Genomic DNA, 144,179 nt, shown 5'->3' on the forward strand with positions numbered 1-144,179 from the left:
TCCTATCTTTAAAATGAGAATGATAATAATATTACATAACTTATATGGTTGTTGTGAAGTTCAAATGAGATACTCTTTTAAAAATATTAACAAAATGCCTGACACACAGCATTAAGTATTATTAACATTATTACACTCTTCATTTATAATTTCACGTGTACGAAGGACTCAGGACCATGGTTTCTTGTTCTTTGGTAAAAAGAATATATATGTTCTGTATGCAAGGCTAAAATATGAGCATAGGGTGGGATAAAATGTCCAAAGTTTTTGGACAGGTCCACTGTTCAGCCCTCACTCATTTTTGCCCAAGGGAAGCAATCAGGAGACAAGCGCATGTCCTTTTCCAGACTCAGTTCTCCATAGGCATTCTCTGGCACCTCAGATAACGGATTTTGTCACCCAAACCAATGGTCCTTTTGAACCATAATTATTCAAATATATAGATTGCTGAACAAATCTGCCAAGACTCCTAATTTCTGTCTCACAGAGTTTGAACGCTACGAGGGACCACATTACTGCTATTGAGTATGAAGAAATTGATGCACAGAGAATAATCTTTTGAAAATGGAGATTTAATTATATGATTTTTCTGAATAAAATCCCTCGGTACTCTTACTTAGCATAAAACACTCTTTAGCATGATTTACATGACTCAAAGCGGTTTGGTCTTGGTTCATTCTTACAGATTCATGTTTCCATATATCCTGCCTTTTAGTTTATTCAACTCATCTTGCCTCTGATCCTACTAAAATATTTTTGCCGTTACCTAGAATTTATTACCTTCTTCTCTCAACTGCTTCCCCCATCCCTTCACCTGACTAAATTCTTCTCATTCTTAATATCTCAGTTTAAACATCACATCACCAGAGAAACCTTCCTTGATCTCCTAGGCTAGATTGAGTCCGTGCTGATACGTGCTCCATTAGCTATCAGAAAACTAATACTTTCTTTTCAGCAGTATTGTCTTTTGACTACATATCCTGTGTAAGACCAGAAACTATGAGAAATCTGAAATTATGTCTTATCTAATGAACATTCTATTTCCATTGCTTAGCACAGTGCCTAGCATATGATAGGCATTTAATAAAGAATAGCTGAACGAAGACATAAATAACACCACAATTATGATTTTGCTAATGGCTCAAGTCACATTACTGATATCAGTGAGGTGATAGTAATATTAGAGCTAGTTTCTAAACAGCGATCACCAAAGAAATAGCCTATAGGAGCAAAGCATATATCATAAATGAAATATCTCTGAGAAAATATATTTCAGGAAGATCCTTGAAGATAAAATCATAACTTATTATTTTGATTCCACTGGTCCAGGAATTTATAGGGATTTTAATTTCGGTTTGGTCCACACTGACAGCAACAAAAATAAGGGTACACGGAAGTCTTGACAAAGATGTGTGCAGATGCTGCCTGCATGTGGGGAAACCACCAGCCATGAAATTTCACAGCAGTGTTTCCGTACATTTTTAAGCATACACATTTTCCTAATGCTTTATATCAGGCATTAGAAAGCAATTTATTAATCAGCCTTCTTTATAATGTTGTGCTACTAATGTGTGGGTTATTGTGCTGTAGAATTAGGTACAGGGATGAATTAATGCACAGGACTCTGCAGTTGATCAGCCAAAGAACAGTGGCGTATAACAACGTCTACGTGCTGGCCCGGCCCCGTGGCTTAGCGGGTAAGTGCGTGCGCTCCGCTGCTGGCGGCCTGGGTTCGGATCCCGGGTGCGCACCAACGCACTGCTTCTCCGGCCATGCTGAGGCTGCGTCCCACATACAGCAACTAGAAGGATTTGCAACTATGACATACGACTATCTACTGGGGCTTTGGAGGAAAAAAAAAAAAAAAGGGAGGAGGATTGGCAATAGATGTTAGCTCAGAGCCGGTCTTCCTCAGCAAAAAGAGGAGGATTAGCATGGATGTTAGCTCAGGGCTGATCTTCCTCACAAAAAAAAAAAAAAAAACTGTTAAAACAATGTCTACATGCCTTTAATCTACTTTTCTTAGCAGTTTACTAGTTTTTATTCTCAAACAAATCTATCTAAAATTTTGGTCTGGCTGTATATACCTGTTTTAGCAACCCAAGTAGTATAGTCAATCATTCAATATCAACATTATGATTCTATTTTTTGTTAAGATATTATGTGTCTAAAAAACTCCAAAGTAGTAACGACAATAAAAAGGAATGACAAAGAGAGTAGCTAGAGAATTGATAATTGCCATAACTATAGAACATGATTTTTCTCAGTTTTGACACATTTTATCTCTATATCTTTCACATATCTCATTAGAATTGTCTTGGAATATAAAGAAAAAAAGAAAACAAATTTGGGAAGTTGATTTTATTATCATTAAGCTGTCAAACATCATAAGATTTATAGCAGGATGAGGCATTTATATATAAAAAGCCAGTGTGCATTCTGAAAGTTTTAATTGCTTTATTTTTTCTTTTAAAGTTAAGTTTTACCAAGGTCTGTTTCATGTTAGTAATTTAGAAACTTGTGGTCTTAAAGTACCTACAATTAGAGAAAAATATCTGAAGCTGATAAATGCTTAACCTATAAACATAATGTAAAAAAACAGGTTTTTTTCTCTGAGAAAAAAGGTGGGCTTTTTTTTTCCCCTTCTTTATTCTTTCCTGTAAATATGTATTTTCATTTCATCACTTCACAGTCAAGGTGGAGACAGGCATGTCTGTAGGTTTGTCTATTTCTATGGTGTGTCTTTCATAAATCGGTATTTATTTCTTCCACTGTCTGCATTCAACAGCCAAATGTAAAAATTCAGTGTTCCTTTTTTTGGTTTGTGCTACCGTTTCTCTCAAGGGTCAGATAATAAAATATATCAACCTGGCCCTAAAACCATCTCTGTTCTCTGTCCCTGTTTTCCAGCAATTTTTCCATCTATCATAGCTATGATGCTTGAGATTCCGGAACTGATACTTGTCATGTGCCTGCATTGGATGGGGTAGATTTGACTCCTCCCACCAAAAAAAATATAAGAATTTAACCATCAATCAAGTTCCCTGGCTATAAGTATAGGCCTTGTTCACAGCTTGCTTGCTCGGTTACAACCGTGTTATCTTCTTTGTGGCCTGAGTTGCCATTTTGAATGGAGATGCAAGGAGCAAATCACAGAATTTTAGATTTAAAAGAGCTTGTGCAGCTCGTCCAGTCTAACCACCTTTCCAATTAAAATGCAAGAAGCCTAGAACATTCCTTGACATCCTGTCCTGTTTTGTTGTATTGATTTCTGACAAGACTTCGAAATGAAACAAAGACGACTGATAACATTAACAAAAAGTTATCTTCTTTGTTGATAAGCAAGATATAGCGCATGTCAGAAATATGGTAAGTTGAGCTTGCGTTTAGGGTTGAAATAAATAGTCCAGTGACAGAAGAAACTGCATTATGACAGCATCTGTACTTGTGGTTAGAGTTCAGCACCAGGCACAGTAAAGAACTAGGACAGCAGAGAAAGTTAAGAAAAACCCACCATCTATCCCCCAGGCTTTCATCTATAAATAATACTTGGTTTAACACATGGCGTGTGCCGATAACTTTGGCAGATTTAAGATTTAGAAACCAAAGCAAGACTTCTAATATCAAGAAAATTACAATTTTCGTGAAAAGACAATCCCCCTGAGATAATAACTGACTAAGTGCTTAATTATGGGCGATAGGCATGTTAATTGCAAGCGTTTACATGAGTTAGAGATAGTTAAGAGGTTTATACAAATATACTATACCTAAAGGCAGTAAATATCTGATAGAAAAATTAGGCATTCAGTGATCAATTTATCCCCAATATTTAGATAGTGTATTATTGTAGCAAAATCAAAGAATATAAAAAGGACACTGGATTGTTTTAAGTCTTTTAGTGGTTGCCTTAGAATTTACAATGCACATCTCTTACTAATCAGAGTTGATCTTCAAATAATATTATACTCTTTGCAGGTAGTATTAACCACCAGAACAGTATATTCCAAATTCTTCCCTCTCCTCCTTTGTGTTATTGTTGTATGTTCTACATTTATGTATGTCATAAATACACAACACATTGCTATCATCTTTGCTTTAAATGGTCAGTTATCTTTTAATACAATACAAATAAATAAAAAAATTCGTCTGTTCCATTTCTTGTGGTCTTCATTTGTTTGTTTAGATCCAGATTTCTGTCTGCTGGCATATTTCTTCTTCCTAGAGAACTTCCTTTAACAGTTTTTGTAACGCAGATGTCTACTGGCAATTAATTTTCTCCATTTTTTTAATATGAGGAAGTTTTGATTTCTCTTTCATTTTTAAAAGATATTTTCACTAAGTTTAGAATTATGTCTTACAAGTTTATTTCTTTTAACGCTTTCAAGATGTCCTTTCGTTGTTTTCTGTCGTATAGTTTTGATAAGATGTCTTTTCTATTTCTCATCTTTATTCTTCTGTGTATATATAACTTGTCTTTTTTCTATGGCTGTCTTTAAGATTCCCTTCATCTTTGGTTTCTAGCCATGTGAATGATATATCCACATGAGGTTTTTTGTTTGTTTTTTTAATTTCTTTTCCTCCTTTAGTATTTATCGTGCTTAGTGTTCTCTGAGATTTTTAGATCTAGGGTTCAGTGTTTGTCATTAATTTTGCAAAACTTGTGGTTGTTTCTTCAAATATTTCTTCTGCCCTGTTCCCTTTCTCTTCTCTTTCAAGGATTCCATTTAAATCTGTTAGGCTGCTGGGTATTTTCCCCCATCTCTTGAATGCTCTGATTTTTTTTTCTTTTTTCCTTTTTTCAACTTTTTTGTCTCTTTGTGTTTTAGTTTGGGTCATTTATATTGACCTATCTTCAGATTCACTGATTCTCTCCTCAGCTGTATTAAGACTACTGATACAATCAGCAAGGGTGTTATTTAATCTCTGTTACTGTATTTTTCATTTCTTACATTTTCATTTGATTCTTTCTTATAGCTTTCATCTCTCTGACAAATTTCCTGTCTGATCTTGCATGTTGCCCACCTTTTCCCTTACAGCTTTTGCCATAATAATTAGTAATTTTAAAGATTTTATTTATTCATTTTTTTCCCCCCAAAGCCCCAGTAGACAGTTGTATGTCATAGGTTCACATCCTTCTAGTCGCTCTACGTGGGACTCGGCCTCGCGTTGGACGGAGAAGTGGTGCCTTGGGGCGTGCCTGGGATCCGAACCCGGGCCGCCAGCATCAGAGCGCGCGCACTTAACCGCTAAGCCATGGAGCCGGCCCATAATTAGTAATTTTAAATACCCTGTCTGATAATCCAACATCTGTATCATATTTGATACAGTTCTTTTGATTACTTTGTCTCTTGACAGTTTGGTGGTTTTTTTCCTCTTTTTCAATTGCCTCATACATTTTTGTTGAAGACCAGTGTGATGGTTCATTTTGTGTATCTACTTGACTGGGCCATGGAACGCCCAGATATTTATATATATTCTTTATATACAGACATATATAATATAATATATGAATATTATGCAGCCATGAAAAGAAGGAAATCCTGCCATTTGCAGTGATATGGATGAAACTTGAGGTCGTTATGCTAAGTGAATAAGTCAAACAGAGCGAGACAATGCTATATGTTCTCACTTATAGGTGGAATCTAAAAAAAAAGTCAGACGCATAGAAACAGAGTAGAATTTGGTTCTACCCAACTAGGGGTTGGGGTTTGGGCTATATGAGGAGATGCTGATAAAAGGGTATAGGCCTTCAGTTATGAGGTGAATAAGTTCTGGGGATCTAATGTGCAGCATACAGACTATAGATAACAATACTGTATTGTATGCTTGAAATTTGCTAAGAGAATAGTTTTTTTTTTAATTTTTGTTTATTGCAGTAACATTGGTTTACAACATTGTGTAAATTTCAGGTGTACATCGTTATACTTCTATTTCTGCATAGATTACATCATGTTCACCACTCAAATACCAATTATAACCCATCACCACACACATGAGCCAAATTATCCCTTTCGCCCTCCTCTCTCCCCCCGTCCCCTCTGGTAACCACCAATCCAATCTCTGTCTCTATGTTTGTTTATTGATCTTAAGCATTCTCACCACACACACACAAAAAAGGTAACTATGTGAGGTGATAGTCATTTCAGAAAGTATACGTATATCAAATCATCACATTGTATACTTTAAGTATGTATAATTTGTCAATTATATCTCGATAAAGCTGGGGAAAAAAAAGCTGACCCTTCCACAAGTAAGAGAGAATTCTTTGCACCTAACTTCCTTCAAACTGGGACATTAGCTTTTTCCTGCCTTCGAACTAGAACTGAAACAACAGCTCTTCCTGAGTCTTGAGCCTGCTGGCCTTTGGCCTAGAACTATACCATCGGCTCTCTTGGTTCTCAGGCCTTTGGATTCAAATTGGAAATAAACCATCATCTCTCCTGGGTATCCAGCTGTATATATATCCTATTTGTTATGTTTTTCTGGTGAATCCTGGCTAACACAGATTTTGGTACTGAGAGTGGTTCTAGAGGAACAGAATTTTCAGGATGAGTTTGCTGAATTGGATCTTGGGTTTCTGGAATTGGCTTTCTAAAGTGATTAGATCTAAAGATGCTAATGACTCTATTTCCAGTGATAAACAGAGCACTGATTACCCATGGTGTGATCTGGTGGTAGAGATACGCAAAATATCAACATTGGTTGCTCTTAATCAACCACTTTTAAGAAAGGACTGAGTGTGTATATGATACTTTTGAACATGTTTGTCAAATTAATAAATATAATGAGATTGGATGGTTGTTCCTAATGTCATTGGACAAAATAAGGAATGAAAAGGATAAATGAAAAGGGATTTGCCTTTCCCTTCCACAAGACACCACACTGATAAATGACATTATGCTGATTGGACCTAATGAGCAAGAAGTAGAAACTCTAGATTTATTGGTAAGATATTTGCATGTCAGAGGGGGAGAAATAAATACCACAAAAGTTCAGAGGCCTTCTAATTTAGTGAAATTTCTAAGGGGGCATGCAGGGATAGCCCTGCAGCCCCTTTCTGGGACATCCCTGAAGTACAATTGTGAAGGGAAATCTTCCCAGTGAGCAGAACTCCAATCAGTGCATCTGGTTGTTCATTTGGCTTGGAAGGAAAAAAGGTCAGATACATGATTATATACCAGTTCAGGGGCTGTGGCTAATTGTTTGGCTGGATGGTCAGGGATTTACAAGGAACATGATTGGAAAATTGGTTCCAAGGAATTTTGGGGGAAGAGCTATGTGAATAGACCTCTATGAATGGAAAAAAAATATGAATATATTTTTGTCTCAGGTGAATGCTTACCACAGGGTGATCTCAACAGAAGAGGATTTTAATAATCAAGTGGATAGGATGACCTGTCCTGTGGATACCAATCAGCATCTTTCCCCAGCCACCCCTATCATCACCCAACAGGCTAGGAACAAAGTAGCCATGGTTGCAGGAATGGAGTTTATGTACGGGCTCAACAACATGGACTTCCAATCACTAAGGCCTATATGGCTACTGACACTGTTGCATGCCCAATCTGCCAGCACCAGAGACCAACACTGAGTCCCTGATATGGGACCATTCTCCAGGGTGATCAGCCAGCTATCTGGTGGCAAGTTGATTACACGGGACTGCTTCTATTGTGGAAGGAGCAGCATTTCATTCTTACTGGAATAAACACTTATTCTGGATACAGATTTGCCACCTTTGCATGCAACGCTTTTGCCAAAACTACCATCCATGGACTTACAGAATGCCTTATCCAACATCACGGCATTCCACATAGCATTGCTTTTGATCAAGGAATTTACTTCACAGCAAAGGAAGTGCAGCAATGGGCCCATGCTCAAGAAATTCACTAGTCTTACCAAGTTCTCCATTATCCTGAAGGATCTGGCTTAATATAATGGTAGAATGACCTTTTGAAGTCTCAGTTACAGTTCCAACTAGGTGGTATTATCTACCGGGGCTGGGGCCAGATTCTCAAGAAGGCTGTATATGCTCTGAGTCAGTGCCCCATATACGGTGCTGTTTCTCCCATGGGTATTCATGCATCCAGGAATCAAGTAGTAGAAATGGGAGTGGCACCATTCACTATTATCTCTAGTGACCTACTAGTAAAATTTTTGCTTTTCATTCCTGTGAACTTAAGCTCTGCTGGCCTACAGGTCTTAGTTCCAAAGGAAGGAATGCTTTCACCAGGAGACACAAGAATGATTTCATTGAACTAGAATATAAGACTGTTACCCAACCACTTTAGAATTCACATACCTCTGAATCAAAATTCAAAGAAGGAAGTTACATTACTGGCTGGCGTGAATGATCTTGACTACCAAGGAGAAATTGAACTATTACTCTACGATGAAAGTAAGGAAGAGTATGTCTGGAATACAGGAGATCCCTTTTTAGGGTGTCTCTTAGTATTACCATGCCCTGTGATTAAAGTCAATGGAAAACTACAACAACCCAATCCAGACAGGACTATTAATGGCCCAGACCCTCCAGAAATAAATGTTTGGGTCACCCAGCCAGGTCAAGAACCATGACAAGCTGAATTGCTTGTTGAAGGCAAAGGGAATACAGAATGGGTAGTGGAAGAAGGTAATTATGAATACCAGCTACGACCATGTGACCAGTTACAAACCAAGTACCGAAATTGTCATGAGTATTTTCTCCTTAACTTGTAATGAATATGTTCGTGTGTGTGTATGTATATTTATATATACACATATTAAGCAAATATCTTTCTTTTCTTCCCTCTCTTATTCCCTTATCATGTAAAATAAGACGTACTAACTTTACATCATAGTATTTAAGTTACAAGATATCAAAAATAAAACTAAATGTCACTCAAGGACTTTACTTCTTCTTCTGGGGAAGGGGTTAGTGCCTTTTCGGTTATATGCAGGATAGTTGTACCATGTTAGATGGAATTATGACCTTGTTATTGTCTTTATTTGGCAGTTAGGTATGGTTTAAGGAGATGCCTATGGGAGCCAAGTTGACAAGGGGTGGACTTCTGATGGCTAATTTTATGTGTCAACTTGACTGGTCCACAGGGTGCCCAGGTATTTGGTCAAATATTCTTCTGAGTGTTTCTGTGAGGTTTTTCGGGTGAGATTAACATTTAAACCAGTTAACTGAGTAAAGCAGATTCCCCTTCCTAAAGCAAAAAGGGTGGGCCTCATTCAATCGGTCAAAATCCTGGTTAGAACTAAAAGCTGACCCTCCCATGAGTAAGACGGAATTCCTCCTGCCTGACTGCCTTTGAACTGGGACTTTGGATTTTTCCTGCTTTTGAACTTGAAGTGAAACATCAACTCTTCCTGACATGAGGCTGTCAGTCTTTGGACCAGAACTACACCATTAGTTCTCCTGGGCCTCAGTTTGCTGACTCACACTGCAGATATTGGGACTTGTCAGCTTCCATAACTGCATGAGCTAATTCCTTATAATAAACCTCTTTCTATCTCTCTCTCTTCCTATATATATACATCCTATTGGTTCTGTTTCTCTGGAGAACCCTGACTAACACAGCCAGGCATCTTTTGCAGGATAATAGACACTGAGGTAAATAGATTTTATGCCTGGAAATGAGCATGCCTTCCCTTCTTCTAGGCTTTTAGTTGTGAGAGTGTGAGCCAACCTAGTCAGGAGTTAATCAGCATTTGGGATTTTCATTGTTATGGTTACCCTCAATGCATTCCAGTCATCCGATTTCTTAGTGCTCCCTTGTTTTCTGAGTGGTGGTGGGCTTTCAGGAGTGTTTTCCTCAATGTCAGCTCTTCCTTCAGCCGTAAGTCTCCCCTTTCTGCGTCACATTTCTCCTGCTTTTGTAACTCTCCCAACGGTGTTCCTCTGCTCTTTGTTACTCGATGCTGATTAGCCTCATGTTAAGGCTGGTGGGGGCTTTCTTGGGTGCTCTGATGAAGCCTCGGTCTCGGGTGGGCACTGTGTCCCAGGCTCTTGGGGATGTGATCAGATAGTGCTTCTACTCCTTACCCAGCTATAGTTCTGGACCATTTATCCCTCTCCCAGGCATGGAGGTTTTTTCTGTTTCTTTCCCTATTGTAGTGGGTTCTCACAAGTGTCCTCAAGAGACAGTAACTTTTGCCTTTCTCCCAGCAGTTTAAGGCCCTTATTCCATGGGGCAGTAGAGCAGAAGAAACCGGGTGGGGCTTTTCTCCTTTCCAATCGCAGCTGTTGTTCCCTTACATCTGGCCTGTACCATGGGGGACACTTTCTCAAGTTTCTTATTTAATCTATTTGTGAAAACCTATTGAAGTCCATGGGGAAGCATCTGCAAGTAGCTGGGAATTCCATTTATATCCACACCCCCAGCGTTCTATAGTCTCTCATCAGCCAATATTTTGTCCATATCAATTTATTGACAATTATAGCTGAATTCTTTTTATTGGTGGCTCAGGTAAGCAGGTGTCTTGTCTCTCCCTGCCAGCATCTGTCTATCCTGAGATTTCCGGCTAGCTGGTTGCCCTGTGAACTCAGCTCTCAAGGGGGTTCAAGAAAAGTTATGAATTCGGATATCCAGCCTCCTTTTCTTTGCAAGAATGTGAGAGATGTGCTTTCCAGCTTTTTAGATCTCAAGTGGAAATTGAAACACTTTGCAGCATTCTTTTAGCCTTGCAACCACTTCTGACAGCCATGTGAGGGTTGCCGTTGGAGTTTAGCGCAGTGAAACAGGATAGTACAGTGCACAGGGCCCTGAGCTGGCACTCATGTCTCAGTCCCAAGACTGAGAATAATTTCCAATGTGTCCTCGAGCAAATCATGTATTATCTTTGGGTATCAGCTTACCTGATTTAGACTACATATCTCTAAAGGCCTTTCTTGACTGACAAAAGTAATGAATTACTTTTTGACCAGGACATAAATCAGTTCAGAAATAATATTAGCAGACTGGCTAGTGAGTATCTAGTTCCTAAGTTAGGATTTTTCCGAAAAATCCCCTTTTTTCAAAAGTTCTCCCCTAATCTATCATAAAATTTGAAATTTCTAGATTTAAATTTTAATTTACTTGCATTACTAGTTAAGAATGGTTTTGATTATGTGTGTAGTAAAATACAAAATAACAGTAGGACGAAGTTAGCGTAATGATAATAATGATTAGAAAACAATATTCAACATACTTTATGCGTTTGCTATGTACTAGTTAACTTTTAAGCATGCTCTACATATTAGCTCTTTTAATTCTCAAAATACAATTTTTTGTAATAGGCACTTCCACTGTTAGTCCCATTGTACAGGAGAAAAAACTGAGGTTTTTCAAAGTGAAGTGACTAGAGTTATGTATTCTCTGACATCAGGATATTATTAACTGTAGCTTTTAAAACCACATAAGTACATGCAAATTTACAAACAAAGCATAGAAAAGGGGAAGTGAAAAAGTAGATTTAAAATAAAACTCTGTCAAGACACTAGTCTGATCAGATAAGAAAGACTTTGTATCAGTTATATATTGATGTGCAAGAAATCATCCCGAAACATAGTGGTTTAAAACAGCAATTTTAATTTGCTTACAGTTCTGGAGCTGCACTATGAGCTGGGCTCAGGTGGGATGGCTCCTCTTTGCTTCATGTGGTGCTGGCTGGGCTCGTTCACATGTCTGGGGCATCAACTAGGATGTCTGAGATATTTTGGGCAGTTGGACCTCTCTTCACACAAAATCTCTCATTCTCAAGAAGAGTCAAGCTTGTTCACAAGATGGCATCATTGCAAGAGGAACATGTTCTATGTAGTGCCTCTGGAGGTCTATGCTCAAAACTATGTTCGATTTCATTTCTGCCATATTCTAGTAGTTAAAGCAAGACAGAAGGTCAACCAGTATTCAAGGGGCGGGGGGGGCAAACTTCTGTTTTGATGGGAGGAGGGCAGAGTCACACTGCAAAGGGGCATGAGTGCAGAAACTCATGGCAATTTATGGTTTATTAGTCTACCACCATGTGTCCCATGTCCACGAATTACATATATTCTTCTCATGCCCATCTCAGACCCAAAAATTCTCACCTAATTTTGTCACCAAGTGCAAAGTTCGAAGTTCATGATCACATGATCTGTATCAGGTCTGGATGAAAATGAGACTCTTTGGGTGTGTCTCTTTGTGTGTATACTTGTGAACAAAAATGAAGTTATGTGCTCCACAGACATTCAGCATACAATACAGATGCAATGATTGCAGTAATCACTCCCATGTATAAAAGGAAGAATGGGAAGGAGATACCGGTCACTAGATCATAGTAATTCTGAAACCTGGCAGGGCACAAGTTACCAGGTTCTGCAAGCCTGAAGACAGTAGGTATTTCTTGATTAAGGCCTATTCTGTTCCCTTGGAGTGGTCCCGTAGTCTAATATTGTCTGAGGCTCTTAGCTCTGCCCTTTTGGTTCTTGGATCTGCCCTCTGAGATGCTTTTCCTTTTATGTAAGAAACAGCTTGTGTTTACAGTTGAGTAGCTTTTTAAGACTGCTTTTTAGCCATAGAAAGTTGGAGATCCACAGGTCCCTTTTCATTTTTAACTGTCTCAGTCTCTTTTAGCTCATATTGTTATAGCTCCTTTAAATACTTTGTGGGTTTCCTGTGCATCATATTATAATCAACTTCGTTAGACAAAAGTCACACAATTTTTTTTGATTCAGTTCTCTCGGTACTTTGACATTCTGAGGATCCTTAAGAAGCACTTGTGTCTAGATGAGAAGATCTACTATGAACCACCTTAAATCTCTCTGAAGTATTAGCAAAGGGTCTTACAGCTACATCCTCAATTTGATCTTTAGCCTGAGGTTCTATCTTACTTTAGAACCTTTTGCTGGTTTGAGACTAGAATTAAGAAGCCTTAATTTTCCAACCCAGAATATCCTGAGCCCTCTATATTTTCCCAAAATTCAGCTTGTGAATTGGAACAGTTCCTTCTTTTTTCATTCCTCTCTTCTTGTTACATGTAGCTAAAAGTGGCCAATTGATACTTTTAACATTCTGCTTGTTAATATCCTTAGCTAAACCCACAACTTCATTAGGTACCTATTTTTTTCTTCCAAGTTACTGCAAGTGACATTTTGACAATTGTTTGTCTACCCCATAAGATAGGTCACCATTTTTCTAATCTGTTATAGAATTCTTCTCACCATTTCTTATCTTTTGATTAACTTTGTTAATAGTTTCCTTGCTGTTCTTCCAGCCTTCACCTGCCAACTGGTTCTGAAGCCAATGCCACCTGTATGTTTGTTACAGCAGCATCCCACTTCTAGGTATGAATTGCTACATCAATTAACTTTTGCTGGATTACAAACCTCCACAAAACTTGGTGGTTTGAAACAACAATCTTTTATTTGCTCACAATTCTGTGGGTCAGCAACTTGGTCTGGGCTCAGTTGGGATAGCTCATCTCTGCTCCACATGGTGCACCTGGGCCCACTTTTATGCCTGGGGTCTTAGCTGGCACGCCTGTGATGTCTGTAACGTCAAGAATAACTGGGCCTCCTTAACTGGAGTTTGGCTTGGGCTTTTTCTCAGGTTGGCAGCATTCTATTAGTCAAAGCACTTTGCACGGACATTAAGACTCAAGGGGTGGAGGGATAGATCCCATCTGTTGGTGGGAGGAAGGTCAAAATCTCATGGCAATGTGATTTTGGAAGGGGAAAATTTTGTAGCCAAGTTCTACAATTTACTAGAGATTGATATCTGGAAAGGAGAGAAATTTTAAAGGAGAGTTTTTGTGTTTTTTTAATTTTCAAGGAGGATTTTTTTAATAAATGGGAGAAATGTGAGTATTCATAAAGATTCAGCCAGAGGGCTAAGCATTAAGGAGAGTTAGAAGGTTTAGGCAATAGAGTAGATAACTGTCGGAGCAAGTTTCTAGAGGTAGTGGTGGAAAATGGGATCAAAGCCGTAGGACTGATTATCCTGCATTTGGCAGAGGAGAGAGACCACTTATGTGAGTCAGAAAGGAAGGAACAAAGATATGCAACTAAATTTGGATGGGGATTGATAGTTGAAGTAATTCTTCCCCGAGTGTCATTAGCTTTCTTGATGAGGTAAATGGCAATATAATTCGCTGACAGTTATGGAAATTGTAACTTGAAGATGATAAATATTTAAAAATAAATCCTGGGGGCAGTGAGAGAGTTCATTGACCAGGGAAGAATTAAAGGGTTGCTGATCTGTGTTGAGGGCTCAGGTGAGGGTGACGACAAAGAATTTTAACGGCAAGCAATGAGGAGCTGTTAACGGAGAGTCACACAGGGAACAGCATGGTTTAACTTTCATTTTTGAAGGATGACACCGGCAACATTGTGGGAAATAAGCCACAGGGAGACCAGGTCAGAAGTAGGACCTCCTGTATCTTAATTTCGATGGCTATAACAAATTACCACAGACTACTTGGCTTATAAACAGCAGGAATTTATTTCTCACAGTTCTAGAGGCTGAAAGTCTGAGATCAGAATGGCAGCATGGCCAGATTCTGGTGAGAACCTTCTTCTAGGTTGCAGACAGCCAACTTCTCCTTGTATCTTCACAAGGTGGAAAGAGGGTGAGGGAGCTCACTGGGACCCCTTTTATAAGGGCACTAATCCTATTCATGAGGGCTCCATCCTCATGACATAATCACCTCCTGAAGGCCCCACCTCCTAACACCATCACATTGGGGGTTAGGACTTCAACATGAATTTTGAGGGGACACGAACGTTCAGTCTGTTGCACCCTGTCACGAGGCTCTTCCAGTTACTATTGCTGCATAACAAATTTCCCTCGCACACAGCAGCTTAATTTACTATGGTGAGATAGTCACGGATTATGTGGGTCAGGAATACAGAAAGGAGACCACAGGGACAGCTTATTTATGTTCCATGACGCTGGGGGCTGCATGGGGTTCCATGAAAGCTGCAGGGGGCTGAGATCACGTGAAAGCTTGTTCACTCATAAGGCTGGTCCCTGGGCTGGGAGAAATAGACTGCTGACTAGACCACCTATTTGTGACTGCTCCGTATGGCTCCACATCCTTGCAGCACAGCTGAGGGTTAGTTTGATTCTAATGTGCTGGCTCAGGGCTCCAAGTACGACATGCGGGTTTTAGCAAACGGGTAGAAGGCGAATCACACTTTATGACCCAGCTTTAGAAGTTGCATGTAGTTACTTCCACAGCATTCTGTTGCTTATAAGCAAGTCATAAAACCACACAGATTCCAGTGAAGGAGAAATAGTTTGCCCCTCTTGATGAATAAGCAGCAAGTTTCTAGAAGACCATGTGGGATGGGAGATCTTCTTGAAGCCATCTTTAGAAAATACAGTCTGTCACAGAGGCTTTGCAGTCCTCTGAGTGAAAAGCGTTGAAGCTTGGAAGTAAGGTAACAGTAGCAGAGGTAGAGAGACAGGCTTGGGTCTGTAAAATACGCCATCTATATAATCGACATAACTGATTACATCTAAATTTTCTTCTTTACGGAGAATGTCCAGGCATATGGTCAAAAATGCCTACTCAGGGGCTGGCCCGGTGGCGCAGTGGTTAAGTGCACGGGCTCCGCTTCGACGGCCCAGGGTTTGCAGGTTTGGATCCTGGGCGTGCACCGATGCACCACTTGTCAAGCCGTGCTGTGGCGGCGTCCCATATAAAGTGGAGGAAGATGGGCACGGATGTTAGCCCACGGCCAATCTTCCTCAGCAAAAAGAGGAGGATTGGCAACAGATGTTAGCTCAGGGCTAATCTTCCTCACACACACAAAAAAATGCCTACTCACTAAAACTATGTCTTATATTTTCACTTCTCTATCTAACCAAGTCTTAGAGCATTTTTTTCACTCACTGTATATAGCATTGTAGAGGCTTATAAAGAAAGAGAAGTTATGGTCCCTTTACTGGGATACACAGAGGCTATTAAGAGATACAAGGCTCAAGTACCCAGGAGAGAAAATGTCACATACAAACTCCTTTTAAAAATGGAATGTAACTACAACTTTTCAAAATGACATACATAAGTCAATGCCATGGGAAAAGAAAATTTGAATATTTGAAGAGATAACTGACATATTGTGTTGGGGAAATGCAAAATATTTGGGTGAAATGTACAACTACTTGGTGGAAAGCAAAACTCAGGCTTTTCCTCAGGCTTTTATCTTCTTTCTTTTTGAGGTTGTAAATAGACATCTTTTTATATTTTTCACACATTCAGATGAACTGGCATGCTTTTTTTTTCTAAACTGATTAAATACATTTATTTAAAAATCTACTTTCTGTTTCCATGGATCTCCTTGGTGAAAGGTACCATGTGGAGTGAGCCTCACCTCTGGAGGACAGGAATCTTTAACTTCCTTTGGATGTTTTTACCGCTTGGGTGTTTTGTTCATTTTGTGCCTTAGTTTTGTCATCTGAAAGAAAAGAATGAACCAAAGGCCGTCATAACTTGAAAGACCTTCATAAAGACAACTGGGTACAATAATGCAAAATGTTCATACACTCCTTCAAAAGACTTGCTAACTCAGGTGGAGCCAAAGGATTTGTCCTCAAGACGGGAATTCAGAACCAGAGCTGAGATTTGGCAAATAAAAGTGCGTGTCATAAAAGCCAGGAGGGAGCCTTTTCTCAGAAATATTTACACAGAGTTCTCAAGTGGCTGAAAATTTCTAAATGTCAAATACTAACGGCTGTTTTGGCTTTCATTTCTTATACTCAAAGTAATCAACTCTCCACACTAATATTTTCAAAGAGAATTCTGAAAATGAAATGACTAGAGTTACAACTTCAAAATTAAGAACTGGAGTGGCTGTTTAGCATTCTGATATTTATAAAAAGAATTGCTCTGTTTGCTTAGCTTGTACAGCTTATGTTTCCAGGAGTTTTCAATTTTGGTCTTGTTTTGTTTACTGAAAAGATTTTCTTTTCAAAGTAAGAACATTTTAATAAAGATTGTTTTGTGCCTTAAAAATATGCTGATGAAAGTTGGCTGCCAACTATTCGAGCCTAAAAACTACCTTTCAGGTTAAAATTCTCCACAGGATTTTTTTCCTCATTCATCTTGAGACCTAGTGTCCCAATTTTAACACTAAAAAAGTTATTTTGCTGCTTTTAATGATAAAAAATTTTAAATATTGATATTTTATGAATAGCTGAAGGGCCAGTTGATACTAAAGTGTAAAAATATTGGAAAGATATTTACTTACTAGCTGTGTGACCTTGGGAAGTTTACTTAATTTTCAGTTTCCTTGTGGAAAATGGGGTTAAAAATATTTCTTTGTAAGTTTCTTGTCAGTTTTAATTGGTATATTTTTATTCAACTGTCATTTATCGAACACTTTACACTCTGGGGATGGGCAGATGGACAGAATATAGCCCCCATGTTCCAGGAGCACTCTGTTTTGGGGCAAAATGGTTGATTTTTTTCCCCACATTGAACAACTAATAGTTGTAACATCATACACACAGAATCTTTATTTATTCTTTTAACATAAACAAACACATTAAATTATTCAATGGTTCATCACCAGAGGTTTCCCTCACTGCCTTCAAAGAAATAGAAAACGCTATCCTTTCTTCAACAGATTTTTAACTGCAAGATCAGCTTGATATCACTTGATAGTTGATTACATATATATATATAAAGTTATTTATATAAGAAGTTTATATATATGAAGTTTCTAGAGTAAATACTTAGCATTTGTTGTTATTTATGTTAACATGTTAATATACTCAGTTTTCCAAAAAGCACACCTTATTTGTGATCCCTCCTCCTTATCTTCTCTGGAATTTTTCACTTCCTTATTCCCGCAAATCTGAAATATGGCACTTCTTGTATAGTATTTTATTTATTTGTCCCTCTGTCTGACTTCTCAGATAGTTTGTTTGGTATCCCGGGATCCACGAGTAGGAAGAGTTTCAAAAAGAAGGTAGTGAATAAAAGAGTCAAATACTGCTGAGAGACACAGTACAGTAAGGAAGGAGAATGCACCCTTGTGATGGCGAAATTGGGGCATCTGGTGATGTTGGTAAGAGAAGTTGTGAGTGAGAGTTCGGTGAAGTGTGAGAAACAAAAACCTGAATGAAGTGGGTTAAAGAGAGAATTGGAGGTGAGGAATCAGGAAAGAAGTACAGACAAGTATTCCTGGAGTTTTTTTTAATTAAAGTGTTAAGGATAATTCCAAAGGAGCTACAAAGAGTCTGGAGCCTGAGGATTTGTGGTGGTTGCTAAGATGGGAGATAGTCACAGTGCTGTGTTGGTCAGAGAGATTCAGTAGAGAAGAAAGCATGGAGCTTGGCCGTGGCGAGAAGCCAGGGGGTTCCACTCATTGACAAAGGAGGATGAGCAGAGAATATAAATACAGATACAGACGGTAGGTAGGTCTAGTGAAAGGACGATTAAGTAGTCACCTCTGGTGCTTCTATTTTCTTAGAAAAATAAGGTGTATGATCAGTATCTGCGATGGTTAACTGTGTGCCAACTTGACTGGCCACAGGGTGTCCAGATGAAACATTATTTCTGGGTGTGTCTGTGAGGGTGTTTCTGGATGAGATTAGCGTTTGAATCAGTGGACTCAGTAGACTGCCCTCCCCATGTGGGTGGGCATCATCCAATCCATTGAGGGCAGAGGATAAAAGGCAGAGCAAGGAGGAATTTGCCCTTTTTTGCTCCCTGCCTGCTTGAGTTAGGATGCCTTATCTCATCGTCCCTGGCCCTCTGACTGGGATTTAAATCATAGGTTCTACTGGTTCTCAGACCTTCTGACTTGGATTGAGTTACACCACCAGTTTTCCTAGGTCTCCAGCTTGCAGACAGTAGATTATGGGACTTAGCCTCTGTAATTGTGTGAGACAATTTGTCATAATAAATAAACATATTTATATTTACTTATAAATCTATCTATCTATATGTATATATCCTACTGGTTCTGTTTCTGTGGAAAACCTTGACTAATGTAATACCTGAGAGTCAGTAAGGGGAAGGCATATGGAGACAAGAGGAGAGAGTATAAGAACTACAACTGTCTTTTTGGGAGGGGCACAGGGAATAGAGTATGGGATGTATTAGAGCTTCCAGGCAAGGCTGAAACCTTTCTTATTGCTTAAAAATTGTGTGCTTTTTCTTCCATCACCCTCAGCCGTGCAGATGTAGGCTCGTAGCAGGATGGTGGAGTTTAACCAGGGACTAGGATTTCCTTTTACGTAAGTGGAGGAAGAGAAGGACAGGAATTGAAAGTATGTACATGAAAGGAAACAGAGTACTCTTTCCTCTACCCTTCGTGATCTTATCCAGTTTCAAGGCCTGAAACGCCATTCATACCCTAATATCTTCCAAATACTATCATCATCTCAACTTTGTCCCAAAATTCCATATGCACCTTCCCAACTTTGCACTTGGACGTCTAATATGTATCTTGAACTTACAAAGTCCTAAATCAAAGTTTATATCTTCCCTTCAAAACTTTCTTCTTCTCATATTGTTCCTCATCTGAGTAAATGACAGCTGCATTCTTCTTACACAATATAAAATCTCAGAGTCATGATTCACTGTTATCTTGCTCTCACACCTCACATCCTCTCCACTTGCAGATAATGTTACCTCTCCCCTCAAAATATTTCAGAACCTGGCCATATCTCATTTTGTCTTCACTGCTACCACCTGGCCCAAGCCACCATCATGCCTTGTCTGTAATTGTTCCCTCTGCTTCTAATCCTACACCCTACACGCCAATACCAAATTGATAGAAAGAGTGGTCCTTAAACAACACAAGTCAGTTCATATCGTTACTCAGCTCGAAGCATGCCAATGGTTTCTCATCTCACTTAGGAAAATAGCTAAATCTTTAAAATAGACCAATGGGCCTTATATTTCTGGCCCTTTTCTCTCTGACTTCATCTTTTACCACTCTCCCCTTGTCACTCCGCTCCAGTCACACTGGTCTGGTTGCTGGCCCTAGAATATATTAGTTATTTTCCTTCCTAGTTGGCATTCTTCCATGGAATTCTCTTGTCTTAGATATCCGCATGGCTGGATCCCTGGTGAGGCCTACCCTGACCACTCTACTTCATGCAACAGCCTCTCCTCCCTACCTCTGTCATTTCCTAGCCTTTTCCTCTGACTTATTTTACAGTTAACTTGTGTGTGATGCACTGAACTCACATTGTGGCTAAATGGTCTTGTGTTTAAGGTGATAACTGACTAAAGTATAGCATCACTATTATAGAATAATAAATCTGAATTATATCCAAATATTATATATTTTTACATTTTTTCAATTTTATTAATAAAAATATAGTCATCACTTTTACAAATCTTGTCTTACAGAACTGAAATAATACCTTCTCAGCACTGTCAGGTGCTAGATTGTTCAGGCGACACTATATTACCTCTTTGTGATACTGATCAGGTGCTCATTTTCAAAGACTAGGATTCTTTTTTTCTAACTCTGCTCACATAAGGTACTTGTGATGGGGATATTCCTGATAGATTTCTAAGTTTTCACTTTTCTCCATGAGTAAATAACTAGGCAATGGCATCTCAACATCTCATTTTCACCTTCTAGACCTGAAGATTTTGTCAACGGTGTTGATGTAGTTTCATTGAAATAATCCCATAAATCATACCTTTTATACAGCTAGATAAAAGATGCTTACTGAATATTTTCAGAAGCAAATTTGAGATTTTTGCTTCACTTATTGTTTGTTATTTCTGATATTTTTGCTCTACATAATACCTTTAGAAAAATGTGATTTTGTTTACATAATCACAAGAAAACATAGATTTGGTAACATGGAAATGGTGCAAAAAAATGGCTTAAAGATAACTAAATTCTCTCTTAGCTTCTATTGGTGTCTCAGCTTTCATTGCATTGATACTGATTTTAGCACCTGCTCTGGTGTAGAATGCTGTAGAAATTATCAGGTGAGAAATACATACACTGTCAAGGTTTATCAAGTTTACTTGTAGTTTCCAGAAAATAAATTTTTTTCTCTGCAAACAAAAGTCCATTCACTTCAGTGTTATTATATGCTAAGTACAGCAGAAGATACTCTTTTGCTCCAGAATCTGTTTTTAAGCTTGTAATCGCTGCTGCTCCATCCTGTTAGAACATTATATAAGAGCAGAACAACACAATAACAAAATCTGTGAGGACTGTGTGTATTAGGAATTTGTCTTTGGCTAAAAAAGAACGTGGTCAACTGTCTTTCTGACAATGGTCAGGAGTTCATTTATATCACACAGGGCTATAATCACTTCATGAACACTCAACTGAAGGGTGTTATTTTCTCTTCTGTAAATATTTCTTCTGTCAGAATTGTCATGTTGTTATCTGCATGATACCCAGAAATCTCTCGGCCGGCTGGTAGAAAAGAAGCATTGTTGAATTCCTCATAAATCCATATGCTGTCAAACATATTAAATAAAAGCATCTGTTGTTTCTGTATATCCAAATAACTAATTGACTAGACTGAAAGGAATACATTTAATATTATCATGGACTTTTGTGTATATAGAAAAGTATGGTGAATGAAGAAAGAAAAATGATTTTGCTAACATTTTTTCCAAAAGGAATTGTGAAACTAGAATTGATAAATTTTATAAATCTCCAAAATTATTTCTTTTTCAGGTATAAGATATAATAGATAATATGTAAAGATATATCTTTGTATATTATAAAGATATAATAATTTTTACTGTTTACTTCCATATTTATGCCCACTGAAAGTAAGCAAGCTCCATAGGAGAGGGTATTTTTTCTCTTTTGTTCGATTCTCCATCCCTAATGCCCAGAGCAATACCTGACATATTGATCGTGCTCAATAAATATTTGATAAACAAAGGAATGGTTTATAATAATCAGTCACCATTAGGCCTAAGGAGAAATGTGCAGACATGAGAAGGCTAAAGAGAAGAGCATGAAAAAATGGTGGAATCAAAATACTAGAAGTCTCTATGAAGTTCTAATATTTTTGGAGATTGGTTAATAGAGGTAGAAAGCTGGAAAGACAGGAGGTGAGGTTTTGAAAGTAGAGCAGTTAGTGGTAATGACAAAGTCTGGGGTACAAGACGAGAGTGGATGTTTGAGAGAGATTAAGGGGCAAAGATAATTCAAAGTGAAGAGGTTCAAAATCAGAGAAGCCAGGGTCCTGGGTAGATGCAATGCACTCTGGGGATGTACTAGGCTCTCAATTTCGTCACAATAACTTTTTTAGATTTACTGGGGAAGCACATATATCTGATGTTACTCACTGTGTGATGCTTCAACTCCAGACTATTCTAGATTTCTGCTTCCTCTGCAGCTATAATTACCTTCCTCACATTCTGAGTCTAGTTAAAAATAAATTTATGATAAAGGGACAGAAATGAGTCTTAGAATACAGATTTATCTGCTCTAAAATATACTCAGATAAAGTGTTTAAACAAGATAGAACTTTCTTTCTTTCTCATGGGACAATTCAGAGAGAGATAATCCAGATAGAACACCTCTATTTCTTGAGGTTTTCTAGGACCCCAAAGTATCTCAGTCTCATTGTTCCAGCAACACCTCGTTCAAAATGGTACGCTATTATATTTGATAGGTCCACCTGATATCTAGAAGAGGAAAGGGGGAAAGCAAGTACATGATTGTACACTTTCTATTGCCACCTAGAAGTATAATACAGTACTTTTGTTCATGTCTCATTGGCCACAAATGCCATATAAATACCTGTAAGGGAGACTAGGCATGTGGTCTACAGCTTGATAGCTAAGTTCCCAGCTAAAATCAGGAGATTCTATTTCTAAAATAAGGAGAGAATGTATCTTAGGCAGTCTAGGTCTTAAGTTTGTTAATGGCCAGGGTGATGACGAAGCCCCAAAAGTAATAGAAGCCAGGTGGTTGTGTTTAACTGTCAGGGAGCCAGAGAGCCACAATTACTGTAACAAAAAGTAAGGTTAAGGGGCAGCTAAGTGGGCTTGATATTTAGAGATGGTTAATAGACCCTGGTCTTCCTAGGGGAAAAATAGATGGACAGCCAAGGAGAGTGCTGCCTATTATCTATAATCAGAAAAGGCAAGAATGGAGGATTGCGGGGCTAAGGGCAGTCACTCCAATAAAACGTCATGACACCTTGTTCAGTTCCTGGACCTGAGCCAATTTTCAGATTTGTACTCAATGAGTCAAGAGAGAGACCCTGCAACATAACAGCAAGTATATACCCTAATGATTCCCCCAAAGACCCCTCTTCTTCTGACACAATATCTTCTCCAAATACACCTCTGGTTAGTTACTCAGGTGACTGTATACTGGCAAAAAAAGACCATCCAGATATATTGAAGACTGTTAGACACAGAGTTTGAGTTGACCTTGAAATCTGGACAACCAAACCTCTTAATGAGACCTCTATTAGGGTGGGGACTTACAGGGGCTAGGTAATAAATGGAATCCTGACTAACGTCCATCTTACTGTGATTCTGCTGTGTTCCTAGACCCACTTGGTTGGTACTTTTCTCTTCCCTAAGAGTATAATCAGGGTAGACACTTTTGAAAATTAGAATGAAGCCCACATTAGGTCCTTGGCCTGTGTGGCAAGAGCTATCAAATTGGGGAAGGTCAAGTAAAAGTTTCTACAAATGGACCTTGACCTCAGCCACGTTAGCCAACAACCAAAAACAAAACAAAATGAAACAACAAAACAAAAGAAAATGAACCCAACCCCCCAAACAAAACAAACAAACAAAAAGCTCAATATAGCATCCTAGGAGGAAGAACAGATATCAGTGCCACCTTTTCTTGAAGGATTTCTCCACTTAACTGACCATTCTGGCCCCTGCAGAAATCAGATGGACCTTTGAGGATGACTATAAACTACAGCAAGTTTAACCAAGTAGTGGCCCCAACTGCCGCTGTCTTGAAGGACATAGTATTGGTATTAGAGAAGATCATTAAGGCTTCAGGTACTTGGTATGCAGCCCCAGTCAGTACCATTTTCCAGAGGCCTATGATTTCTTATGGCAATTAAAAAATGCCTGATCCATAGTCATGGTTTTGCACACAACATAGCACCTGACCAGGGAACTCACCAGTAGGTGCAGGAATGGACTATGGAAAGAACACCAATAATTATCTGCAGTTTTACCCCAGGGTTATGTTAACTATCCCATACTCTGTCATAATATAGTCCAAAGAGACTGTGGCCATCTGAATATCCTGCGGCCTTCTGAATATCCTGTGGAATATCACATTGATGCATTACATGGGTGACATCATGTTGATAGGACAGGCCAAGCAAGAAGTGGCTAATATCATGATGGCCTTGATAAGATCCATGCTGTCCATGAGCCAGGAGATAAAATTACAAAGATGCAGGGAGCCTAGGAATCAGGGACATTTTAGGATACCCCTTCAGAGGTAAAAGAAAAATTGTGGCATCTTGCATTCCCCACCACTAAAAAGAAGCATGGTGGCTAGTAGTCCTTTTTGGGACTGAAGGCACTCATTCCTTACCTAGGAATGCCCCTCCAGCTCACATACTGAGGAGTATAGAGGGCTGTAAAATTCAAATATGGCTTGAAGCAGGAAAGGGCTCTGCAGCTGATCCAGGCCGTGGTAGAAGCTGTTTTCCTTCTTGAGCCATATAATCCAGCAGATCCCATGCTGTTGGAGGCATCAGTGGTATGGAGTTTATGACAAGTCTAAGTAGGGTTCTGAAGAAAGGTCAGACCATCTAGAGCAAAGAACTATACATCTTTCAAGAAAGAGCCCCTGACATGGTACTGACAATAGGGCACCGAACGATAATGCATCTGAAAATTCCTATTGTAAGCTGGCTGCTTTTGAACTTGCCAAATCATAAAGTTAAACATACTCAGCAGCAGTTCAGTACAATATGGAAATGGTATATTTTGGATCAAGCCTGTGTCGTAGAGCCAGTAGCCCAAGACTTCCCATGTCACTCATCACTGTTTCAACAGTGCTTCTCTGCCAGCACACACCTATAACCATATGGAAGGTCCTGTAAGACCAGCTGAAAGAGGAGGAAAAAGCTCAAACTTTGTTTAAGGATGGGTAAATTGATGTCAACCAAAAATGGATAGTGGTTGTATTACAGGCACATTTGCAAATGGCCTTGAAAGACAGCGGAGGGAGAAAAACCTTTCCAATAGGCAAAGCTATAATCGATGCAGCTGGTCACCTACTTTTCTGAAAGGAAAGGTGGGCTGAGATGAGAATACATGCAATTTTCTGGGAAGTGGCCACTAATCTAGCCAACTTCCTGGGAGCCTGGAAAGAGAAGGACTGGAAGTTCAGAGACAGGGAGGTCTAGGGCAGAGTCATGCGAATGAACATATGGTAGTGTGCCCAAAGTATGACAATTTTGCATCACACATAAGTACCCTCCAGTAAGTATCCATTAGAGAAAAAACACTGAACCAATAAGTTTTGATCCTGCCTCAACAACCACCCCAGAAGCAGCATGATGGTCGAAAGAACGGAATAGCGAGTTGCAGAGATGGTGGCATGGTTTCTCACTTACTAAGGCTGACCTCAATAATGTCACCTTTGAATGTCCAATCTACCAGCCACAGAGGCCAATGCTGATAAGGCACTATTCCTTGAGAAGACCAACAGACTTCTTGGTGGCAAGTAGACTGCATTGGGCCTCTTCTGTCCTGGAAGGGCCAGTGGCCAAGGATAGACATCTATTCTGAATTTGGTTTTCCCTTTCCTGCCTGCTGAGTCCTGGTCAGTATCACTTTCCAGAGGCTTATGGTTCCTTATAGCAATTAAAGAATGCCTGATCCATAGGCATAGATTCTCAGACAACATAGCATCTGACCAGGGAACTCACCAGTAGGGGCAGGAATGGATCCGTGACTTGGGATACACTGGTTGTGTTGTATACTAAAACAGCCAGAAGCTACTATCTCTACAGAGTATTTGAATGGTCTATTGAAGACACAGCTGAAGTGTGAGCTCAGAGGCAGTACTCTTCAAGAAGGATGTCCCATTCTTCAGGACACAATAACTGAATCAGCTCCTTCCATATGATACTGATTCCACAATAGGAAGAATTAATGAGCTAGAAACTAAGAGGTAGAAACATGAGGGCCCCACTTACCATTCTCCCCAAGAATCCTCTGTAGGACTTTGTATTTGTGTCCCTACAATGCTGGAACCTGTAGGGTTAAATATCCTGGTCCCTAAAAGGAGAGATTTGTTGCCAGTAACACAGCAATCGTTCCATTGAACTATAAACTTCAGCTGCCACCTGGGAACATTGGACTCAATATCCAGTTATCAGCATGCAAAAAGATAAATCACCATCTTATCAGAGGTAATTGATGCTGATCACTAGAGTGAGAAAGGGCTACTTCTACACAGTGGGAAGAGGGAAGTGTACTGTGGAATACAGCGGATTTACTTGGGTATTGCTTGATACTCCCTTGCCCAATTATAACTGAGAATGGTCATGCATAGCGACATTGGCTTGAGAAGGTTAGGATTAACAAGGGCTCAAACCATTCAGGAATGAAGGCTTGGGTCACACCAGCATGTAAGCCGCTAAAACCTGTAGAGATAATAGCCGAGGTTGAGAAGAATTTAGAAGATAGTGGAGGAGGGAGACAGTGAATACCAATCAAAGCCCTGAGACCAACTGAAACTCACTAATATGTCCACTACTTAGGTTAAGAAATAGACTATTACCAGCACCCAAAAGCCTCTGTCATGGTCCCTCCCAATCATTTCCCCTCCCTACCCCTTCCTTCTGAAAGTTGAACTTCTATCCTGAGTTCTAACAACATAGAGCAGCTTTTCCTCATTTCTAGAACTTTCTGCAAGTGGAATCACACAGTGTGTGCTCTTTTGTGTCTGGCTTCTTTTAGTCAATATTTTGTTTGGGTGTTTTATGTATATGGTAAAGTTTGGCATTAGATTGTCTGTTTATTTACCTTATACTATTCCATTTTATATCCTAACAAAATGTATTTATTCTTGTTACAGTTGATGGACATTTAGATTTTTCCAGTTTGAGGCTGTTACACATATTGTTGTCAAGAATGTTCTAGTACATGATTTTTGGTTGAAATGTGAACATAGTGCACCCATTTCTATTGAGTCTTTACCTGGAAGTGAAATTGCTAGGTCATTGAATATGCGTATGGTCAACTCCAGTAGATAATGACAAAGAGTTTTTCAAAGCAATTTTACCAATTGATACCTCACCAGTGATGAATCAAAGCTACAGTTGATCTGCTTTATTGTCAATACTTATTTGAATACTAATAGTAGAAAAATTAATGAGAATTGTATAATTACAATAATAATGCAACTAATGACAACAAGTTTTACAAAGAAATCAAACAGACATAGGAAATCTTTGAATGATTTTATCCAGAGATTTATATTGGCTCTGCCAAAGTATCCATATTTTTAACATTACCAATGAAATCTTTGGGCGAGGGATTTTTAAATAAATCTGTATCTATCTCGAAGGAACAGAATTTTTTAACACTCATTTCGAAGTAAATTTATAAAATGCACATCTGTGAAAAAGTAACTTCATAAAGGAATCTTTTTACACAACAATAAATTTTTATAAATATATTGATTAATCTGACAATTGCAGCTAAATCTTAAATATAGCACCTCCCGACAATTTCTGAAGTTAGTTCCTCCTCATTTTGTCAACCAAGCTTAGGTAAAATGTTTTGCAAGTACGTTTTCATCTTAGTGTGGAAATTGTATCGAAGTACTAAAAGGTTATAAGGTGGTTGCTCATCCTTTCCAATAACATGCTTATATATAACAATTTTAAAAAATAAATTTCCTCTTTCAAATTGACACTATTATATAGTTGGTAGAAATCGGAGATTGCTGTTTGTTATTGGCTGATGTGGAAATACCATCTGGCAGAGAAAATATGGAGCAAGTAAGACAGAAGTTACATTAAGATTCTTGAGGTTGGGGGGGGCGGAGTCAAGATGGCGGCATAGGCAGACTCTGAACTCACCTCCTCCCGTGGACACAGCCAATTTACAACTACTCGTGGAAAAATTACCCCTGAGACAGAACTGAAAACTGGATAAGAGGAACTCCTGCAACAACGGACAATCCTAACTGGGGTAGAAGAGGCAGGGAGCTCCCTTCTGGAGAGGACTTGCCGCCTTCACAAGCCGCCAGCTTCAGGGCCGCCGGGAGCAGCTCACAGTGCGCAGCCTCCCTGGAGGCCGGGGCCCTGAGCCGAGGCGCCCCGCTGGGCATTTTGTGGACCCAGCATAATTGAGACCAGCAGCATAATATCTGACTTTGCCTGCTACTAAAGCCTTGGGTAGCACCCCCAGAAAACCCGGTTCACAAAGAAACTAAAACTGGCTCTTAAAGGGCCCGGCACAAACTCACCCTTTCCAGAAAGCATCCTAAAATCACCAGAAAGAAAGGTGCACAGTGCTTCGGTGACAAGAGACTCACCTAATAGGCCCTGAGTGCATCTCGGTGAGGGGTGAGACCTCTCAGGGACTGGGACATTGGCGGCGGCCATTGTTGTGGCCTGGTGTGGCGTGCTGACACAGGCGCCATTGGAGTTCTCCCTGAGACCTGCTAGCCCAGGGTCTGCTCCACCCGCTAGAGCACCGATTTAATCCAGCTCAGCCAGGGCAGGCAGCCCACCCTAGAACTAGCCCCACCCAACAACAAGCCCTCAGGCAGCGTGTGGGCCTGCATGGGTGGTGACTGGATTCTCTGCAGCCTGGCAACTGAGCTGACTTGAGCGGGGCAGGGTGTGCACAAGGAGCGGGTGGAGAGTGTGGGGCGGTGGCAGAGTGTGTGGGGCTCCCGCCGTGGAGAGACTGGGTCCACTTGCAGGGGAGGTCGGCGCTCACACGGGGCAGGACTGTGTTGACTGTGTGTGTGGACCTGTGGGCGGCAGGGCTTCTCAGCCACAGAAGACTTGTACTTCTCAAAGACCCACATAGGAGGTTTGCCCCACCTTCAAAGCCTGAAACAATTGGGTGCTCCTGTGCCTGAGGCCAGCCCCACCCAGCTGCAATCCTCAGAGAGCTGACAAGAGACCTAATAGGCTAGAGGCTTACAGCAATTGTAAGGCCTGAGCCTAACAACCTGCCATGGTGAGGGGCCTACTCACTTAAAGAAATACTGCAACACAAATGTGGTATTAGAACTTGCAGCCAACTGTGCTGGGGCTCCCCACAGCTGATAAAGAGACTGAAGGGCCCACAACAACTACAAGCAGCTGAGCATTACAACAGCTGGCCAGGAGCATAACTCAGCCTCCTGGGCGCCTACAGGGAGAGCAAACAGGCCACAGCAGAAGGATACACGTAGCCCACATAGGGGTCACCCCTGGAACATTAAGAACTGAGAGGAAGCACACTGGAAGCCTCCTAAGCCATCACTTACATAAGGTCACCTATCCAAGAGCAGGAGACGTAGCTGACCTACCTAATCGTAGACACAAGCACAGGGAAAGAGGCAAAATGAAGAGGCAAAGAATACATTCAAGTAAGGGAACAGGACAAAACCCCAGAAAAGGAACTTAGTGAAACAGAAATGAGCAACCTACCCGACAGAGAGTTCAAACTAAGAGTGTTAAGGATGCTCACTGATCTGGGAGAAGAATAGATGGACTCAGTGAGAATGTCAACAAAGAAATGGAAGATATAAAAAGAACCAATCAGAAATGAAGAATACAATACTGGAAATGAAAAACTCATTAGAGGACTCAAAAGCAGAGTAGAGGATACAGAAGAACGGATCAGTGAGCTGGAAGAAAGACTAGAAGAAATTACCCAAGGTGAACAGGTAAAGAGAAAAGAATTAAAAGAGTGAGGACAGTCTAAGGGACTTCTGGGACAACATCAAGCGCACTAACATCCGTGTTATAGGTGTCCCGGAAGGAGAAGAAGCGAGACAAAGGGCAGAGAATCTATTTCAAGAAATAATAGATGAAAACTTCCCTAACCTAAGGAAGGAAACAGACATCCAGGTACAGGAGGCACAGAGAGCCCCAAACAAGATAAACCCAAAGAGGCCCACACCAAGACACATCATAATCAGAATGTCCAGAATTAAAGATAAAGAGAGAATCCTAAAAACTTGCAAGAGAATGTCAAGTTACATACAAAGGAAACCCCATAAGGCTATCAGCTGACTTCTCAGCAGAAACCTTACAGGCTAGAAGAGAATGGCATGATATATTTAAAGTGCTAAAGGAAAAAACTTACAGCCAAGAATACTCTACCCAGCAAGGTTATCATTCAAAATGGAAGGAGAGATCAAAATTTTCCCAGATAAGCAAAAATTAAAGGAGTTTGTCACCAAGAAACCAGTGTTACAAGAAATGTTAAAGGGACTGATTTGGGGAAAAGAAGACCACAAATAGGAAAAATTATCTATTTCCACGATTAGAAGCGTAATGGATACAAATGCACAAAAAAGAGGTTGGATATGATATCAAAAAGCATAAAAGGAGGGAGGAGGGAGTTAAAGAGTACAGCTTTCAGACAGAGGTCAAACTAAAGTGACCATCAAATCTGTATAGAAGAAGAAAGGAACAGAGAAGGACTACTTAAACACTGAGGAAAAAAAAAAAAAAAAAAGTTAAAAAATGGCAATAAGTATGTACTTATCAATAGCTACTTTAAAAGTCAATGGACTAAATGCTCCAATTAAAAGGCATAGGGTGGCTGACTGGATAAAAAAAACAAGACCCATATATATGCTGCATACAAGAGACACACTTCAGACCTAAAGACACTCACAAACTGAAAGCGAAGGGATGGAAAAAGATACTCACGCAAATGGCAATGAAAAGAAAGCTGGGGTAGCAGTACTCATATCAGACAAAATAGACTTTAAAACAAAAACTGTAAAAGCAGAGACAAAGAAGGGCATTACATAATGATCAAAGGAACAATCCAACAAGAGGATATAACACTTGTAAATATCTCGCACCCAATGTAGGTGCACCTAAATATATAAAGCAATTATTAACAGACATAAAAACAGAAATAGACAGTAACACAATAATAGTAGGGGACTTTAACACTCACTTACACCAACGGATAGATCATCCAAACAGAAGATCAATAAAAACATTGGCCTTAAGCGACACACTAGAACAGATGGACCTAGTAGATATATAGAGCATTCCATCCAAAAACCGAAGAATACCGTTCTTTTCAAATGCACATGGAGCGTTCTCCAGGATTGATCACATATTAGGCCACAAAACAAGTCTCCATAAATTTAAGAAGATTGAAATAAAACCAAGCATCTTTTCTGTCCACAAAGGGATGAAACTTGAAATCAACTATAGGAAGAAAAATCAGAAAAGCCACAAATACATGGAGATTAAACAAAATGCTACTGAACAACGACTGGGTTAACGAAGAAATCAAGAAGAAATCAAAAATACCTGAGACAAATGAAAATGAAAATCGACATGCCAGAATTTATGGGATACAGCAAAAGCGGTTCTAAGAGGAAGTTTATAGCAATACAGGCCTATCTCAACAAACAAGAAAAATCTCAAATAAACAATCTAACAAGGCACCTAAAGGAACTGGAAAAAGAAGAACAAACAAAGCCCAAAATCAGTAGAAGAAGGGAAAGAATAAAAATCAGAACAAAAATAAATGAAAAAGAAGCCAAAAAACAATAGAAAAAATAAAAAAAACCAAGAGCTGGTTCTTTGAAAAGATCAACAAAATAGACAAACCTTTAGCTAGACTCACCAAGAAAAAAAGAGAAGGCACAAATAAGTAAAATCAGAAATGAAAAGGAGTGGTTACAACAGACACCTCAGAAATACAAAAGATTATAAGAAGAATACTATGAAAACTATATGCCAACCAATTCGACAATCTGGAAGAAATGGATAAATTCTTAGAATCATACAACCTTCCAAAACTGGATCAAGAAAGAAGTAGAGAATTTGAATAGACCAATCACCAGTAAGGAGATCGAAACAGTAATCAAAAACCTCCCCAAAAATATAAAGTCCAGGACAGACGGCTTCCTGGTGAATTCTACCAAACATTCAAAGAAGACTTAATACCTATTCTTCTCAAACTCTTCCAAAAAAATTGAGGAGGAGGAAGCTCCGTAACTCATTCTCTGAAGCTGACATTACCCTGATACCAAAACCAGACAAGGACAACACAAAAAGAAAATTACAGGCCAATATCACTGATGAACATCGATCACGAAAATCCTCAACAAAATACTAGCAAATCGCATACAACAATACGTTAAAAGATTATACACCATGATCAAGTGGGATTTATTCCAGGTATGCAGGGATGGTTTAACATTACTTAAATCAATCAAGCGTAATACACCACATTAATAAAATGAAGAACAAAAATCACATGATCATCTCAATAGATGCAGAGAAAGCATTTGACAAGATCAGCATCCATTTATGATAAAAACTCTGAATAAAATGGGGTATAGAAGGAAAGTACCTCAACATAATAAAGACCATATGTATGAAAACCCAGCTAATATCATCCTCAATGGTGAAAAACTGAAAGCTATCCCTCTAAGAACAGGAACCAGACAAGGATGCCCACTGTCACCACTCCTATTTAACATAGTATTGGAAGTCCTAGCCAGAGGTCTCAGGCAAGAAGAAAGAAATAAAAGGGATCAAATTGGAAAGGAAAAGTGAAACTGTCACTATTTGCAGATGACATGATTTTATATATAGAAAACCCTAAAGAATCCACCAGAAAACTTTTAGAAGTAATAAACTAATATGGGAAAGTTTGCAGGATACAAAATCAACATACAAAAATCAGTTTGCATTTCTGTACACTAACAACGAAGTAGCAGAAAAGAAAATTAAGAATACCATCCCATTTACAATAGCAACAAAAAGAATAAAATACCTAGGAATAAACTTAACCAAAGAGGTGAAAGATCTGTACACGAAAACTATAAAACATTTCTGAAAAGAAATTGAAGAAGACACAAAGAAATGGAAGAATATTCCGTGCTCTTGGATTGGAAGAATTAACATAGTTAAGATGTCCATACTTCCTAAAGCCATCTATAGATTCAATACAATCTATCAAAGTTCCAACAACATTTTTCAGAAATAGAACAAAGAATCCTAAAATTTATATGGAACAACAAAAGACCCCGAATAGCTAAAGGAATCACAGAAAAGAACAAAGCTGGAGGTATCACACTCCCTGATTTCAAAATATACTACAAAGCTATAGTAACAAAACAGCATGGTACTGGCACAAAAACAGACACACAGATCAATGGAATAGAATCGAAAGCCCAGAAATAAACCCACACATCTATGGACAGCTAATCTTTGACAAAGGAGCCAAGAACATACAATGGGGGAAAAGAAAGTCTCGTCAACAAATGGTGGTGGAGAAAACTGGATAGCCACATGCAAAAAATGAAAGTAGACCCTTACCTTACACCATGCACAAAAATTAACTCCAAATGGAATAAAGACTTGAATGTAAGACCTGAAACTATGAAACTTCTAGAAGAAAACATAGGCAATCACGCTCTTCGACATCGGTCTTAGCAACATATTTTTCAAGCACCATGTCTGACCGGGCAAGAGAAACAATAGAAAAAATAAACAAATGGGACTACATCAAACTAAAAAGCTTCCGCACAGCAGCAAGGAAACCATCAACAAAACGAAAAAAGACAACCTAACAATTGGGAGAAGATATTTGCAAACCATACATCTGATAGGCTTAATCTCCAAAATATATAAAGAACTCATGCATCTCAACAACAAAAAACTACCAACCCAATTAAAAATGGGCAAAGACCTGAACAGACATTTCTCCAAAGAAGATATACAGATGGCCAACAGACACATGAAAAGATGTTCAAAATCACTAACTATCAGGAAATGCAAATCAAAACTACAATGAGATATCACCTCACGCCCGTCAGAATGGCTATAATTAACAAGACAGGAAACAACATGTGTTGGAGAGGTTGTGGAGAGAAGGGAACTCTCATACACTGCTGGTGGGAGTGCAAACTGGTGCAGCCACTATGGAAAACAGTATGGAGATTCCTCAAAAAATCAACGATAGAACTACCATATGATCCAGTTATTCCACTGTTGGGTATTTATCCAAAGAACTTGAAAACACCAATTTGCAAAGGTACATGCACCCCTGTGTTCATTGCAGCCTTATTCACAATAGCCAAGACTTGGAAGCAACCTAAGTGCCCATCAAGGGACGATTGGATAAAAAGCTGTGGTATATATACACAATGGAATACTACTCAGCCATAAGAAACGATGAAATCCAGCCATTTGTGACAACATGGATGGACATTGAGGGCATGATGCAAAGTGAAATAAGTCAGAGGAGAAGGTCAAATACCGTATGATTTCCTTCATTAAGTAGTAGATAATAACAATAATAAACAAACACATAGGGACAGAGATTGGATTGGTGGTTACCAGAGGGGAAGGGGAGGAGGAGGGTGAAAGGGATAATTGGGTACATGTGTGTGGTGATGGGTTGTAATTAGTATTTTGGTGGTGAACATGATGTAATCTATGCAGAAATAGAAGTACAATGATGTACACCTGAAATTTTTACAATGTTATAAACCAATGTTACTGCAATAAACAAAAAATTAAAAAAAAAAAAAAAAAAAAAAAGATTCTTGAGGTTGGGAATGATCCCAGAAATAAGCAAGAATCCCTGGCCACATCTTTGACTCTAAGCTTGATGGGAGCTTTATGAGTTGATAAACCCTGGGTGGTAGCCAATGGGAGATTATGCTAGGGAAAGCAGTTGTCAGAGGACCCAAAACTAGTGCTGAATTAATAAAAATAGAGTATGCTGGTACTTTGTGAAAACTGAAGAGCTTTTAAAATAAGCTTCCATTTAATAGAATATTATGCAGTAAAAAAATACATTCAAAGCACTTATCGGAAATCAGGTCTTTTGTAGAAATCCAGAAGTTCTTCAAAAGTTATCTTTTATGTCTAAAACCACTTTGTATGGAAATTATATTAGCAGAAAGATCCTAAAACTGAGCTGTGCAAAGGGGAAGTTGGAGGTGGCAACAATTGGATAGAAAATGACAATTAGCTTTGTCTAGGATACCTATGAAATGACCACAGGTGGCATTGTTGACTTAGAAAAAGAGTTGTCGACAGTGATAATTCTCAGGTTTAATAAGAGAACAAAAGTTCAAGTTTGTTATCAGAATACTAAGATAGAATATGCTTACAAGGTGTTGATATGACCCTTAACATATTAATAGTCATATTATTGATTAATGAAACAGAGGGCTTTAGACTACTCCTGTAATCAAATGTTAATATTAATTATAAAAACGTTATTTCTGATGTAAAAAATAATTGGCATAGTGGATTAATAGAGAGTATGCACTGACACATAATTTATACATTCAAATATAAGTAGAGATTATCTCAATCTAGACACTGCTGATTTTCTGTGCATTGCATTGTTAACATCATGACTTTAGATTTTCCTTCATTCTGCCATGATTATAGCAGGGTACCATTTTAATCTTTCGCAAAATATTAAAAGATTCCATGATAGCTTTCAAAAAAATGGGCAAAAAGTTAAAATGAAGATGAAAATAGCTTCTAGACCATTTAGATAAGGCAGATGTCACTATAATTGAAGTCAGGGATGAAATATATACCTTACTTGATTAAATTTAGCTCTGAACTTAGACATAAAGACAGAAATGGAAAGAACCTTACATAGTTCTCATGGAAAATATACAAAGTTTCAATAGATTTTTCTCCCTCTCTCACATTCCTTCTTTAAGTTATTCCATAAACTATAAAGAATAGCCCATTCTTGACATGTTTTGTTTCTCCTTAAAAATTTGTATCAAAATCTATTTTTTTCTGACAGTCCACCCTGCATTGTAAAATAATATCACAGACTGAGTCTACGTGGGAGGATAGAAGAGTCCTACTGAAGGTAATATTCCAAATAGGCCACATCCATATGCCTCAGAGATTCTTTATGTTTATGCCATTTAAAAAGACAAGACTAGATATCCTGAATTTGAATACTGGTGCTGATGGTTTTATCTTTATGAATTTTGGTAAATTATTTGACTTCTTTGAGGCTCACTTTCCACATTTGAAGATGATGCCAACAGTACGTACCTTGAGGGTTTGTTGTAGGGATTATAACACAGTAAGCTACTTAAAAAAATCCTTGATGAGGGGCTGCCCCATGGCCTAGAGGTTAAGTTCGGCACGCTCCACTTCGGTGGCCTGGATGTGGTTTCCAGGTGCAGACCTACACCATTTGTCGGCAGCCATGCTGTGGCAGCAACCCACATACAAAATAGAGGCAGATTGGCGCAGATATTAGCTCAGGGTGAATCTTCTTCAGCAAAAACAAAACAGAACAAAACAAAACTTGATGAATCAATGAATCCTTGAATAATGTATGTAAAATCTTTGGCACCAGACTTTGGAAAAAGGCTATTTTCAACAACAATTCTTTCCTGCTAAGACAAATTTGTAAATGTTTAGAAAAAGATATTGACCTGTTGCATGAATATAAATTGTATTTTGTGGAAGAACAAGCCTTAGATTAATTTCTTTTGATTTTCTCTGCTTAAAGATATCTTCTGTGTACTTACAAAGAGGCAAGTCTATGATACTGAGCCACAAACACTGCAACTCTGAGGAGTCAAACAGCTTCTGTAGCTTGTTTTGCTATTTTCTCTGACTGCTTAAGTGATATTGAAAGATCTTTCTCCGGCAGCCTATTTTGTGACAAGAACATGGAATATCAGAGAAACCCTGTGTAAGAACATACATAAGCTACACATAAATGCAGTCCTCCAATGAGTCTGGGGATCAAACTTTGTTTTCTATACTGTTTTATATGCTCCAAATACTGTAGTGTCTTTTTCAACTTCATTTTTTTTTCTTAGAGGCTAAGTGCTCTGCTGTTCAAGGATTGACATTCTGGGTCTAGTGTCACACAGCTCTGTGTATAATTCTCACTTTAATCTCTTGTCCTACATTATCCTTATGTTTGCGGGTAGCTGTGCTTTCAAGACTCCATTCAGGTTGTTCAACAGAAAGACTCCTTGAGGAATCAAATATTTCTTGCCAATTTGTACTGAAGCTGCAGTTTAAACGAAATACCAAAACATAAGCTATAGCTTCATTCAGGGAGTCACTTGTTCCCAGAGTCTTTAAATTGGCCATTATCAAGGTCACTACGGCTGGATGAACTTTATCTTGCAGCCTCTGAGCCTCCCAAGCCTCACAGTAACCTTGAAGTATTGCCAAGGAAAATTTGAGTGTCTCTAAACCTAGCATCTGATCAGATTTATTCTTAAACGCAAGGATACAATTATTTTACTTCTACTTAAATCTAAAATCCTTTTTGAAAAAATTGAAAAAAAACCTGTAAATCTTCATTTGTTGTCATGCTATCTCTTAAATTGCTAACACTGTTCTCTGAGTCGTTTCATTAATTGCTTTAAAACTCAAATTCAGAGGAGTGTAATTCTGTGTATAGCTTTATTAATCCTAGTTTTGTTTTTGTCTTGTTTCCTCCCACAGGATAACCTCAAACCTTGATTAGTTATTTAAAAATCAATATCTTATAAAGGGAAAATTGCTTTTATATCTTACTTTACAGGGTTTCGCCACACAGCATTATTGGTTTAAATAAAGAAATGTTAACTATTTGAATCAAAAGTAAACCTTATACATGGCTGATATGCAGCAGACTCAGTAGGCGTGTGCTACTGCGTGGCAAAGGAAAACACATTTAAAGTAGTTTATCATCTACTTATTCTCCAAAATTCATTTAAAATTAGGCTCAGTTCTGCTAATTGGCAGCTTATTGTAGTATCCATTTGTTTTGTGATTTTTGTTTGCTTCTTTTTAAACGACACATGGTTTTAAGAGGTTGGTGTTCAGAAATTTTTAAATTTCCAATTAGAGGTAACTTATTCCATCATTAAAACAGTGGCCAGTCATCCATTTATGCTGATTATGTGTATTTACTTTATTTACATTTTCAGTCTTCTAGTAGGAGCTGAAGTCAGAGACTGAAAATCCTCCTTTGCCTTCCTAGTACTTATTACACGAGCAATGTGGACTTTCTTGTTTTCTTGTTGTTCTCCGTTCAAACTGTCTCTAGGCCTAGCCTTCGAGTGAAGTGTAGCTGTCATGTTTAGAATCACTGTGTGGGAGTTTGTCAGAGGTGAAAATGCCCTTCTAGTGTTACAGGTTTCCCCCGTTATTCGAAAGTAGAGCATTCCTATGAAACCTTTCGTAAGCCAAAATGGCCTAGAGCGAAGAAGTAATTACCATTAATTTACATGGGAAAACTCTTTGAGCATTTCCAGACTGAAAAAATAACCTACCAAATCATACCAAATGACAAAACCCAAAAGAACACTAGCATATAGTAAAAGCTGGAATGACATGATAAATACACAGCCTGTATAAAGTAGAAATAATGTATGTACAGTGTAGTTTCATTTACCAGAGTCAGGAAGACAGCGGGTACACTAGAAGGCTGAGGGGTGGTGGTGGTGATGATGGTGTGTTAGGCTGACTCATCGGAGGTTGGGGTGCTGGGAGGTACAGGAGAATGGGGTGCAGAGGAGACTGGAAGAGGAACATCTATTACCATCTCATCATCCTCTGAATCCATCAGGGCAGGCAGGTAACTCTGCACCTTCTTCTGTGTCTGCCTGCCTAGATGTTGAAGGTTCGTGTCTGCTGTGGCTGATGTGGAAGGCTTAAAATAGGACAATATGCTTGACTGCTTAGCCTCTATAACAGCTCACTGCAGAACAAATGCTGAAGGCTATTTTCACTTTTTGCCTTTTATTGTAAAAGCAAAAAACCTCTTTGGGTTTCTTTTGGTTAGCAAAAACAGGTCCTCACGTAGATCTTTCCTAAAAGTGAAGTGGCATAAAGCGAACTTTTGGATAGCAGGGGAATCCTACATACTCTTTTGGAACAAAGTGGAGCCATCTTACAGTCAGGGTCCCTTCGTATATAATACGTTCGCTGATTAACAAGATGCTGGACCTGGGGAGGGCCCGTTCATTCTTAAGAGCACCAACAATTTGGGCGCTGGGATGGTGTCGAAACGTAATTCCAAAACCTTTGGAAAAGTAGGCAGACTATAACACAACGCGGTTAATCAACGAAAGCAACATTGAGAATGTAAAAATAAGCCAAGCAAAGAAAGTAACTTTTGTAAAGGAAAAAGCAATCAAGAAAATATCCTGTTTTCCACAAACTGAACATACTTTAAAGCTTTAAGTTACATGTAATCCTTCCAGAATGAAGGTGTGAAGGAATTGCTTTGTTCTTTCTGTGAAGCAATTCATAATTATTCTGCTATATGGTGTAATTACACAGTTACATGTAAGCAGCATTAGTTTTTTTTTTTACTTAATGTAGAGTGTGGTTCCAAGCACTATTGAGAAGAGCTTAGTGTTTAGAGTCAGACATAGGTTTGAAACTCGGCTTTGACACTTACCGGCTGTATGAATTTGGGCCTCATAGGAATGAACTTTCTTTACTATGTTATTGAGGAGACTTACAGGAGACAAATTCATGTTAGGAATCTGGCACAGAGCAGGAATTTGATGGATATTAATTGTCCCTTTTATCCCTCCTCTTCTCTATCAGAAAAAAATGCATTTGATGTACTCAGTCAGGGCGGAAGCTAATGAAGAACAGCTGAGGTATAATTGGAGCAAACTAGAGGGCTGATGCTTGTGCTGCTCCGGGCAGATGGTGATCCACTGAAAGGGGCTTCAACTAAATAGAAACTGGCTGCGCTGAAAAACCAAAAAATTATGGTCTTCAAGACATAGTAATGTTTAGAAACTTAATTATTTGCAAAATAATATCAATATGGGATTTAAGTATACTAAAATTGATAACTTAGCTGAAGAAGAGGGAACAAAACAGGTGTTAGCAGTCAAGATATAAAGACAGACCCATGTGATTTTTAATAATTAAACGATTTTTTCCTCTCTCTATTTTCTACCTAATAGGGTGTAATGTATTTATGTCTGAAAAAGTGAATGTGTTTTAATGCTTTGGGAGTCTAGTATTTGGTTGTTTGTTTTAAAATAAGCTGTATGTGATGGTTATCCTGGGTTTCTGGAAATTTTATGAGTTTTCTAGGCTCTTGTAATAAGAAGCACTGCATGGGTTAAAGATTAGGGCATGGTACAAAACGAGAATTTAAAAAATAAGATTAAAAAGTAATTTCCGGGGGCTGGCCCGGTGGCGTAGTGGTTAAGTGCGCTTGCTCCGATTCGGTGGCCCGGGGTTCACAGGTTCTGATCCCAGGCGCGCACCGACATACCACTTGTCATGCTGTGGCGGCGTCCCATTAAAGTAGATGAAGATGGGCATGGATGTTAGCCCAGGGCCAATCTTCCTTAGCAAAAAAAGGAGAATTGGCATCAGATGTTATCTCAGGGCTAATCTTCCTCACACACACACACAAAAAGTAATTTCCTTACAGTAATGATGATAATGTTATACTTTTTAATAATAATAGTTCTACTATCGAGTATTGTGACTACCACACGTCATAAGAAAAATGGGATTAGAGATATTAAAAAATGAGTAAATATCTATATGTGAAATGTATGAGAGGTAGGCTCAGAGGATGTGGCAGAAATAGGAAGAACTATGAGAGACATTTGTAATATAACGGAGAGGAGAATGAATATGGAATCCCTAGATATTGTTCAAATCCTAACTTTACTACTTACTCATGTGACCTCTCAGAGACCTTCCAACTATAAAAAGTATAAAAATGCATGCCTCTTCTTATGGCTTCCAACCGTGACAGAATAACTGGTATTAGACTTGCATTCCTGTTGTAAACAACTATAAAACTGAACAAAATATATATGTTTGCATGTATTGAACAACAGGGGCACAGTATTGTGATTCCTAAGAGAAGAAAAACACAAATTCTACCCCTTGTTCTTTCTGGGTGTACTTTCTGGATGTCAGCACAGGGACGTGAAGCTCAAGCAAAAGACAACAGTCTCGTTGAGTCGAGAAGTCAGAGTTCTGAGTTTGGGGCTGCTTCAGTAGCGGGAATTTTCAGGGCATGGTCCTAGAGAGGAGGGGGCAGCAAAGATGAAGACCTGAGAGGTCTGAGTGGGGATTCCTCACATGACCCTTGGCTGATAGTTGGACTGTATGTGCATAGGGCAAGACTTTACTAGGGCCAGGGGAGAGATGCTGCTGTAGGACTGAGAGCTGAATGGAAATGTCAGAGGTTATGGAGTGCGAGGGGATGATGGAGTTCTGGCTCAGCAAAAGTGTAAGAATCACTGAAGCCTTCAAGCATTTCTTGAGATCCCAAATGCCCATACTTTAGAAATAAGGTTGACGTTCTAGAGTAAAGTCCCCAGATGGACTAAGGACAAAATCTGTACAAAAATATTTATACGGGGGCTGGCCCGGTGGCGCAAGCTGTTAAGTGCGGGTGCTCTGCTGCGGTGGCCGGGGTTCTCCAGTTCGGATCCCGGGCAAGCACCAATACACTGCTTGAAGAGCCATGCTGTGGTGGCGTCCCATATAAAGTAGAGGAAGATGGGCGCGTATGTTAGCTTAGGGCCAATCTTCCTTAGCAAAAAGAGGAGGATTGGCATCAGATGTTAGCTCAGTGCTGATCTTCCTCACATATACACAAAAATATTTATAGCAGTTGTGTTCATAATTGTCCACAAATGGATAAACTGTGATATATCCGTACAGCGAAATACTACTCAGCAGTAAAAATGAACCCACTTACAATTATCCAGTTGATGAAAATGGGAGCAATATTGAAAAAATATGCTGGGCCTCAGTGTTCTGTAGAGTGATATCGTACACACACACATACACACACACACACTTTAGATAGAGGCCCAGAAGGAGAGAGAGAGAGCATGATAAAATATACCCAAAGAAATAATGGTCAAAAATTTCCTAAATTTGGTGAAAACTATCAAATTATATTTTCAAGAAGATCAGGGATGCCTACGTGGGATGGATACAAGGAAAGCCAAATTATTGCAAAACTGCTGAAAACCAGTGATAAAGAGACTGTCTTGAAGATAGCCTTAGCAAAAGGAAGAATGAAAGAATTGCAAACTGTGTCTCATCAGAAGCAGTGGAGGTCAGAAGTCGATAGAATTACATATTTAAAGTGCTGAGAGAAAAAAATGTTTCAAATTGAAAGTTAAATAAATTCATTTTCACATAAACAAAAGCTGAGAAAGTTTTTCACATGAAAGAAAAATGATACCAGAGGGAAACTTGATTTAATAGGAAGAAAGAAATAAAAGTAGAAATAGTAAATATGTGTGTAAGTAAAAACACAATTATTTTCCTCTTAATTTCTCTAAAAGACAAATAATTATTTAATCGAAAGATAATAAACTGTGGTGAGGGCTTTATAACATGAAGAGAAGTAAAATATAGTAAATAATAGCAAAAAAGCTAGGGGGAAGAAGTTAAAAAATTAAACTATTACAGGATTAGTACCTTTTTAGTGAAATAGTACAACACCAATTCTAAGTAGACTGTCATAGTTAAGGATGTATCATACAATAGCAAAGGCAACCATTATAATTTTAAAAAGAGTAATAGCTAAACAATAATAGATGAAATAAAAAAGAATACCAAATTAAGGAAAGGAAAAACCGGAGCAACTTTGGACTTTAGTGGAGGAAGTAAAACTGTCTCTATTTGCAGATGAATGATTGCTCGTGTAGAAAATCTCAAGAATATACCAGAAGAGATACTAAAAGAACTACTAAGCAAATTTATCAAGGGAAAAGTAGAAGGTCAATATACAAAAATAAATGTGTTTCTAGCAGCAAAATTTGAAAAATGAAATTAAAAATACAATTTATAATATCATGAAAACATACGGTACTTCAGAATAAAGTTAACACAAGATATGCATGACCTTACATCGAAAAGTACAAAATATTGCTGAAAGAATTTAAAGAATATCTAAATAAATGGAGAGATACACCATATTTATGGATTGAAAAGTTCAATACTGTTAAGATGTAAACTTTTCCCCCAATTTGAGCAAATAGATCCAATGCCATTCCAAACAAAATGCTGACAGGCTATACTGTAGAAATTGATGTGTTGATTCTAAAATTTATGTGGAAATGCAAAAGATAATATTTCTAAAACAAATGTTGAAAAGAAAAACCAAAACTAAGGGAGAGCAAAAAATATAGGACTCATATTACTTGATTTCAATACTAACTCTACAGATATAATAATCAAGACAATATAACATTGGCAAACAAAGCTAGACAAAGAGATCAATTGAAGAGAATAAAGAATCAGAAGTGTAACTACACATATATCACCAGTTGACTTTTGACCACAGTGCTAAATTGAGCCAAGAGGATACTGAAAAAATTTTTTTCCCAACAAATATTCCTGATCAATTGTATATACATATACATATACATATCTTCTGAGAAAAATGAACCTATAGTCCTGTGGTGGTTAAATTCATGTATCAACTTGTAGGATATCTTTGGATGAGATTAACATTTAAATTGTCTGGAAACAACCCAAGTGTCTATTGACAGATGAACAGATTAAAAAAATATGGTATATATACAATGGAATATTATTTAGCCATGAAAAAGAAAGAATTTCTGCCATTTGCAACAACACAGATGAACCTAGAGGACCTTATGCTAAGTGAAATAAGCCTGACAGAGAAAGACAAATACTGTATGAACTCACTTACATGTGGAATCTAAAAAAAGTCAAACGTATAGAATCAGAGAATAGAATGGTGGTTGCCAGGGACTGGAAGATGGCGGAAATGAGGAGATAGTGGTCAAAAGGTCAAATTTTCAGTTATAAAATGAATAAGTTCTGGGGATCTCATGTACAGCATGGTGATTATAGTTAATATTACAATATTGTATACTTGAAATTTGCTAGGAGGGTAGATCTTAAGTGTTCTCATCACACACACACAAAAGGTAACTATGTGAGGCAATGGATATGTTAATTAGCTTGACTGTGGTGTTCAGTTCACAGTGTATACATATATCAAATCATTATGTTATACACCTTAAATATATTCAATTTTTATTTATCAATTAAAAACAAACAAAAAAGCATTTAAATCACTGAACTTTGGGTGAAGCAAATTCTTCTCCATAATGTGGGTGGGCCTCATCCAATCAGTTGAAGGCCTGAATAGAAGCAAAAGATTGGCTTCCCAGAGCAAGAGGGACTTCTCCAGCAGATAGCCTTTGGACTTCTCATCTGTACCATTGGCTCACCTGGGTCTCTAGTCTGCTGGTACACTGCAGATTTTGGACTTGCAAACCTCCATAATTACATGAACCAATTCTTTATTATAAATCTCTCTCTCTGTCTCTCTCTCAAGAGAGAAAGTAGCATATGGCATCCAGCGAAAACTTGATTTTTTTTTTTTATATTTTATTTAAATGAAAAGCTATCTACACTATAGAGAATCATAACAGAGAGAATTGGGAGAGTATCTAATTTCATCTCTATCATTAACGTCACATGATGAATGGGACTCCTCTAATCCAGTCAAATTTAGTTTAACAATAATATATTTTATGACCACTGTGACATTTTAAAAATAACAATCTATGAGATATATCCTAGGAAGCCAATATTAGAAACATATCTGAGTAAATCATGGCATGAAAATATATACACAGATAATTTTGCCAAGTTGTAATACAAAATTGAGTGAAAAACTAAAAATACAGAAATCTGTATTTATAGTATGATACCAGCAGTTTGAATGTTTGAATGTGTAATTTATGTCTGTGTGTGTGTGTGTGAATGGGTGTGAGTACAGTCAGAAAAAAATGGGGAAAATATATTATTATATCATTACTTTTAATAGATGAGATTATAGATGAATTTAATTTTCCATACTTTTTGGTATTTTCCTAATATTTCATGAAAAGCATATATTATTTTTATTACAAGACAGATATACAGTATTGAACTATTTTTCAAATTTTATAGCCTGCTCAATTTCAAAGCTTCTTTGTATGCGTGAACTTACTTACTTTTCACAACTGTTTGTTGTAGGTAGGATAAGTGTAGCTACTCCCATTTTACAAATGAGAAATTTTGTAAATGTAGCTCAGAAAAATGGAGTAAACCAAGTTCAAATCATCTAGTAAGTGGCAGAACATCTGTGTCACCATTTCTGATGTTTGTTTAGTTTAGTTTTGTTTTTACTATACCTTGTTGCTTCCACTCATCAATGAGGCAGATGCTCTTGTAAGATGTGCTTGCGTTGAAGCCTTCCTAAGAGAGTTAATAAACCGAGTTGAATATTGTAGTAGCAAAAAAAGAGAGGGCAACAGGTCAATAACAGAAAAAAGAAGCTGACGTGTAAAGGTGCTGGTGATTTCCCATGTGTGGGAAATAGTTGCGGGAGTCATCACTGAAATTTTGACTCCCTTTACGAGTACCAGGATGGAAAAAATAAAAGCTGTTAACCGATTTTAGTTGTTACTTCTTAACTACACCTGCTTTGTTTCTAGCAGGGCTTTGCAGTGTCTGAGATTAATGACATAATTGTCATTTCTCCAAAAGTTTTATTTCATATTTTTCCAAATCTGCTCGCTGCCAGGTGTTTTGGGAAGCCATGGGAAATACTAAGCTGCAATTAGTAGCCATCTTAAAATTCAATTTTGCCAGATCATAGTGTTCACTAATAGAACTCGTAAGAGCAATTTCAGCTTTGCTCAATGTATCTTTTTGACAAAAGAATCCCTATTGTCTCAGAATTCAAATCTCTCAAGACAGTAGTCTTCTAAAACAAGCTTTCCTCCAAGCTTTCCATCTTGACATTATAGTTCTTTTTGAAACCTAGTATATGTTGTTATATTCTTGGTATCTGGAGTAGAGTTATTGACAGTGAATGCATAGATTATATTATTTGATTTTATTCTGAATTAAACTTCTGTTTCTAGATACTTAAGTAAACTACCTATTTGTTAACTGGTCTTTTGTTAGTTTTATTAAGATCAGTAGTTTTATTTTTTTCCCTGATAAACATAAAAGAGTTTTAAACGAAATGGAAAGATGTGACATGTTTTTGGAAAACTACATGGCATTATGAAGAGGTAAATTTAACATGATTTCAATAATCTTTCTAGCAAGATATTTTATTCCTTAAGCTATACAAGTTGGTTATGAAGTCCATATAAAAAATATGCAAGGAATTGGCTGTAGGTGGGGATCCAAAATAGAAGGGCATTGGAGTGGAAGATTAGCCCTACCAAATACTAAAATATACTACTAAGGCTACGTAACTAGAATCATTTGGTATTGTGGTATGACTGGACAGAAAGGCCAATGGAATGCATTAGAATATTTAGAAAGAGATTCAGGCATATTTGGAAATTAATACTTAATATAGAGAAAGGTAGATTTGTTTTTAAAACAAATGATGTTGGAACAACTGGATCATTATTTGCAAAAATTAAAACTAGATTTATGCCTCATATGATGTATGCTAGGACAAATACCAAATGGATCAAATATCTAAATATCAAAACAGGAAACCATTTAAGTTTTAGAAAATATTATTGGTGAGTTACCTTATAAGTTGAGATTGAAAAAACCTTCGTATCTTTCAAATTTTGAAACAATAAAAATAATGATGAATTCATTCAAAAAAAATAAAATACTTTTCCATGGATTAAGAAAAAGAACAGGAGCAAAGTCCAAAGACAACATGAAAAGGAATAATAATGTCGCAATTTGTATTATAAGCAAAGGGCTAATATTCCAAATAGCATGAAAGAGTTCCTAAATATGGAAAATAAAAACTCCAACAAAGTGAGTTGAACATGTGGGTAAAAGCGATCAGAGATTTAACAAATAAAAAAATATAAATGACCCTTAACTATATATAAAGTACTCATCCTGACTCTTAAAAAGAAAAATGGAAATTAATCTCTATTGAGATAACATTTCCCACTTATTCTATTGTCAAAATACGAAAGTTGACAAAATACTTCATTGGCAAGGCTGTGGGAAAACAAGAAGTCATGCATTCTAAGTGGGAACGCAGAAATGATTCAACTCCTATGGAGATGAATTAGGCAATATCTGGTTAAATTACATCTCATTTGGCTCAGGAATCCTACTTCAAGGAAGCTACCTCAAAGACACACTTGAAAAAATATTAAATGACTTGCACAAAGTTATACATTATGGCACCTTAATAACGAAAAGACTAGAAGCAATCCAAATATACATTAAAAGAGAATCATTGTCTCACCCCCCAACGAAGTATTATGCAGTTGCAAAAGGAAAGAGTTAGAACTCTATTCGTTGATATGGGTTGAGTTAGAATTTTACACTTTGATACGGCACAATCTCTAGTATACAAAATAGAAACTGCACAAAGCACAAATAGTGTGCTTCCTTTTGTGAAGGCAGATGAGGGTATGCTTATGTTTGCAGAAGGAAATAATTTGAGTTACCGAAATTTAGCTGTCAATACCATTCTGGAAGACCAATATTATGCAATCCCACCCAAAAACAAAACACTCCATTAGTCAGAAGGATTGATCTCCTTATCAGTTTGTCCTCTTGGAATCTAGATCCAGTTATGGCAACCCAGACCAACCCTATAAAGATGAGTCTAGGAGTTCTTTGGGGCATATGGTCAACTCCACAGGAGAGTAGAGACTCAGAGAGCTCCCTGAAAGGAAGTAATGGGGACCATGATATGTCAGAGTCCCAGTCCCAGCCACCAGAAGGGGAATTAAAAAATTTCAGGGAAGGCTTTCCAAAGCGCAGTGCCTCCTGAGATGTGGGACCCAGGATAGGGGCCAGGATGCTTGCCCAGGCCTAACGGCAGTACTGTGGAGAAGACTGAGATAGAAGTGAGAATTCTATATACTTTTTACTCTGGAACCTGTAAACTTTTATAAAATAAAAAGACAAAAATTAAATTTAAAGAAAAAGCTCTAAAAAGTTCAAGATTGAACCTAAAAGTTCAAAATGCATGGAAACAATTTTACTATATATTAGGTTGGTAAGATAACCATCTAGGGAATTAAAATACTTCAACCAACCCTGTAACACAGTATTTTGTGATACACTTTAGGGATAAAAACCTGCAAAGAAATCTTACACTTCATTCAGCAGTTGTAATGTTAGTAGTAATATTGATATTATTGTTTTGAAACTGTGATATTCACAGTCAGTTCTGCCATAACATGACATACATTAAATTTACCACACTATGCAAAATCCTTCAAGGAAAACTACAAAACTATGGGAAAAGTGGAGTTAGGAACACAACACTAAAAAAGTTTACAAGTAATGTGTTTTTTAAAAAGTATAGAGACCTACTAAAAAGGGTAGTGCAATTTTACAGGAGTTAAATGGTTAGGAGATAAATACTGCAATACATATGGCACATTGCTTTGAATAAGACCTGAAATTTGCTTGTGGAAGTGGACGTTGAAAAGGTTGCAGGCTGTGAGTTATTGTGAGGTAGTAGAAGAATAGTTATCTGAAATTGGAGGGAAACACTAGATGGGTGTGGCTCAAAACATAGGCATTGGCCTGAAGTATCTGATAAATGTTTGAGGTGTGTGGAGGGTTTACGTTTCTACGTGGCTCAGTTCGGCTGGGGTCAGTTGTCTTTGTTCACCTAATGTTTCTTGCAGGTGAAATCATGCATAAGCAAATGAGAAATTCACATTTAAAGTCAAATTGTTCCCTAACGTATAAATCACATTAGAATAAATTCACATTTCAAAATAAGTGTTATAGCAGAACTGACTATTATTATAAGATAAAGCAAATAATGGTGTTAATGTTGTTAGAAACCAAAATTTCATCATAAGAGAATAAAACAAAAATAAAGAAGTTAATGAAAACCTTGCAGTGGTAAATATAAAAAGTAAATAATAGTGTTAATTTGTAATTATTTCCTTTTTAAAAAAATAGATATTTCTTAGTTTGTCCACTTAAAACTTCTAGAAGTGACGACAATCCAGAGGCAATGACCACATCCAGCACCCATATGTTGCTATCTAAACAGAATTCTCCAACAAAAGAATCCATGGATCTTTAGAGAAATGACTCATTACAGTCTGGGAAATAGAATGGTAAAGATGAGACTGAAATATCTTTTTTTCAAAAGACTAATGGTATCATGTCTAAAGGATGCAGGGATTAGCTTGAAAGGGCTCCCAACCGGCCAAAAATGGTACAGTTAGAGCATCAAAATAAAATTATGACTGCAATTGATTAAAACATATCATTAAATACATAAAATCCATGAGCTCATTATGAAATTTAGGAAGGAAGGAGAAAAAATTACAATTAAACTTACTGGTCACTATCGGATGTTGATAAGGCACCAACTCCCAATCTGAAATCTGATCGTTAAAGGGGAAAACTTAAGCATTTTTCTGCCTTTTAGGGTAATACACATACCCATAGTAAGGGGATAGAGAGAGAGGGAGAGATAGAAAGAGATATAATCTTTGATACAGAAGAAATTTCATCTAAGAGATGTACAGGGAATGACAGAATTAGCAAAACCACTGTTTTGCAGCCCCAAATGAAATATCTGATTTAAGCAATGACTCTTAGCAGATGGTAAAGAAAATTAGGTGAAAATTTCAAGGGAACCTCACAGTAAAGGGATCAAGCTGTCACCACTTGAACTCTGTTATCCAGTTTTCGAATTATTGCAAGCTGAACAACCGACATAATTTGCCACACAATGTGGTGAAATATGTGTATAGCAGCACCTATGAATTATTCTTGCACAAATAAATTGGAACCTTAATTTATCAAACCTTTAGATATATCTCTCAGTCTGCAGGAAACAGAGGAGATAGAAGAAAAAAGTAAATGCCACCATGAGAAAGCAATCAGTCAAATCTAGAACACAACACAATTTACAGAATATTGACTTAGTTCCTTTAACAGGCCAATAGTATGGAAAAGGTAGGGCTGTTCTAGACTAAGTATTTAAAAGAAATTAAAAAGACAAAACAACACATTACAATGACTATTCCTTGTTTAGTTCCTTATTTAAAGAAATTAACTGTGAAAAAGAATTTTTAGACAAGTGGGGAAATTTGAATATAAACTGTGCATTAAATGATATTAGGAAATTATTTTTAATTATTTCAGGTATTGACAATGGCTTTGAAGTTACGAAAGAAAATTTCTTTTGTGTTAAGGCACATAATGAAATATTTGTGTGAATTTAGCTATTTTTGTGTCTGAAAAATGTTTTAAAATATATCAGCAAAAAAAAAAAAAAAATTTCCTCCTCCCCCCAAAAATTTGACCTGGATATAATGAATAAAACAATATGGCAAAATGTCAGCGGTTGTGATGCTAAGTGACAGGTTCATGTAACTTGTTTTATACTCTCTACTTTGTGAAGATTTGGAAAATTTTAAAATAAAAGATTTAAAAATAATAATTAAAATGACAGAATATTATTTGGCTACTAGATCTAGCAATGGCAAAAGAAATTATTAAAATATCATTCCAATTATGGACATTTAGCTTAGCAAAATTCTTTCCATTTCATGCCATTTAAATCAATCTTTAATCAGTATCTCTGTAATAAACTTCAAAAGAAATTTTAAGCAGTGTTTCTTTCCAACTGAGGCTACAATCCATTAACGGGTTTAGAAACCAGTTTAGTGGGTCTGACCAGCGTTCTCAAAAATAAAATAGAAAAGAAGCAAAACATAAACAAACAAAAATACCCCACAACAAATTATTAAAAGGAAAAGCAAAAAGGGCAAGAAAATATTCCAGTACACCACAGAAAGTAATGAAAAATCATTACATAGAAAACTATGTTTGTATTAGGTTGTGATATAGAATGTAAAATTTACCATCAAAAACAAGAAAGCCTGTCACATTAGATATGCTTAAACGTCACTACCAAGCCCCTCCGCCACGCTGCACTAGCAGTGAATCCTGCCCTTCTTCTTCCCTTAGTTCTGTCACGGGGCCTGGAGCACCTTTATCCTTCTTAGAAACCGATGACTTCAAACCTATGACCCTGACCTGCAAAACACTGTGTTTATGACCCTGATCACAACTCATTTCCCTGACCAGCCTCCATAAAACCACATTCTCTCTAACCTTGACCCACTGACACTCCTTATTTCCCTAAACCTCCTTTAGTACTTGTTATCTTTTTTTTTTAAGTGAGGATGATTAGCCCTGAGCTAACATCCATGCCAATCCTCCTCTTTTTGCTGAGGAAGATTGGCCCTGGGCTAACATCTGTGCCCATCTTCCTCTACTTTATATGTGGGACACCTGCCACAGCTGGCTTGATATGTGGTGCAAACGTCTGCACCTGGGATCCGCACCTGGGATCCAAACCTGTGAACCTCCGGCGGCCGAAGCAGAGCACGTGAACTTAACCACTAAGCCACTGGGTGGACCCCTTTATCTTTCTTTAAATTATGAAATATAACACACTGTGAATCATGGGTAAGATATAATGTATGCTATAATCAATAATTAAAATCAAAGCATATGTCACCACTGCAGCAAATTTATTTTCATGTAACCCTTATTACCATCAGACTTCTGCATTTTTTTTTCATTTTTTTGGTGAGGTTTTTGCCTGAGGAAGACCGGCTCTGAGCTAACATCTATTGCCAATCCTCCTCCTTTTTTTTCCCCCAAAGCCCCAGTAGATAGTTGTATGTCATAGTTGCACATCCTTCTAGTTGCTGCATGTGGGACGTGGCCTCAGCATGGCCGGAGAATTGGTGCGTCGGTGCGTGCCCGGCATCCGAACCCGGGCCGCCAGTAGCGGAGCGTGCGCACGTAACCGCTACGCCACGGGGCCGGCCCTGACTTCTGCATTTTATTTGCTAATTGTCAGTCTCTTTCCTCAACTCTTACTGAGAACTCCATGACAGCCACACCTTACTGTTTTAGTCATCACCGTACCCCCAATACAGAGAATAGAATTAGGCAGGCACTCGATTATTTTATTTGTGGATTAAATCAATAAATGTATGTTATTATTTTTCAAATGTAGGCTATTTTTTTGGGAATTAAAATAATACAGATGCATCACAGTAGCTTTTATTTAATGTTACAATTTTCAGTGTGGGAGTCTTTATTAAGTAGGGCTCAACCAAAGAAGCAGAGCCAGGAGATTACATGGATAGATTAGATTAGATAGGTAGGTAGGTAGGTAGATAGAGATCGATAGATAAATGGAGAGAGAGGAAGAGAGATATATAGACAGATTTACTACAAGGAATTGGCTTGTGTGATAATAGGGGATGGCTAAGCAAGTCCAAAATTTGTAGCGCAAACAGAAGGAAATATCACGGCTGGGCTGGAACCCACAGGCATGTGCTGAAGCTGTAGTTTGTCCACAGGAAAGGAAGATGCAGAGAGCAGGGAGCAATTGTAGACTCAGTTGCTATCTGAAGTCTCATTCACCAGGAAAAACTCAGCCCCCTTTAAGGACTTGCCTGATTAGGTTAGGCCTACAGAACATGATCATTTTAGCTTAAGGTCAACTGATTAGAGACGTTAGCCACATCTGCAAAATCCTCCTACAGCAATACTAGATTAATGCTTGATTGAATAACCGGAGGAGGGTGTGCATATGCTGCAAAATGCCTGCTGGCCTTCCCTTCCATCTTTGTAGTTTAGCTAGCCTAGCCAAGTCGACACATCACAAACCATCATAGGCTCAGAAAGTTTTTTATAAATGAAAACATTAGTAATCACTATTTCATGTCAATAATGTCTCATTGAGGCTCTCCTGGTTTATGAGAGCCTTGAGTCTACCCTGACAATTTTAGCCAAGGGTATAGAAGAATCTCTCAGCCTGGGTTCCTGTGAAGCAATTACAATGATGCATTGCTACTTTGGTCTAATCATTGCAGAGTGGAGGTGAATGGGGAACCAATTTTCAAGTCTCAGGTTCTATTACGAGGAGCCAAGACAGCAGGGTTCAAAGAGAGACCATTGGCCGTTCTAAAGTAAATGATGCTTTTACCGCTAGCCTGTCTACTTAAAAATCATTCATAGAATCAAGATTTTTCCACAGTTTGGTGACAAAGTGCATTGAACTTGACGTTGGTGGAACCTGTTTTTTAAAAAATAGAATTTTAGTCACATCTCATGAACATTTTATTCTTAGTCTTTCTTCTGATATTGCTATCACGGTAAAAACTAATGTCAATTGAAATATAACAGGACATTTAAATGCCAAGTACGTGATTTTAATATTAAACTTCCATAATGTTTTGGTTGCTGAATTACATATTGTACTTGCCCTGGTTTTCTGGAAGCTAAGCATTGCTGGCCTACCCAAGATAACTCGCAGGCGGTTGGTCAATTAGAGAAACCCAATGATTGCAAGTAGTGATGGTTTCGTTTAAAGCCTGATAGCTTAAGGAAGTTTGAACAGAATGAAATTACCTTTCTTGCTCAGTAACTCAGACCATTCTCTTTCCTCAGTGACAAATCCTGGAGCAATTTGGTCATAAGAATTACCCAAGTGAGAGAAAAGGTGGAAATCAGCAAGTCTGTATAAAACTAGTTGGATTTTCTGGCTCCTCTACAGGGTAAAAAGTAGCAAGACTCTAAAGTGTAGTTATGTCGAGTCTGACTTCCAGAGAAATTCTTATATTAGCGAACTCCTATTCACCCAGCTTTCAGCTGAAAATGTCATTATTTTCAAAGGAGAACATAGTATTGCATGCTTATCCTTTATTAGCCGTGATCTTGAGGGCAACTATGCATCCTATTACAGAGCCAGGGTTCCATGCCCGGAAGGCACTTAGAATGCTTAAAGGCAATTGGATTAGAAGCTTTCAAGCACATATGTTTTCTTTGGTAGGAAGGCAATTTTTTTCCAATACTTCTTGGGAACTATGAGCTAGGCTTCCAAGTTTAATGCAAAATGTAAAGCTAAGTAAGTGTTTTTTATTTTTATTTTTGAGTGAGAATAAAGTAAAACACGCGGAGGTTATTGGAAATGGTTGATCTTGAAATGTGAATAATGTGAGATCAAGAGTAGATACATTCTTTTCTTTTTAATGTTGGTTTACTTATAAATAACTTTATAAGTCTATTTGCACAAAAAGATGTATTAAATAGCCATAGGTTTTACTCAAATATCCACTCCTTTAAAAAGTCTTATTTGCTTGAGAAATAGCAATATTATGTAAAAATAAATTCAGTACTATATAAACACAAAAGTAGTGAAAGAAAATAATGCAGTGATGTTGAACATACTGAAAATAACCACTTTGACTTATGACATATGGCCTTTCCCCATCAGTAGCTCTTCAATGTTTTAAATCTATGCTGATAAAAATGAAAGGTAATATTGAAAACTGATTATCATTATCACTAAGTTTTTGGATTCTTTTTAATTGAAACAGTTTTACAATTTTCCTTGAGAAAAAAATAGCAGAGGTGCAGAATTTAATAGAATTTTCATAATAGCTCATATTCTTAAATATCTTCCATGAATATCTGTTCATCTCCCCCTTTTTTTCCTTGGCAAAGTAGGCCTATGGAATCTAAAAAATCTCTAAAACTATCAATGATTGATAATAATGACGTGGACACTGTGTTATTTTCTAGGCAAATCGCTTTCTTCCTTGCTAGTTGATCCCTTGTTCCATTTAAGTAGTTCAAGAGTGAATTAACATTACATACTTCACAAAGTTCTCTGATTGCCTTTTAAAATTTTTTTGCTTACGGCTTTTTAGCATTGAGTCATTTTTAAAATGACTTTTTTAAAAAAAGCAAGCATTGTACTAGTAACGTAACAATATCTATCCATTTTCTTACATTTTATTTTTGTCCCTTTGAAGAGTTCCTGCAAATATAAACAACTCGCATAAGTCACTGTAGCAAAATCAGAGTTTGTTTGCCAAGAAAAAGTCCGGCAGTTTGTTCAAAGAGTCTTCATGGGGTGCTGGTGACTACTCTGTGAATTTTCCATGGTCCAGTGTCTGGCTCCCCACCCCGGAGTCTTGAAAACCAGACTTGTCAGTTCCCCAATAGTGGATTTATCTCATAGGCACAGATTCACAATAACCATGTCCAAAGACTGATACTGATGTCAGAAGACCCTGTAAAATAGAGTCCTGGGAAACTCTATACCAGACATATTTTCCATATGGGAAACCAGGTTTTAAAGAGAGATTTGCTGTTGAATATGGACTGAACATTCAGCATATATTATGATTGAAGTTTCTGCGTCACGCAAAAATTACCAAAACATTCGGAGTCAGTTGACCGCAACTGCCTACATCCATGGTCACACTGGGAATTTTCTGGCCCAGGGAGAAGGAGAGTCAATTTCCAGCGAGGCTCTCTCCTTGTGAGCTTGGATGGGCCCTGCCAAACTTGCCTCTGTGACACTGATTTTTCTAGGGATCAACAATGATCAACAGCCATCTTCATTGACAACTGCCTTTTAATTTGTGTGTATTTACTCAGATTATTGTAAAGCTTGGCTGGCTTAGGGGCTATACTATCTCTTGAAGATCACTTGTCTCTTTGTTCTGTTCCATTTGTGTATGGATTTTAAATTTTACGACAAAAATGACAACTTTTTGCAAATGTGGGAGGCCTGTCTCTCTCATGGTGTACTCGGTTTTCTGACCACTTTGCATTACAGACGTACGTGGGTAGAGATTGGAGGCTTTTAAGATCTGTCCTTTCCTTCATTCATGAGTTTAGTTATCACATCCGTTCTTTCCATGCTTTTTCTCTGTTAGTAGTCAATATTTAGGTGAGTGCCTTGAAGTTTCTACTATTTTTTGCTAATTACTTGTGTCTCAGAAACTTGTATAGACTTAAAGAGCTTCCAAAAGAATGCAGAAAATATCAGAAAGATCTGCTGATATAGATGCCTTAGAATTTCCAAAACTATTGTAAAGATATTTCTAATGAAATATCTTTCTAACATCTAAGAAAATGAATTTGTTCAAGTAACTATTTCCTCTTTTTAAAATTAAAATATACATGATTTCATTATGCAAGTAAATCAATTTTAAATTATCATTTTATTCTTTTTATATAAAAATATATCTTTTTTATATATATTCTTTATATATTGCATATCACTCTGACCCCAAGGCTGGGGAGATACTTTGAACAACATATCTTCATCTAAATTGTGGGATAACCTCCTCTGACCTTTTGGTTAGTGATTACTTCCAGGAAGACTCTAATAGCCATTTGAACAGCAGTGAGAGTGATGTTTTTCACAGAAGACAATCGACCGGAGACATTATACGTAGAGAGGTATGGGAATTATTTTCATTCATTTATTTTTTCACTTGTTCAATATATATTGAGTGCCTCCTCTGTACCAGATACTATGGTAGGTTCTAAAGCTACACTGCCTGATATGGGAGCCACTAGCTACATGTGACTATTGAACACTTGAAATGTGGAAGTGTGACCAAAGAATTGATTCTTAAATTTTATTTAATTTTAATTAATTAAAATAAAAATCCTTGAAGCAGTGTAAAGTTTTTAAATTGATTATATATTGAAATGACAATATTTTAGACATATTAGCTTAAATAAAATATATTATTAAAATAAATTTCACATGGATCTTTTTATACTTTTCATATGGCTACTAGAATATTAAATACCTATGACTCATTATATTTTTATTGGATAGTGCCATTCTAGAGCTTCTGTAGTGAATAAAATAGACATGGTCCTCACTATTATGAAACTTTAGTCCATGATTTATTATGAACTTTAGATATGGAAGATTCTTTTTGATCACTAACTTTAGCAATAAAAATTGCACCAAAAATGAATAGCTGACTAAATCAGAGTTAAAGGTAAATAATGAATGTTCGAATATTTCTGTACTAAAAAAAAAATCCTGTAAGAACCTAGGGGATCTTAAATGTCTAGTTGAATGAGGCTTTAGTCTTTTATGGGATTCTATTATAACTCTACATTATTATGACATATTAGCCTTTTTTTTGATTCTGGACAGAAAGCCCATTACTTTACAGAAGAACTTGTTTAATTGTTATAATAATTCTGTGAAATAAATATTACTTCTATTTTACAAAAGAAGAAAGTCTTAGAGTGATTATCCAACTTTTTAAAATTTACGCAAAAATGATGAAGAGAGCAAGGATGCAAACTCATATTTCTTTTTTCAAATTCTATACTATCTCTCTTCTACCAAGGATCAGGTCCCTTGAAGTTGAAGAAGAGGCCTTTGCAATGTTATTTTCCGAAACTAATACTCTACTTAACAGCTCTGGTCCAGGTCACTCACACATCATATGAAATAATGTTGTCTTTTACCCCAGCAAAGGAATTCACCTTCATCCATTCTGGGATTGTTGGTCATTATAACCAGTTAGCCAGAATCATTCAGCCTTCTCATAATAGGAGTTTTCTCATTTTTCTTTCTCTTGCTTAAAGGCCCCTGCTACAAGCTGCATTAAGGACATTTCCAGGTACTCTTAGGTTTGGATACTACAAGAAATAAATTAATGGAAGCAGATTTCCCAGTATAATCTGACATTGTCACTAGGAAAAGCATCTCTACCGAAGGACCAAGTCACTAGGTCCAGGACTCTTTTGCTGCAGAAGCGGGTGCCTCATGAAAGTTGACTCCTTAAATCCACACCAGCGAAACAAAATTTAATTACCTGAGACTAAAACAAGTGGTGGGTGAAGGTGGTCAAAAGGGACAAACTTCCAGTTATAAGATAAATATGTCCCTAAAACATAAATAAAAAGATAAGTGATTTAATCATGACTAATATTCTACTAAATTTTTTAATTAACATCTGAAAAAAATTTTCTAATCTGAATTTTAAATTTCTAATCTCTAATCCTCAATTTGAAGCCTGTACTTGTATAAACTAAAATTAAATTCCTCAGAATTCGGAAAAATATATTTTAGAAAAGATCTTAATATAAACTAAAAGCTAATAAATCATCAGGGAGACTCAAAATAACGTGATGGAAAAGAAAATAGTATCATATTTTTATTAGTCTAACACTCTTCAAAATAATGTTTAATTATTATAGAAATTGCCCATATTAGGCACCTTTATTTTTCATGGCCATATTGTTATTTTTGTAAATTCAATAAGAATCTCGCCTCTCACCAGGACATATCTGAATAAATCAGGTTGCAAACTAGATCAAGCCACAAATGTTATTTAAGTATAAGTCCTGTGTTAAAGAACAGGCACTATTCTTCCCACATGGCCAAATAAGGCAAAACACCAAATTCATAACGTTGAATTGGAAAAATCGACTAACAAATTTATATATGCATTAGGGGAGGAGACTTGGACACAAGTCTCAATTATTGCAAAGCAGGAGAAACAAAACAGCTTTCACCCTGAGATATACTAACAATAAATAGGGTCATCCTGCCCCCTTCTCTTCACCAAAGTAAATGAGCCAGTGAACAGTTCCTGTAATTGGCTAATTCCCTAACAAAAACATTATTCCTTATTTCGCAGTATTAATGTTGGATTTTATGGTGCAAACCTTGTAAACACGTTTCCTCTGTTAAATGCTTATCTCTGAGGCTTCTTTTTTATAACAGGTAACTCGGAAAAAAGCAAGCCTTATCGAAATCCATAAGGTTGAGACATATCATAAAAGCAAGTTTCTGCTCTAGTGTAGGTTTGTGGATTTGTCTCACTGGAGGAGAACGTGGATATTTTACCAATCATGTTAGAGAGAAGATAGGCATTTAAGATACGACAAAGATAAGAGAAAGGGCCTATTTTTACCTTGCTAAATAAAGGCTTTTCAATCCAGTTTGGGAAACACTTATCATCATAATTAAAATCAGGCAGATAAATACAGTTGCATTTTTAAATTGTGTCAGTCTTTCACTAATGGAAAAACTGCTTCTCATTGGTCTCCATAAGGATACTATAAATAACCAACAAAAACAGCCACATGAAGGGATTGTGTCCAGTATTATCACTATCATGGGGCATAGATCTTAGCGTGTCTTTCCAATCTATTGTTGCACTCAAAACTTTTTATTAAATATAGTGAATTGCAACTAATTCAATGAGTTAAAATCCTTTTATGAAGTAGATATTAATTAAAGATACCATGTCTTTTAGGCTATTTTATGATTGTATATAATAAATACAGAATATATTGAATTTTGCTAGATTTTCAGGTGGAAAAATTACATTTCATTTTCTGGAGCATGCAATGTAAGGCATCTGAATGATCACTTTCATATAGTTCCACAAGGTAAAAGTTTTTCAGTATTTTGCCCCTTTAGAAGTGTTATTGTAGGTTTCTTAACTAGTTAAGACCCTTTATTACTAATGGTAACAGGTAGTGATTGTTCTGCCTAATTTGGGATATTTGTGGCAAGTGAGAAAAGACATGACAAAGACCTCAGATGTCTGTATTGCTTTTATACAAAGTAAACAGCAACAAAATGTAATTTCTTTCCAGTAATAGAGATGATTTTCAAATTCAAAAATACACTGTGCAGAATGTCACATATGTGAGTCCATAAAAGCTTCAAGTGAATGTCACATTTCTGAAAGGTGTAAATGGAGACCGAGGTAAAACATTTAAAAAGATGGAACTAGAACAATTAAGGAGTAGAACTAGAAGAAAATGAAAAGGAGCAGTTTCTAGAAATTCACATGTATGAACAACCATGACTCAGAAACTCAAAAATAATGATTAATAAACTTTGTAATTCTAAAAATGCAAATTTTTCTAAAATATTAGTGAAATGTAAATTTAGCAAATAATTTTATTCCTGTTTAATGTTATTACTGCTAAGTATCCAAGTAAATATCCAAATTAATTTGAAAACTAATTAAGAAAAATAATAATATTACTTATATATTTTCAGGAAATGTTCCTAGATTGTCCTCTCCAGTCTGAGACTCCATGTCAATTCTACCCTACTTGACAGTCATTCATTCTTTATCTCAGTTGTTCCAAAATATTTACAGAGTGGCTACTACACGCTTGTCACTGTTTTAGGTGCTAAAGTAGAGCCAGGAACAAGAGAGAAGAGGTCAGTGTTCTCTTGTGTTCCAGTGGAGGAATGAATAAATATCTAAGATGGTTTCAGTTATTGGTAAATGTTGCAAAAATTAATTGGATCACTGTATAAATTTGCTAGGGCTGCTGTAACAAAGTACCACAAACTGGGTGGCTTAAATAACAGAAATGTGTTGTCTCACACTTCTGGAGGTAGAAGTCCCAGATCAAGTGTTGGCAGCTTTGGTTCCTTCTGAGAGCTGTGAGGAAGAATCTGTTTCATGATTCTTCCCTAGCTTCTGGTGGTTCACTGGCAATCTTTAGAGTTCCTTGGCTTCTAGACGCGTCACCCCGATTTCTACATTTGTCTTCACGTGTTCTCCCCATGTGTGCATGTCTCTGTGTGCAAATTTCCCCCCCCTTATACACCATTCAGATTGGATTAGGGCACACACTAATTACCTCATTTTAATTTGATTATCTCTGTAGATATCTCATCTCTAAAAAAAGTCACATATCTTTTTTGAGGACCACAATTTAATCCATAACACTCATTTATTAGAGACCGACTGATGGGGGATGCTGTGGAGAGTTTAGATAAGGTGGCGCTGGCATGTCTTGAAAAATGACAAAAACCAGATGAGAGAAGTTAAGGAGTCAGAGCTTTCTTTGAAGAGCAAATATCAAGTGAAAAGGCCTTCAGGCTGGAACAGATTTGTAGAGTCTGAGGAGCAGACAGGTTGCTATGGCTAGAGGATCCGGGGCAAAGGAGAATAGTGTATAAGATCAAGGAAGGAATCAGGACTGGGGTGGTAGGGCTCTTTGGAGGCCATGAGAAAGAGTTTAGAGTTATTCTAATTTCAAGAGTCAGCAGCAAGAAGTTTTTAAAGAGGGAGTGACAGCATCTGATATATGTTTTAAAAGATGACTCTGGCTGACATTTCTCTTTCTTCTGTGAAGGCCATCTAATCACTGCACGTCTTTGCGATCTCTCTTTTTCTCAACACCTAGATCATTTACTGTGTTCTCACTCTATGGATGTGTTAGCAGAAGTACAGAAATCAAACAGTCTTAGGTGCTGTTAAGTGCAGTCATCTTTATAAAAGATCCTTCTTTCAAAGCAGTACACTAATTGGTTGCTACACTTGGTATCATTTCGTTTTATATACATTCAAAAAATTTAGAGATAAAAGTCTTCATTTTTTTTTTTTTTAACACAGAAGGGAAAACCCATCCGTCTAGGTACAAGCTAAACCTCTCCTCTTCAGTGCTTCCCTCAATATCCCCATAGCAGCTCTTCCTTCCTTCTTAGTCCAAACCTGAATTTTAACACTTTTCATATTTTATTGTAACTATTTGTTATCCAATGCCCCAGAGAGTCTGTGAAGTCCTTTAGTTCAGGAAGTTTGATTTTATTTATTTTTCATCTTTTTATAGCCAGCATGTTGCACAACCCTTGACAACAGGAAAAAACTAAATGCATTTTGATGATTATTATACATTCCTTAGAACCATTCTCAAAAAGAACTTTATCTTCCACCAACCAAAAAGATTAAAGGTACTTAAAAACAATGAGATTTTAATAACAGACTTGTGCTGGCTTTGTCGTGTCCACTTTAGACTTTTACCGATGAATTGCCTACATGCCAAAAATGACTTGCTGTTGTTGAATCTGGGCTTTGTCATTAGCACAAACTGGAACTTTTGAATTCTTCCACAGTGGGTGCCTCTCTGGTTCGTGCTTCTTGGAAAAACTTTCACTAGAGAATTTCCCTTCTTTCACCTCCCAATGGAGAGGGGAGATGATATCTATTACTAAATTATTCATTTATAACTTTTGCAGACCTTCTGTTTATTACGCATTTTGAATTTCAAGTTTTTGATTATAAACTTATAAACCTTTAAAACTTGTAAATCGTGACGCAAATCCTAAGAAGGAAAGGATAGAATTGTGTTTTTAAGTGCCTGTGCTGTTACTATTTTGTTCTCTTGGGTATGTTGACATGAATAAGAGTGACTCTGGTAACAGACAATTCCACTGATGGTATTTCTGCCCTGTGAATCACATGAGGTTTGTGTGCTTTATAGTTTGTGTATTCTGGTCTTTAATAATTCTTTTTATGTCCATAAAGCTGCATTTAATGTAAAAAATACAGTGGCTTGTTAGTGATGACCTAAATGAAAATGAAGATTAACTCATCCAAAATTCATTGAGTTTCTACAGTGTAGTATGCACAAGAAAGACAGGAATGAATATTAGGGTGACCATATCATCCAGGTTTGCCCAGGACAGTCCCAGTTTTAGCACTGAAAGTCTTGCACCTGGAGGTCCCAGTAATATTGGTTATCTTAAATCTGACAAACTTTTATTTAATTACAAAGATTAATTTTTAATCCTTTTTTCTTTCTTTTATTTTTATTTTCCCATTTTTTTCCTCCAAAACATAGTATTTAAAGGACAACCAAATAAAATTTTCCTAAAATGTACATAAAGAAAATAAGGAGGAGAGATATTTAGGTGGTTGGCTTGGTGAAATGAATGCTGTGATGTCTCAAATCTTTGCTTGGAGAGGGTAGTGTCACTGCCTGTTAGTAGGTCATTGACTCATTGGGCTTGTGTAGGAAGAAGAGCAAAAGTAATTTTGGGGCAAAGAGGCAAACAATACGGGGCGGCTCTGGAGACTCTGTGACTGTGGATTTAGACACCACTACCCTAATGTCCTTTCCCCAAGTTGTCTGAAGAACATCAACTCATCTTTTAAGAGGATATTATAAATTTAAATCCCAGTTCTTTCTCTTACACCAATGTGGCCTTCGCCAAGGCTCTGTTTTCCTCTCTGAAACATGTTTTCTGAACTTTTAACAGGGGGAACTTACAATATGTACATATTTATTGTGAGGTTTAAATGGCGTAACGTTTCCTAGAGCATTTGTATCTAGACAAAAATAGATATTCAACAAATGTTCATTGCTAGCACGGGGTTCAACCCCAATGCTTCCTTCTCTTTGTGGCCCTTCCTGAAACCCTGGTAAATTGGTCATTCCTCCATTTCCTCTCTCCCCTGTCCATGATTTATTATGGCAATTCCAGAACTTTACTACATATATTTATTTATTACACTTATTTATTTCTATTTCTGCTGCTTCAAAAGTATGCAAGCTTCTTGAGAAGGGTGACCAATGATTCTACACTTCTGATGCTTAACACGGTGCCAGCCACGTAGTAGAGATTCATCACATTTTTGGCAATATCTAATGGATAAAGCACTGGAGAGAATGGTGATGGCAGAGAGGGTCACCCAAGAAGAGAGAAATTCAGATCTTCTGCTCGAGTACTTGAGAAAATAATGTAGAATTGAATAATTAATCAGCTTTTACCCAAGGTTGCTTCTCTTTGTGTAAGATGCACACCAACAATGCTGACTTTCTACTTCAACGCCCACCCACTGACTACAAGACAAAGTCCATAGTTCCCCAAAGTCCAAATTCCCCCAAGATTCCATGCCATGCTATCCATGTGACAATCCCCCTTACCTTGGCAATTTCTCTGTATGAGACATCTTGCTCTCTCCATTTCCATCCTGCCAGCCTCCATTCCTTCTTTACCTAAGCCTTAGTAATCCTTCAAAACTCAGTTTCACTCTTATCATCTCCAATAAGGTTTTCTGGCCTACTCTAACCCTGCATCTCAAAGCCTAAATAAATATATTTCTTGTATATTCCATAATATCTTCTGCAAAATTCTTTCATTCCCTCTATCTATCTATCTTATAGTCAGTTTTCCTTTGAGAGTGAAAGCTTATTCATGGGATGGACAGTGACTCTTATTTTTATACATTATTTCTTATCCAGTGCCTGGTATATAACAGGTACAAAAATGGTTTTTGAATGAATGCCTTTGAATCTGAAATTGTACCTTATACTCTATTTCAAAGGAGCTATATTTCTTCCAGCTTGTGCAGAGTGAATTGTCGCACTATAGCTATTGCTTTCTAGGGTGCAAGGCTGTGCAATAGAGTTTATTGACTACAGGTTTAAAGTTTTCTTGCTAGCAATACTCTAAGGTTGTATTGATTATGCCCATCCTCTCAATTAGATGTCAACCATTATCGTCTTATGATTCAAAGTTCCATGGGGTAGCTCTCACACTGAGGCCAAGTCCACTGCCTGATTGACAGAACTGTCCTCTTCTAAGTCAATGATTCAGTGATGGGATGATGGTTAAACATTGGGTTAGAGTTCTCTACTTCCCTTTCACTTAAATTTAAATTACACCTTCCTCTGTTAAGGTCGAACTTTCTGCCTGTACATTACATGTATTCCTCTTTTATACAGAATAATTGCTTATTGACCTAAGGAAAGACAGCACTAGACTTAGAGACAGAGGCCTGTGGTTGAGTTGTGCTCTGTCCAGGATAGCTATTTGATCAAGGGAATGCAGATTAAACTCTTTATCTATTTCCTCATATGTAAAAGAGAGACAAGAATTCCCACCCCAGCGTGTTTTTGAAGGAAGGAAATAATAATACATATAATATGCACGTCTCCATTTCTGGAATTATATCTGATATAAGTTATTCCTAAGGAGATATTTTTTTCCAGTTTAACACCAAAACCTTTTTAGGAAAGAAAATATGTATTTTTCAGCACATTTTTGTGCTTGTTTCTTAAACAAACTGAGCTTGTTTCTTGTGGTTTTAACACATTCTGGTCTTTTGGTTTGTCATTCGTCTGTATGATGTTTATAAAAAAATTCACCCCTTTTAATCTGGCCACACAAAGGTATATGGATTCATTCTCTAATATCTCAAAGCCAATGATGACTCAGACAATAAAACACACTCATATTGTTCTGATAATCAAGTTAACAGGTGGCTAGCTAGATGGGAAACCAAGGCTGAGATCGTGCAGTGTTAGAATACCTCTTTCACTATTAGAACAAAATTACAGGAAATAAAAGGCCTGAAAGATAACTGAAATAATGCAAATGAGCACAAACTCAATGAAAAAAATTGACCAGCACACAGCGTTAGAACTACACGGCAACTATGGGATACGCAGATAAATAAGATAAACTTCCTGATTCAGGAAGACAGATTAAGACAATAAACAGCAATTTCAAATATTATTAACATTCTATGATTGAAATAAAGCCAAAGATTCAAAGGATGTGGGCAATAATAATGATAATTTTAACAGAAATCAGTATATGATTAACTATGAAATGAACAGTATGGAAAATGTAAGAAGAGGAAAAAGGAATTGCTTTTCTCTGGTGTGAGTAAATGGTTATTATCAGGCCTGGGCCCTGCACAATTCTAGACTTCTGTAGGAAGATGATCTTGGATCTACCTGTCACAGCACAGCGTCCATGGACATGATAGAGTTAAGATGAATGAGGGATGATGTATTCTTGAGGCTAATTGTCATTCTTTTTCACTTTATAACACCTGGACTGTGGAACAGGTCTTGGCCTGGGGTAGATTTAATTGGCTTATGGACCTTGATTCTATGTAACTGGTATAACATAAAAGGAAAGCAAGGCAGTGGCTTCTCTATGTCAAGGTGAAACATATACTCGGATTTCATCCCTGACGAGCATATACTCCCTTGCAGGTGAGTTGTGTGGGCTGGAGTAAGAAGTCATGTGTGGGTAGCTGCTGAACTTCCCAATGAGACGGAAAATGCTAAATTGCTTCTCCTGTATTCTTCTATAACTAAGTCAATATGGTTGTAAGTTAAAAGCCCGTTGTATCTCAGGAATGCCATTGCCAGCATGAACCTGCTGGTGGTGTTTTGGTGAGGTTTTATGATGGGTGTGAATTTGGAGATCTTGAGAAGCAGATGGAAGCATTTCACATAGGGGCAATAGCGTGAATTTTATACTACAAGATGGTGAAGATAGCGATACATGGGCATGTTGGAGAAGGAGTTTGGCTGGAGTGGAATGGTCATGAAATTGTATTGCAGCTACTCCAATGAGAAAGTGTCAGGTGGATGAGAGAGAAGGGGCGGAAGGAGAGGAGTGAAGGATGGGATGTGGGCAGGAGAGTAGAGAGGGCTCATCATGTGAGAGGGACAGACGCCTGAAACAGTATGGTGATTTTGAAGAATGATGTAGGAAAATCAATTATAGGTAAAAGGCAAGGCCTTTTATTGGAAGATTTTGATATCTGTTCTGAGGCCATTGAGTTTTTTTTTTCTCGTTTTCTCTGATATCATGGGTAAGTAAAAATGTCTTTTTTACCTGTGATTTCTAGATTTCAACTTGGATGATTCTACAGCTTCTCAAGTATAGATAAGTAAAGAGAAGTTACAGAGGATTATTATTTTTGTTCTTTAATCCATAAATGACAATTTTATGCAATACTATGTTTTCACTCAAATTACCCCTCTTGCACTTGAATATCTATAACTCCTGATTTTCTCAATTATTTCTAAAATATTGAAGGTTAAAGGAGTGTTCTAATATTCTAATCAAATAATTGAAAAGAAAGGAAACCCTGGGTTGTGAGCTGGGTTTATCCCAGTGATTACCAAACACATGCTCTATCAATCATTAGAGACCGCTGCTCTGAGTTGACTTCTTTGATAAGAAGTAGAGATTTGTGCATCTTGCTATAGCTGCGCTAACATTTGGATTAGTTCCCACAAATCTTTTGGGCCATAGGGACATGAAACAGAAGAAAGATTTTAGTCCATCATCCATAATTAATTAGCTGTCTTTGGAGGAAGTTCTTTCAACTCTCTGGGATTCTTTTTGTTCATCTGAAAAAGAGAGATAGAATAAACCCTTAAAGTGAGATGATGGATGTCAAAGCCCAAATTGCCTTGGCAAGGATAACGTATTATATAGATATGCTGTTTTTAGAATAATAGTTATATCACTTTCCATCTTAAAATAAAACCAATTCCACGCTTTTATTGAATGATCTGCACACATGCACACACGCAGATATATTATTTTACTAATTTAATTTGACTTTTTTGTATTAAATATACTAATTGGTTGATTTTTCCCATTTTTTTTAGATTATATCTTTTAAAAACATCAACTTTGTTCTTTCCTGAATATGAATTGGAGGCTTTTCTTTAGAGAAACTACTAATAGCTTATAGATAGTCAAGGAAAACATTTTCAGCTTGAGGAATGAGATTGGTTTAGTAAGCTGCATTTAAAATGTGAGCTGGTATTTGTGATGTGTTCATGTGTTTCATTCTAAAAATCTAATAAAAAATTTAATAGGGCATAATAAGTGATGGCATGACTTATTTAAGAAATCATAAAATTTATGGTCAATCTGAATTTTAACTTTTATACTAACATTTTATTTTTATAGCAGCATTTTAAATTCCAAAATGTGTTCATATCTGGATTATAAAGAGAATAAAATGCTTTCTCTCAAGACTTATCTGTTCAAGTAAATACTTACTTGGTCTGGGTCTAAAATTAGACTCCTGATGTCTCCGAATATGGAGTGTTCTAGCCCATTCTCAGCTTTCCTCACTATCTCTGAACTCAAAGATTTCTGGCAGCCTGCTGGAGACTATGCAATTGAAGTGATTACAATGAAACTGGAATAATTTAGGGTAAATCAACTGGGTACATTGTTGAGTTGCTTTAAAGACAGGATAAACTGTGAAATGGATGGTTTCTTCTAACAACCAAGCTACATATGTGTTTATTTGCCCAGGACAAAGTATTACAATAAAGCTAGTGTTTCTTTGCCAAGGACAAAATAATTATTTTAATATCTCTCTGTGAAGGGAGAGGGATAGGATACTGCTTGACTATAAGAGAATAGGGTTAATGAAAGAATTTTTTCTGAATATGAATAGAAAGTCATAAATAAAGATGTAAGTCAACTATTAATTGTCATCTAGGATGTTTAGACATAATTACATTCAGGGTCAGAGAATTTTTAAGCAAGAAAATAGGAAAAAAATCAAATCAACTTATATTCAGGTTTTAATTATTTCCGTTGGGCTTAGATAGCATAACTCTGGATTTTTATTTCCTTGTATTTGGGGGAAGAAACCTGAAGGGAGAATAAATTGTGGTTTTGGTGATCCTTAGCAGACAATTCTGCAGGTAGTTTACCAATTTTCACTTTAACATTTGCTCTGTGCTCTGTCTGGGGTGAGCAGAATTAAAAATACTTCTTGTAGACATATGGAGAGTAGGTGTGAAGCAGTTCTCACTCGATTCACACATTTTTTGACAGACTCTCACATTGGTCAAGAAATGGTAACAATTTTCAGGGAACTGAGAAGTGTGTAACCTGAAGGTGATGCATGTTCTAGAGATGGTTCAGGAAAAGCCCAAATAATCCAAATAACTTGGATTGCTGTCAAAAGAGTTTGAGTGAAGAGAATAACTGGAAGTAGACAGCTTTAAGTCAATTTATGTTCAGTTTTTAAAAAAGTTTTCACCATGACTGAATGCAAATATTTAAAGGTTGAACTGAGAATATGAGTTTTTCAAAGGCAGAATTCGGTAAAAATGTTGTCTCTGATGTGATGGGCATCTTTAATATAACATAGTGAAATGCAATATCTTACTCAGGAAAATAGAACGTTCTGGCCTCTGCTTCTGCTGTCGCCTTTGTTGTGCATCTGAGACTGTGGCAGGAAATACCACTCCCATCCAACAAAATATTCTGCTGCTGAATGTTGCTTTATGTGTTTCCTTTTCAGAAACTCTTAAAAATTTACCTGGAGCACACTTATCTGGAAATAACAGGGGGCAGCTTTTACAGGTATATGAGATATATTTTCTCATCAAATCCTATAAATATTTTGAAATGAACAGTTTTATAGCACTTTTTTCTTTGAGACCAGTTTTGGTAAAATATAAGACAGCTGTAGATTGGTAATTTTGCACACAAAATGACTGCAAATTGGTAAAGATAGAAAGTGGAAAAAGTGAACCATTTATCACTGAGCTTTTTAATTGTTTTCCCTCTTACTGCTGGGTGTGTATTGTCACTGATTTGCTGGAAAAACCTCCAGACTCCTTCCAGTGAGCTGTGTCTATGAGACTAAATCTTCTTCTATGTCTATCAGTTTGTATAACATCCCCAGTTTCAAAAATTAAAAAATTGTGTTCTTCCTGGTAGCTTTGTATTAGTGGTTTGGAGTAAACTGTGTCATAAACCCATTGGATTAAAAACAGCTGGATAATCCAGACTGGTTCATTCATTTTTATTGAAGAGGGAGAGAGGGTGGGTAAGTGCCCAGCACAGGTACTCTGCAGGTTTAGGGATCGGGACGTGGTTAGCAAAGCACACATTGATAGAGTGTGTTTAAGGTTGGCTAAACAGTAAAGGAAAACAGAATCTGCTTTTCCGTGAACTTAACGAGTGGTTAGAGAAATAGAACAAGTGTGTATGCAAATAAAAGGAAGCTTCTAAATTTGTAACTTTGGGACCGGCCCCGTGGCTTAGTGGTTAAGTGCGCATGCTCTGCTACTGGCAGCCCGGGCTCGGATCCCGGGCACACACTGATGCACCGCTTGTCTGGCCATGCTGAGGCCGCGTCCCACATACAGCAACCAGAAGGATGTGCAGCTACAACATACAACTATCCACTGGGGCTTTGGGGGGAAAAAAATAAAATAAATAAAATCTTTAAAAAAAAAAAATGACATTTTAAACTTCTAGTAATACAGAAATGTACAAAAAAGAAAATGTCAATCATTCAGTAATTTACTATCCAGAAATAAACATAATTTACATTAAAGTGAATATCTTTTTTCTCTGCCTTAATTTAGACATTGTTTTTCAAACTGTGGTTTCTAACTTGTTATGGATGATACTAAATTAAATTAGTGGGCAACCAACATTAAAACAATGAAATTGAACAGAACAGAAAATTCATTGAATATAACATGGGTAAGTGTATTAAAGAAACTTTTGTTTTAATTACTTGTGTGTGCGTGTGTATGCACTTGTGTGTATACTGTTCGATGTAAATATTATTTCTTCCTGTGGTTCATGGTCGAATAAATTTGAAAGCTAACGACTCAGACAATGGGCTCAGTGGATGAAAAGCAATCTTAATCTCAGAACTGGAGACTATTGATGTGTATAATTACAGTTGAAAAGGAGATAAGATGAGTGGCCAGAAAGGAAAGACAGATCAAAGGTGGGATAGAGAATGAGAAGAACAAAGAGAAAAGAATAGAGATGATAGAATTCTGCTTACAGACTATTGCTGAAGATACTCTTTTGCCTTAGACTCATTTCTCATTCTACATAGCCTCTTCAGATGAGCATTTGAGACATGAGACAGGCAAGGAACATGGAGTGTTCTATAAAAGTAAGGACAGACTTTAACAGAGGTGAAATGGGGGATGGTCTGAGGTGCATGATTCTAGCATGTCCTCCCACTGCCAAGAATCTTCTCCCAGAAGATGGCCCAATCAAATTCACTCTAAGTTTCATTCCTTTTGTTCTTGTATCCTTTACAAAACGCGTGTATTTCCAGGTCAGGCCACATTTAAAGTTCATACTAGTCATCAGTCCCTGTGACTGAGCAATTTAACCTGCCTAGGACTCAGGTTTTCCATTATGAAACTAAGATGTTGGGTCAGATGACCTCAAAATTCCCTTCTAATCCCGATATTTTTAGTTTATATGTGAAATAACCAAGTGAACAAAAAAGAGATTTTGATAGAAATAAAGTGGTGGCAAGTTGGAGGTAGAAATACATGCGTAGGTGGGAAGAAATTAGAGCTTAGAATTCAAAATGGGTTTCTAAATTCAAAAATTATCCAAGGACTGACTGAAGACAAGGATAATACAATACTAGCACCACTTACTAATTATTTGCTGTTTTCCAAATGCCATACTTAGCTCTTCACTACATTTTTCATCCAGTCCCCACAATAACTTCTATAGTGCAGGTACTATTAGCGTTATACAGATATTGGGATACAAGGTAACTCAGTGATTAATTAATAGAATCAAATTTCAATTCTAGCTTTGTCTGATTACAAATCCCTTACTTCTCACAGTATACCATGCCAAGTTCATATTTCGAAAGCTAACTGGGATTAGATTTCATATCGTTGAGAATCTGTTTTGATAATCTTGATATTCAAATTTTTAAAATGTGTACTTTATAATAGGAAAATGCAATGACCAGTATAACTTGAAGCATAGAGGATAAAGAGTCAGAAAATATGAGCTTTAATGTCAGTTGTGTCTTCTGCTCGTGAAATCTTTGGTGAGCTGCATAAACCCCTGAATTACAGTTTCTTTATCTTTAAAAGACATCAAAAACATTTTTTTTTTTTTTGTGAGGAAGATCAGCCCTGAGCTAACATCCTTGCTAATCCTCCTCTTTTTGCTGAGGAAGACCGGCTCTGAGCTAACGTCTATTGCCAATCCTCCTTCTTTTTTTTCCCCAAGCCCCAGTAGATAGTTGTATGTCATAGTTGCACATCCTTCTACTTGCTGTATGGGGGACACAGCCTCAGCACGGCCAGAGAAGCGGTGCGTCGGTGCGCGCCCGGGATCCGAACCCGGGCCGCCAGTAGCAAAGCGTGTGCACTTAACCGCTAAGCCACAGGGCAGGCCCCTCAAAAACATTTTTAATAATCTGTTCTGTGTGCCTCAGGATTGTAACTAGAATAAAACAAATTAATCTACTTGAAAACATTTTGTAAAGTATAAAGCAGTGAGTAAATGAATAACATATTATTTAACTTATTCTTTGATTTACCCATTGCCTGAACAGGAGAAGGACTTTATAAAATGATGCTGTGTAAACTATTAAGCTTTTTTATTATAAATTTTACATTCCCATAAAGAAATAATGGAAGCAATGCTAATTGTTAAAATTAAAAACAGCTGCATTACAAATATCAGGCGATTGTCTGAGAAGGGTTGCCTGATAGGATATACTCCAAGATGAAAAGTACAAGCACAATGAGAGACAGGACAACATGAAACAGGAAGATGGAGATCAGATGACTTGAATGGCTGATGGCAGAGGCAGTTTGATAAAAGGCAAGCAAGATAAAAGATCGCAGAATCAAGCAGAAACTGTTTATTCTCAAAGATGAGGTGCAATGGCATTTTGAGCACAAAAGACATTGTTGGTGTTATACGAAAAAAAAAAATCCATAAAGGCCTTTAAGCCAACAGTATTATTGTAGGACAAGAGTGAAACAAGTTTGCCAGTTTTAGTGTAAGAGGTTTGGAAAAGAAAATCAATGTTTTCTTTATCAAGGGCTGGTTCTCCCTCCCTTGAATTCTCTGTGAAATACCAGTCATATGTATAAACTCTACCAGGGTTGTAAGAAAGAGATCATGCTTCAAGTACCTGGGCAGGTGAAAAATTGAGCAGGTTTCAGCTTTTTCTCAATAAAAGTGAACATTGCCTTGACTAGACTGAATTTTGGAAATCGAGTATCCAGAACTAAATTAGACCACATTCAGTAACTTTGAAAGTAAGATTCAGAACGTAAAAAGCCATGAAATGTTTAAGCAGTTTTAATGCAAAATGTTTTGGAGATTGAAAACCGGGGTTTGTAAACAGGTAGAAGGATAAAAAAAGTATTCACTGGCAAATCAAATAGGAGCATGACATTGGCAATAACTCAGCTAACGCCTTATTGAAATGATGTGGCCATTTTATGACAGATAATGTATCAGACCAGAAGGAAAGTGTTCAAAAAGCATTACTGTCAATAAATAATTTTAATAACTACTATAAACCACTTTAATCACTTTATATTAACTAATATAAATAATTACAATAATGTATCAAAAATAGCTCATTTATTGAGTATCTTCTGTTTATAAAATCAAAAATATACTTTGCATATACTAGTTCTATTTATCAAAACAACACTGAGAGGTTGCTATTACAATCGTTTTACAGGGGAGAGAGCCGAGGCTGGATCAAGGAGGAGTGTTGTGGTTTGCTCAGTTACACAGCTGGATTCTGTAAATGTCCAAGCAAGTAATCACAACTTCTTTATGTCCAAAGATTTTTTACGCCTCCTCCTCCTCTTCCTCCTCCTCCTCCTCCTTGTTCTATATGATCTGCTTTCAAAAGCAGAAGCCCATGACCTTGTAAAGAAAGGAGCAATCAGGTGGGATATGGAAAAGGCTCAGGGTTGAAAGACAGAAACCCAGAATTCTAGCTTTGCCTCTATCTTTTAGCTGATGTTTAACTTGAGCAAGTATGTAATTTCTCTGCAAGAGTGACAATTAAACACAATGCCCTCTGCCCCTGAGCAGTACAAGTGCATAGTTCTGGGGAAAACCTATTTGATTCATCACATGCAAAAACTTATATTTCTCAAACAGACCTTAGGGATGAAAATTTGGCCCTGATCCCCAAGCCTTAAGGTTAAGATAGTGCAGAACTTCTGATTCTAGTTATTAAGATAATAACTAACAACCCTCCAGAATTAAACTTAGAAATGCTATACTCCAGTACTCAGAAATGCCGCATAAAATGTAACATTTTTCTAAGCATACATCATACACTTAATACCAACAACCCTCTCAACTCCAAAATGGGGCACGCATACTAAAAATAAAAATTCATTGCCCTACTTAGTAAAGTATTACTAGTAACTTTTATGAAAAATGTACAAACTTTGTTAAAAATTTATTAAGCCTTCAAATGATTTGGCTACAGATATTTATAATACACACATTTAAAACTATATGTTAACTGGTACAATCAAATATGGTTTGAGAAAACGACTGAGCAAATGATTCCAAAAAACATGCCTATAAGCTTTGATAATCTGAAAGAAACAGTCAAATGAGGTAACCAAACGTATCAATGGTGAGAAATAGCTTTCTAATGAAGGCCTACAGGTACCTGTGAAAAATATTCTTAGAAGAGAATAGGTAGATTTCATTCCAAATATTATAGGAGGCTCAAGTTTAAGAAACTTAACAAATCAATTAAACGTTACCTGAGCTAGATAGAAAGGAAGGAGGAAGGAAGGAAAGGAAAGAAGGAAGGACAGAAAGAAGGAAGGAAGGAAGAAAGAAAGAAAGAAAAGGAAAGGGAAAAAAAAAAAACAAAACCTCTTCAAATACTGAGAGCCAAGAAAAAAACAGAAAACAGAGCAACTAGAATTTGAACTCAAGCCACAGATGCACCTGGGGATGGGTGTTGTGTGTGTGTGCTAGACTCATCAGTGTGATCCTGCAAACACCAAAGTCAAAGAAAACATTTTATTTTATTTATTTTTTTTTGTGTGAAGAAGATCAGCCCTGAGCTAACATCTGATGCTAATCTTCTTCTTTTTGCTGAGGAAGACTGGCCCTGAGCTAACAACCGTGCCCATCTTCCTCCACTTTACATGGGACGCCGCCACAGCATGGCTTGACAAGCAGTGCGTTGGTGCATGCCCGGGATCTGAACCCACGAACCCTGGGTCGCCGAAGCGGAGCGTGTGCACTTAACAGCTACACCACCAGGCTGGCCCCAAAGAAAACATTTTAAAAGCAACCAGAAAGGAAATGTAGTCTACTGTTAAAAAGCAATTATTAGACTCACAACACGTATATCAAGACCATCAATTTAGGACAGAGAAGCAATGCTATACTATCCTCAAAAGGTCAAGAAAACAAAATAAATCTGTGTACAACACCCAGCAGAACTGTTGTTCAGGAGCAAGGACTGTTTTAGCTTGTTTCTGAAAAAGCAGGTCCTAGAATAAAGGTTCATTTGAAAGTGATTTACTAGGAAGTATTGCCAGGAAAAATTAGTAGGACTAGTAATGAAAGGAAGATTTAACAAGTTTTAATAAATAGTGCTGGGAAATCAAATATCCATATAAATAACAATAATTATTAATCTGGAAGATAATAAACCTGAATACAAATGTTAAAAAGCTTCTTGAAGAAAACATAGGAGAATATCTTTATATCTTTGGGTAGATTTTTTAAACAGAACACAAAATGCACTAACCACAAAAGAAAAGTTTTATACATTGGACTTAATTAACACAAAGAGCATCTGTTCACCAAAAGAAACCATTAATCAATTGAAAATACAAGCTACACACTAGGAAAAAGTATTTTCAGTGTATATATTTAATAAAGAATATACAAAACTCTCCAAAAACGGGTTTTGAAAAATAAAACAGGACTTTAGCACAAGGCATCCATCTTTATTATCTTCTGATATGCTGTGTAATTTATGTCTTATTTGCTAAAATTTAGTTGGATGATCACACACTACTACAAGTGCAGGTGAGAAAAGTACACTTTATTTTATTTGGCCATGTGTCCAGATAAAATTCAATATTTTCTTATCGAGTAAGTCAGGAATTATGTACTGAATCAGGCAGGTAGGAATCCTTGCAATACAATTTTGATGTACTTGGTGTGTCTACAATGTTATTCAATAAATTTATGGAAGATGACTTTTATGCTTTGTTTTTTTCTAAGTTCCAGATGTGGGAGGGGGCTTAGAAATGAAAAGCTAAATAGAACATTGACCTTGTCCTCAAGGAGTTGACAGTCTAGTAGGGGAAGATAAAGATGCATAAATAATCATAATATTTTTTCATTAAGATGTATTGATCTTTGAGTTCTGATGTGGAAAATATTGCTTCCAGAAGAGTCTTGAATAATTTCATTAAGAAAGAATATCTAAGGTAAAGGAAACTCACGGACACAGTCTTAGAGCCAGGAAAATTCTAGGTAGCTATGGGGAAAGTTAAGTAGTTCAGTTTGCCTGGAGTAGTGTGAATGCAGTAGACATTAATTGTCAGATTTTGGCCTTTACTCAGTAAGGAAGGAGAACCCATCAAAATTTCTGAGCCATGATGCTTTCTCTTTTTTTTGGTGAGGAAGATTAGCCCCGAGCTAACATCTGTCACCAATCCTTCTCTTTTTGCTGAGGAAGATTGGCCCTGGGCTAACATCCATGCCCATCTTCCTCTACTTTTTTACACGTGGAATGCCTGCCACAGCATAGCTTGATAAATGGTGCATAGATCTGCACCCGGGATCCGAATCCATAAACCCTGGGCTGCCAAAGTAGAACATGTGAACTTAACCACTATGCCACCGGGCCAGCCCTCCATGATGCTTACTTTTTTTGTGTGTAGCATGTTAAATTTGCTATTATTTTGTGTGCATCTCATGCTTGAAATCACATATTAAAAATACTTTTATACTTAATGCTGCAGTACATACACATACAAAGTAATGTGGTCTTTAAGCTTCCAATGATAGTCATTGGCTAGACTTAGAGATGGACCATTTTTATACCAACTCCTCTTAATGTGAAAACATGTCAACTAAAGTTTCAAGCAGATCTTCTTTGTAAAGATGGCATGTTATTTTTACAAATATACATTTTTCCCCTCCTGAAACTGTTAAACTTATAGTAATGAGATTATATAAAGATAAACCTACAAATATGAGAGAATAGAAGAAGAGACAATACAAAAGCATCAAGGAAGTTAGAAAATATATAGATGAGTAGAAAGTGACATGGCAGACCTCAAAATACTGAATCCTAAACCAGCAGTGGGGAAAGCTGAGAACCAACTGGAATACACTGCAGAATTACTAGAAGACTCAGAAATTCCCAGCATCAGATACCTTTCACAAGTGGGGTAAAAAGCTAAAAGTAGTAGGATAGGTTAAAAGTTGATTAAGGAAGTTGGATTCCCATATCCTTGCTACCATTTTGTATAGTTCAATGCCTGTGCCTTCCATTCCTTTCAAAGGACTAAAGGTTTAATCTCTGGAGAAAGTAAAATAGAATGTGTCTAGACTAGATAGCAGACCAGCTACAAACAGCTTGCTGGGTGCTAATAACACAAATTCTAGTTGTTTCTAGAGAGCATATCGCAAGAACCTGATGGATACTAGAACAAAACTCTGAACATTCTCCGTAGAGGAACTAAAAGTCTGTTACATATTTGTAATCTCCCACTTCTAAGTATGAGAATCCAGCCCAGGATTAGCATACAAGTGAGGAAATCCTCTCTGTAAAAGATAAAATCCACACACGGGAAAAAAGAAATCAATTTGAAGAAAAAAGTCTATTTGTGGAGATAGAACTTAAAAAAAAAACTATTATTAATATCTTCAGAGAAGGAACAGAAGATATTATAAACATGTAACAAGAAAATGAAATAAAGAATAACAAAGAATTCTTGGGAAAGAATATAGCAGAAATGAAAAACAGTGCAAAGGCTAGAAGATAAAGTTATAGAATATACCAGAAAGTAGAGCTCCCCAAAAGATAGATAGATAGGAAATAAGAAATAAAAGACAAGAAAATTATGGAATCAGTCCAGGAGGTTGAATATGAATAAATACATTTTAAAAGAAAGAAAAAAAACCAGAAAAAATGAAGGAGAGAGAAGAAAGAATAGACAACAAAACAAGAGAAGAAAATGTCAAGGTAAAAGAAAAGATACATATTTCCAGATTGAAAGGGGCCAAGTGCTCAGAACACAATTAGAAATTAGACCCATACTAAGCACATTATGATGAAATTTCAAAACTCTGAGGCAAAGAGAAGATCTTATGAGCTGAGAATGGAGGAAGAGAATAAAACAATCACAACCACAACAATGGAATAATTCACACAAAAATGGTTAGGACTAAAAACTGTGTCATGCTAAAAGTTTAAAGATGACAAACCTTTCAAAATTCTGAAGCAAAAAGGTATCTATTCTAGAATTCTATACCCTGTGAAATTATCAATGAAGTATAGGGTAGAATAGAGTAATTACTTCCAGACACATAAATTAAAAATCTATATCTATATGTCTATATCTATCTACCTATCTCCCAGTTATCCTTCTTTAGGAAACTATTGTAGAATGTATTAAACCAAAACAAAGAAGCAAAACAATAAAGAGGAAGGGATGGAATACAGGAGATTGGTCTTTCAATATAGAAAGCAAGTAAAAGGAATCCCCAGAACAAAGGTGAAGGAAGATGCCTGAATGACAGCTGTGAACTATCCTTGGCAGGCAGTGCATCATGATCAGGTACATCAGAAAATGTCATGAGTGTTTTCTCTAAGATGAAATGGATAGGATACCTGATAGGTCTCAGTGTTATCAGAGGAGACAATTGGACAATAGAATGTGGAATTGACTTAGTGTTTATATAGAAAAGTAAGGCGACCAATGTGGTTCAGTTATGCATAGCTTTACACAGTCACCATTATATGACTATTACATAGTCACTGACTAAATATGAAATCATGGTATAGCTATATTGTGAGGTTAGGGGCATGGGAAGGATGTGCATGTGTGACGGGGGCAGGAGGAGAAAAGAAGCTAATCCCTCATCCTCCATCCTGGGAGTGATCAATAGATCAATAGATCTAATAGATAATGATCAATAGATCATGACTAAAACAAAAATCATTAAATAGCAGTATAAGCATGTTATATAGAGAAATAAAGATAAATATCAAAAGAATTGTCTAGTAGGATCAAAGTGGCTGTCTTTAGGGAGAGGAAATCAAGATGGGAGATGGATGACAACTATTATTTCTCAAAACAAACCTTGTAAAACTATTTGAATTATATGCATGCACAACTTTGATACAAAATAAAAATTAAAACTGAAATAAGACATTTCAGAAATGACTTTAGTATGGCAATTATCAAGAGTTACCATAACATGAGAGAAAGTACACTGGTTTACTAGCAAGATACCGCTGAGTTCAAATATCACTTCCACCACTATCTAGCTGTGTAGAAATAACAAAAATGGCATAATTTAGCCAGTACTCACTGCACATTAGAGAACTTATAAAGTTGTCCTTCTTATCACCTCTAGACTGCATTACAACACTATGAAATAATTACTATTATTACCCATATGTTTCAGAGGAAAATATGGACCTTCAGAAAATGTGATTATGTTATTCACATTTATAAAGCTGGGAAGGGAGAGTTCAGGCCAAATTGGACTCACATGTTTCAGGATATAAAACTCTTTATAACAGTCTGGAAAGGTTAAATATTTGCATTAGTTTGGGTTTTTCCCAAAGCAGACTCCAGACAAGGATTTGAGTGTAGATGGTCCCGAAGAGGAGCAAGGATACAAGATAGAGAAGGGACGGCAGGCAGCCAGCAAAGGGTGTTATTCAGCTAGGAGCCAAGGTGGGTCATTGGAGCTTCATCCTGCTGGGGAAACTCTGGGATGAAAGGAAAAAGGCTTGCTTCAGAGGTATCCCACAGGAGGGTCCAGGGAGAGAGAAAATTTTGCACAAAATTCCAGCCGTCATTGGTTGAGGGCTTCTGGGGAGGAGCGGATAGTTAACTCCCTAGAATTTCTGAATGGGCAGGGTTTGGTGGCCAAACAGCATTGAGGCCAAAAAAAAAAAAAAAAAAAAAACAAACCGGAATGCAGGGATTCTGGTAATTGGAAGTCAGGCTGGAGATCTCTGAAGTGGTAAGCACTTGGGGACATGGGCAAGACACTAACAGCATTTTCTGGAAGCCACTAAAAATTAACCCCCAAAACTCAGTTGATTAGCAAAATAAAAGTTGATTTCTCATTCACATCACAACTTAATACAGTAGGGAGGAGGGGGGTGCCCATGGTTTCTAAGCCATAGTCACTCAGAGCCCAGATTTCTTCCATCTAGGTGCTCTGCAGTCTTCCAGAGTTTCACAGTCTTCTGGATCCAGGGCATCTAGCCAGCCCATGAGCCAAGAGAGTGTGGGGGGATTGTGCAAGAAGTTTTAGGGCAAGTTCTCTGAGTATAACACTTCTGCCCACATACTATTGGCCAAAACTCAATCACAAGACTGCATCTTTTTGTCAGGAAGCATTAGAAATGTAGTCTAAATGTTTGTCCTGGATGAGTGAAAATCCTCACATTTGGTGAGAATCAATCACAACCATCCAATAATTATTATTCCATATTACTTCTCATAAGCTCATCTTGATGTGCTTAATAAATATATATATACATACACATATACACACAGATAAACTTACACATACATACACATATATCCATTGCTCTACCTGGCAATTGCAAGCTATTCAGTAAAAACCCTCATAGAAACCATTTTTACACATAGACTCATCATTTTTTTCCATTTCGTATTAAAAATAAACATATTTTATTTAAATTTCACTAGGTTGCATTTACCTTAGAGTCAGATAGCTGATAAGGTTGCATTTACCTTAATTCGTTCAGTGAATTAAGCTATAGCATTCTACAAAGGGATTTATCTTCCATATTACTTAAAATTTTATTTGACATTTTAACTCAAGAAATCAGTGAAATATTATTTCACACATTTATTTTCCCTAAACATTAAGGAACAATTAAAAATACGTGCTAGGCTGAATATTTTTGAAATGAGTGGTTCTGCGAACATTTTAAAATGCTATCTGCACATCAGAAGAGAAACGTTTCCCTGTACTGATCGTTTCCCTGTATGGCAGGTCGTTTTCACTTTGCATGGAACTTATTTTGACTGTTGCTGTCAGCTGCACCTTGTTGCGCTGAAAGCCTCCTGTGTTTGAGTATAAAAATATCTGAATTTCAGTGAACTAAAGTATTGATCTTTAATATATGTTTTTTAGTAAGTTAGGGGTATAATAAAAAAAAATTAAAATACGGATAAGCCATAACATACTCTTGAAACCTTGCAATTGTAAAATTAATTCAAAAAAGCAGAAAGGTAGTATAAGTTTTAGAAAAGTTGCATAACATTAACTTCAATTTGGCTAGCAGATAGGCAAGTTGCACAAATGGAACTATTATGTATACTGGACTCCTCCTTTTCTGTCAACATTTAGAGAGAGAGAGAGAGATCCAAAAGGCAATAGAGGATAGAAATATAGAAATCTGGGCCTGTATCATACCTCATTGAACTGTCATCTTCATCCTCTTATGAAAGAAGAGGCCAAATGGAGTGACTATCCAGACAATTTTCTACTGCGAGTGAATCTACTTCACTCATCTTTCATGAAGCTCTAACCCTGGCAATGAATATAGATGCCATTGTTAGAGCCAAACCCAATATTTTTCTAGCCTAATGAGCCGTAGGTCCAATACCTGAATGCCTAGTTGGGTAAATAAAATATCCTGCCCTGATTTGCTATAGCTGGGTAATATGATTGTGGTGGAAGCACATCATGTGTTCATTTATTTGGATGACCTAGACTAGTAGTTCTCAACCAGGGGTTATTTTTACCCAGGGGAAATTTCTGGAGACATTTTTGGTTGCTAAGACTGTAAGGAGTTGCTTCTGGAATCTAGTGGGTTGAGGCCAGGAATGCTGCTAACCATCCTATAATGAATGAACAGGACAGTTCCTCACAACGAAGAATTATCTGGCCCCAAATGTCAATAATGCTGAGGTCGAGAAACACTGACTTATAACTATAGTCTTTCGTATACATAATATATGAAGATAGTCCCTATTTCATGTGAGGAAGATTAAAAATCGAGTATCAATTTTTCGGGTCCTACTTCTGCTGTAAAATAGTTGATAACTAATTATGCATGAGAACTGGAACCCATTTCTTGCCTGCTCTAATCCCTGCCACAGACAACAAATTACCTATCATTAAATTCTCCTTTGTGTTGTTCTGTTTATTTTGGACTGTCAGTTTTTATATACTCCCTACACTTGACCCTCCTGGCACCAATCTCTCTCACAGCCGTGCTGGCTCCATATACTGCTCACTGGATCATCAGCCCTTCAAAGGCAGGACAGACACAAATCAGTGGAGTGGGAACTTGCATTTCTCCAGGTTCCCTCCCCAAAGTTCTTCCAGCTTATTTCACTGCATCAAGCAGCCACAGTCCTGGAAGGATGGGAGAGACATCAGATGGGCCAGATGGCAGTGCTTCCTCTTCTGGTTTTGGTTGTTGCTTCCTGCTCTGTTTCCTACTGCTTCATCAGTTGGCCTGACATGTCTCCCCAGGGGTTCTGGTTTGCCTGGCTATGGAACCCTTCAGTTCATTTATGAATGATGAAATTTTTATCCAGTGTTCGTATTTCCTATTGCCTTATAAAGTTGGGCAGATTAGCAAGCTGGAAGTCTGGTCTGAAACTAAATGGAAATGTTCTATTTCAAGATTCTTGACTTTCTTTGTGTTATTGAGAACCTGAAAAGTATTGGTTCAGGAATGATCTTCTCTGTTTTAACATGTTGTAAAATCGTATATAGTTCAACTACTTGATTCAAAAACCTGAAGTCAATGACCATGAAACATTCTGGAAAGTAATTTGAAAGGTGGGGAGAAGAACTTAGATAATAATATTTGTGTCCAAATAATTACATAAACACAGCTCACGCTTATATCATATAGAAAATCACATCCAAAAACTTACCAAAACTTGAGAAGGGACTTTCATCATTTGAGGAGGTGATATACTGAAAGAAGAAAAGATGTGGGCTTTGAAATCAGACAGTGTTGACTTCAAATCATAGCTCTGTCACCACCCTGCCTCTGTAATCTAGGGAAGGCTATATAAACTCTCTGAGTTTCAGATTCTGCATTTGTAATCAGAGAGGGTAACTCCAAACTCATAGTGTTGCAAGAATTATAGTGTTGCAAGGATTATAGTACACACAGAGTGCTATAATATTTATATTGATATATGTATATGTATACGTACATAGATATGTTCATAATATTTATATACACACATGTATGTATGTATATATATGTATATATATGTGTACACACATACACACACACATATTTCCTAGTATGGTATAGGTGCCTCCAAAATATGTTAGTTCATTTTCACTCCTGTAACAGAGCAAGATACAGAAATCATAGAATTGAACAAACACTGGACTAGAATTAAGAATTAAGAAAAACCTCAATTTAGAGCCTTGCTCTTTTACTTTGTAGTTGTCTAAACTTAGACAGTCAGCAAACTTCTCTGGGACACAATTTCCTGAGTAGTAAAATAAGGTTACTGGAACATTAAATGGTTTCAGACCATTGTATACTTTTAGATGACTAACCAGGGGGCTCTGTCTTCAAATTGAAGCTCACTTAGAAACCCAATCTGTAAAAAAGATAATCCACGGAATTCTCTAATTCAAGGGAGTTGGGAAAGGCTCTTCTGGGGGCTCTGCAGAGTATAATTCGGAAATTGTTAGGTTTTATGACCCATAAGGGTCTTTCAGTTCTAAAATGCTATATAAGTAACAAGCTTAGCTCAGACTTGTTCCTATTTACAGAGAAGAATTGATTAATGCAATCATTCCAACCTGACCAGCCAGAGTGGTTTATGACATATGCTACTTCAAAGCTGAAATATGCCTAAACGTCAGAAACAATCTCAACTTTAGACTTCAGGGATCATGTTTCTGGTATAACTAAACAAATTACCAGCTATAAAAACATACAGGATAGGGCCAGCCCCATGGCTTAGCGGTTAAGGGCACGCGCTCCGCTACTGGCAGACTGGGTTCCGATCCCAGGCACGCACCCACGCACCGCTTCTCTGGCCATGCTGAGGGCGCTTCCCACATACAGCAACTAGAAGGATGTGCAACTATGACATACAACTATCTACTGGGGCTTTGGGGAAAAAAAAAAAAAGGAAGAGGATTGGCAATAGATGTTAGCTCACAGCCAGTCTTCCTCAGCAAAAAAATGAGGAGGATTAGCACAGATGTTAGCTCAGGGCTGATCTTCCTCACAAAAAAAAATAAAAAAATAAAAAAAATGTGATCCTCCCAACAAACTAGTTTGATTAAAAAAAAAAAAACATACAGGATAATACATATAGAATTCCTTTGAAAGGTCTAACTTTCTGTACTTGGGCACGCATATACATAAGTTCTTGTTATTCCACTCCCTCTACCCCTACATTATTCCCTTATCCTTAATAAAATGCTTCTGCTTCATTGCAAAAAAAACCACATTGGGTTTTGTTATGAGCTGAATTGTGGGCCCCCCACCCCCCCCCCCGCAGCCCCAATTCATATGTTCAAGCCCTAAGCCCCAGTGCCTCAAAACGTGGCTGTATTTGGAGATAGGGCTTTACAGAGGTGACTAAATTCAAGTAAGGCCCTTAGGGTGGGCCCTAATCTAATCTGACTGGTGTCCTCATAAGAAGAGAAAATTTGGCCACTTGAAAAGAGACACCAGGGATGCATATGCAGAGAAAGAATCGTATGAAGACACAAGAGAAAGTGGCTAACTGGAAGCCAAGAGGAGAGGCCTCAGGAGAAACGAATCCTGCCAACATTTTGATCTTGGACTTCTATCCTCCAGAGCTGTGAGAAAATAAATTTCTGTTGTTTAAGCCACCCAGTTTGTGGTATTTTTTTATGGCTAGCAAACTAGTATAGGTTTCACGTGCCACTTCAAAATACTACATTTCAGTATCCAGAGTCACATTTAGAAGGTCACAATTTCTCGTTTGAGTTCTAGATATAAAATCAGAACTTAAAATTCAGAAGAGATTGTGATTGAAGTCAATTAATGTGTGTTATTTTCTCGATGTCCCTGTGTTTATTCCCACTGTAGTTCATCACAATCTGAAATTTGATTCCTTGTTTATTTGTTTTCTAAAACTCCATCAAACTGCAATATAATGTTAATGAAGGCAGAGAGTGTGTAGTTTGTGCAATACTTTATCAGCAACAGTCAGGAGAGCACCTGGGGTAAAACAAGGGTTCAATAAAAAATGGTTGAATTATCATCACATTAAATCATAGAGTATTGAATAATTTATCATCATAGGTTAGTAAGGATGACACGATTTACTTCATCATCGTGAAGCAGCTAACCATCAAAACAATCAAAATACAACCACCAGCAGCCATCGATTATTTATGGTGGTAGATATTCAACTATGATATTTTGCCTTGTATAGACTGGGAAAGATTCTGAAGGGTTAACAATGGTTGAAATATGCTTTGATATTCTTTTAAAATGTAGTGTGTTTACCACACATTTGTGAAGTGTCCGATTCAAGGCCATTGCCTGAAAACCCAAAAGCACGTTAGGGCTTTTATAAAGATGTCTGAGTTTTGGTAAACATTTTTGTGCAGTCTCTAGAGACATTATTTAACTTAAGTTCCAAGTGACTTTTAGACCCAACAAACATCTGTTGCGAAGTGTATTTTAGTTTATTTGAAGTGGGAAGTAAATGAGTGATAAATTTTGTTTATTTTTCAGCTACGAGAGAGATGTAAGTTCCTGGTACCATGTTGTTAATTGGCTGGTAAAAATTTAGACTGGGTATTCAAAGAATTAATGTTTCAGCAAGCATTCCATATATCAAAATGTGACTATTTTTGAGAAGCTGAGTTTAAAATCCTCTAAGCACATAAATTATGGGTAAAAGCAATTATGAACTTCTGCTTTTGTCTCTGTAAAACAAAATGGTTTTTGTGAAGAATTTTGAAAGATAATTTGTAAACTTCATGAACTGAATTTTATTTACAAGTGTATGTTGTATTCTGTTGCATTGCACAGTGAGCCTACATTTTTAAATTATTTTTATTGCATTCCTCTTTCTCATTAAATTTGCTGCATAATATTTAAAAGCATGGTTTCAAATTGAGGCAGACTACTCCTGTAATCCCAGCTCTGCCACTTGCTGATTGCATGACCTTGGGCAAGTTACCTAACCTTTCCAATTCTCAGTTTTCTTATTGGCATATACTATAATAGCCCACATACTTCAAAGTTACCCTGAGAAATAAATCATACAATATTTGTAAAGCTCTTAGATGATTTTGCCTGACACATATTATGTATTCAATACATTTTAATTATTTTTTTTGTTGTAGAGGTTTTATTTGTGTGTGTGTGTGAGCTACTCAAGAGCTTAGACTAGTCTTTTGGGTAATCCCAGTTCTAGCACCAGTAGATGCTAAATAAATGTCTATATTTGTTTCAAATTCACAAATTTGATAATTTACTCCTCATGAAACTGACACATTATTTTGGATAATATTTTATAAGTTATTATTTTATTTATAAAATATTGCATGGTCTTTTTCATGTCTACTAAGAGAATAGCCTGTTTATGTCTGTAAGTAAATGCCACAAGAAAGATTTGAGCTAATTTTTGTGTGTGTGTGTGTGAGGAAGATTAGCCCTGAGCTAATGTCTGTTGCCAATCCTCCTCTTTTTGCTGAGGAAGATTGGCCCTGGGCTAACATCCGTGCCCATCTCCCTCTACTTTATATGTGGGATGCCTGCCACAGCATGGCTTGATAAGTTGTGCATAGGTCCGCACCTGAGATCCGAACCTGGGAAGCCTGGGCTGCCCAAGCGGAGCACATGAATTCAACCACTACACCACTGGGCCGGCCCAATCCTAATTTTTTAATAAACAAATTTTTACTTTATTTAAAATAATAAAACTTTTTTGGAAACCTTCACCACAATCTATGCCACAAACAAATCCATCACTTCCAAAATTTTCCTCCTGCCCTCTTCATTATTATTATTACTACTTTTTGTGATGAGAACACTTAACATAAGATCTGCTCTTTTTGAGGCTAAGTGAACAGTTTGCTTTTATCTGAAAGTAAGTTATATGGTTTTGTATAAATCTGCTGTAGCAGACTGGGTTTTCCAGGAGGAAGATTATGAGACAGAAATTTACATGCAGAAATGTTATTCAGCATTACTCTTGAGATCAACAACGGTGAGGAAGGAGTGAATAAAGCAAGACTGGGCAGAAAGAGATGTTGGGCTGTGATGAGCAACAATAAAGGTATAAGCCAACCCATGGGTCTTACATTCCTGCATTGACTAGTCTTTGAATGAAGGCTGCCCCAAGAAGGGGGCATGACCTTGGATGAGGTGATGCGCTTCGGGTGAGAGCAATCACTGGGAAGATGAAAACTTCAAGGTGGTGAGGCAGGTGATAGGAACCTGGATTCCATGTTGATGTGCCATGTCTGCACCTCTTTTGTTGTGGTTTTAAGTGGCTTTAAAGTTATTTAGGATCCTGTGTCAGTCAGGGTCAACCATTCCACTAGTCTTTGAATACTGGTGCTAGATTAAGCGTTTCTGGGAGGAAAGACAAAACCATACCCAGAATATGTATCAGTGCCAATCAAAAAGAATTACTGATCCTTTCAGATCCATTAGAACGTGTCTAATGGAGTCAGTCTTCCACCAAGTGGCTATTTGGACTCCTGGAGGGATGGTGCCATATTGGGGAATTAGCCTGGGTCTTGGTTGCTGGCAGTTAGACGTTTAGCAGAGAGGGGACCCATGTTCTTGGACCCAAACATTCTTGGTAACCATGGCTACCCAGTTCATGAGCCCATTGTTGCTCGCACTGAGGTGGCTGATGGACAAAATCTGAAAGATGCCAACCGACCTACTTAATCTATTTAGTTACTTAGTGCTTCTTCTATGGTGGATGCTTTCTGATGGATGTTGACATGTGATGCAAAGATAGTCACAGCTCATGTCTATTTTCAATATGCCTTTTCCATAGACTTCATTAATCTCCCATTTGAATCCTTCCAAGCCCCTTACTCCTCGGCCAAGCCATTCACCAATGTTCATAAGTCTATATCCAATCTGAAAAGTGGCCATTTCTCTTTCTATGCAAAGTGGATGGCCAGGTTAGCCATCCAAATATCTATCCATTGAGAGAATTTTCCCTCACTGTTGTTTTTCAGGGCCACCTCTGAGTGGGGCTAGAGGTTCAGCTAAGTCCATTTAAAGGTGATATTCACAGATATATCACAGATATACATATATGTATCACAGATATATCACAGATAACATAGTGGTGGACGACGTGGAGGTCCTGGCCACCTGCTCATGCCCTTCTACCTTACTCATGTGTAATCCTGAATGTACCACTTCCGTACTACAGTGGATTGCTGCTAGGTGCACTTGACTTTAAGAAGTAGCGGCCCTGGAGAAAGTCAAGTGTGATGGTCAGTTTATGTGTCACCTTGGCTAGGCTGTAGTCTCCAGTTATTCAATCAAACACTAAGCTAGGTGTTATTCTTAAAGTATTTTGTAGATGTAATTAACATCTATGACCAGTTGACTTTAAGTAAAGGGTATTACCCTAGATAATCTGGGTATACTGGATCCAATCAATTCAAAGGCTTTAAGAACAGAACTGAGGCTTCCCTGAGAAGGAAGAAGAAACTCCCCCTGTGGACTGAAGCCTCAACTCCTGTCTGAGAATTTTGAGGCTACCCTTCCTGATGACCTGGCCTATGGATTTCTGACTTGCCTAGTCAGTCCCCAAAATTATATAAGGTAGTTTCTTGCAATAAATTTCTCCTCTCTCAATAGACAGATCGATAGACACATCTATATACAAATGTATGTACGTATGTATCAGAGAGACTGGTTCTGTTTCTCTGGTGGAACATTAACTGATATACCAGATCAAGATGGAAAGAAGATAGGAAGTTTTAACTTAATAGTAACTTAATTTCCTATAGTCAGGTACCCCATCTCTTCTGGGGCCTAGGATTGTGCCATACACTGTTTTTCAAAAGGGATATAATTCTCTGCTGTAGGTGACACAACCTTTATCCAGAATGTTAGGAATCTATGCTGTGATTCTCTCCTTAGGGCTTGCCACTAACTGCATACAACCTCTTTTCCCAGCACAGAAACCCCGGATACTACTCTCCTGGGTCATATGGTTATATGGTCATACTGGCAGGGCTTCATGCACCACAGTCTGAGAGCATGTTCCTTCTAGGTTCTACTCAAAGTTGGTAGCATTTTGTCACCTGATAAATGGCTCAGAGTAGTATTCCCAGAGATGGAATATGTTACTTCTAAAACCTAAAAGGCCTAGAAAGTATTATACTTCATTCTCAGTGGTAGGTCCAAAATGCAAAAGTTTGTCCTTTACATTGGAGAGGATGTCCTGGCATGCCCCAGAACTCAAGACCTGCCCCAAACCTCACTAATACAGTCAGCCTCCAAATATTTATATGGATTATCCCCCATCTTCTACAGTGTATTTGTCTTCCAAGGATTCCAACCTTTTTGCCACTTCTTGTTCACCTGGACACTTTAAGATGAAGTCATCTATCTGTGGGATTTCCACTCAGTCCAGTTCCCTTTGTACTGTTTGTTACAGATATAATAACATATCTATTATCTGTTCTAAGTGAACACTTAGAAATACTACTTACGATCTTAGTTCTTGAGAAGTATGGACTAGAATATATTTTCAAGATCACTAGTTGCATATCATGTACTTAAGGCTGTGTTAATATGCTCTAGCAAAGTTTCCTCACTCCACACAATTGCAATTGGGGTTGCTACGTGGTTGAGATGGCAATAATCAATGCCATGATCCAGATTCCATCAGGTATTTTTAGGAGCCAGAGACATGAATTAAATGGAGATTATCACAGGCATCACTACCCCTAGAAGATCACTAGCTTCTACCATTCTCTTCAGGATATGATAGTGTTTTCAATTTTTCTATCTTGGCTGGTAGAAGAATGCTTTTTAGAGGCTACCACTTGACCTTCCCCACTATAATAGTTCTTACTCCACAGGATAAGGAGTCAATGTGGGGCCTGCCAACTACCAAGTATATCCATTTGATTTTATATTTGGGGACTAGGAAACTATCTACCAGGTGGGTCATGGATGAAGTGGACCCACTGAGAGCCACACTTGGCCAGGATTCTGTTTATTACTCGGTCTTGGTCTTGGTTTCCATAACCCCCCACTCTCACAAAATGGACTGATGATGCTTTGGGTCCTTGGTTATCAACACCAATTTGGACCTTGGGTATGACAGTTATCAATATCTTTGGACATTCTGCATTCCTTCCTGTACAGTTCCTGAAGTCAATGGCTGTAGGTTCCCTTGAAGAAGGAGTTGGGGAATAATGGCCATGTATCCTTGCTACAATGTTGCAAGATCCTTCCTTCTGGAAACTCGACAGCTTCAGTATGTGGGTTCTGGGTCTGAAAATAGGCTCGAATTTAGAAACCAGGCAAAGTGTGGCAACTTTTTATTGGGGTGGCTACTCTCACCTTCTTGATCATCAACTCTTAATTTTTTCTGTTAGCATAGATTGAGAAATACTCTTAGTATTTCTATCTTGCTTACAGGGACAACACATTCTATTACCTAATTCCATAGTTCTCCATATTTTATATAGAAACCTTATTGGTACAGCAAATCTGTTGGGGATAAGAATTCAAACTTCTCAACCTTTTCTGAGATTTCCCTACTTTTATAATTAAATTTTATTTTTCTGTCCTCTGGCTTCATAAGATGGGAGTCTCTTTATATACTGCCAAGGAGAACCTCTTAGGATTTAATTGCTAATTGACCATCTTCAGTCTTTCATATTTTTTCTCCAAATCATCAATTTCCCTCAAAACAGTGATCCAATTTCATTGCCTTTATAAACATTATTTTGATGTGCTTCTTAAAAGTCTAATACATTAACTTCCATCAGTGCATTCCCTTCCAGCACACACCAATTCCTAACAGTAAAAGTTTTAACAAATTTCACTGCCACTGCATGCCAGGAGATGTCAGTGCTATGCCTGTTGCCAGTGAAGGGGGTCCTTGTGGGCAGCTGGCCGATGGGTGGTCCAGTCTGCTTCCTTGGACCATTTCTGGCGTGAACTATTGCAAATTGTGTTTTCCACCTTCTGAGACAGAGATTTGTGTGCAGGAAGCTTATCAGCTATTGCTCTTGGGATCAACATCTGTGACAAAATGGAGTTCAGGAATGGGTAGAGGGAGACCTTAGGCTATGCTGAAGTCATAGCCAAGACGAGCTCTGGAAATGGAAGGTCCTGCAGAGCTGTTTCTTCACTGCATGTAGAACGCCTCTGGAAAGGGGGTGTTACCTTTAGGAAGGTGGCTCTCTTTATCTTAGGACAATTGTTGGGAGACAGGAATCACCTGAGAGCTGTCAGCCATTAAATTCCCAGCAGTCAGGATGCGGGATATTTAGTCTCGAAGTGCCTGCACGTGTGTCTGTGCGTATCTGCGTGTGCGTGCATACGTGTGTATGTGTGTGTGTGTGTGTGTGGGCAAACTGGATGTTGTGAGTCCGCTGCATCTGCTTTTTATTCGGTAGAGTGTGTAATGATAAAGCCATTTGTTATCGCTCTGCTTTGTTTTCTTTTGTCCTTAAAATTAACCCTGCTAGTTACATTAGGACGAGATAGGTAATTGTAGAAAGAATTTTAGAGAAATAAAGAAGGGTAGTTTAATTTACCTGAGATTTTGCACAACTTTTCTAGGTAGTGGTGTCCGTTCTCACTTGAATGCATACCAGAGTATGGATTACAGCAAGAATAAGGAAGATGAGTTACTCTCTAGATTTCATATGATGTCTTTTAAAATACAACTTCATAAACTGTTTGATTTGAAACTTGGTGAATCTCTAGAAGATGATTAAAGTTCATATTTAAATGTAAGTACAGATACTCATTGAAAATCCATCTAGAAACACATTTTTTAGCTCTTGTATCTCAGTTCCTTTCCATTAGTATGCACTACTAAGCTCTGACTGAATGTAGAATAAGGTACTGGCGATAGGGTAGGGAGGGAGGTTTTAAAATCATGAATACGATCCATTACCTTTATTCCATAAGCAACATGTAATTTTAAGATGGCATATTTCAAAGGTATTTGCTGAAATAACAGGAGGGGCATTATACCCACCCCTTCTATAAAAGGATGGATAATTTTCTGATGCTTGGAGGTTGTGGACACAGGAAGCATATAGAGCATTATCCTTAGAAAGAGTGCAGATAACATAGGTGAAAGTGGCCCCAGAGCTTATTTGAACTAGTTTTATATTAAAAGAGGTAAGAGGAAGAATTTATTCCTTTTAATGCAATTGAGTTGCAAACTATCCAAATTGGATATGAAGATTCACTCCCATTCACTCATCATGGGAAATGACACTGACTGCTTCCCAACTGCCATATGTGAGACTTGAGTAGGTGAACACTTTCATCTCAAGTGCTGTCATATGTATTTGCCCCTGTGAGCATCTTTTAGGTCCTGCCATCAAATCAGCAAGTTGCTTTCAATGCCAATGGTGGTATTTTATAATGTTGCTTCCCCACAGTAAATTCCAGTTCTTCCCTGGCTTGGCTGTGACCACCTGTTCTCACACACCTGTTTCAATTTATAAACCATATGCTGTAGTCACAGCTGAGAACTGCTGTAGACATGATGTGATTTCTCATAAATATTTCATAAATTGAAAGTTTCCTCCACTTCAAAATAATTTGAAGGCACTGATTTTATTGAAAACCTTACAGAGACTGACATACACTCTTTATTACCATCATTATTTAGGCAAAGAAAGAAGATGTTTACACCCTTATGAAATAACCTACATCAGTACTAGAATAGCAATACCTAGTATTTACACTTTAAACAAACACAACTGAAGCCGATGGTAAAATAATTCAAGTGCAGTAATTGGTCTGAAATGTACATATGCTCAGGAAATCCTGGGAAACAGATGTTTTTACATTGCATTTCCTACATGGAATAAGAGACACACTTCACAAAGCAATTCAATATTCACCAAAAAATCAATGTATGCTAATTGACGTAATGTTTTCATTATTCTGAGAATTTAAATTGTCAATTTTTACAAATTATACTTTGCAAGTAACAGTAACCTAAAATCAAACTTGTGTAAATAATAAAGAAAATTGCCTGGCTGGTTAACTGGACAGATGAGAGGTAGATGTGTTGCATCTCAGGCTTGGATTGATTAGAGAATAAAAGCACTGTGGCCAGGTCTCTGCTTTTCTATCTCCACTTCTCAGCTTGTTTTTAAAGGATGGTCCTACCTTTATATTTAGAGAATGGATGCTATTATTTCCTCAGCCTTCATTCTTTCTTGTGTAAATCAAGTACGAAAGAGTTTCTTATGAAAGCACCAAAACAAATAAACAACAATACAAACCAAGACCACAACAAAGAAGCAACGGCCTTTCTCTCCAAAAGTCTCAATAAACATTTCCTCTTAGCTAAATGACCACTGATGAAAGAAATATTTTGAACTGAGGAATGAGGTATGCTAAGCCAATCGGGATCTAGCCCTAGGAATTAATCCTTCAGACCACATTCTTGATAATAGGGAAGGAATGAATGCCCCAATGGAGGATCAGAATACCTTTGTAGGGAGGAGGAGGATGGATGTGGAGGAAGTCAATTAGTATCTGCATCTATCCATATATGTATCTATAGAGATATACATACACACACAAAATTGGGGTCATACTGTATTATTCTATCTCGTTCTTTAGACTTAGCATTTTGTCATGAATGCATTCCCGTGTCCATAAATAGTCTACAAAAATATTAGACTTTCATATAAAGTGAAGACCAGGGGTTATTACTAAGTTGATCACTTTTGCATTGATGGATAAATAATATAGAATGTTTTAATTCCATTTGGCTAGAATGTTTCGAAGAGACGTGATGACAGGGCAGCCAAACATTTTGATGTGTAGGCATATTTCTTAATGAAAAGACTTGACCAGAATAAATGCAGTAGCAATATAGCACTCAAATTTTCCCTTCATTGTGGTATTTTTTAGCGTATAAATTTCCCTTTTGTGGCAGAAATACAGTTCATATTATTTTTTTTCTGATTTAGTTCTTTATTTTATTTACTTATTTCTCCACAAATTTTTTTATTCTTGACTCAATCCAGGCCTGAAAATAGAGAGATCTACCTCTTTTCTGCTCAGTTAGTAGCCAGGCAATTTTCTTTATTATTTAAGCAAGTTTGATTTTAAGTTACTGTTACTTACAAAGCATGATTGGTAAAATTTCACTGCATTTAAATTCTCAAAAATGAAAACTGTACTCTGAATAACGATTATCGCTCTGGCAGTGGTGTGCCAAACAGAGGGCCTTTATGCAAGTTTTGTGTCTTCTAGCAGGTAGATACACTCAGAATATTGGCTTTGGAAAGTTTCCTCCGAGATCATTTGGGGTGGGGACCCACATCTAGCTCCTGGTCCACCGTATCTGGCCTTGATAATTCCTTCACTCACTCACTCACATGTCGTCTATGGTTGCTTTCATACTACAAAAGCAGAGCTGACTAGTTGCCACAGAGGAATGTATGGCCTACAAATTCAAAAATATTTACTAACTGGCTCTTTCCAGAAAATATTTGCCAACACTGGAGCTAGATTATGAGTGACAAATAGATTTCCTATTACTTGAACTCTTGAGTAAATTGATGGTAATTTCCTGGAGGGTGATTTGGAGGACTGGGGAGGAGCACAACGAAGGACTAATGATGTCTGCTTTGGGTTTCTAAGGGGTCAGTGTTTGCACATTTGTTGGTATTGGCGATCACCCTAAGTACAAAAATAAAGGAGAAACATGATTGTATGAAAGGAATGCTGTTCTAAGAGATGGGGAATTTGTTTCTACCCATTACTAACTATGTGTCTTTGGGTAAATCATTTAACTTCTTAGCATTCCCCCTTTGTAAACTGAAAGAGCTAGACAATGCCTTACCTCATATGTCATGGAGTTAGTTGTTGCACAGTCAAATGTGAAAAAATATGTGAAAATACTTTTTCTGTTATTGAGCTAAGAGAGGGAAATACTAATAATTGCTTTATCATAATGCTTTGTTGTAAGTGACCATATAAATAACAAGTTGCCATACCAGCCCACTTTTGACTGTATGTTACTTAGTAGGATTTATAATATTTATCCTAGAATTATTATACTATATACATATAGTGTATATATATAGATAAGTAGTATATAATATATAATCTTTGTTCTAGAATTATTTACTATATATACATCTATATACATATTCAGAATCGTTGTACTATATAATACATATATATGCATATATATAATAATTAATCTAGAACAAAGAATATGTATGTGTATCTAATTCTAGAGTAAAGAGTATATATATGTGTGTATATATATACACCCACAGCATGTATATTTTAAAGCTTCTTGAATAACGACAAAAGAATGAATAGAACATGTGTGTTACCAATGAAGATGATTGACTAATACAACAAGTACAAATGAACCTCAAAATAAATGGTCAGAACGGATAGAATTTCTCCTCTTCCCTGAATGTATTTACATGTATGGAAGAGGGAGGGTTGATAACGAACATTTTTCAAGTACTTAATTCAGCCAAGGCAGTATGGTGGGCACTTGACACATGTTGGCAAATTCAACTTTCTTATTAATCTATACTTTAGGTACTATTATCATTCTCATTTGACATATTTAAGCCCAAGAGATCTGGCACTGAAGCCTGAGTTCTCCATGGGGAAATACTACCTCTTGAAGAGTGGATTATATCCAGGACACTTTAGAGTTGCTTTTCTGATAAAGAATGTTCAAATGGTACTAGACAGGAAACCTATCAATAATGTATAAAGTGGACATGTTAAAAGGAACCTCTGCAAAGGTTCTTCATATTTTCTTTGGGCCAAGAAATATGCATCTCCAGGAAGTATCATAGTTCCTCCCTGATAAGATACACTTGCATAACGGAAACAGCTATGAGAATTTCAGACCCTGGGCTTGAGGCAGACCCAAGTCCAAGAGTTTCAACTGGCACAGTGATGAATCTTGCTCCCACATCAAGAAAGAAAGCTTCTACTTACATTGAAGTGGTGAGTTGGAGATGATCACTGTGAGCCTAATGAGCTACTTTTTTTTTTTTTTTGGTGAGGAAGATTGACCCGGAGCTAACATTTATGCCTACCATCCTCTACTTTATATGTGGGATGCTGCCACAGCATGGCTTGACGAGTGGTGCGTAGGTCTGTGCCCGGGATTTGAACCTGTGAACCCTGGGCTGCTGAAGCAGAGCATGCAAACTTAACCACTATGCCACTGGGCCAGCCCCAATGAGCTACTCTTTACATGATATAAGGCATGAGGTGGTGAGGGGAGGAATTTGGAGGGCCCATCGTCAGCAGGATTGTGGGAAAATGTGGCAACAATTTTAGAAAACATAAAATATCATAACTGCAGTTTCAAATATTTCATTTCTTCTTTTCTATTTGTGACATTTCCATTCCACAGTTAGCCACTATGTTGTACCAAAATGTTTTGTTTATCCCAAGTTCCCCTTGCAGAAAGTTCATACTATTGTACTCCATCAAGGGCCTGCTCATTTGTCTTAAGCTCTCCTTACCTTGACTTTCTTTAATGACGATTTTTCACCAACTTTTAAAAGTATATATGCAGGGGGGCAGAGTCAAGATGGCGGCGTAAGCAGACTCTGAACTCACCTCCTCCCGTGGACACAGCCAATTTACAACTACTCGTGGAAAAATTACCCCTGAGACAGAACTGAAAACTGGATAAGAGGAACTCCTGCAACAACGGACAATCCTCACTGAGGTGGAAGAGGCAGAGACTCCCTTCTGGAGAGGAAAAAACACCGCCTTCACAAGCCGCCAGCGTCACGGCTGCCGGAGCAGCTCACAGGTACGCAGCCCTCCCTGGAGGCGCGGGGCCCTGAGCCGGGGGGCGGCCCCGCTGGGGGCATTTTGTGGACCCAGCACAATCGAGACCAGCGGCATAATATCTGACTGTGCCTGCTACTAAAGCATTGGGGAGCACCCCCAGAAAACCCGGTTCACAAAGAAACTAAAACTGGCTCTTAAAGGGCCCGTGCACAAACTCACCTGTTCCAGAAAGCATCCTAAAATCACCAGAAAGAAAGGTGCACAGTGCTTTGGTGACAAGAGACTCACCTAACAGGCCGTGAGTGCATCTCGGTGAGGGGTGAGACCGCTCCAGGGACTGGGACATTGGCGGCGGCCATTGTTGTGGCCTGGTGTGAGCATGCTGACACAGACTGCCATTGGAGTTCTCCCTGAGGCCTGCTAGCCCAGGGTCTGCTCCACCCACTAGAGCACCGATTTAATCCAGCTCGGCCAGGGCAGGCAGCCCACCCTAGAGACTGGCCCCACCCAACAACAAGCCCTCAGGCAACATGTGGGCCTGCATAGATTGGTGACTGGATTCTCTGCAGCCTGGCAACTGAGCCGACTTGAGTGGGGCAGGGTGTGCACAAGGAGCAGGTGGAGAGTGTGGGGCGGTGGCGGAGTGTGTGGGGCTCCCGCCGTGGAGAGACTGGGTCTGCTTCGGGAGGTCGGGGCGCTCACACGGGGCAGGACTGTGTTGACTGTGTGTGTGGACCTGTGGGTGGCAGGGCTTGTCAGCTGCAGGGCTTGTCAGCTGCAGAAGACTTGTGCTTCTCAAAGACCCACATAGGAGGTTTGCCCCACCTTCCAAAGCCTGAAACAATTGGGTGCTCCTGTGCCTGAGGCCAGCCCCACCCAGCTGCAATCCTCAGAGAGCTGACAAGAGACATAATAGGCTAGAGGCTTACTGCAATTGTAAGGCCCTGAGCCTAACAACCTGCCACACTGGGGGCCTACTCAGTTAAAAGAAATACTGCAACACAAATGTGGTATTAGAACTCACAGGCAACTGTGCTGGGGTGCCCCACACCTGATAAAGAGACTGAAGGGCCCACAACAACTACAAGCAGCTGAGCATTGCAACAGCTGGCCAGGAGCATAACTCTGCCTCCCTGGGCGCCTATAGGGAGAGCTAACAGGCCACAACAGAAGGACACATGTAGCCCACATAGGGGCCACCCCTGGAACATTGAGAACTGAGGGAAGCACACTGGAAGCCTCCTAAGGCATCACTAACATAAGGTCACCTACCCAAGAGCAGGAGACATAGCTGATCTACCTAATACATAGACACAAGCACAGGGAAAGAGGCAAAATGAGGAGGCAAAAGAATACATTCCAAGTAAGGGAACAGGACAAAACCCCAGAAAAGGAACTAAGTGAAACAGAAATGAGCAACCTACCCGACAGAGAGTTCAAACTAAGAGTGTTAAGGATGCTCACTGATCTGGGGAGAAGAATAGATGAACTCAGTGAGAATGTCAACAAAGAAATGGAAGATATAAAAAAGAACCAATCAGAAATGAAGAATACAATACTGGAAATGAAAAATTCACTAGAGGGACTCAAAAGCAGAGTAGAGGATACAGAAGAACGGATCTGTGAGCTGGAAGAAAGACTAGAAGAAATTACCCAAGGTGAACAGGTAAAAGAGAAAAGAATTAAAAAGAGTGAGGACAGTCTAAGGGACCTCTGGGACAACATCAAGCACACTAACATCCATGTTATAGGTGTCCCGGAAGGAGAAGAGCGAGACAAGGGGGCAGAGAATCTATTTCAAGAAATAATAGATGAAAACTTCCCTAACCTAAGGAAGGAAACAGACATCCAGGTACAGGAAGCACAGAGAGCCCCAAACAAGATAAACCCAAAGAGGCCCACACCAAGACACATCATAATCAAAATGTTCAGAATTAAAGATAAAGAGAGAATTCTAAAAGCCACAAGAGAATGTCAAGTTACATACAAAGGAAACCCCATAAGGCTATCAGCTGACTTCTCTGCAGAAACCTTACAGGCTAGAAGAGAATGGCACGATATATTTAAAGTGCTAAAAGGAAAAAACTTACAGCCAAGAATACTCTACCCAGCAAGGTTATCATTCAAAATGGAAGGAGAGATCAAAATTTTCCCAGATAAGCAAAAATTAAAGGAGTTTGTCACCAAGAAACCAGTGCTACAAGAAATGTTAAAGGGACTGATTTAAGGGGAAAAGAGAAGACCACAAATAGGAAAAATTATCTATTTCCATGATTAGAAGGTAATGGATACAAATGCACAAAAAAGAGGTTAGATATGATATTAAAAACATAAAAGGAGGGAGAAGGGGAGTTAAAGAGTACAGCTTTCAGACAGAGGTCAAACTAAAGTGACCATCAATTCTGTATAGAAGAAGTAAGGAACAGAGAAGGACTACTAAAACACTGAGAAAAAAAAAATAAAGTTAAAAAATGGCAGGAAGTACATACTTATCAATAGCGACTTTAAAAGTCAATGGTCTAAATGCTCCAATTAAAAGGCATAGGGTGGCTGACTGGATAAAAACAAGACCCATATATACGCTGCATGCAAGAGACACACTTCAGACCTAAAGACACTCACAAACTGAAAGTGAAGGGATGGAAAAAGATACTCCATGCAAATGGCAATGAAAAGAAAGCTGGGGTAGCAGTACTCATATCAGACAAAATAGACTTTAAAACAAAAACTGTAAAAAGAGACAAACAAGGGCATTACATAATGATCAAGGGAACAATCCAACAAGAGGATGTAACACTTGTAAATATCTACGCACCCAATGTAGGTGCACCTAAATATATAAAGCAATTATTAACAGACATAAAAACGGAAATAGACAGTAACACAATAATAGTAGGGGACTTTAACACTCCACTTACACCAACGGATAGATCATCCAAACAGAAGATCAATAAGGAAACATTGGCCTTAAACAACACACTAGAACAGATGGACCTAGTAGATATATACAGAGCATTCCATCCAAAAACCGAAGAATACACGTGCTTTTCAAATGCACATGGAACATTCTCCAGGATTGATCACATATTAGGCCACAAAACAAGTCTCCATAAATTTAAGAATATTGAAATAATACCAAGCATCTTTTCTGACCACAACGGTATGAAACTAGAAATCAACTATAGGAAGAAAATCAGAAAAGCCACAGATACATGGAGATTAAACAAAATGCTACTGAACAACAACTGGGTTAATGAAGAAATCAAAGAAGAAATCAAAAAATACCTGGAGACAAATGAAAATGAAAATACGACATGCCAGAATTTATGGGATACAGCAAAAGCGGTTCTAAGAGGGAAGTTTATAGCAATACAGGCCTATCTCAACAAACAAGAAAAATCTCAAATGAACAATCTAACAATGCACCTGAAGGAACTGGAAAAAGAAGAACAAACAAAGCCCAAAATCAGTAGAAGAAGGGAAATAATAAAAATCAGAGCAGAAATAAATGAAATAGAGACCAAATAAACAATAGAAAAAATTAATAAAACCAAGAGCTGGATCTTTGAAAAGATCAACAAAATTGACAAACATTTAGATAGACTCACCAAAAAAAAAAAAGAGAAGGCACAAATAAGTAAAATCAGAAATGAAAGAGGAGAGGTTACAACAGACACCTCAGAAATACAAAAGATTATAAGAGAATACTATGAAAAGCTATATGCCAACCAATTCGACAAGCTGGAAGAAATGGATAAATTCTCAGAATCATACAACCTTCCAAAACTGGATCAAGAAGAAGTAGAGAATTTGAATAGACCAATCACCAGTAAGGAGATCGAAACAGTAATCAAAAACCTCCCCAAAAATAAAAGTCCAGGACCAGACGGCTTCCCTGGTGAATTCTACCAAACATTCAAAGAAGACTTAATACCTATCCTTCTCAAACTCTTCCAATAAATTGAGGAGCGGGGGAAGCTCCCTAACTCATTCTACGAAGCTGACATTACCCTGATACCAAAACCAGACAAGGACAACACAAAAAAAGAAAATTACAGGCCAATATCACTGATGAACATCGATGCGAAAATCCTCAACAAAATACTAGCAAATCGCATACAACAATACGTTAAAAAGATTATACACCATGATCAAGTGGGATTTATTCCAGGTATGCAGGGATGGTTTAACATTCGCAAATCAATCAACGTAAAACACCACATTAATAAAATGAAGAACAAAAATCACATGATCATCTCAATAGATGCAGAGAAAGCATTTGACAAGATACAGCATCCATTTATGATAAAAACTCTGAATAAAATGGGTATAGAAGGAAAGTACCTCAACATAATAAAGACCATATATGAGAAACACACAGCTAATATCATCCTCAATGGTGAAAAACTGAAAGCTAGCCCTCTAAGAACAGGAACCAGACAAGGATGCCCACTCTCACCACTCCTATTTAACATAGTATTGGAAGTCCTAGCCAGAGCAATCAGGCAAGAGAAAGAAATAAAAGGGATCCAACTTGGAAAGGAAGAAGTGAAACTGTCACTATTTGCAGATGATATGATTTTATATATAGAAAACCCTAAAGAATCCACCAGAAAACTTTTAGAAGTAATAAACGAATATGGTAAAGTTGCAGGATACAAAATCAACATGCAAAAATCAGTTGCATTTCTATACCCTAACAACGAAGTAGCAGAAAGAGAAATTCAGAATACCATCCCATTTACAATTGCAACAAAAAGAATAAAATACCTAGGAATAAACTTAACCAAAGAGGTGAAAGATCTGTACACCGAAAACTATAAAACATTTCTGAAAGAAATTGAAGAAGACACAAAGAAATGGAAAGATATTCCGTGCTCTTGGATTGGAAGAATTAACATAGTTAAGATGTCCATACTTCCTAAAGCCATCTATAGATTCAATGCAATCCCTATCAAAGTTCCAACAACATTTTTCACAGAAATAGAACAAAGAATCCTAAAATTTATATGGAACAACAAAAGACCCTGAATAGCTAAAGGAATCCTGAGAAAAAAGAACAAAGCTGGAGGTATCACACTCCCTGATTTCAAAATATACTACAAAGCTATAGCAACCAAAACAGCATGGTACTGGCACAAAAACAGACACACAGATCAATGGAATAGAATTGAAAGCCCAGAAATAAACCCACACGTCTATGGACAGCTAATCTTTGACAAAAGAGCCAAGAACATACAATGGGGAAAAGAAAGTCTCTTCAACAAATGGTGTTGGGAAAACTGGATAGCCACATGCAAAAAAATGAATGTAGACCCTTACCTTACACCATACAGAGAAATTAACTCCAAATGGATTAAAGACTTGAATGTAAGACCTGAAACTATGAAACTTCTAGAAGAAAACATAGGCAGTGAGCTCTTCGACATCGGTCTTAGCAACATCTTTTCAAACACCACATCTGACTGGGCAAGAGAAACAATAGAAAAAATAAACAAATGGGACTACATCAAACTAAAAAGCTTCTGCACAACAAAGGAAACCATCAACAAAACGAAAAGACAACCTAACAATTGGGAGAAGATATTTGCAAACCATACATCTGATAAGGGCTTAATCTCCAAAATATATAAAGAACTCATGCATCTCAACAACAAAAACTACCAACCCAATTAAAAATGGGCAAAAGACCTGAACAGACATTTCTCCAAAGAAGATATACAGATGGCCAACAGACACATGAAAAGATGTTCAAAATCACTAACTATCACGGAAATGCAAATCAAAACTACAATGAGATATCACCTCACGCCCGTCAGAATGGCTATAATTAACAAGACAGGAAACAACATGTGTTGGAGAGGATGTGGAGAGAAGGGAACTCTCATACACTGCTGGTGGGAGTGCAAACTGGTGCAGCCACTATGGAAAACAGTATGGAGATTCCTCAAAAAATCAAGGATAGAACTACCATATGATCCAGCTATTCCACTGCTGGGTATTTATCCAAAGAACTTGAAAACACCAATTTGCAAAGGTACATGCACCCCTGTGTTCATTGCAGCGTTCTTCACAATAGCCAAGAGTTGGAAGCAACCTAAGTGCCCATCAAGGGACAAATGGATAAAGAAGCTGTGGTATATATACACAATGGAATACTACTCGGCCATAAGAAACGATGAAATCCAGGCATTTGTGACAACATGGATGGACATTGAGGGTATAATGCAAAGTGAAATAAGTCAGAGGGAGAAGGTCAAATACCGTATGATTTCCTTCATTAAGTAGTAGATAATAACAACAATAAACAAACACATAGGGACAGAGATTGGATTTGTGGTTACCAGAGGGGAAGGGGGGAGGGAGGAGGGTGAAAGGGATAATTTGGTACATGTGTGTGGTGATGGGTTGTAATTAGTATTTTGGTGGTGAACATGATGTTATCTATGCAGAAATAGAAGTACAATGATGTACACCTGAAATTTTTACAATGTTATAAACCAATGTTACTGCAATAAACAAAAAATTAAAAAAAAAAACAAAGTATATATGCACATTACAGAAAACTGAGAAACACAAGAAGCAAAGAGCACAAAGTCATCCGTGATTACAAGCAGTGTATATTGTGATCTGTCCTTCTAGTCTCTGCTGGTATCGCCATATTTGCAAGTAGTTCTTTTCTGTGAGTACAGAGACACAGTGAAGTATACATTTTTTATGAGACAGTGCAGTATATATCATTTTTTTCCCATAATATTTACAAATTCAGAGTCCCAAAGCCATGAGTAGTTTGATTATCAAGAATACACTACACTACATCAATCAGGAAAGAAATGTAATCCAACCTTTTGTGGGGGCAAAACTGTCTTAAAAGACAAAATGATAACCTCAGGATAGATGTTGGTTGAGTTACAATTAAAATACTATATTCTCTTAATGCTCAATTTAAAATGAGACACCGAGAAATAAAGTATAATAAGCATAATGCTTCTAGATGATTCTAAAATTTATATTATTAAAACACAAGCAAGAGATATGTCACCATTTAATTATTTTAAAATCTATTCGTATAGTATGACCAAAAGAAATTTACACATACACTAACGGGTATAATCAAAATGTAAACATGAACACAGCTGCATACATCCTTCCCTTGTCCTTCCTTCTGCCCCTCACTGCCATCACAATGAAAAAGTCTTGATGTATATTTCTCAGAGATGATTTAACAATTCCATATTCAAGCTGCTTCTTTTCTGTTATATATACAATAAATACTCACGAGTTGGTTAATTCACTAGTTCTACTTTTTGTTATTCGTTGTCACCTCAAAATACTTTAAAACCTTAGGTGTTGCAAAATAAAGATAGAAATTTGTCTACAATCAACTAAAGCACTTTATTAAAAAAATGAACACATAGAACTATGGTTATAATCTGAAGCTGTCTTCTAGAAATGGAGAGACTTTCAAAGAGCCGTTTTTTTCACCCTTTCTCTCCTCTTTGCCCCTCAAGCCTAGGATGGTAAATGATCTCTGTTATTACTATCCCTGTGGTACTGATTTATTTCTTGATCGCTGTCCTAAAACCTGCCTTAAAACTTTTAAATCTTTCTTTATTAAACTCTCCTCATATTACTCAATTGGAGTGTGCCATCTATTTACTAATGCAAACTTGACTGGTACCAGGTAAAGATTTCAGGTGATAGCAGATGTCATGAAGAAAAATAACACTCTCACTCCAATAGAGTCAACTTCCTAAGAGCAGATGCCATTTCTGTCTTGCTAATTAATGTGTCCCCATTACTTAGCACGATAGATGTAATATAGAAACACACAATAATTTTCTTTTTGAATAAAGGAATATTTGAATAAAAGAATGAGGCTTGAAAAGACGCTAAGAGGATCACTCAAGTCTTTCAATTCTTTGCCAGAATTTTTAAATAATGATTAGACATGGCATCCAAGTATATTCTGAAATTATTCTATCAATTGAAAAATTTTAATTTTTACCATTTGATACAAATATCATTGTACTAGGTTGAATCATGTCCCACCTCCCCCGACAAATTCATGTCTGCCAAGAACCTCACCTGGATCTTATTTGGAAATAGGATTCTTGCAGATGCAATTAAGTTAAGATGAGCTCACACAGGATTAGGGCAGGCTTTAATCCAGTGATCGGTGTACTTTGGACACAGAGACACGCGTGGGGGGAAGACAGTATGAAGAAACACAGAGAATGCCATGTCAAGATAGAGGCAGAGATTGGAAAGATGTGTCTATTAGACAAAGAACATAAAGGATTGCTGGTAACCACCAGAAGCCATGAGAGAGGCGTGGGACAGATTCTCCCTCTGAATCCCATAGAAGGAACCTACCCCGCAGACACAATTATTTCAGACTTCTGGCCTCTTAACTATGAGAGAATAAATTTCTGTTGTCTTAAGCCATCCCATTTGTAGTAATTTTTATTAGTCCTAGGAAACTAATACAATAGTTCAATTATTCCACAAATATTTATGAGCAGGCACTAGCCTAGGTTGTGATAATATAATGGTGTAAAAGATAAAGAAAGTACCTGTCTTCCTGCAGAACCATATTGTGTTGGAATTACAATAAACAAATGTACAAATAAGCATGGGATACCATGTCAGGGACTGATAACTATGAAGGAGTAAAGCAGGGTATGATAGAGAGTAACTAAGTGTACTATTTTATATAAAGTAATCCCAGATTTTTCTAAGGTAGTGATATTTGATGAGACACTTAATTGAAATGAAAAATCAAAATATGTAAAGATCTGGAATAGAAGTATTCTAGACCAAGAGGACACAAGTACAAAAGCCCTGAGATGTGAACAGGCTTGGTGTATTTGAAAACAACAAGAAGACTAGTGTGTCAATAGTATAATAAACAAAGTAGAGGAAATGATTTAGGAGAAATAGCATGGTAATGTCACAGAGGCCCTCTTAAGACATGGTAAGGAATTTGTATCTTATTCTAAGTATAATTGGAAGCCATTGTAGTTTGTTTGTATACATGGAGGAGAGTATAAATTATTTAATTCATGTTTAAAACATCACTCTGGCTTTTGTGTGTATAATAAGTATAAGACGTAAGTGTGGAAGTAGGGAGACCAGTCAGAAAGCTATTGCATTAATTTAGGTAGGATATCATGATGGCTTGGTCTAGAATGTTGGCATTGGAGTGAAAAGAATTCAAAGTCAAGACAAATTTTGATGGAAGAGAAAATAAGATTTGCTGCTCAATATGAAGGTCTGACATGAGATGTGAAAGAAAGACAAGGATCAGGGATGAATCCTAATATCTGACCAAAGCAGCTAGTAAATGATGGTGCAGTTTACTGTGCAAGAAGTAAAACAAGAGGTGTGAAACAAAAAAAGCCAAGGGTTTAGTTGCCAAATTGAGTTTGAAATGCCTATAGTAGATTCAATGGGAAAGTCAAGTAGATAGTTGGATATTGAAGTCTGGATCTTGGGAGTAGTTTTTCTATGAAGACAAGCAGAGGAATGGGACAGTAGTTGTGGGAGAAGCGGTATTTTAGGAAGTTAATCATTTTTATATTTTTAATTTAGGATATATTAGAGCACATTTGTCTGATGATGGAAATAGTCCAGAACATAGGAATAAATTTATGATATAGGAGGGATGGGAAAATTGCAGTGGCATTGTCACTAAGACAAGTGGGAAGGATCGAGTGCAAATGGAAAGGCTGGACTTACCTAGGAGCAGTGCTGTGATTGTGTTAATTGTCAAATGTTAATTGTTAAATATTTGACAATTAACATTTGTTAAGTAGAGCCCTGCAGTGTCAGATGGCGAGCCCTGATTGATTGGTTCAACAAGAGACCACAGGGAATTGAAATAGAGAAGTTTACACTCATAGGTCATGAAGGAAGTACTGGGCATGTCTTTCAGGGCTGCACGGGGATGTCAGGCAGGGTACAGACAGAGAGAGAGCAGCACGACCTGGGGCACATGCTTTTATTACCGTCCCTGGGTGGAGAGCTTCGGGATCCCTGGGCTAAGTCCAGATTGGGCAAAAAAGAGCAGGGATTTGGTAAACTCCATGGGGTCTTATCTAAGGGGTGCACAAGGGGAAGGCTCTGGGAGGCAGGGGAAACTGCTGATCACAAGGACTCCAGGGAAAGTCATACCAGGAGCTTACATTTGCTGGTGACTCTGTGGGCTGTCATCTAGAGCTCCAGCTTGAGGGAGGGGCTAGTCGGTTCAAGGCCCCTGCAGACTGCTGAGCCACACATTATGGATACCATAATGTTTTCATAAAAACATTATGAAAATAGTTTAGCCAAACCCTATACAAGCAGGGTTAGTAGACTCACTTTAGTGGAAGAAAAAGGCAGAAGACCTGGATATAGATCTAAGCTGTTTGGTACATCTGCTGTTGCTAAATTAAGTGGTTTTCTCCTAAATGCTTCTATTTTTCTTAGGGACAAGGAAGCTTAGAATAAGGAGTGGGGGAGAGGGATTAGAGTTTTCAGAAAAAAATGTTGTTAGAAGATCATGTCAGAGAGTAGAGAGTAAAATATGGAATTAACACAAGGAGATTTCACAGCCTGGCAACGCTGAGGACCACTTAGGGTCTGTGGTTGAACATTTAAAGTGAGACCAGCCAGCAGAGTTCTGTGATCTTCTCTGGTTATACGCAACTGCTTAGGCAAGGAGGAGATAGTGTTGGGGTTAGCTGGGTTCAGATTTTGTGAAGTCAATACAATAAAAGGTAAAAAATTAGGTATGTGTGCAAAATGTGATGGGCTTTGGAATTTAAACCGGTAAGGTGGGGAATAACGACAAGAAAGTAGTGAAAGACTTAAAAAAATGTTAAAAAATGGTGTGGTTAATTATTGGCGGTGCCAGTGAATAAAAAGTTTGTGAGACTCAGAGATACTAAAGTAGGTAAGCTAGATTAAAATAATTCATTTAAAATCTGCAAAATAAATATAAAACAAGCCAACTAAATTGAATTCAAGAACACAGACAGACAGAGCGAAGTCAAGATGGCGGCGTAGGCAGACTCTGAACTCACCTCCTCCCGTGGACACAGCCAATTTACAACTACTCGTGGAAAAATTACCCGAGAGACAGAACTGAAAACTGGATAAAAGGAACTCCTGCAACAACGGACAATCCTCACTGAGGTGGAAGAGGCAGAGACTCCCTTCTGGAGAGGAAAAACGCCGCCTTCACAAGCCGCCAGCTTCACGGCCGCCGGGAGCAGCTCACAGGTACGCAGCCTCCCTGGAGACGAGGGGCCCTGAGCCGGGAGCGACCCCGCTGTGGGCATTTTGTGGACCCAGCACAATCGAGACGAGTGGCATAATATCTGACTTTGTCTGCTACTAAAGCCTTGGGGAGCACCCCCAGAAAACCCGGTTCACAAAGAAACTAAAACTGGCTCTTAAAGGGCCCACGCGCAAACTCACCCGTTTCAGAAAGCAACCTAAAATCACCAGAAAGAAAGGTGCACAGTGCTGTGGTGACAAGAGACTCACCTAATAGGCCCTGAGTGCATCTCGGTGAGGGGTGAGACCTCTCCAGGGACTGGGACATTGGCGGCAGCCATTGTAGTGGCCTGGTGTATGTGTGCTGACACAGATGCCATTGGAGTTCTCCCTGGGGCCTGCTAGCCCAGGTCTGCCCCACCCGCTAGAGCACCAATTTAATCCAGCTCAGCCAGGGCAGGCAGCCCACCCTAGAGACTGGCCCCACCCAACAACAAGCCCTCAGGCAACTTGTAGGCCTGCGTAGATTGGTGACTGGATTCTCTGCAGCCTGGCAACTGAGCCGACTTCAGTGGGGCAGGGTGTGCACAAGGAGCCGGTGGAGAGTGTGGGGCTGTGGCGGAGTGTGTGGGGCTCCCGCCGTGGAGAGACTGGGTCCGCTTGGGGAGGTTGGGGTGCGCACACGGGGCAGGACTGTGTTGACTGTGTGTGTGGACCTGTGGGCGGCAGGGCTTGTCAGCTGCAGAAGACTTGTGCTTCTCAAAGACCCACATAGGTGGGGTGTGCCCCACCTTCCAAAGCCTGAATCAATTGGGTGCTCCAGTGCATGAGGCCAGCCCCACCCAGCTGCAATCCTCAGAGAGCTGACAAGAGACCTAAAGGCTGGAGGCTTATAGCAATTGTAAGGCCCTGAGCCTAACAACCTGCCACACTGGGGGCCTACTCACTTAAAAGAAATACTTCAACACAAATGTGGTATTAGAACTTGCAGCCAACTCTGCTGGGGCTCCCCACACCTGATAAAGACACTGAAGGGCCCACAACAACTACAAGCAGCCGAGCATTGCAACAGCTGGCCAGGAGCATAACGTAGACAAAAGCACAGGGAAAGAGGCAAAATGAGAATGCAAAGGAATACATTCCAAGTAAGGGAACAGGACAAAACCCCAGCAAAGGAACTAAGTGAAACAGAAATGAGCAAGCTACCTGACAGAGAGTTCAAACAAAGGGTGTTAAGGATGCTCACTGATCTGGGGAGAAGAATAGATGAACTCAGTGAGAATGTCAACAAAGAAATGGAAGATATAATAAAGAACCAATCAGAAATGAAGAATACAATACTGGAACTGAAAAATTCACTAGAGGGACTCAAAAGCAGAGTAGAGGATACAGAAGAATGGATCTGTGAGCTGGAAGAAAGACTAGAAGAAATTACCCAAGCAGAACAGGTAAAAGAGAAAAGAGTTAAAAAGAGTGAGGGTAGTCTAAGGGACCTCTGGGACAACATCAAGCACACTAACATCCGTGTTATAGGTGTCCCAGAAGAAGAGCGAGACAAAGGGGCAGAGAATCTATTTCAAGAAATAATAGATGAAAACTTCCCTAACGTAAGGGAGGAAACAGACATCCAGATACAGGAAACACAGAGAGCCCCAAACAAGATAAACCCAAAGAGGCCTACACCAAGAGACATCATAATCAAAATGTCCAGAATTAAAGATAAAGAGAGAATCCTAAAAGCCGCAAGAGAAAGTCAAGTTACATGCAAAGGAAACCCCATAAGGCTATCAGCTGACTTCTCAGCAGACACCTTACAGGCTAGAAGAGAATGGCATGATATATTTAAAGTGCTAAAAGGAAAAATCTTACAGCCAAGAATACTCTACCCAGCAAGGTTATCATTCAAAATGGAAGGAGAGATCAAAAATTTCCCAGACAAGCAAAAATTAAAGGAGTTTGTCACCAAGAAACCAGTGCTACAAGAAATGTTAAAGGGACTGATTTAAGGGGAAAAGAGAAGACCACAAATAGGAAAAATTAGCTATTTCCATGATAAAAGGGTAATGGATACAAATGCACGAAAACGAGGTTAGATATGATATCAAAAAGCATAAAAGGAGGGAGGAGGGGAGTTAAAGAGTAGAGCTTTCAGACAGAGGTCAAACTAAAGTGACCATCAATTCTGTATAGAAGAAGAAAAGAACAGAGAAGGACCACTAAAACACTGAGAAAAAAAAAAGTTAAAAAATGGCAGTAAGTACATACTTATCAATAGCTACTTTAAACATCAATGGACTAAATGCTCCAATTAAAAGGCATAGGGTGGTTGATTGGATAAAAAAACAAGACCCATACATATGCTGCATACAAGAGACACACTTCAGACCTAAAGACACTCACAAACTGAAAGTGAAGGGATGGAAAAAGATACTCCACACAAATGTCAATGAAAAGAAAGCTGGGGTAGCAGTACTCATATCAGACAAAATAGACTTTAAAACAAAAACTGTAAAAAGAGACAAGGGCATTACATAATGATCAAGGAAACAATCCAACAAGAGGATATAACACTTGTAAATATCTATGCACCCAATGTAGGTGCACCTAAATATATGAAGCAGTTATTAACAGACATAAAAACAGAAATAGACAGTAACACAATAATAGTAGGGGACTTTAACACTCCACTTACACCAACGGATAGATCATCCAAACAGAAGATCAATAAGGAAATATTGGCCTTAAATGATACACTAGAACAGATGGACCTAGTAGATATATACAGAGCATTCCATCCCCAAACCGAAGAATACACGTGCTTTTCAAATGCACATGGAACATTCTCCAGGATTGACCATATATTAGGCCACAAAACAAGTCTCCATAAATTTAAGAAGATTAAAATAATACCAAGCATCTTTTCTGACCACAACGGTATGAAACTAGAAATCAACTATAGGAAGAAAATCAGAAAAGCCACAAATACATGGAGATTAAACAAAATGCTACTGAACAACAACTGGGTCAATGAAGAAATTAAAGAAGAAATCAAAAAATACCTGGAGACATATGAAAATGAAAATACGACATGCCAGAATTTATGGGATACAGCAAAAGCGGTTCTAAGAGGGAAGTTTATAGCAATAAAGGCCTATCTCAACAAACAAGAAAAATCTCAAATAATCAATCTAACAATGCACCTAAAGGAACTGGAAAAAGAAGAACAAACAAAGCCCAAAATCAGTAGAAGAAGGGAAATAATAAAAATCAGAGCAGAAATAAATGAAATAGAGACCAAATAAACAATAGAAAAAATTAATAAAACCAAGAGCTGGTTCTTTGAAAAGATAAACAAAATTGACAAACCTCTAGCTAGACTCACCAAGAAAAAAAGATAGAAGGCACAAATAATTAAAATCAGAAATGAAAGAGCAGAAATTACAGCAGACACCGCAGAAATACAAAAGATTATAAGAGAATACTATGAAAAGCTATATGCCAACCAATTCAACAATCTGGAAGAAATGGATAAATTCTTAGAATCATACAACCTTCCAAAACTGGATCAAGAAGAAGTAGAGAATTTGAATAGACCAATCACCAGTAAGGAGATCGAAACAGTAATCAAAAACCTCCCCAAAAATATAAAGTCCAGGACCAGATGGCTTCGTTGGTGAATTCTACCAAACATTCAAAGAAGGCTTAGTACCTATCCTTCTCAAACTCTTCCAAAAAATTGAGGAGGGGGGGAAGCTCCCTAACTCATTCTACGAAGCCGACATTACCCTGATACCAAAACCAGACAAGGACAACACAAAAAAAGAATATTACAGGCCAATATCACTGATGAACATCGATGCAAAAATCCTCATCAAAATACTGGCAAATTGCATACAACAATACGTTAAAAAGATTGTACACCATGGTCAAGTGGGATTTATTCCAGGGATGCAGGGATGGTTCAACATTTGCAAATTAATCAACGTGATACACCACATTAATAAAATGAAGAATAAAAATCACATGATCATCTCGATAGATGCAGAGAAAGCATTTGACAAGATACAGCATCCATTTATGATAAAAACTCTGAATAACATGGGTATAGAAGGAAAGTACCTCATCATAATAAAGGCCTTATATGAGAAACCCACAGCTAATGTCATCCTCAATGGTGAAAAACTGAAAGCCATCCCTCTAAGAACAGGAACCAGACAAGGATGCCCACTGTCACCACTCCTATTTAACATAGTATTGGAAGTCCTAGCCAGAGCAATCAGGCAAGAGAAAGAAATAAAAGGGATCCAACTTGGAAAGGAAGAAGTGAAACTGTCACTATTTGCAGATGACATGATTTTATATATAGAAAACCCTAAAGAATCCACCAGAAAACTTTTAGAAATAATAAACGAGTACGGTAAAGTTGCAGGATACAAAATCAACATACAAAAATCAGTTGCATTTCTATACCCTAACAACGAAGTAGCAGAAAGAGAAATTAAGAATACCATCCCATTTACAATTGCAACAAAAAGAATAAAATACTTAGGAATAAACTTAACCAAAGAGGTGAAAGATCTGTACACCGAAAACTATAAAACACTGCTGAAAGAAATTGAAGAAGACACAAAGAAATGGAAAGATATTCCGTGCTCTTGGATTGGAAGAATTAACATAGTTAAGATGTCCATACTTCCTAAAGCCATCTATAGATTCAATGCAATCCCTATCAAAGTTCCAACAACATTTTTCACAGAAGTAGAACAAAGAATCCTAAAATTTATATGGAACAACAAAAGACCCCAAATAGCTAAAGGAATCCTGAGAAAAAAGAACAAAGCTGGAGGTATCACACTCCCTGATTTCAAAATATACTACAAAGCTATAGTAACCAAAACAGCATGGTACTGGCACAAAAACAGACACACAGATCAATGGAATAGAGTTGAAAGCCCAGAAATAAACCCACACATCTATTGACAGCTAATCTTTGACAAAGGAGCCAAGAACATACAATGGAGAAAAGAAAGTCTCTTCAACAAATGGTGTTGGGAAAACTGGACAGCCACATGCAAAAAAATGAAAGTAGACCCTTACTTTACACCATACACAAAAATTAACTCCAAATGGATTAAAGACTTGAATGTAAGACCCGAACCTATGAAACTTCTAGAAGAAATCATAGGCAGTACGCTCTTCGACATCGGTCTTAGCAACATATTTTCAAACACCACATCTGACTGGGCAAGAGAAACAATAGAAAAAATAAACAAATGGGACTACATCAAACTAAAAAGCTTCCGCACAGCAAAGGAAACCATCAACAAAATGAAAAGACAACCTAGCAATTGGGAGAAGATAGTAGCAATCCATATATCTGACAAGGTCTTAATCTCTAAAATATATAAAGAACTCATGCATCTCAACAACAAAAAAACTACCAACCCAATTAAAAAATGGGCAAAAGACCTGAACAGACATTTCTCCAAAGAAGATATACAGATGGCCAGCAGACACATGAAAAGATGTTCAACATTATTAACTATCAGGGAAATGCAAATCAAAACTACAGTGAGATATCACCTCACACCCGTCAGAATGGCTATAATTAACAAGACAGGAAACAACATGTGTTGGAGAGGATGTGGAGAGAAGGGAACTCTCATACACTGCTGGTGGGAGTGCAAACTGGTGCAGCCACTATGGAAAACAGTATGGAGATTCCTCAAAAATTGAAGGATAGAACTACCATATGATCCAGCTATTCCACTGCTGGGTATTTATCCAAAGAACTTGAAAACAACAATGCATAAAGATACATGCACCCCTGTGTTCATTGCAGCGTTATTCACAATAGCCAAGACTTGGAAGCAACCTAAGTGCCCATCAAGGGACGAATGGATAAAGAAGCTGTGGTATATATACACAATGGAATACTACTCAGCCATAAGAAACGATGAAATCCAGCCATTTGTGACAACATGGATGGACATTGAGGGTATTATGCAAAGTGAAATATGTCAGAGGGAAAAGGTCAAATACCGTATGATTTCCTTCATCAAGTAGTAGACGATAACAACAATAAACAAACACATAGAGACAGAGATTGGATTAGTGGTTACCAGAGGGGAAGGGGGGAGGGAGGAGGGCGAAGGCAATAATTCGACACGTGTGTGGGGGTGGGTTGTAATTAGTATTTGGGTGGTGAACATGATGTAATCTATGCAGAAATAGAAGTATAATGATGTACACCTGAAATTTATACAATGTTATAAACTAATGTTTCTACAATAAACAAAAAATTAAAAAAAAAAGACAGACATGTTTTGATTAACTGATAAATCAGGGAAAATCTTCAGACACTATTAAAAGATTTCCTCCAAAATTTGTAAAATAGAAGATGATTTAAAATGCATGTTATTTTCCTGAGGTTTGATTCATTATGTTTTCTTATTTCTTCTTCATTTAAAATTGAAGAATATTTGGGCAAAACTATTCAACAGCATGAAATGTTGTTTATATAATACTCATAAGAAATATCCACTTCTTCACAGGCAAGTGGGGTATGATTTTTCTAGAATTAGGAGTCTATACAATTTTTGATAAACTCTTTAATTTAATTTTTTGTTTCGCTGTTACAATGCAGCAGGGAGATTTACATTTTTTTATACAACAATGCTATTTGCCTCATGAATCAAAGTACGTGAGAAATAACTCTTCTATTCCAGAAATAAGCCTTAATCTTACTCTGCTTCAGATCTTTTGGAAATTTTTTTCTTTTCTATTTTCATACTTATTTTCTAGGCATTTTAAGAAGAACTTTTAATCAGAAGGCCTAAAACTGAGTAAATATTATGATAAATATTTCTCAATTGAGAGGGAAGTTTATTTTCATTGTTTGACATGTGTCATCACATAATGCTAAGAGAAATCAAATTACTGTGTTTTATCTGTGTACCATGAGCTTTTGTCAGAGTTAACGATCAATTCATTATCAAGAACAGCAAATTAGTAGATTGTACGTTTTACGCCTTCTCTCAACTTAGTGGTTTATTTATTTCATTAATGGCTGTTTTCTAGGCAATTGGAATAGCAATATGAGTTTTTTAAAAGCCCTTTTTCACAGTCATATTTTACTTTATTCCATTCATTTCATTTTCTATTTGAAAATTAAAAATTTAATTTTTAGTTCTTTTTTCAATGATGTAGCTAATTTTTAGAAGGTTGCTGAGACTTCCACTTCTGCTTAGGATGTAGAAAACTGTAAAAAAATATTGTTCCCACAACAGTGAGAAAAAGATGGATAATCTACAAAATCAAATGTTTTCTTGAGCCCATGACAGAACTGAAGTTTCAAGGAAACCAAAGTACAAAGATGGTCTAACCCCTCCAGTGAGAGATGGGACCACAAATGGTCTCACCTTTAGCAGAGCTCGGAGAAAGATGCATCCACCATACAAGCGGGTAACAAGAAATCAGCTAAAATTTTAATGAATTCTTCAAGGCCAAGTGTGGGTTAAAATTGATTGGGAATAGCAGAAGGGAAGCTCATAATCACTTGCTAGCTTTTCCCCTACAGACCACAGGAAACCACAGTAAAGACTGGGGACAGAGCGGAGAGAGCCCTCCTCCATAGAGCAGTCATGAAAGAAGTGATTGGTGTCTGAGGGAGGAGGAACAAGCCAAGGGCTGCACCTACATCCCAATTTTTCCTTTCTCATATAAAGTAAAAGCTATAAGCCACGGGGGGAGGCACTGCTCATGCTCCCAACCATAGGGCTCAGGAAAAGATCCAGTGCTTCTCGGGGAGGAATAGAAACAAAATCCATCTGCCTCTGGCCACCTGCTTCTGGAGGAAGGATAGAAAATCCTATCCCAGAAAAAAATCCATTGCCTTTGGGGAAAAAGTAGAAGCAAAAAACCCTCTAATCCTGAGGGAGAGTCAGGAAACTGGCTAATTCCTACAATGATTCCATGTAGAAGTGTGTACACACACACACACACACACACACACACACAGAATATCTCAATAGGTGCAGAAAAAGAATAGGATAAGATCCAATATCCATGTGTAAAAAAAACTGTTAGCAAACTAGGGATAGAAGAAAATTTCTGCAACTTGATAAGCGGCATCCATGAAAAAAACTGTAGTTAATATACTTAACAGTGAAAGAATGACTGACTACTTCCCCGTTAGATGGGAAACGAGGTAAGGATCTTTGTTCTTGCAGCTCCAATTCTGCATCGAACTGGAGGTCCTGGCCAGTGACATGATGCAAGATGAAGTAAAAAGCATACAAATTGTAAAAGAAGAAATGAAACGGTTTTAATTCACTGATGCCATGATTTCTACATAGGAAATCCCGAAGAATTTATAAATAAAGCTATAGAACTTGTAAGTGATTTGATCAAGGTCTCAGGATATAAGGTCAAAATACAGAAATCAATTCTGTTTCTACTAGAAATGAAGAAGTGGAAATTGACTTAAAAATCAATGCCAATTACAACAGCATCAAAACAATGAAAATCTTAGAGATACATCTAACACAATACAAATAAGAATTGCATGCTAAAAACTGGAAAATATTAGTGATAGAATTCAAACGAGACAAAATTGAATAGATATAAAATAACATGCTCTTATTTCAAAGGACTCAATATTGTTATAATACTGATCCTTCTAAAATGGGTCTACCTATTAAATGCAATGCCAATCAAAATTCCAGCAGACTTTTTTTGGTTATAGAAATTGACAAGCTGATTCTAAAATTTATATACTAATGCAAAAGAACTAAAACAGCCAAACAATTTTGAAAAATAAAAATGCAGTTGAAGGACACACTGCTTGATTTTCAAGGCTTAATGTAAAACTACATTAATTAAGACAATATGGGGGCCAGCCCCGTGGCTTAGTGGTTGGGTGCACACGCTCTGCTACTGGTGGCCTGGGTTCGGATCCGGGTGCACACCGACACATCACTTGTCTGGCCATGCTGAGGTGGCGTCCCACATACAGCAACTGGAAGGATGTGCAACTATGATATACAACTATCTACTGTGGCTTTTGGGAGAAAAAGGGGAAAAAAACGAGGATTGGCAATAGATGTTAGCTCAGGGCCAGTCTTCCTCAGCAAAAGAAAAAAAAAAAGAGGAGGATTGGCATGGATGTTAGCTCAGGGCTGATCTTCCTCACAAAAAAATACATATATATATTAAAAAAAGACAATATGTTATTGGAAAAGGATAGACATATAGATCAATGTAACAAAATAGAAAGTCCAGAAATAGACCCACACATATATGGTTAGCTAGTTGATTTTTGACCAAGTCGTTAAGATAATTCAATGGAAAAAGGATAGTCTTTTCAACAAATGAACAATTGGATATCCATAGGTAAAAAATGAACTTTGACCCATGAAAAATTACCTAAAAATCGACCATAGATGTAAATGCAAAACCTAAAATTCTAAAACTTCTCAAAGAAAGTGTAGGACAAAAACTTTTGTGACTTTAAGCAAGGATTTACACATAAAATCATAAGCTATAAAAGAAAAAATAATAAATAGAACTTCATGAAAATTAAGAACTTCACAGATATTGAAATATAATGATGTACATCTGAAACTTATATAATGTTATAAATCAATGTTACCTCAATAAAAAAAGAGCTTTTGTTTATTCGACAATCATGTAAAGATTATGAATAAGCAAGCCACTGACATAGGTAAATTTTTTGCAAAATGAACACATATCTGATCAAGTATTTTTATCCAGAATACATAAAGAACTCTCAAAAATCAATAGTAAGAAGCCAAAAACATCAATATAATTTTTAATTAAAGTTTTGAATATACATATCACTAAAAAATAGATATAGGTGGCATGGAACCACTTGACAACATCAGTATCCATCAGGGAACTGGAAATTAAAACCACAGTATGATATCAGTGTCTGTTATGGGCTGAATTGTGCTTCCTTCAGATTCATATGTTGAAACCCTAACCCCTAATACCTCAAAACATGACTGTATTTGGAGCTAGGGCTTTTAAAGAGATGATTATGTTAAAATGAATCTGTTAGGATGGGCCCTAATCTAATCTGACTGATGTCCTTGTAAGAAGAGGACATTTGGACATATAAAGAGAGACCTAAGGTGTGTGTGCAGGGAGAAAAGACCGTATGAGGTCGCAACAAGAAGATGACCATCTGCAAGCCAAGGAGAGAGGCCTCAGAAGAAACCAAACCTGCCGACACCTTGATCTTGGACATCCAGGCTCCAGAACCATGAGAACATAAATTCTGTTGTTTAAGCTACCCAGATTGGTATTTTGTTATGGCAGCCCTAGCAAACTAATACAATATCCATCTATTAGGATGGTTAATATTTTTTTTAAAACGACAAAACCAAGTTATTATGAAAGAATTTACATACATTGCTGGTGGGAAAACAAAATGGTACAACCATCTTGGAAACCAGTTTGTCAGTTTCTTACATTGTTAAGTGTATGCTTTTTGACTCAACAATCCCATTTCTAGGCATTTATTCAATGGAAATGAAAATATATGACTACATAGAGACCTGAACCTGAATTTTTATTTCAGCTTTATTTGTAACGGTCCCGGCCAGAAATAATCTAAATGTCTATTGACTGGTGAACAGATAAAACTGTGGTGAATCCTTACTATGAAATATGATTGTACAATCAAAAAGTGTGAACTACTGATACATGCCATAACATGGGAAAATCATAAAAGTATTATTCCAAGTAAAACAAGGCTGGCAGGAAAGCCTATATGCTGTATGAATTTGTTTGTATGACATTCTAAAAATGCAAAACTAGAGGTAGAAATAGAATAGTTTTTTTCAGGTGTGTGGGTTGGGTTGAGGACATTGACTACAAAGTTGTACAAGTGAAATTTTGTGTGTGTGGTAGAAATATTCTGTTTCTTGATTGTGGTGGTGATTATAACTGTATACACTTTTCAACACTCGTAAGACTGTACATCTAAAAAAGAGTGATTTTTGCTTTATGTAAAATATACCTCAATAAACTTGATATATTTAAAAAAGAAACACAAAGTGTAAAGAATAATATGAGCTAAAGACAGTCCATGAGCTTGGATACATTGAGTAAAACAATAGCTTAACAACAACTAGCAGAATGATAGTATTAAAAAAATGGTCTTATACTTACTAAAATTCAAGTAATATGTATTAAACACATAATTTGACCTAAGTCTTCCATTTGGAACCTCGTAGAATATAGAAAAAATGTAAATTAGTTAGAGTTTTTGCCTTGTAACCATCTGTAATAATGCACTACATAACTATGTTTTGTCAACAACGAACTGCATGTATGATGGTGGTCCCATAAGATTAGTACCATGTAGCCTGGGTGTGTAATAGACTATACCATCTAGGTTTGTGTAAGTACACTCTATGATGTCTGCACAACAACTAAATCGCCTAATGATGCATTTCTCAGACTATAACCCCAGCATTAAGTGATGCATGACTGTATTGAGGGAATCATTCATGACCACAAGTAGCTACAACAACAGATGCCATGTTTGAATTATTCCCTAAGTGCTATAGTATCACCAAGGATAGAGTAATTAATTCTGATTGAAGATACTGGAGAGGACTTCAATGAGGAAGTGACATTTGAATTGAACTCTGAAGTTTTCTGTTGTTTACAAATCTCTTGATAGCTGTAAACATATATCTGCATGATGCAAAATCTCAACATATCTCCATATGATTTTGTACATATATAAGATGTTTGAGATGTTAAGTGCATTTTTAAGTTGCAGTGCACTTGTGAGTACCATTAAACCCTTTCTTTTCCAAAGGTCATATTGTTTCCATAATAACAAATGCACTTCAAAGTGAACATCAACATCGGAATCACTCAACTAGTGCTCATAGGATTTTGGGTTGGCACCTTAGCAGCAATAGATTCTCCTAAGAAAATTGTTAATCTGTATTTCTTTTCTAAGGCTTTATCTACCCATCTGTTGTCTTTTCTGTAAGCACATATTCAAGAGAAGTGACCCTATCTCTGTTGTTACATAGATTGATGAGCAAGAAAAAATATTTGTTTCCCCATGAATTAGGCAGGCACAGTGGTTCTTCATCCGTGTCATTTGCACTCCATTATTTTATTTATTAATTAACACATAGTTAGTGACAGCTTACCATGTACTAGCTACGCACGTATATTTATATATGCATCCTTATTGTTGTCTTTCAGGTAAGTATTATGAGTTGTGTTTTATAGATGATGAAACTCAGGGAGCTTATATCATTACTGTGATTCCATAAACAGAGACCTTTTTTGTGTGTGTGAGGAAGATCATCCCGGAGCTAACATCTGATGTCAATCCTCCTTTTTTTTTGCTGAGGAAGACTGGCCCTGGGCTAACATCCGTGCCCATCTTCCTCTACTTTATATGGGACGCTGCCACAGCACGGCTTGACAAGCGGCGTGTTGGTGCGCGCCTGGGATCCGAACCCACAAACCCAGGGCCGCCGAAGCGGAGCGCCCGCACTTAACCACTGTGCCACCGGTCTGGCCCCATACAGAGACATTTTTTTGATCAAAGATGCAGTATATATTTCTCTCATATCGGCAATTGCTCCACTGGAGTGTGGTTACTGACATCTGAGGAGTTGTCTTGTTTTTCGCTAGACGGCAGTCTATTTTGGCTGGAGTTTCAAGGTTCAATATAAATGCCTATTATAAATGCAGTTATTATGAAATTGGGAGAAGCATTTGGCCATTAAGCTGCAACTAGTTTTTAAAGATGAGAAAAAAGTTTAGGGAAAAATTTTGTCTTTGACTTGCTGGTTATTAAAAGTAGTATTCTCCAGGGATCAATGCTAGGGCTCTGCGAACTTATTTAAGTATCTTTTAATATAAAAGCTCTGGAAGAGAGAGCACTTAATGAGATGATCAAGTTTACAGATGAAAGTATGGCCTCCTGGGTTGAGAAGTGTCAAACTAATGGGAAGAAACTTCAGCAATTGCTCACAAATCTGTGAATGCTCAGAGCCAGGGTAGATGAACTTGGAGCAGGCAAGCATAAAGATTTACTGTTAGTCAAAAATAATTCAGAACAAACAGATGAAATTAAGACCTCTAAGTGGTGGATGTGACCGGGGAAAAGATTCTTTCATTTGCTATTGGCCCAGGATATTTTCTCTGAATAAAAGAATAACCATCTCTTGAGTATCCTTAGGAAAAAAAAGAAAAGAAAATGAACCTACTCCTTTGCTCTTGAATTCTGCATAAAGTTTTGGTTTTTGCACTTCAAGAAAGAGAAGGCTTTGCTACAGGCAACTGAAACAGCCAAGGAGTTAGAAAGATTTTTAACTACACGATTGAACAAATATAAACATGGGCTGAAGGGGCACACTTTTAGACTAAGAAAAGACTAAGTTCAAAGTATCATCACCCTGGTAGATTCAGCTCATTAATTTTGAATTATCTTCTGATTTTTAAACTTGTGAATTTTATGTTTAATAAAAATTTGATAGAAAAACAAATAATTTATTCAAAGCATCTTCTAGCAGTAAAAGAACCCATGCAGTGGAAAAAGGGCCTCTGTCCAACTTAGACCTTTCATCCTGTTCTCACTCAACTTTTTCAAAACCCTGGGATGCAGGGATTCTTATTCCCTTTTGGGAGTTTAGGAAATTAACTTTCAAATAGGTTAGTTGAATTTCTTCTGACCAAATGAATAGCCAGAGATATAGCAAAGATTTAGACTACTTTCTTCTGTTTCCAAATCTAGTGCTTGTTCTTCTGCACTGTGGAGACTGTATTAAGCAGAGGGAAAATGGGTGTTTCTAGAGAAAAGCTTATTCACTCAGTAATCACACTTGGACTTGAGAAGAAAACCATGTGTTACTTAGATAATAGAAAGGGACAGAGTCTCAAACAGTTTTTATCCATATTTTCATCACTGTGTTGGAGAAAAGCTTTCTAATTCAAAGATTAAAATATCTTATTATTATTAGATAAAGTATATGCCTAATTAAATAGTACTAATAGTAATATTTATTAACCTTCTACATAATGCTTCAAATATATTATTTTCTTTAGTCTTTACAGTAATCCTACAAAGAAGGTATTATTATTAACCAAAAATCTGAGAGAATTCTTGACTGTCATTGCTTCCTCTCTAATATTTCTCAGATCTTGATTCTTTCTGCATCCTCAGTACTAACACTTTGTTGAAGGCTCATCTCTGAACTGCTTCCATGTACTTCTGACATGGCTCCTCCCTGCAGTGTTTCCCCATGAGACCTTCCACTACATTTTGTCCAGTCATTTTCGTAAAATACAGCTCTACATTTACTAGAATACCCATTGCCTATGAAATAAAGTCAGCATTCTTTATTAGGACTCCTTTTCTGCTCTGCTCATTCATGTCTTAATGGAGTCAGTGAATATACATGACTCTTTCAATTAGATTGGCTGGGAAGCAAAAGATAGTGATTTGTCTTTAGCTTGATGGGGATATAGCACTAGTATTTTGTTTCCTGTTGTGGAATCAGGGTTAAAAATCAGTGGAGAGAGAAAGGATGAAAATAATTGGAGGAATGAGTTCTTAGTGGATCCATATGAAGGATGTAAGCAGTAATGTCAATGGACGTGGATAAATGCAGGTCAATTTAGATAAGATTGTGTATATATGTGTGTGTGTCTGAGTGTCTGTGTGTGTGTGTGTGGTAGTGGAGGAAGGACTGCAAAATTTTCTTCCTAATAAAAAGACTACATAAAATACTAATATAGCAGACAATTGGACACGTTCCACTTGGGCAATCTCTTGATAAGCATAGTCATTACAAGCAGTAGTTCAAATTGAAGAAAAAAGTTATCTTAAACATTTGAATCTCTTCATTTTTTGTTCTCAGTGTTGTGGGGGTGATCCACAGCTTTATTAGATAATTTGTGTGCATGGGTGTTTGTGTGTATGGATTGAGCAAAAGAGAAACCAAGAATTTTATTTTGAATGTCTGCATTTATGTTTTTAATCAACAAATTATTTTCCAGGGATCTAACCAATGATGCTGAAACCTCCAGATTTATTTTTAGTCATCACTTTTCCTGAACATGTAATATATATCCAAGTCAGTTTGTTAATTACATTTTCCTTTTTATTCTTTTAAAATATAGATTTAATTCCCTTTTTCAAACCATGTGTATACTTTAAAAAGTCAAATAGTTTTACAAAGACTCTAATGAAAAAAGTGCCATGTTTTACTTATTCCCAAACCTAATTCCTGCTCCACAGAGGCAGCCATACTTTTATTTCTAGTATTTACCTCCATATTTCTAATATTTATTCATATTTCTTATATTACTTTTTAAAATTTTATATATTATTTATTACTCTCTTAATGAAGAGGAGGCTTTAGCCCTTATACTACACTTCATACATGTACATGCACACATGTGCAAACATACACACACATGAATCCAACTATCCTCCTAATTTCATTACATCATCATTTGAGTTAGATCAATATGCAGAATCATTAATGATATCTGAAAATTTTTCATTGCCGAGGCATGTAATTGTTTCCCATCAGTTAATTTATTTTCTAATTTGTTTAGTTAAAAAAATAATTTTCTTATCCTTAAGTCGTAACCAAACTTCACACTCAGTTTGTTCAGCTACCTTGAGGGATCCCTCAGTGGGGCCCTCTGCTGTCTTCTTAACACAAACTTGTTTACCCTGGGCTTGATCTGTAGTTTTCATATCCTTACATTTACCATCATTGTGGGCATTTTCTTTGTCTATTCTCTGTTTTAAATCATTTACGCCCTGGATCCAGCTCCTTCCCCTTTCTTGATAAAATTTCCTGTTTTGGTGGAGCGTATCATCCGGGAAATTCCTGAGAAAGAATGTGTGGGTGTTAACTTTTGAGACTGTGTATTTGGTGGGGGGTGGATACTACGCCCACTCATGCATTTGGTGATTCACTAAAAGGACTCACAGGATTCAGAAGCAGTTGTACTCACAGTTACGGTTTATAGTAGTGAAAGGGTAGACAGCAGGATCAGCATGGGAAGGGGAAGGAGGCATCAGGCAAAGTCAGGAGGAGTCCAGGTGCAGTCTTCCAAAGTTCCTGCACAGAACATGTCTTCCTACAGCAATGAAATTCATAACACGTGTCCAGTGTTTCTGCCTAAGGAAACTTGCTTAAAACTCAGTCTAGGGATTTATTGAAGGCTGGTCATGTAGTCACTCTGCCTGAGCAACCAGCCACAATTACCAAAATTCCAGACTCCAAGAGAGAAAGTGGATGTTCACTGTAAATCACACTGTTGTCACAAACAATATGGAAGGCTAGTATAGCAGAATTTAGTGCCCCAGTCACACAAAACAACCAATCAATACAGAGTAGGGAACATTCCACGGGCCAAGTTACCAGGAGGCTTCCCAAGGGTCAGCCTCTTAAGCAGGTCCTCCGGAGACAACAGTATCAGGCTGGCTATGTTAACTATTTCTTGCACAATATGAATGCCTCAAAACATCCTCTTTATACTTCGACACTTGACAGATATAGTGGCAGGGCATTCAGAGTACTAGATATTCATTAATGTCTTTATGGAACTAGGAAGCCATGTGTCTATTCTTCTAGCTTCTAGTCTTGCAGTTGAGAAACCTGATGCCACCTTTATCCTAATGCTTTGTATGTGACCTGTTTTATTTATTTATTTATTTTCATTTCTTGAAGCTTTAGTTTTCCCCTGTAAACTCTATATTTGTAAACTCCAGATAACATGGCTTTGTTTGAGAATTTTAAAAATTGTTTTTGCTGGAAAACTGGTAGCTTCATTCTGGAAGTCATATCTTTTAATTTGAGGAAATATTTTGTGTTGATTTTAAAATTTTCTTCCCCTCTGTTTTTTCTGTTCTCTTGTTCAGAAATCCCATTATTCAGATCTTGTACTTTTATAATGGGTCATCTTATTTTCTTGAGGTTTGTCTCGTATTTTCCACAGGGTATAAACAAAGAAATATAAAAAATTCAAGGAATAAATAAAAACTTTATCTTAGGGATATGTCCTCTTGAGAATGCAGAAATATACTAACTTGAAACTGAGAAAATATAGAAGGGAGAAAAGTTATATTTTAGCATTAAATATAAAAGATAGCAAGGATATAATAGAGTATGAACAAAAACAAAATTATTTTTTAAGGATAAATAAAATAGACAAACTTTTATCAAAAATGATCAAGAAAATTCTATGGCACAAATAACATTAGAAATATAAAGTTATGATAACGACAGACACATTGAAGATTTCAAATACAGTAAGAATATACTACAGACTATTACACATATGGTTCCTGGAAAAGTCAAGTAGTGAAAATTCAGACTCCAAGTCCATGGAAGGTACATAGGTGTAGCTATAAATTCAGAGGCCAATTTTGGTTCACTCAGAGCCCAAATCAAAATAGATGTGCTTCTTCCTTATTTTTATGGCGTGTACCATATTCCAAATTCCCTCTTATCTCCCTGTTGCCAGGGAGTGGGTTTTTCTGTAGTCCTCCAATCTTTCACCAAGGATGCAGTGCTTTGAACATGTAGTTTCTGCATGTAGTTCTGTTCCATTTCCCCATTTCACACAGGCACAAGGGTCATCTTTGCACATGAGCTTTAAAACTTTGGCCCTTAGCTGACAAACACCAGCACCTCCTCCCCTCCCCTCCCAGGCCAGGGATACTGTAGCATCTGTTAAAATTATACCTGGTCTTAGTTTGCTTTTTGTTTCTGACCCCAGGAAATTTCCCCTTCCCTTCTGGTTAGTTAGGCTTAGCACTTAAAAAGGTATTTGTTATATTTCATCCTATATTTCTATGTGTTTGACCAGAAAGATTATCATGTTATTTAATCTGTCATATTGATAGAATTCAACATTTCTTCAGTTTTCTTCACTTCTGCAAATCTTGTATTTTAGACATTATTTTCTCTATTGGAAAACAAGTGATTTAGAGTGTGTCCTATTTTGTGTCTCTTAAATATTTAACATACATTAGGCATTTAATAAATAATCATGTAAAATAATTGAAATAATCAATAATTTCTACTTTTTTCCTGGAACATATTTAGGCTTACAGTAAAATGGGTTTATTAATAAAAGCATGCAGAATGAGACACACAAAGTATGGTCACTGAATACTGTGCAATTTACATGATAAGATCTCCATTAATGAGATCACCTGTAAGTTGGAGTATCAATTTGGAATATTCTCTTTTTTAGTTATTCATTACATGTACTTTGGAACATTATAAATTTAAACTGAGTAATTGCAACTTTTAAAAAAATGTTCAGTCTTGAGGAAAAATACAAATTCAAAAATATGCGATCAGTCTATGAAGATATATTATAAATTAGCTCCAAGTAGCTGTCATCCAAGCTAGTTAGTAGTTTAAATAACGACATTTTATTGCACACAATGAAATCTTCCCAACTTGAACATAAAATTTACAAAAAAAGTAGATCTGCTGGCATAATTCTAAATATCATAAGCATGAATAAAACTGTGAGAGAATAATTCAATAATGGATTTCATATCCTCAGTGTATTGGCAGAGGTGTTCTCTAGAAGTAGGCAATTCGTGTCAGTATATGATGATGAAAAGCATCCATTGCGAAGAATGGGAAAAAAAAAATCTGATTTGCATTAATGACAAAGACAAGATCAAACCCAAGCAAAAGATAGTCTCGATATGGAAGTTACAGCTTCAAAATTCCACACTTCTAAGGAAAATATAATGATGATATAAAAGAATCGTGTTAATGTTTTACATACACAAAATAATCAATAAGGGTGGAGAAAAATGGAAAGCAATTTCAATTTAATTACCTAACTATACTGAGTGGTATGTAAGAGAACAATTCCAAGTAAGTTTTGAATACAGTATTTGGAAGATATATACTCATGCTAAAAGCAAAAAGAACTACAAATAAATATTGCAGTCTAGAAAGTGTATTTCCTTTTCACAGTGGTATGAGTGATTAATTCTAAAACTATTTCATTTATATCTTATGATTGAGCAACTAATTAAATATACTTTGAATAATGAAATCTAAGCTTTTTTTTAAACTGTTGGAGGTATCAGTATGCAGTCAAAATTTTAATTATACACACAGAGGTAGAAAAGACACACATACCTAGATATAAATAAATAAACACATATATGTTTAACTTAAACATATATTGCTATACAGCAGTTATGTATGTATATATATATATCTGTCCTCTGAAATGTCCTTGAAACAATATTAGCCAGTAGCAATTAGAATACCTAACACCCAGGTCTCGATTCTTAAATGCCATTCCCCAATAAAATGAAGCAGGATTCCTTTGGAAAAATGATTGTTTTAAGACTGGAGCGTGGAGGGGCCGGCCCCGTGGCTTAGTGTTTAAGTGCATGCGCTCTGCTGCTGGCGGCCCAGGTTCGGATCTGGGCGCGCACCTACGCTCTACTTCTCCGGCCATGCTGAGGCCGCGTCCCACATACAGCAACTAGAAGGATGTGCAGCTATGACATACAACTATCTACTGGGGCTTTGGGGGAAAATAAATAAATAAATAAATAAATGGCAAAGGAATTAAAAAAAAAAAGACTGGAGTGTGGAAATACAAGATAAATATTGAACATCTTGTGGTGCAAGGAAATAAGTATGCAAAGAAAGATGGGGACTTGTCAAAAGGACATAGAAGCCAGAATGAAGGAGCACCCACTGACCAAGTCTGGGAAAATTTGAGCATCAAATAAATAAGAATAGTAACAAATAATAGTCATAGACTAAAATAAGATTCCGTAAGTTTATACGGGCGTGTGAGTGAATGATTTTAAAATTAAAAAAAAAAAATAGAATTATAATATTACCATTGGACGGCTGCCATAATAAAAAATATTTCAGGAAAGAACCATCATTATAAGTAGTGGGCAAAATTATGATGAGAACCAGGATACTTACTGATTCTCAAAGTATCTGCCCAGAAGATACCTGTTAATTATAAAGGAAAAAAAAAGCCAACTAACTTTATAGTGAAGAAACCTCGAATGTCTAGAATCCCATATTATAATTCTATTTTTTCTTTTTAAATTTTAAAATCTAGGATTGTTACATAGATAAGAGCTGTTCCTTCTCCTTCATTTGTGTAGTCATTCACTTATTAACCCATTAACCAAAAGATCAAAGTTAAATAGTATCAGTAAGGGAGACAAATTGCCATCAAGTGCCTTCTACTAGGATACACTAAGAAGGACACATCAGAGTTTTTGTGTTATTCCTGTATTAGATTCAGAATCTGAATTTAATCATGAGGAATTAATAATTCCTAATAGACAAGCCTCAATCAAGAGATATTCCACAAAATGACAGGTGAGTATTCTTTATAAACTTCAACTTCATGAAAAATGAGGGAAGACTAAGAAATCATTCCAGATTAGAGGAGAACAAAGAGAAATGACAATTAAATGAACACATTACCCTGGATTTGATTATGAACCAGAATAAAAAAATATATTTCATTATAAGTGAGAGTAGTGAGGCAATCGATAGGGTTTGAGTACTGTGGATTAGATAATATGATTCTATCAATACTCAATTCCAAATTTTGATACTGTGGTCATACTGAATGTATTTATTTATTTATTTTTTTAGTAAATGCACACTGATATATTTATAGGTAAAAGGAGCATCATGTCTATAACTTTCTCTCATTTAGGAAACAATTATCTCTATCTATCTATCTATCTATCCACACACACACATATGCATGTATATATATGTGAGAGAGACTAATGATAAAGAAAATATGGTAGAACATTACCATTTGGGGAATCTGTGTGAAAGGTATAAAATGAGTTTTTGTGTAATTTTTGAAACCTTTTCCTAAGTCTGAAATTATTTCATCATAAAATTTAGAAACAAACAACAGGCTCCATATTCACAAAAAAATAGCCAGTTAGAAGACATAAAGAGAAAACACTATTTACAACAGAAATTTAAAAAGATAGACTATTAAGGAACATTTAACAAGAAATAAGAAATACCATTTTATACAAAAATATTTGAAACAATTAAAAAGACACAAGTGTATTTGAACAAATAGACATCTCTTGTTTTAGATAGAATGATAAAATATCATAAATATATATATATATTCTCCCTAATTTAATTTATAAATTTTAATGTGATATTAATTTTACAACCATTTTTTCTAAAACTAGACAAATTATTCTAAAATTCATATAAAAATATAAACATCGAGTTATACATAGGAAAATCTGAAAAAAGAAGAGTTTGGGGTAATAGCTCTACCCAGTATAAAATATATGAAAATGTGTTCAACTTCATTCGTAATATCAGAAATGCAAATTGAAATTTACTGAAATACCATTTCTCACTAATAAAATCAGCAAAAATTCAAACCCTTGGCAATACACTAAGTTGGCATTTCTGTACACAAACAGACACTCTCATATATTCCTGATTGAAGTAGAAAATGATACAAAGCATTAGGAGGACAATTTAGCAATATCTAACAAAACAACGTATGCATTTAAGGTATGAAGAAGCAAACCTACTTGTAGGAATTCAGTAGCATGAATTTAAAATTATTCTCTCAGCAACATAGAACACATGTACACACACAAACAGAAATAAGGTTGCTACTGAACTATTTTATGTAATTATGAAATACTGGAAATGACCTAAATGCTCAATGAAGGTATGTTGAATGAAATTTCTTCCGTCTACATAGTGAAGTACTATACAGCTGCAAAAGCAAATATGGTAGAATTCTGTTGTGGTGTACAGCCTAAAATTAATATTATATGTTGCCTTAACATCTGGTGAAATCAGGATGGTCTCAGATGGCCTAAGCAAAAGTTCTGCTCCCCACTCTCCTTCTGCGGAGAAAGTCTTCTAGCTAAACAACTCTTTTTATCGAAAAAAATAGTCACAGTTCCTGCTTATCCCTGAGTAGCAGGTTTCAGTTTCCTGCCAGCCCATGGAATAATTCAAATAAGCCATTCATATCCTTCTGTGGGAACCACTAGGCACCTCACCCTCTTCATACTACACAGTCTGCTTCCTACAGTCCTTGGTTGTTTACTCTGTTCCCAAGTGCAACCCCCAAGTGGTCCTGCGTGGTGTGCAGCATTCTTCTCTCCCTGGCTGTATATGTCACCAAAAAAAAAAAAAAACAAAAACAAAAAAAATTCGACTGTCAGTCTCATCTGTCTTGTGTCAAGTATTGTGTGTTTGGCCATCCTCAGAACCCTAGAACAGGAATCCCTGCTTCATCAACAGAGTGATGAGAAGGCAATTAAAGCATCTTTACATTGATATAGATTTCCTCCCCCAGAATATATTGTTAAATAAACTAAGGAAGGTGCACAGTTGTATATACTCTGCCATCATTGCCATCATTTGTTTAACATAGTGGGGGAGTGAATTTATATGTTTTCTACATATTTTACAAAATTTCATTTATAATTTTGGGCATAAACTAGGATCAAGTCTGGCCCAAGCAGAGGAAATCTATTAGGAAAAAAAAATGAGTAAGACTGTTAGATTTGCACTGGTTTGCTGTAAGAAGCCCTGTATATATGGGATATTTGATGAGTTCTAGCACAGCTTTTGTGAAACTGAGGAGCTGAGTAGAAGGCTTCTAAAATGTACTCTGAGAAAGAGGTTGTCAGACTAAAACTAGCAAACCTCTCAAGATATTTGGCAGAATTTAAAGCCTCAGGAGATGGAGGCTAAAAGGTAAACTTAACATCCCAAAATAGCAGAACTGAATCTCCAAGATTTTTGGAAGTGAAGATAGAAAGCTCTGTTAGACTCTTAATTAAATGGCTAGAAAAAAAATCCAAGGACGCCTAAACTTGAAGAACAAAAAAAGAAGAGGATATGGGCTAAGTCTTACTAAAATTGCAATCCATCTCCAACCCACTTTAAGCTCGGAATAGACTGAGTTTGTCAGCCCCTCATCCTATTTGTCTAGCAGAACAAAAGGGAGAAACCAGAAAATATAAGCATATTCACAGATGATCTAGTTTAAAAGTCAGATAAGAAAAACAACTAATATGTTAAAGAGACGCAATATGCATGAAATGGACATGACAAAATAAAGAATCAGTGAATCTGAAGGTAGATCAAGAGAAATTATCTGATCTTAAGACCAAAAAATGATTAAAAAGAAGACATAGCCTTGGAGACCTGTGGGACAATATCAAAAAGTCTATCATGTATGAAGTTGGAGTCCCAGAAGGATAAGAAAATTAAGACAGAAAAAAAAATACACAAACAATGTCTGAAAACTTCCCAGATTTGGTAGAAGACATAAATTTACAAATTCAGGAAACTCAGACAACCACACAGAGGAAAACTTAAAGAAAAGCATGCCTAGATACCTTATAATCACATTGATGAAAATCAAAGATAAAAATTCTTGAAAACTATTAAGGCAAAATCACACATCACATCCTAGGAAACAATGATCTGAATGATCGTGGACTCCTCATCAGAAACCGAGGAGGTCCAAAATAGTGGGAAAAATCTTTAATTTGCTAAAAATGAGGAACTACCAACCAGAGTTCTACATTCAGGAAAATGTCCTTTAGGAATGAAAACTTTTATTTGTTAATGAAAGCTAAGAAAACTTGTCACCAGTGGACCTGTTTTACATGAAATGCTAAATACTGAAGAGAGATTATACCAGATGGATACTTGGATCTTTGGAATGAAGGAAGAGTATCAAAAATGGTAATACCTGGATATATATACAAGAATAATTTTCCCCTTAAATTTTTATAATATGTATGACTGTTTAAAGAAAAAGTGTATTATTGCCCATTAGGATTTTTGGTATATATATAAATGAACAATATATGAAAACTATAATATAAGGATAGATTGCAAAGGTTCTACATTTTATGTGATGTGGTATAATATAAAATAGAAGCATGGTTGGAAAAGTTAGATTTGTGTATTGTAAACCCTAGAGTATTCTCGCTCTTTCTTTCTCTAGCAAATATAACCAAATAATCAAGAAACCCATAGACAAATTAAAATAGAATACTCAATAAATTCAAGTAATTTAAAAGAAAACTGGAAATGTAGAAGAAAAAATCCAAAGGAGACACATAAAAAACAAATAATTAAATGGTAAACTTAAATCCAACTAATTAATCACATTAAACATTAATGGTCTATACCCTCAAAAAGGCAGAGATTATCAGAATGGATTAATAAAAAAAGGAGAACCCACTATATGCTGCCTGTAAAGAGAGATGCTTAGCGGATACAGACACAGATAGGTTGAAAGTAAACGGCAAGAAAAGAAGTACTAGGCAAACAGTAAGAACAAAAAGGTTGCACCGGCTATACTAATCTGATAAAATAATTCAAGCAAAGAGTGTTACAAGAAACAACAGGGGATATTACACAATGGTAAAGGAAGAAATTCATCAGGAAACTATAAATGTTATAAAAGTTTCTACATCTGATAATAAAGCCTAAAAATACATAAAGCAAAATTTAGCAGAATTAAAAACAAAATTAGAAATGCACAATTCTAATAGGAGGCCTGCCCAGTGGCATAGTGGTCAAGTTTGCATGCTCTGCTTCAGTGGCCCAGGGTTCAACAGATCGGATCCTGGGCGCAGATCTACACACCTCTCATCAAGCCATACTGTGGTGGCGTCCTACATACAAAAAAAAGCAGCGGAAGATTGGCACAGATGTTAGCTCAGGGACAATCTTCCTCACCAAAAACCCCCAAAAAACAAAAAAGAAAAAGAAATGCCACAATTATAATAGAAGAGGTTAACACCTTTTCTGAGCACTTAATAGTAAATTAGACAGAAAATAAATAAAAAATAGTAGAACTCGAACAACACTACCTACCACCTTGATCTCATTGATATTTACAGAACATTATATACATTACCTGCAGAATACATATTCTTTTAAGTTGCACATGGTATATTCACCAAGATAGACCATATGCTGGACTATCAAACATGTCTCAATAAATTTAAAAGAATCAAAATTATAGAAAGTGTATTCTCCAACCACAATGGAATTAAATTACATACCAATAGCAATAACATATCTAGGAAAGCCCTGAATATCTGGAAATAAAACAATATACTTCTGAATAGGTCATGGCCCAAAGAAAGCAAGACAATGTTTTGAATTGACTGGCAATGAAAATAAAATATAACAAAAATTGTGGGATGCAACAAAAGCAGTGCTTAAAGGGAAACATATAGCTTTAAATGGTTATGTTATAGAAAAAGAAAGTTCTAAAATCACTGACCTGATGTTCTGCCTTTAGAAAATAGACTAAGGAGAACAATTCAACTTCATGTCTGTGGAAGAATGAAAATAATTAATGTAATAGCAGAAATGAACATCATATTTTAAAATTAGGAAAAAACCCACAAAAACTAAAATATGAAAAGATCAACAAAATTGCCATACCCTTATCTAGACTAATTAAGAAAATAAAAGAGATGAAACAGAAATTACCAATATTAAGAATGCATGAGTGGTTCTTAATATTGTACAGATCCTACAAACATTAAAGGGGTGAAAAGAGAATATTATGACAACTTGATGCAATTAAATATGAAATTTAGGTGAAATAGCTAATTCCTTGTAAAATAACTTAACACAAGAGACAAAAGAAACAGAAAAGTTAAACAGCCTTAAATCTATTAAATAAATTGAACTTTTTATCAAAAAACCTCTCATAACAAAAACTCCAAACCAAGATGGTTTCACACAGGTGTTAATACAAACATCAAGGAATAATTAATGCCAATATTATACAAACTTTTTCAGAAAACAGAGGAGAAACACTGCACATACTATTCATGAGGCCACCATAACCCTAATATATTACTGAGTTCTGATAAAATTATAAAAATGGAAAATTACAAACCATTATCTCCCGTGAACATAAACTCAAAGCTCTTAACAAAACAGTAGCAAATAAAATCTAACATATGTGAAAAGGATAAACACCATGTGAAAATAGGAATTATCTCAGCAATGCCAGGTTGAAAGTCTCCCAATGTAAATTTACCATATTGTGATCATAAAAATGTAAGAACTTATGATGTTTTAATAAATACAGAAAAAAGCTGTGGACAAAATTTAACATCAGTTATGTTAAAAACACTCAGAAAGCTAAGCAGGGAACCTCTTTAATCTGAGGATGAGTATCGTTGTAAAACCTACAGCTGACATCATATTTAATACTAAAAGACTGAACTCTTTCCCCCTAAGATTGGGAACAAGGCAAGGATGCTTGCTATTACTATTTCTATTTAACATTGTACTGGATGTCCTTAACTCTACAATAAGGCAAATAAAATAAATAAAATCCATAAGATAGGCAAGGAAGAAGTAAAAGCTCTCCCTATTGGCATAAGATATATTAGTTTACATAAAAAATCCTGATGAATTTACTAGATGACTACTGGAATTAATACGTAAATCAAACAAGGCTGCAAAGTACATGGTTAATAGACAAAACCCTATTGTATTGTTATGTACTAGTAATATGCATTTTGGAAATGAAATTTTAAAAATTTCACTTTAAATAATGCCAAGAATTATAAAATATTTAATAAATCTAAGAAAATATGTACAAGATAACTACAGTAAAAAACATTGCTGTGAAAAAATAAAAAAGACAAAAATAAATGCAGAGATATATCATGTTCTTGGGTTGAAAGAATAAAACAAAAAAACCACCAACCTTTGCTAAATAATGACCATATTACCTTCAAAGGAAGAGACTATTGCTGGGAGTCAACTTCTCAACCGTTAACACAGCAAGGAAGGAAACACTGGAATGATATCTACAGACTAGTTAGATAAAAGGAATATAACCCTAAATCCCATAGACAGACAAGACATTGCTTACACGTCATGGAGAAAAAAATGTGTTCTGTAAGAATTGAGAGTATGTATCACTCAAATACCTAATCTAAAGATATTACGAAAGATAGAACACTAACTGTATAAGGAACGAAAATAAAGATTTCAAAATAAAGAAGTGTTAAAGAGCAGGGAAAAGAGTTGTGAGAAATGAGCCTTGGCATATATGAATTTGATGCCAACTCACTATTAGAATCTATCTTCTTGAAATAATTGTACCAGCAAGTAAGGGCAGGGGGACAGGAATTTTCATAGTGTAATAGTAAAAACTGACAACAGCGAATTTCCATTGGTAAGAGCATGGTTGTAAAGACTGTGGCACATCCATGCCATGAAGTTTTATGCAACCATTACTAAAAGAAAGAATTAGATCTATAAGACACGAGTGGGAGGGACTTCTACAATGTACGCTCAACTGGTAACATCAAAAGCAAGATGTAGTCAAATGTGTATAACATAGCATTGCATTTTTGTAAAATACCACAAAAATGAATAACCCAATGATTATGTATATATGATTACAAGAGCATTGAGAAGAGTACAGAATGGTATAGACTACTTTTTAACGTAAGTTAAGTTTGAGGGAATATGGTGATTTAGTGGTTTGAATCAACAATCATTTATTAGCTCACAATTCTGTGGGCTGGTAATTAGGGCGTTGCTTAGTGGGGTAGTCTTGGTCTCAGCTGACCTTAGTCATGTGGTTACAGTCATCTGAAGCTTGACTGGCTGCTTGATTAGGGAAATCATCTGGAATGGCTCATCTCATCATCATGTGTTCTCATTCTTCAGTAGGTTATCTTCAGTTTCCTCACATGGTGTGCTACACTCTAAGAGAACGAAAGTGGAAGCTGCAAGGTTTCTTAAGGCCTAGTCTGAGAAGATGTACAGCATCACTTCTGGTCAAAGCAAGTCATAAGGCCAGCCTAGATTCAAAGAGTGGAGAAATAGGTTCTCCCTCTTTTATGTGAGGAGTGGCAAAGTCACATTGCAAAGAAGCATGCCTATAGGAATCAGAGGAATTCTTGCAGCCATCTTTGCCAACAATCTATCACAATGGGTAGATGGTGGGGATGACTGAGGAAGGAGGAGGGGGAAACCAGACTCAATATTTAAAGCCAATGTTTGAGCAACTGTGCTAATAAAATATAATCTCAACTTTGAAACATGAGGGAGATACAGCACAAAGTGTGTGGAACAAGCTCAGTATGGGACACATACAAATAAATTATTTACTTAGAAATCTGATTAGGGGTTATTATGAGTTTCATGAAAAGCAGAAATTGAAGACTTACATAAGAACTCACTATTTTTTTAAAAAATTGTATATTTTGTACACTGTATATTTTATAAAAATAATCTTTAAAGTTCTCTCCAAATTAACCTACAGAGTCAATGCAATTCCAATAAAAATTCTAACAGGATTTTTATTAGTAGACTAGATAATCCTCAAGTAAATGCTGAAGAAAAACCAAACTATTATAATGAAGAAAAATGAGGAGAAAACCAGCCTTACAATGTATTAAGATTTATTATAAAGCAGTTTAATCAAATATTAAGATATTGGCTTAGGGGTAAAGGTATTAATTGATGGATAAGAACATGACATCAGAATCAAAGTCATACATATACAAACACTTAGTATATGATAAAAATGTCATTAGTACTAAATGAGAAAAAAGAGAAAAACAACCCTATACAGGAAAAAGCTATAAGAGGCAGTTAATATAAGAGGAAATTCTAACCTCTTCCACATATGAGAGATCCTCAAACACACTAGTAATCAGGGAAATAAAAATTAGTATAACTAAGAGATACTATTTTTACCCATCTGATTGGCAAAAAATAAAATGCCGAATGATACCAAATTTGGCTAACGTAAGGTAAAATTGACGTCTCATTCACTTTAGGTAAAAGGGTAAGTTGATAATCCACTTTAACAACAATTGGGCAATATCTAGTAAAGTTGAAAATGTGTAGACCATATGAAAAAGCAATTTAATGACTTACATATCCTTAAGAATTTCTTGCATGTTTTTACAATGAAACATGGCTAAGTATGTTTATTGTTGCATCTTATTTTGTAAGAGTGAAAAAATTAAAAAATAACCTAAATACTAAATAGGGTTATTGATGATGTCATATGAAGACATAATATACTAAAGTTAAAATGAATGAAATATATCAAATGTTTCTAGTATAGTTAGATCTCAAATCATACATGTTGAGTGAAAAAAAGAAAATTTAACAATAATTCTTAACTTATGGTAATCTTTATATAAATGGTTAAACCATACACATACTGTGTGGTTTTTATATACGATATATGCTTGTGTTGCAAAATACTAACCATGGATATGAAGAAACAAACTATTTGATAACAATTGCTTCTGGGACAGAAGGAAAATGAGATGAAGAGGAGAAAAATAAAATCTTCAACTAAAGATTATGGTTTATTTTCCTCAAAAAACATTGGCGGCAAATGTGATACAATAATATTTTTTAAATTCTGGGTGATGTTCAAAGGGATGTTTGTTACATTACCCTTTACTTGTCTGTAGATAAGATAAAATAAAAAGATAGAAATCAAATCATTTAAGCTACTACAGTTATGAAAATAAAAACTGATCTAAGAAAAGTTTAATATGAAGAACAAATATATACTGGATGCATGCCATGTTCCAGGGCATATAAAATGCAATATCTCAGTTTAATCCTCAGAATAACTTTATGTGGTGGATGATGTTTTTGTTATCATTTTATAGGTTGAGCTGTAGAGTGATTAGGTTTATTGTCTAAAGTCATAGATCTAGTAGAATTGGAATTAGAAGTAAGGCATTGTGACTCCGGGATCTGGGTTCTTAACTATTATGCGAGAGTTATTCTTGGACTTTGAAGTCCATTGTCCCTTGAAAACTAAGTTAGGAAATTTTATTATACAGTGGAAGGCGTGAAATGAATGGATTGGCAGAATTTGAGCCCTGTTAGGCAGGGTTTGGCTATTCTAAGGATGCTCATACAGGGCTACAGATATTAAAATAGTATGGGAATTTGGAAATTAATCCAGAGGGAGTGTGGTATTATCGACAACTTATAATTGTTAAAGTAGAGTTAAACCTCTAGGCTATCTAGTCATAGGAGGACAGGCAATGTGATACTTGGAGAAACAAAACCAGGCCACTTTTGATATGATGTATCAGACAGTCATGAGCAGATAGTAATCTGTGGCTAAAACACAGTTACTAGATAGGCCTGAGAGAACCAGAAGGACATTTGGGAACTTTGAAGAATAAACTTAAGAACAGTTAATACTAAGGCAACATAGGAAACTCATTTGACATCAACACTGTTTTAAGGTCGATAATTCCTGCCTCTGAGGCTCTATGGTTTTCTTATCAAGAACCTGGGGTGTTGATGACAAAGAGAAAAAATTGTAATATGGTTTTGAATTAGGAATGATATAGCTGTTACTTTTAGAAAAACAAAACAAAACAAATAGAGGAGACATCCAAGTGATCTCTCTTCATAGAGAGAAAGAATATCCTCCCAAAATATATCTCTTGTAATATCTCCCCAAATGGAATTCTTAGCTGAATAGATGATATAGGCATTGATTCAACGGGGTGGTGGGTCTTGATGGGGGCTGTAAAAATCACCCCTCTCTTCTCCTCAGGTTTGAATCATTCAGAGCAATAATTGGTAGTCAACACATGAGACTCAAAATATGAGCTTAATGACTTATAAGGCTATATTGGAAAAACCACATACTTGAATTGAGCTTACCTCTCCAGACTCAGGCAGATTTTGACGTCACTATTCTAAAATCCAATTGGTCTTTATAGCATCTGTAGTATAGGAACGATGTCATGGTGGTGTAATCATGTATTTACAAGTCCATCTCCCTTTTAGACAATAACTTTTCATGTCAGTCGTTGTATCTTTTCATCTTGTATCCTGAGTACCCAGAAAACTCCTGGAAAGTCACTTTTATTTATTAAACAGAGAGTTATTCAATTATGGGTGCCTAACCATTACCAGGCAAAGAGAAGAAAAATTAAACACTCTTAGATGCCTATGACATTGCCTAAATATATTCAACACCCCAGAACCTCTCTACCTCTTGCTGCTACAATAACTAACTTGATATAATTTGCATATGTTGTTTCGTCTGATCAGAATCCATCCTTCCTTCTAGTACAAGAGACTCACTTTCTGGTAGGGTTGCTGAATTTGTAGGATGTAAGTCTAGAGCTGCTTGTGGCGTTCTGGCTCCCACACAGGGAGAGTCTGCATGAGAATGAAACCATCACAAAAGAAAGTGGAATGGAGAAGAGTGGAAAGACAGAGTTCTGGTAGCCTCATTTGAGCACCTGCATCTAGCAGTAAGCAGACTTCAATTACAGTCATGTGCCGCATGCATAACAACGTTTCCATCAACGACGGACCGCATGTAACGTGGTGGTCTCATAAGATTAGCACCGTATAGCCTAGGTATGTAGTAGGCTATACCATCTAGGTTTGTGCAACTACATTCTATGATGTTCGCAGGATGATGAAATAACCTAACGACGCATTTCTCAGAATGTATCCCTATCGTTAAACATTGCATGACTCTATATAAGCCAGTAATTCCCACTTTTTTCCCAAGCTAAAATACATATTAGGTGAACTACTTGCCGAATTGGAAGGTAGCGTTTTTGATGATGCTGTATTGAGACAAAATACTTCATGTGCCTTTCTTCAAGTGCCATTAAGCAACTATTATGTGCCAGCGCTTTTCGTGTCCAAAATATGAAAGACAATTTATTGGTGCTAGTATTGAAGCCTTTAACATGTCTCATTTACTACTTAGTGCTCAGTTACTACCTGTAAAAGTGGTATTGCCTTGCTAGGTTTTGGTAAAGCAGCTACACGTAGAAGTGTAAGTATCACAGGAATATCCTAAAGTACATTTCATGTCAAGTACTGCTAGAGAAGAGTAATGTTGCTTATCTCATTTGGTTGATATTTATTTAATTTGCACTTTTCCAAATGTTGTGGTGGATAATAACTTTTGAGAACTAAATAGAGTCCATAATCTAATAAATATTGTTTAATTCTATGGCTTTGAAAAAAAGGATATCTACAATCTTTTATCTACTAACCAGCCAATTAGGACACATGTGTACACTGGAAATCATGGCAGAATGGAGTGAAAGTTGAATTCTGGTCCAATCTTGAGATCACCACATAAAAAGTCAGGCATGTTGGGTAATTTGCTTAATCCTTCTGAGTCATGTTTTTTTAAGAACAAAGCATGTAGGATTGCTTTATGTCCAAGATTTCTTCAATTTCATATAATCATAAAATGTGGAATGATATTCTTAAGAGGTCATCTGTGATTGTCCTCTAATTCTGAATAGAATTTTACTTAAATTAACCCCGGAACGGTGCCGTGAAGTAAGGAATATCATATCCCACTTTATTCTATGAGTCTTCACTCTATGTATTCCACGTTTACTGAATGAGACCATATTCCTAGTGTTGCTAGAATATTCTCTCTGAAACAGTGCTAACTAATTTTCAATTGATATTAATAATTGTGTTAGTAACCTCATTTATGGAATTAAACTAAATAATACTAGAAATAGGATTCGGAAAAAGCTCTGTGTGTAACTTACCTCTGTAATGTTCTGTTCCCACCGTGAATACATGTTATCTCTGAAAGACTAATACTCATCTTAATTAGGTATTATTAAGATAAATTAGGTATTATTAGACAATACCTTTCTAACTACATCTCTAGCACTATGCAAAGTGCATTACATGAATCATCTCATTTAATTCTCATTCTAATTTATGGTAAACACACTACTTAATGGATGAAAACATGGTGCTAGTTAGTGGTTGCTTCAGAATTCAATATTTTGCCTATTGGCTGCAATTTAAACTTAAGTTTCCAAACCAAAATTAGATTCTATTGAAATATTTTTCTTATTCTCATAATTTACATAGGTTTAAAGAATGTACATTTTTATATTTTATTTATTACTCCGGAGAAAACCACAGGATTGGGAAGCATACAATTTCAAATAATTTATAATTTTAATAGTAGAATTTCTCCTTTTAGAGTGCACTGCAATGTTTCTTCTATCTTATAGTGCCACTGTTGTTTTATCCATGATGGTTAGATTATGCCATGGTAAAGAACAGCCTCAAAAATCTTGATGTTACATAGCAAAGGTTCATGTCTCATGTAAAGTCCACTGTAAGTCTGAGCAACTCTCCAGGGCAAGTTATCTCCATGTGGTCCAGGCTGGGGAAGCCTCCACCATCCTGGAGCTTTGCCATCTTGTTGGTCCTACTTGGTCATTGTAGCAGAAGAAAGTGAAACACTAGCAATTAAATTCTTCTGTCTAGAAATAACAAGCATCACTTTTGTGTAAAACTCATTGGCTACAATTGAAAAAAGGGGTTTTGGAAATAGAATCTCCCATATGTCTAGAGAAGTAGAAACTGGATATGAGCAAGACTAGCAATGTCTTCCACAACCATCTTCAACACAGGATTTCTAAAGTCACTGTGCATGTTTGCTATCAAGTTGGTAGAGAGTGAAGGAATAGGAAGGATCATACATGAGAAATTAATTTTCCCCAGGCTTAGGAGTAGCACTCCAGCTAGAATTCAATCATACGTAACTTCAAGGGAGGCCTAGAAGTCTAATCTAGATATGTGGCCTGCAATAAAAGGAAGTGGGTTTGGGAATGGGCTAGCATTTTCTGTTGCCTGGCTTGGCCCTCTCCTAGGATCACTCTCCACCCAAATCTTAATTTTAATGTTTTCTTCTCTTCAGGTTAGTGTAAATATCTAGCCGAGGTATCTCCCCAAAATTCCAACTCATGCATTAAGTTGGATGTTTCAAAATTTTGTTCCAAATTGAATACTTGATTTCTCTTCCCACACCAACCTATTCCACCAGCAGCCCAGATCATATCCAGTCAGCTCATTCTCTTAGCTCTACCTTCAAATTATATCCAGAATTGGTGTACTCTTTATCACTTTCACCACTGGTGCCTGATCCAAGTCACCATCTCTTACTGGGACGATTGCAAAAACTTAACTGGTCAACCTGTTTCTATCCTTGTCCCCCTATTCAATTCTCATCACTGAATTCAGAATAATCTATGTAAAGCATGAGTTGTATTTTGCCACACTGCATTTTCACACTTAGGCTGGCAACATCCATTTCATGAATTGTTTCACATCCCTCAAGCAATAAAGACATTCCCCTCTGCTGTTTTGGAGAGGAAGAATTAAAATGTGCTCACCCATAGTCAAGATTCGTAGATCCAACCTGATCACTTCTTATTTTTTCTGTGATATTCTGTTTCCCACTTTTACTCCCAACATAACTGACAGCGATTATATAGAATAAGAACATTTTCTTTCTTTTTTGTGACATTGGGAATTAGCTGTCCTCTATTATCTGATAGAAATATTATAAATTATAAGGCATGTAATAACTCTTAAGACATTGAGCAAGCCATAAAGACCGAGAAACACCTCATGTCTTTGTCCTCACCTTTATTGTAATTTATATTAAGTCATACATTGAGAATGCCTCACGGTACTATGTTCTCCTAATGGCACCTAATGAAATTTACCTTATTTTTTCCATATGAAAGTAGATATCACAGGAAAAGTGGCTATGAGTCTGTCTTATATCTTCTCCCATTGCACTTACACACACACACAAACATACACATGCACGTATATAAAATCTTCCTCCTTCCATTTACATTATGTATGTGTGAATCTCCAATAACTTTTTATTACACAATATTGCTAATTTTTAATATTTCATATGATGTACATTATATCCTATTTTAATATCTGCAGATATTATTTCACCACTGTCCTTAGAAATGATTTTAATCATGGAGTAAGATATTCCTCTGTGTGTGTATTTTGCTATATTTTTGCCTTTTTAATTTATTTTTTCATTTTATTATATTTATCAAAGTGAAGTTTCAAAGACCTTAAGGCTATATTACAATAGTGGAGAAATCAAATACAATTCTTTGCAAATATCAAATATTGTTTGCTTTTATTTTTTCAACTTTTAAAGTTGCCAATACATTTTTATATTTGCCAATTTCATTTGGTATTTGTTACCTCATATGAAGCACAATTGATTTTTTTCCACTTATTTTCTATTTTCTCTTTTTTTTTTAAGTCAAAGCAAGCCTTGTACATGATTTTAAAACAATGTGTGTGGGGTTATAACAAACACCACTATGTAACTTTCCCCGATCTGGAAGATAGATACAGATTAGGCAAATGTCAATTTTGGTCATCATATTCTTGAGGAGCCAGTAAGGAACACTTTTCTAATTACAGAGCAATTATCTTTTTATACACATAGAACTTTGTGGAAGAGTATGTAATATATGTTGAAAGATTGTGTTTCCAGCAAAGCTATTGTGGTTGCATGCAAATCATAGTGACTATCTAGTTTATGTAGTTATTTAACAGATATGTAGAGTGTTTACCATGAATAAAACTTTGTGTGGGGGCTTGCTGAAGGATATAATGACAATTCCAACTGGGATTTTGTCCCCAATGAGTTTGTAATCTAGAAGGGAAGCAATAAAGGAAATAAAATCCATACATGAACTCTTGCCTGATCTACCTCTTCCCACTGGTTTATCTCTTTCATTTATTTGTCTCCCATTTTATCTCTTCCTCTTGAAAAATAGTGTTCTGTATCATGTTATCATTAGTTGTTTAACAAAACTTAACAACTTGAAGGTATTTAGGGGTTATATTTGATTATATCCGATAATATCTGCCTCCCATTGAATACTCAATAAACATTTGTGGAATCAATGAATGGTGCATGTTCAAAAGATACGTATATATTTATTAAATGAGATTTTGATAATGTGCAATGGTGTTATGAACAACAGAGGAATAAAACTAACATTATTTGTATACCGATAAGAAGGAGGATAAAAGACAAAATAGTTAATTCTTTCATTCAGTAAAATATTTACATTTTTCATTTATTAAGTAATAGTCAGTAGTGCTAACCCACCTTCTCTATGGAGAATTTTCTCTGAAGATTTGCTTTATTTCTCTCTCTCCCCCTCTCTCTCTTTTTTCTTGCTGGCAGCGGCCTTTGGGATGGTTTAGTGGTCAGCTGAGCCACCGGTACATTCAAACTTTTCTACGAGGCAACCATTAAGGATAATATATGGCTACATGAAAATGTCATAATACAGATTACCCATTCACTATGGTCTGTATGAAACAAATTCATGAGAATGAAGATCTCCTAATCCAGTTTAATCTAAATAATTTTGTTTATGTACTAAGGACCATACACACTAATTGACAAATAGATAAATTTATATCTTTTCCTTCTGGGACTGACA

General features: G+C 36.9%; 1 long non-coding RNA gene across 5 annotated transcripts; it reads right to left on the reverse strand.

Annotated features, from left to right (window-relative positions):
- Positions 1–13,730: 13,730 nt before the first annotated feature.
- On the reverse strand, positions 13,731–108,109 carry LOC147916411 (uncharacterized). 5 transcript variants are annotated; one of them, XR_015552894.1, is made up of 4 exons: positions 108,032–108,109; positions 82,419–82,461; positions 45,284–45,347; positions 13,731–16,402 (listed from the first exon to the last, which is right to left on the reverse strand). It is a non-coding gene; the product is annotated as an uncharacterized LOC147916411 (long non-coding RNA). The 5 variants fall into 5 exon arrangements; XR_015552895.1 differs by lacking the exon at positions 108,032–108,109 and adding an exon at positions 96,788–96,998; XR_015552897.1 differs by lacking the exon at positions 45,284–45,347.
- Between the last annotated feature and the right edge of the window lie 36,070 nt (positions 108,110–144,179).

This window comes from Ceratotherium simum, chromosome 8 (genome assembly GCF_057802395.1).
Source record: "Ceratotherium simum simum isolate JZ-2026a chromosome 8, ASM5780239v1, whole genome shotgun sequence".
Classification (NCBI taxonomy): Eukaryota; Metazoa; Chordata; class Mammalia; order Perissodactyla; family Rhinocerotidae; genus Ceratotherium; species Ceratotherium simum.